We start from the raw sequence: 138,986 nt of genomic DNA on the forward strand, positions 1-138,986 counted from the left end.
TTAATACTTCTAATTAGTGGCATTTGTCATTTGCTAGTCTAGGACAGCAAATTTTGCCAAAAAGTGCTCCGGGACCAAGCTTTCTCTCTCTCTCTAGTGCTAACATAGCAAAACTTTAGGATGCATATAAACACTAACTCCATGCCAAATTTTTTACCACCAAAACTTTTGCCATTTGCCATTTGTCATTTCAAATGGATCTAAACAGGCCCTTAATTCACACATAGCTAATCTAAACACCATGGCTACCATGAGGAAGTACTCATTTGTACATCTTACTTTAGTTATAGGTGAAAACAGGCAAAGTGTATTCGATCTCAATCCAACGGCCTATACCAGTCAGCTAATATTCAAGAAAATCTCACAACCATGATGTATATCAAAACTGCAAAAAAGAAAAAAAAACTTAAAATTGTTGTATTATGCACCATAATATACTATGTATTATCTCCTCAAAAAATATGCTCTGTATTGGTCTGGACACAAGAGATAGCAAATCGATAAAATAAAATTATAATGTTATAAATAGAGTATTTGGTCCCCTTCGGAAGCTGACCTGTGTGACGCGCTCAATCAAAATTTTCCCATCTCATCCTTTAAAGTTTAGCCTATACTCGAAAAGGAGTCGAACAACAATGAGATCAATCTGCATTCAAATCTAAACCAATTAACATATCTCTAGATCTGTAGACTACGAGAAGAAGAAGAAAAACAACAAGTGACGTCTACACAAGGCAGAGTACATCCTATTGTGCAGTGGTGTTCCCACGTTCAATTACCTAGCTAGGGTCCTCAATCCTAAATAAAATACACCATTTTAATTAATATATGAACTAATAATTAGATAATTACTATGTATTGAACTTCCGGTAATTTTTGTTATAATTTTCTCACTGTTATTGGGCATATTTTTCCTCGTAGTAACATGCTTTAGACTTTAGCTCTGGGCAATGACGAGGGAACAGTGTCCAGCAACCTTCTTCTCCCGGTTATGTAGAGGAGTCAACAACTGGGATAGGTGCTTTCCACGGGCACGACTTGGGCCCATCCTGCCCTGGTCTGAGCCGCCGATTCAATGATCGACGGCCCAGCAAATCACTGGGCGCTCGTACCGCGTGCCTCATGGGGAGGCCCGGCTGCTCCGGGGAAAAAAGGAGTCAATTAAGCAGTGTGCCGTGCACGTACTGTTCCATATGTGCAGCCAAGCAGGTGATCGACCATAGGCACAAGGCACGTACAAACTGTGAAACTGAAGCGACGAATAATGATCAGCTTAATTATTTTAATTTTCTCGTTAACTAGTCAAACACTTTAAGGTAACCTACAATTTGCATGTCTCAGTTCAACGCACTGGTGGTGCACACAATCTGCCGATGCGATATGCACGCAGAGAGTTACGTATCTTCTGTATTTTTGGTTCCTCTTTAATTAAAGATCTTGTGTATTTTACGCGTTGGCGTGTGAACGAAAGGGGCAAATTGCGGCGCGGCGGGGGCATTGCATTGGTCGGTAGCTTTCCCGTTTTATTTCTCTCGATCTCGGCCGGCCGACCAAGATCATCAGCTTTGCGACCTCAGGACGGCTCAACCTCAACGTGCTGATGGAGATGGACCATTAACCAACTCTGAGAGAGATTAATTAGAGTAGTAGTAAGACGTTGTACTGATCGTACTCCAATTAATATATCGATTACGTAGTGTGCCCTGTGCAGAAGTCCTCCTGCGTACGTACGGGTGTGGGTCTGAATCTGGAGAGGATGGAAAAGACGAACAGTGGAACCGTCACACGTGCGGATGTCCAGGGACAGGCAACAGACATGAAGTCGTTAGCACGATCTTAGGTTAGATACCCTGGTCCCACCGCCACGAATAGTGTGGGCCCCGCTTTTTTGCCCAGCTCTTCCGCATTTCCACCGTGTTTAGATCACAATTTTTTCTTCAAACTTCTAACTTTTTTTCATTACATTAAACTTTCATACTCACATAAACTTTCAACTTTTCCATCATATCGTTACAATTTCAATCAAATTTTTAATTTTAGCGTGAACTAAACACATCGTGAGCTCACGACCTCACGTATGTAAATCGATCGGCCATTGGGGCATTATTTTGGGACTAGTTTAGAGTACGTACTAGTACCATACGTACTCCAATATGTCAGGTCGAAGTTGTTAGGGCCTGTTCACTTGATGTAATTTTTAAGGACATGTTTATGGGTCGGGCGCCCGATCGGTTTGGAGAAAAATCGGGCGCTAACATCAGCATGACGTCAGCGCCCGATTTACGTGTAAAACTACTTTAAACTAATTTTTCTCTTAAATTATTTATCCAAATCATGATTCGATTGCACCATTAATTCGTTGTAATTAAATCTTCAAAACAAGACCACACATGGATATATTCTGACGAAAAAAATTTTTAGCGTATTATTGAATTATTTTTAAATGTTGCACGATGTTTCACCGGGTATATTGGAATTGTTTCACTAAGTATATTGAAAATGTTTCACTTGTTTAAATCGGGTGTTGTTTCACCTTATATAAAACAATGTTTCAGCAAATAGCGAAAGAATGTTTTAGCTCACTGCAACATTTGATAAATATATATATTGAAAATGTTTCACTCGTTTAAATCGGGTGTTGTTTCACCTTATATAAAACAATGTTTCAGCAAATAGCGAAAGAATGTTTTAGCTCACTGCAACATTTGATCCATACATAGTGAAACATTATAAGTACACTAGGTGAAATATTTTTCGGTGGAACAAAAATAAAATGAATTCCCTTAATAGGGGGCTTCTAAAATATGTGGGTATTTTTGTTGCAATGGAATATTTGGATAAGTGGCAGGTGGGGACAGGGGACATGTGGTGGGGGCCCAGAGAGGCTGCTGGTGCGCATGTGATGGGGGGAGGGGGGAGCGACCAATTTTTCCCCCTCCCCCCCCCCCCCCCCCCCCGCCGTGACCGAGAAGGAGTATTATCGTATTTTTAACCATACCACTTTTTTTTGGTAAAGGTTCTAAAAAAATCTACGTTTAGTTTTTTACTAAATTTGGTCAATACATAAGAAATTCTGCTAAAATTTTGACAATATTGTTATCTTGCTAATATTTTTTATTGGCAAAACTTAATAAGGTTTATTTTAGTTACAATCTAAACAAGTCCTTAATATCTTTTTCTTCCTCTTGCTCTTGCGACTTGTGTAGTTGTGTCGTGTGAGATGAGATCTCTTGTTATCATGGTATCCTCACACAAAAGAGAAATCAAGTTACGAGTTACGACATGAGCGGAGCTGATTAATCAAACCATCAACTCGTTACAACTCGTGGTAAGCAGAAAATTAAAGGCGTCTAATGAGTACTGCAATGAGGTCCAGTCCAACGTACAACAGCTCGTCCCGTCGTCCGTTGTTACAGTATTATCTTTGTCCACTTTGCACGGTTTCTAAAGCTAAGGTTCAAGACCAACTTGCTCTGTTGCAGTACCACTCCATGTCTCCATCCGTACGTCTTGGACAATCTGAAGCTACGGTCCAAAATCAACTCCTTTTACTGTGTCCTCTCTAACCATTTTCCACAGTTTAATCTAGCATGCCACTCCTGTTGTAGTATTATTTCGAAATTTTTACACATGTTTCCCTTTTAAATACTAGGTACTCCTTATGAGAGAATCACGCTAGTATGAAAGTACAAATGAAACATTTTGGTTGCACTACCACATTTTTACAGTGACCTGTATGCAGTCAAATTAATTATTAGTTGAAAGTTAAGAGTGTATGAATCTAAAACACCAGGGTGTGAAAGGACATGTAGCCGGTTGTAGTGAGTATCTCAAAGTTCTAAGTTTAAATTTCTATTTAAGAAAATTTCAGATTAGGTTGCTTGATGAGTTGAATCCCAAATTTAAAAGATTCCATATATCCGGTTGGATGTAAAGACCGAGTAAAAAATACCTTCCAAAAAAATTCTAAAATACCAGGGTACTACCAGAGACAACCTTTTTGTTGTCAATTCCGGATGTCTAATTGAGTTGTAGTAACAAATCATTTCTTCCTATATAGTTGGTATCCACTCAAGTCATTAACTCTTATAAAGCAGCTCTCACGTTAAGCCACATCATCACAAATTCCTGAGCCGTTAGATTTGATCTCAATGTTCCAATCCAAACGTTTCGGCATGCACGCGTCAGAGAAACACATACTTGATCAGTACCTGACGGTTCCAATGCATATAGCCTGCTTAATCTTCCAATTGATTATGGAAAGAGGGGATTAATGCATCATGAACGATTCATTTACAAACCATCAAGGAGGCAAGAGGGGATTAATCATTTACTCTATACCATAAGTCCATAACTCCGTCTATACTATATGTATTGCCATCAGATGTTATATTGTCATTCATTTATAGCATGCATCTGTTATAAGTCCTCTACACAGATTGCTTATCCATCTAGGGGTACTCCATCCCTGAAGCTTCATCAAGAATATATTCAGCATCCATGTAGGCGATTAGCAATATCAATGATCGACGAAGCCGATTGGCAATATGTGAGCACCCGGTCTCTATCCCAACCTCATGATTCTTATTGATTGATGTTGTGCTTAACTGTTCATTTTCTTATCTCAGGTTAAATTCCACAGTGAAATTGCTAGGCAATACATGTTGTTAGTACATACTCCCTCCGTTTCACAATATAAGTCATTTTAGCATTTCCCACATTTATATTGATGTTAATGAATTCATTAACATCAATATAAATAATTTATTAACATCAATATGAATGTGGGAAATGCTAGAATGACTTACATTGTGAAACGGAGGAAGTTCTACTTTTTGCCTTTCAGGTCTCATATGATTTTCATGACTAATCATTAGCGTTCAAGGAACTTAATTAAAGTGGGTATATGCTCTCTATTTGCAGAAGTTTATATTTCCCCTATGTTAAACATTTATCCTTTCGGATAGTCATATTAGCTACTAATCTAAGTGTAATCTTGTTGTTAAAGTCCTTAATATTAAGAATTGTAATGTGTTTTGAAAATCCAAAGACAAAAAGAGTTACAGTGTTTCTTTATATATTCTTCTACGTTTTGTGCTGATAGGTATTTTTCAAATAAGTCCGCAGCAACGCGCGGGGTATCAACTAGTTAATCATACGAAGGCGGTCTGATGGGCACGCATGCTAACTTCGTATTGGTGAGATGAGATCTTTCAACGGAGTGATTATTGCAGGTTGTTGGCAATTGTCTGGAGAAGTCATAATAAAGCTGCATTTGGGCCTACTTCTCTAGTCTTATCCAACATGCAGGAAGATTGTAGAGGAAACTCTCTTTTGAAGGTCTCAAAGCCTTGCTTCTGGCTAATATGTCGGGCCCCTCCCGCACTCCCGCTTTGTCCTCGTGTACTCAATCTTCTTAATATATTGGTTTTATATTTTTCGTTTACGTTTATATTTATCAGTTAAATTTTAAATTTTCAATTTTAAATTTAAAACTGATTTTAAAGTTTTTTTATTAAAGTTTATTTTTCAGCATTTGCTTTTAGATCGCTAAAAACACGTATATAAAAGTTTTATTCATAATTACTTTTCGTTTACAAATATGTTATTTGTTTATTCAACGAATAAGCGAAACGATGGGACAAGTGCTAATTTCTCCTTTCTCTCATCCCCGCCCCGGCAGCATGCGTGCATTACGAACTTGTATTAAGGGTATAGAACTATACTTAGTACTCCACGTGCTTTGATTGGGCTGCTTAATTTGATTGCAAACCCAAAACACAAGTATTATCGTAGTTGGAAAAAAGAACAACTACTATCAATATCTGCTCCATGCGTCTAATTAAGCTGACAATTAGTACTACAAACCACTTAAGATTTCTGAAAGCTACGCCGTAACAACTATAGTAAGCAATAACAGCGTGCCATCCCCTGTGCCTGCAAAACTGACAAGAGGGGTGCTTTTCACAGAAGAGAGGTTTGGACCATGGAACCGCCTGGATTGCCTGAAGTATAGGAGTAAGGAGTAGCAGGCTGATCAGATGTCGAATCCTCCTGCTCAAGCCAAGACGGCTGGCGCACGAGCACGACGGCGCGCATACGCGGTACGGCGATCTGGTAATAGTCGGCGGCCGCGACGGCAAAACGAACGGCGCGCGCGGCGCAATGCCGTATACATGACGGAGAATCTGCGGACTAGTAGTAGCAGGCGCGCGTGCGTGGATCGACCACCCCACCCGCCACCCCCGCCTACGGCGTCGCGTTCGGCGTTTGTTTTATCGTGACGACATGTACCCTTCGTACGCGCGCGCAATCGACATGCGGCCGATCGAATCGGCCGAAAGGGTCATATACGCAGTGAGCCGCTCGCGCGCCGCCGCCATCGCCGAAGAAAAGAAAAGGATACGTAAAAGTGCCGCACGCCGGGAGAAGGGCACTGTTTCAATGTGCGCGATGGGACGTGTGAGCCTGTGTCTATGTGCACCAGCGCCCAACAGGGGAAAAGTAGCCTCCGTACGACCAAACGCAATGCCCAACTGCCCAACTGCTTAATTATCGCCTCTAGAATGGCTTCCTCAAGATGTCGAGAGACCGTCCCAAAACGAACCAAATCCTGAAATTTAAGGACCCATTTTAAGTCATATAATTGATAAAAAAAACCTTATAAGATTTAAATTTCTATATTTTTTTACATGTTCATTTGATTCATAGAAAAGAAAGGAAACTTTTCATAAGATTTTGTTCATATATTCTATACCAAGAGGTATGAGTGTATGACTTCTTTGCGAACTTTTCTCTTTTCTTTTTCTATCAAAGGACCCATATTATATTTTTTGTGTTTTTTATTTCAATAGGATTTGAGAAGCATATTATTTCAATTCTTGTATTTTTCTTATTTATTTAATTTTCCTATCCTGCAAATTAAAGGGACCCTAAATTTTGTTTCAAAATAAATTAATTTCTATATTTTGAATTTTAAAGTTGATTTTGAGATATTCTCAACGTGGTTTTTTTCAACATTATCTTTTAAGACGCTAAGAATATATGTATTTTATACAAATTATTTTTCAATCATTATACTAATAAGCCATTATAACTTATAATTAGTTTGTGGCAACCGATGACTCTTAACTATCTTAACTATTTTTGAGCGGTTCCATTTCTTTTACCTTGAAAATTAAGGTGCGCCGTGGACCGTGGTGTACTGCTGTGTAATGTATGTATGCAAATGCAACAAAACCTTTTTATACAACTCCAGTTTGAGTATAGTACTAACTGTGTCGGAAACTACGATCAAATTAATAATATGACAATGTGACAAGTTAGTTTCTGAGTTTAGAATGAGGCGTCCATTCGGGCGCGATCGGCAGTTGAACATTTGTTGTCCGGAAAGATAGAAAGGGATTTGTGATATGTGCGCGCTATTTTGTCGACTAATGGTCCACATGACACGATCAGCTGAACAAATGGGTGATCTTGGGGTTATATACACATTGCGGTCGCGATGCATGAACAGTACTGCTGCTTTGACCAATCATTGGAGAGACAGAAAACAGTGGAAAATTTTAGCAAGTGCGTGGGCTCCTTGTCGCAGATTACTCGGTTTATATTAGTTTGTGAAGGGAAAGAGCGACGAAATAGCACAAATGTTGGACGCTAGCAAATTCATACTCCATGCACACCATGTCAGAATGCCTGGCCCAATTCTTTTTCTTAGTTCTAAAATAAATCCTTTTCTCAAATCTAAACTTTAATTTCTTCGTTTTCCGTCAACACATTTTTTAAATTATTAAATAGTGTATTTTTACAAAAAGTTACTATGTAGAAGTTGTTTAAAAATTAAATAAATTTATTTTTAATTTTATAATAATAAATACTTAATTAATTTTGTGTTAATGAGTTTTCTCGTCTTGAGTACGCTGAAATTATCTCTCGTATCTCTCTCAAATGAGAGAGATATTTTTCTTCATCTTGCGTATGCTGAAATTCACTTTTCTTCATCAAGAAAGCTTTTTTTTTTCTAAAGAACAAACGGGGCCTTAGACGAGTAGCAAGTCCCTGGATTTAGTGATAGAATAATCATATGAGAGTCGTTGTTCACATAAGGATTCCAACCCTAACGAGCGAAGTCAATTTACTCATGACTAGGTCGCTGCCTTAAAAGTGTTTCTCAAACAATTCACTTTTCTTCATCAATAAAGCATTTTTTTTTGCTAGAAAGACAAATCTAGGATGATTTGAGTATATCTCTCTGGTTTTTAATGTTTGATGTTACTATTTTTTAAAACACGGTAGACGCCCACAATACGGACACACTCACCCATATTTAAGAAAATATGTAAATATGCAAAATATAAGTTATACTAAAGTATATTTACTGATAAAATAAATTATAACAAAATGAATGATAGTTATATATATATTTCAAAACAAGATTAATATTGATGAAACATATGAAAAAAAAAGTTAACGACGAATAACTTTAAAAATCGGAGAGAATGTTTGGACACAGCTCTCGTTTTTCTTTCACAGGTGGGACCCATTTTCGATTTTCCAGCACTGGCAAATTTTGCAAATTATTTTGTGTTATGCAAAGAACGCTGCTATTAGTCCGACTAACGCATTCGACTGGCGTATGACTCAACAGCGAATTACACGGCGTGAGGCAGCACTGACTTGGCCATATGGGTTACCGCTCTCACTGCCCCACACGTAATATAACCCACATCAAAGCCCATATATAATTTCAAGCCCAAACTTATAAGGACACACATGTCCTTTTAGCTGCACGGCGACATTTTATCTCATGTCTATGATTTTTCAGATGAAAACTTTTAGAGTTTTTCAACTACTGCAATGGCAACAATGGTAACAGTTAACGCGAGTCATGCACAGTTAGTCAACAAATGTAAATCCACCTGTACTTTCACAGCCAAAATTTGTTTGATCAGACATATCAAATAAAGCAAGGCACCACGATTTTATGTTCCATTTTCAGTGTCACAACTAGCTAGTTTCATTGAACAAAATAGAAAACCAAAACATAACACACTGGGCACAAATAAATTAGCAGCTTTCACACACCTTGTGTGATGTGATCAGTGAATACTATCGGCTAGATGAAACAACACGGACGTGCGGCCAAATTACATCTGATTGAACTCAAGCAATTGGTTAGAGATACAAGACAAAGGAATTAGAGGGTTTAGGATAGAAGGAGATGGAAGGTCCGGTTGTGGCAATATTATCGGCTGGACGTGACTACACAGCTAGTGGTAACTGGTTTGTCTAAATCAGCTACCACTCCATCTATGAGAGACACTATTCACCTATACTTAAAATACAATTTTCTCTTAAAACCACTCATCCGATCTACGATCCGATTACATCGTTGTGTTCATAACAATTAAATCTTTATAACAAGATCTCACATGATTATATTTTGATGAAAAATAATAAATTACTTTTATAATATATCTAAATTACTTTTAGATTTCACCAAATTACTTCTTAGACATATAAAAGTAAATTCAATAAAGCCTAAAACTAATTTACATACTCCCTCTGTCCCAAAATAAGTACAGTTTTAGCACTTTTCATGTCCAACGTTTGACCGTTCGTCTTATTTAAAAAAAGATTATGATTAGTATTTTTATTATTACTAGATGATAAAATATGAATAGTACTTTACGTGTGACTAATTTTTTAAATATTTTTCATAAATTTTTCAAATAAGACGGATGGTCGAAACGCTAAATACGGATATTTATGGCTGCACTTATTTTGGGACGGAGGTAGTATATTATAGAGGTAACTTATAAAAAAAGAAAGTAACTTTAATTAATGTCTTTTTTCATTGAACAAATTATCATATATATATATATAAAAGTTACTTTTAGATTTGATTAATATACTTCCTATATATTCATAATGCTCTGAGGTGATTACTTTTATTATTATTTTTATTTAATTTCATAATTTGTACTGATTAATTTAATTTCTAGATAGAGTCATGTTTTTATCTCTACAACGAATTTACTTCAAATAAAATGCCAAAGTTACCTTCGTTTTGTTATAAATTACTTCTATAATATATGTAAATTACTTTTAAACTTTACTGAATTTACTTTTATATTTAAGAAGTCACTTAGTGAAATCTAAAAGTAATTTAGACATATCATAAAAGTAATTTGTGATTTTTCATCAAAATATAATCATGTGAGATCTTGTTGTAAAGATTTAATTGTTACGAACACAACAGTATAATCAGATTGTAAATCAGATAAGTAATTTAAGAGAAAATTATGTTTGAAGCATAGATGATAGGAATATTTTCCCTACTTACTTAATGGATTAGTAATATAGTAAAATCTTCAAGTTAGCATAAATCTAGATAATGCTGATGACGTCACTCGTTATGACTAAATTGAGAGAGTACTCTCGATTTAGATTTTGCGTTGGACAGATGAAATGGCGCGCATGCTTTTGTAAGGCCCAACTGAATTAGCGATCGTGCGGAGATTCGGACGGCGGACGTCACGGTCGTACAAGAGTCGGAAATTGTGTGTATAGCATTTTCGTTATGCAAATACTAGGCGGTAAGTGAAAATGATGCTGCAGTTGTCGCTAGAAAGAAAACTACTGACTGTAACGTCCTCTCCATAATAAAAGTTGACTGCGACAGCGAAGTTTCGTTAGATTAATTACATAACCATACCAAGGAAATTCCGCGTACTTAGCTATCATAGCTGAGGGGCAACAATCAAAAGTTGGCTGTCCTTAGCTGTCCCCACTCTGTAAATCAAGCAATCTAATAAGTGGTACAGATCAAATCCCAGGTCGACAATAGATTTAAATTTTATAGGTTAAATTGTAATGGTTTAAAAATTTTAATTTTATTTAAAGTGAAAATAAAATAACTTATCCAAATATTATCAATATAATAATAAATTTGAATCATGGATTTGTGGAGGTGGGAGTGGGATTACACACCTGACCAGCTTAAAAAAATATTGTTGTGCGAAAGAGGACGAGGTTTTTCTTTTTCAACGTTTCAGGCCGTTTATGGGGTGCAATTCTGTGCGCTTATGCATAAGCCAGAGATTAAAGATGCATAATGCACGTATGGCATATTGCCGTATTCGGGCCTTTCTCTGGAGAAATAAGTTTAATTTAGGTCCCTCATGACATTGAGTTCGGACGATATCTTCCAATCATAATAACAAATATAATGAATCTCCTTCAATTTATAAAACCAGATTACCCGAGATCCTAAAGCAGTATTATGCCTAGTTTTAACTAACGTGGCAAGCTGAATTAGCATGGGACGACGAGGGTCTTACATGTCATCGGCCAATTCTTTCTTTCTCCTTTCTCCCCCTCTTTTCCTTATCTTCTTCAGGACACGGTTGAAGGGAGAAGGGTGGAACGCGAAGGGAGAGGAGCCACCCACAGCCGCGACGGCGAGGGAGCCTCGGGGGCACGGTACTCCGCCGAGCGCGCCGCAGCGGCCGCCGAGGATGAGCCCAGCCGTTCTAGGCCGCACTCTGCGAGCCACGCCACGCCAGCTTTGTTGAGCAGTATGTTCGTGATATTGATGTTGTCGTGCACTAGCCTCGGCGTCCCGCTTCCCTGGCGGCTCGTGTGGTGGATGTTATGTATGCATGCCAGCTAGGCCACGCACGGTGGCTGAGCTACCACCCAGTCCAGTCGCATGCTCCCGAGGCCACGGTTGCCTGTAACATGTGTGTGTTGCTGAACTATAGGTTGAGGCGATATAGCTCGTACAATTCCCCCATTGACGGTGGTACTGCGCCGTACATCGAGTTGTCAATGAGAAACAACAGCTTGAGGTTGGCGAGTGGCGAGAAGGTTGAGAATGGCGCTGGAGAGGACCTCCCCATTGAGACTAAGCACGCGGAGGCCATCAAGAACTCAAGCCTCGCGAGCGGCGAGAGGTCGAGAATGGCGCTGGAGAGGCCTTCCCCCTTGAGACTAACCACGCGGAGGCCATCAAGAACTCAAGCCTCGCGAGCACTGAGAGTGCAACATCACCGGATAGGCTGAAACCCTTGAGCACCAGCCGTGTTACCAACTATTCTTGCTAAGTTTATAGATTTGTTCATGAAGAGATTAATGCACGTATGGCATATTGCCGTATTCGGGCCTTTCTCTGGAGAAATAAGTTTAATTTAGATCCCTCTTGACATTGAGTTCGGACGATATCCTCCAATCACAATACCAAATATAATGCATCCCTCAATTTATCTTTACATCAAAGTTATAGCCGATAAATTATCTTTACATCGGACTTTTAGCCGATGTATGCTTTAACCATCAAGTCTACATTTAATATTACGTATCAATATCAAACAATGCCAATTTCAAGACTCTAAAGCTAATACTAGCTCTAAACCAATGACGACTTCAGATCTTACCAAATTTTAGCATTAACACCTGCCATCTTGTGCAGATGACCCGTCTCAGTTAGATAACGTGTAGTACCGGTCGGCGCCCAACCGCAAGTCTGACAACATCGCATTGTCGGTATAACATACAAAGCGTCATGACATCAGTGTCGACAAGAAGAGCAACAACAGAGTGGCGTCGCCACCGTCGTTATTGCGAGGTATATGCTCCGTAGTACTCTTTTTATTTTGTTCAAGCTTGACCTCACATTTGGCTTGTGTGCGCGCCAGTAGTGACAGCGACGTGACGAGGTTCTTGTCTGATGCTCCCCACCTCCCAACAACTTCCCTGGTTCGACGCCGCTACCCAACTCCTTCTTGCCAGCCACGCGCTGCCCTTTTCCCCATCGGTCGTCACTCTAAAGAAAATAGCAAATAGAGGTGGAGAGAGGAGGAAGAAATAATTGGTCGCTGACATGTGGGATCCACGTAGTCCCACGCTGATTCAGCTTGCCACGTCAACTAAAACCGGGCATAATACTATCTTGGATATAGGATATCTGGTTTTGTAAGTTAAGAGATTGTTATATATGACAAGAGACCTAACGCGGCCTTATTCCTTTCCTAGTATGTCCTTCTTAGCCTTCCGGCCCAGCAATAATTGCGCATGCAATGCACCACCACTTTTAGGCCTACAAGTTGTTCGTCATGGTCTCGCACTCTCTGATGTGGTGGCGGCAGAGATGGCAACGGGTGCGTACCCATCGGGTTCGCTTACCCCATACCCACACCCATGGAAATCAAATGTCCCCACTCCAATACCCACACCTGCTCACGGGTGAAAAATTCCCCCATACCCACACCCGCACGGGTGACGGGTACCCATTGGGTACCCATACTCATTGGAGATGATCAAATTATGCACAATTGCACACTAATCCATCCAATTAGACAACCCAACCAGACAGCAGTACAAATGTACAACACATCATAGCAGTGATTTTTACAAATTAGGATCAAAAGGTCAACAAATTAACAAATCAAATGGTAATTCATAAGTCTGATGCCAGACATGCAGTCCACTCCAACATACATCCAGCCATCCTACAATGCATCCAAAGACCATCGCCATGCTGCTGTGGAGTTGGGAAGAGGGAGGTGTCTGGAATTTTTGGGTATGAAAGCTGAAGAAGGCGAGATGGCGACGCGGCTGCAGCCTCAGTGGCTCTGCCACGAGCCCACCACAGAATCCCCAAGTCCTAACTCTAGCTAGCCACCTGCGCCCTGTGGTCCTGCCTCGGCGAGTCGGAGAGCGGCCCCTAGCCTCCTACTGCATGCGGCGGCATGGGTGACGTGCGGCGGCGCGACAGCGCAGGTGGAGTGCGCGCAGCGAGCACGGGGCTGGCGTGCGGCGGCGCAGGTGGCACGAGTGAGCTCGGTGGTGGCGCGTGGCGACGCTGGCGTAGATGGGAGTCGCGGGGGCGGCGGCTAGCCACCCAAACAGGGGAGAGAGAAGGAGCAAGGGAGAGGAAATATGTGAGATCCTTTTATACCTAGGGTTAGATACTTAGAGTTGTTCGTGGGGTTTCGGCTGCACACCTATTGTGGGCTGCGGCCTATGGGTATTTTTAACCCACGGGTTAAGTTCGGGTGAGTAGAGAACGTTTTAGGACCCGCCTCACCCGATGGGTGAGGTTTTTGCCCGATAAGAGACCCATGGGTTCAATATTTGAAACACATTTGACTCCTAATAGAGTAAAAACCCATCGGGTATCGGGTTATGGGGCCCCGTTGCCATCTCTAGGTGGCGCCTTTGCAGGCGGTATGTACTTCCTGGGACAAGAATATATCTTGCCAACCGCAAGCCTGAAGCCTCTCCTTAGCGATGGCAGTAATGCCCACGGAGTCGGGTATCCGCGGATACCCAACCCGATGGGCACGGGCGTGGGCACATTCTTTTGTCCGTGAGCACGCTCAACCTGTCATCCGCGAACTTAGTGGGCACAATCGGGCTTCATATTTCACCCGTGGGTAACCCATGCCCGGCCCGAAAACTTATAGCCCATGTATGTCCAATTATCCATTAAACCTTCAATAGTTTAATATCCATCCTCATTTATACAAGTGGTATATATATATTACCCTAACCATAATCTCTCCTCACTCCTCACTCCCTCCCGTCTCTCTCTCGGCGCAGTGCACGGTAGGAGGCTGCGCGTCGTCGACGCGGCTCACTGGAGGGGGCTGCGCATCGCCGGCGCGACAAATGGGAGGGAGCGCAGGCGGCGACGCACAAGCTGCGGCGCACAGGCGGCGGCGCGGCGGCGCACATGCGCACGGGAGGGAGCAAGCGGCAGTGCACGCAGGCAAGCCCGTCCACTCTGTGTCTCCGTCCTTGTAGCATGTTCATCTTATGCCAGATCTGAAATTGATGTTAGTATTTGTGTATGCATGTTTCTTATGCCAGATCCAGATCTGAAATTGATGTTTTTAGTATTTGTGTGTGCATGTTATTTATGCATTTATAGAAGTGTTGAACATAAATTATACTTTTGTTTTCAGATTATGTGGTATCTAGTGGATACCCATCGAGCATGCCCGTACCCATCGGGCATGGGGTTTTGCTCGAAAGACTTGGCGGCATGGGTCGGGCATGGGCGTGTGGGTCTCGGGTCGGGCGTGGAATCGCTCTACCCGTGCCCGACCCGACCCACTGCCATCCCTACCTCTCCTGTTTGGTGGTGATCGTGTGCGAATATGTACCAGTACTTCAGATAAAGAGACATTGAAAACCTTATTGCAAAAATACAAGATGCATTTACGGATCTACTCACTCTGTCCCAAATTTTAAGGCTTATAAATTTTTTACACGGTCTTCAATAATGTACTTTGAATATTATTTTATTTCTTTCTATGATCCCAACAAATATGAAAATAGCATCACATGAAAGTATTTTAAAATATGAATATAGTGATATAACATGCATAATACTATTTAGGCAGCGTTCGAGAGGGTGAGAGAGTGAGTTTGTTTGTTTCGTTTTCCGCGTGCATATTTTCCAAACTACTAAACGGTGCGTTTTTTGCAAAAATTTTCTATAGGAAAGTTGCTTTAAAAAATCATATTAATCCATTTTTGAAATTTAAAATAGTTAATACTCAATTAATCATGAGCTAATAGCTCACCTCGTTTTGAGTATCTTCCCAATCTTCTCAATCCCCTTCTCCTCAAACACACCCTTAGTATAGATATAGTTAGTATGATTATTAGTCAAAAGCTATCGAGTTTGACTTTCTTTACAAAGTGGGCGCCCTATAATTTGGGATAGAGGGAGTATTCACAAACTGAATCACGCTTTTCCTCTCTTTTCCAACTCATTTCCATCGTTTTCTACCCGCATGCTTTTCAAACTGTTTAACGGTGAATTTTTTATAAAAGTTTTTTATATAAAATGCTTTAAAAAATCATATTAATCCATTTTTCAAGTTTTTTAGGCTAATACTTAATTAATCTCACTATAATTGTGTGCTTTGTTTTCCGTGTCGGGAGGCAAGGTTAACACAGAAGTAATGTACTTGGTAATCTTTGACTCGCGTCTGGTATCACTACAGCGCCTAAGCCTAATGTATGGCCACACTTTCGAAGGCCTAGATCACCGTGGAAGAAATGAAGAATTCGGTGGGAGTATCTAAAGTTTAGAAGAAAGGAATAACACACCAGGAGTATATTTTTGGGCTCGGTCGATTTGTGACAAAGAAACTAGGCAAAAGGAACTCCTTTGAAAAGAAAGAGAAAAAAATTGTAATCCGGTGTTCTTTTGGGGAAGCTGAGAAAGTGTAGTATCGAAAGTCTAGAGCTCTAGACCTATCGAAAAAATAAGGAAAAAGTGCACCGGAGGTCCCTGAACTTGCCACCGAGATACGAAAACGTCCCCAAACCACAAAACCAGATATATGGGATCCCTTAACTATACAAAACCGGTCACCCGAGGTCCTTCGGTGGTTTTGAACCCAGTTTTGGTCTACATGACGGCTGAGTCAGCGTAGAACCCATCTGGCAGCATGCCACGTCATCACTCCCTCTCTCTCTCTCTCTTCCTCTCCCTTTCTCCACTCTCTCTCTCTCTTCACTTTTCTCCAGCGAGCGTGGGCGGCAGGGGCGGCCGCAGCGGCAGCGCTCTGAGAGGACCGGGGACGGTGGAAGGGGAGGAGGGGTTGACCCGGAGGTGCTGCGGTCGCTGCCGGTCATGGTGTATAGCCGCAACACAGTGGCGGCGGCTGCGAAGGAGGAGGAGGACGACGGCATCGAGTGCGCGGTGTGCCTCGCGGAGCTTGAGGAGGGTGACGAGGTCAGGTTCCTCTCCCGGTGCGGCCACGGTGCCGCCTCTTCTTCCTCCCGTCCCGCCGGCGCCGCCATGATGCACGAGGACGACGAGAGTCGAACACGAGCGCGCTCGTGGGCACCTGGGCCACGGGCCCACGTAGCGCGAGCACGACATAGTTGTAGTGCGCCGCGCACTCGAACCCGCGCTCGCCCTCCGCCGCGGCGAACTGCGTGTGCACCTCCAGCGGCATCCGCGCCACTTCCATCCACGCGCCACAGCTGCTTGCTCCACCTCCGTGGCCGCCGCCACCGCCGCGTAGTGTCCACAGGCGTCCACAGCGGAGATGTTCTTGATGGCGAAAGGGGACACGAGGTCATCCCCGGCCACGACAGCGATGATTGAGGTCGGGCCGGCGGTGAGGCTGACGGTGGTGGAGAGGCGCGGGGTCGGGGTGATGGGGAGTGCGGCGAGGAGGCGCGTGATTGGGTGTGCGAGCAGTAGCGTCTTGTGCCCCGACGCATCGGACAGGAACACGAGCAGGCCGGCGGACGCGGCCACGGGCAGGAGCGGGAGCAGGAGTGGGAAGCGGAACCAGCTAGAGGGTTGAACCTGGCTGGCGTCGGCTACCTCCACGGCCTGCTGCTGGGGCGGTCAGCGAGGTCGGCACGGAGCTCGCGGCAGGTCAGGAGGTGGCCGTGGAGGTTGCGGCAGGCGCTGCGGGTCGTCCCGGCGGCTAGCAAGGGAGGGAGAAGCGGAGCACACCGTCGATGTGGTGGGGAAGGAGGTGGAGGACGCTGGCCACCATGCCGCGGTAGGATCTGGCGGCGGAGGAGGAGCCGAGGAGGACGCCGATGACCACCATGGTGACGCTGACGACCATCGGGAGAAGCGAGGAAGGCCGACGCCGACGACCACCATGCTTGCCGCTAGGGGGCGCCACCTCCACCGCCTCTGCCTCCGTCACCGCCGCCTACTGGTTGCCGCTCCCCATCCGCCGGCCGTCGCTCGCTCGCCCGCCTGTCGCTACCGTCGCCCCGCGCCTCCGCTCCACGTAGACGGCGGCCGCACGCTCGCACGCTTTTCCGGCCGCCGCTCAGCCCCGCTCGCCGCCGCCCGTTCCTTCCCCGCGGCAAAGAGAAGTGAAAAAAAAAAGAAGAGCAAAAAGAATGGGAAAGAGAGAGTTGACGTGGCACGCTGACAGGTGGGGCCCACGTGGGTCCCACGCTGACTCAGCCGTCACGTAGACCAAAACCGGGGTCAAAACCACCGAAAGACCTCAGGTGACCGGTTTTGTATAGTTAAGGGACCCCATATATCTGGTTTTGCGGTTGAGGATGTTTTCGTATCTCGGTGACAAGTTCAGGGACCTCCGGTGCACTTTTTCCAAAGTATAAGATCGGACCCAAAAATCATGGCCCAATATCTTATGTAGTTGAGCTGGGCCTTGAGTTACCAGAGTAGGCTAAGGACCGACGCTTTTACAAAGCGTAGCCCAAGAAATACTCCTTCAGTCCAATAGTCCCTCACTCCATCGGCTCGGTTGTATAGTACTACCTACGTCCCATGATTTATGTAGCTTTAACTTTTTCTTTCAACGTTTAACTATTTATTTTATTTAAAAAATAGTGCAAATATAAAAAGGATAAGTCTTAAGAAAATCACAAATAAAATAAATAATAATTCCTAATTTTTTAAATAAGACGAATGATCAAACATTACAAACAACGACTCAAAGCAATAAGTAATAAGCAACTACTTATATCATATAGTTCTGCTCTGCACTCCATGATGGAATTATCACAATCATCACCCAATCAACCATACACGACAGGAGTACTCCCTCCGTCAAAAAAAAAAAGGCAACCTAGGTGATGATGATTTTACACCACCTAGGACAACGAATTTGTGTGAGGTCAAATCCCCACCTAGGTTGCCTTTTTATTTGGGACGGAGGGAGTACTCCATGTACTCCCTCCGTCCTAAAATAAGCGTAGCCACGAGTTTTCGCGTCCAACTTTAATCGTCATTCTTATTTAGTTTTTTTTGGAAAACTAGAAAAATACAAGTCACGCATAAAATCTACTCATGTTTTATATTTCATTAACAATAAAAATACTAATCATAAAAAAATCAAATAAGACGGATGATTAAAGTTGAACACGGAAACTCATGACTGCATTTATTTTAAGACGGAGGTAGTAATAAAGAGATATTGCGTACTTCCTCCATCACATAAAAAACTAACGTATTAGATGTGACGCATTCTAGTACTACTATGTTAAAAAAAAAAGAAAAGACAAACTCTAGTTATGTGTCCAGATTCATAGTTATGATTGGATATTTTTGGGTTGAAGGAGGTACAACGAATCCGTTAGATTAGTCTTTTGTGGAATTGAGAGTGTATTTTAAGCTGGGCTGCTCTAGAAACTTTCGTGCTCTGGGACCAAAAATACACATGTAGAGGTGTCTCCATCAAGATTAAAATAAAGAGCTCGAGTTTAGCTGTAGCAAATCCATAGTACCGTATAGTATCATTCAATACGCTGGCCACCTAACTGCCAAACCAACGGTCGCCATTTATCCAGTTGCAAAGAACCTAAAACCAGATCCAGCTCTGGAGAAGTGGAGCCAGACAGCAGAAAATATATATATGCAAGTCCCTGTCCATCACAATTGGCACCCCAAGACCAAGTCCAACATAACTGCCCTATAACCGTGGAGTGCGATCCTTTGTGGCAGCGCCTATTATGTTCATTGTTGCTACCCTACCAAGCCAAAAAGATCATGATATCCTAATTAGATCGGATGCCGATCCTATATAAGCATATTTTTAAAATTAAGGTGGATTTAAAATAATATGAATAAGTCTACTCAAATTTACAATATGTCAATTGAATTTGTTGAATCAATATTATAGGCTTAATTGTTTCTACAATTTATTACATGAAATAAAATTTCAAGAGTTGCTATGGCCTATATATAGGAAAATTATATGTTAATAAGTAAAAAGGAGATACAAAATAAATATGTATTTGCTTTGTAAACATTCTTCTTACATAGATCCTTCAATGATGCAAGATTTATTTAAGACGTGTAACTTTATAAGAGAAGGGAGATTTATTTAACGATGAAATATGAACGATTTGCACCATTGGTAGATAATACAAAGGCTAGACAAAATTAAGGTGATATAGCTTTGTGATAGGTTATCCCAAATATTGTACTTGTGTGATTTAGATGAATAAGAGCAACACCGGTTTCGACTAACAGGATGTAGGGCTATTACCTGTCAGATAAGAGGATAAGGGGTCCGAACCTGTATAAAAATCCATGCCTCCATCTCTTTTACCTCAATCTCACATATACCATGTTACCAATGATACCCATATCATCCAAATACCGTAGTCGCGATCTCAAACATCGATAGAATTGTCAAAGCACCATCCACATTTGTAAAAAAAAGGATATTGTGCTGTCTTGTGGTGGGTTTTTTTTATCTATGAATGCTAAGTATATAAGTAGTTAATGGGAAATAACTAAGATATCAATAATGGATGGGGTAAACAAGCATGGAAATAATCTAATATTTCCTTGTTTTAGAAGTGATATGGCTCAATGCATGTTGAGCTTTTGGTTTAAACTATATAGAAATATTAAGTGATGTTCAGCGCGTTGTTGCAAAATCTCCACTATTATAAAAATTGAAGATGTTTTTGTCGGTATTTTGGTACGTCATCCGTGTATGAGTCGGTTTTTAAGTTCGTTTGCTTTTGAAAATACATATCCGTATTTGAGTCGGTTTTCAAGATCGTTCACTTTTAATAATACATAACGAATCATATAAGAAATCTGTTTAAAAAAAACTTTCATGCTAACTTGAGACGATCGGACTCCTAACTGCAGCTCATGATTTTCTAATAATATATATATCCAAGCGAACTCCCAAAGTAAATTCCATCTTAACTAAACCATATAACAATAATAAGATTAAAATAGACTTCACCCGTTACAACGCACGGACATTTTTCTAGTACATAAATAAATAAATGTTAAATATTATAAAAATAAAGGTAGCTATATAAAAAAAATATTATGAAAATTGATATGTGGATGATGATTTGACGTGCTTGTATATTGAGTTTTAGAATGTAATAAAAAAATATAGATAATGTGATATGTTTGCATGGGTTTTAAGATATAACAATTTAGCGGGTATGGATGTGGCTTTCGTTCATGTTGAACTTTAGCATGTACTCATATATAGAAAGTATATATATGATTGCAGATTTTATATAAAACTATGCATTTTGTAAAATATGATAGGGTCCAATTCTATAATTTGATTCTACGGGTTGACACTGTTAAGAAAAACAATCATCAAGTATTCCCATCCTGTTAACATTGATCAAGTTTGAGTTGCAGATGGTAGGATTCAAAGATGGTACGCATTGCTCTGCCTTAAAAAAAAAGGAAAACAAATGGTATGGCTTATATATGGACGGGTCTTATTGATTGGCTTATGCTTATAAGTTAATATTTGAATTTTAAAGCTTAAATTTGATTGTTTTTTATCGCTGTTTATTTTACAACATTTACTTATATATTATATATATAAGTTTTACTCATAAATAATCTTTTATTTGCTAACAAGCTATTGGGACTGCGTTTCACAGACAATCCAACCCGTCTCGCAAGATGCAAGCCGGGCGAGTGCGCATCAAACTGCCCACTTGGAGAGATACTACGCGACATCGCCTTCTCCGGCCGTCACAGTCACACTCAACACAGACACATCCGAGTCCCCTTTTCAACATAGCGTCGCCGTCCCACGAGACAACGAGAGGAGCGCGAGATGGGAGCCCCACCGGCCACAAGAGAGGAGATGAGAGAGCCCAGAGCGGCCCACTTCCGTCCCATGCCTGCGCGTCCCGCGGGTCCCTATCGCCACCCCGCGAGCTCCAGCTGGTTCCGACCCAATTAACGTAGCGCCCGCCGGCCCCGTCTCGAGCCCAGGCCAGAGGCTCCCGACCCGGCAGGTCGCGCGCGCTGCTGCTACCTGGCTGGCGCCTCTCGTGCCACACCGCGTAGATACAGTTAACGCGGCCCACGTCCCTCTCCACGCGCTAAACTATATAGCCCCCGCCCGCCACCACCTTTCCCTCCAGAATTCAAACCGGATCAACCTCGCTCGCTTACTCGTGTTTAGGCATGGACGTTTCTACTGCGCTCAGCAGCGACTACTCGTCGGGGACGCCGTCGCCGGTGGCGGCCGACGCCGACGACGGCTCCTCCGCCTACATGACGGTGTCGTCGGCGCCGCCCAAGCGGCGAGCGGGGCGGACCAAGTTCAAGGAGACGCGGCACCCCGTGTTCAAGGGCGTGCGCCGGAGGAACCCCGGGAGGTGGGTGTGCGAGGTGCGCGAGCCGCTCGGCAAGCAGCGGATATGGCTCGGGACGTTCGAGACAGCAGAGATGGCGGCGCGCGCGCACGACGTCGCCGCGCTCGCGCTCCGCGGCCGCGCCGCCTGCCTCAACTTCGCCGACTCGCCGAGGCGCCTCCGCGTCCCGCCCATCGGCGCAAGCCACGACGACATACGGAGGGCGGCGGCTGAGGCGGCCGAGGCATTCCGGCCGCCACCAGATGAGAGCAATGCGGCCACCGAGGTGGCAGCCGCCGCATCGGGCGCCACTAATTCGAACGCCGAACAGTTCGCCTCCCACCCGTACTACGAGGTCATGGACGATGGGCTGGACTTGGGGATGCAGGGCTACCTCGACATGGCGCAAGGGATGCTCATTGACCCGCCTCCAATGGCCGGTGATCCTGCCGTAGGTGGCGGCGAAGACGACAACGATGGCGAGGTCCAGCTATGGAGCTACTGATCCTGCGCGTTTGAACTCAACTTGGTTTGGCGCGAAGAGATCGCATGTACAGCTTAAGGGAGTCGAGTACAAGTACCTCAGGTGTACTCCACTCGTTGCCCCTTTCCCTTCCCTTTCGTTTTTCTTGAGCTTATCTGCAGGGTAATGTTATGTATCGCTGCTCTTCTGATGAAATGTGATCGGAAGAAGCGGAAGGCCAGATCGAGCTTATGGGTTCTGAAGACGGTGCAGGCTTGTCGAGTGTTGTGAGCATATATTCAGAAAGTCGGGCACTGTGAAAGTATGAATCAGATCAGCCTTGTTACGAATGAGAGTGATCGACCTTGTTCAGTGTTTATAATTGAACCACTTGTGTGTAATAAGCAGCAAAGCCATGTTGCTTGCTTGATCTGACTCTTGGGAATGGTATATTTCTCAAAGAATGCAGGATTGACTACTCAGAATTTGACATTTTGCAGTGAAATGATAGGATTGTTAAATTAACATTGGAGGAGAGGAATGTGTATATATGTTAAGAAACATTAGTAATGATGAGCCTATGATACTTCGATCTGTAGTGGTTTATGACGAATTGGAATTCTACTCGGTTCACAAATTCGTGAGATCTTGCTCAAATTTTGAGCATCTCAAGCCGGTTCAAAATGAGATCCGGAGGTGCATTCTGAATAGTGTTCTCAAATTTTATTCGAACTTAGTGAAAAAAAAAACGTCTTACTGTGGCTCAAATTTCACCCGTCAATAGAGATTTGTTATAAACCCTGTCAATATTGAGGTGATACTTAACCCAAAAAACAAAAAATAATTATTATCAACTCATAATTTGGATTACCCAAATAAATATAATGCATGCACCCAATAAAATAAAAATCTTATGGAGGAAGGATTTAAATAATAGGAGCTGTTCAGATTGATGCCATTTTTAACCATACCATTGTTTTTTTTGCAAAGTTGTCAAAAAAATGTCCACATTTAGTTTATTGATATTATCAAAATTTTGACAAGTTTTCGTATGTATTTATCAAAGTTAGGCATAAAACTAAATGTATGCATATTTTTAGTAATTTCATAAAAAAAGAGTATGATTTGAAATAGCATTAATCTGAACAACCCTTTACAACCGGAGTGCACATTCTATCAGTGACAATGAATGCCTCAATGTTTTTTTTTCTTTTCTTTTTTTGCCAAACTGGTCACTTCTCTAAAAAAATGGACTTCTGAAATTTCTACATCACAAAACAGTTTTGCAATCCATGCCTAGGCATATAATACGACCCATAGTCTTTGTCTATCATTAAAGGCAATCTTATTTATACAGTACGAAGTACCTTCGAGCTAAAGCTGGCTTAAGAAAGTCCTATGGAACATTCTTTTGACAGCGTCAATGAAGCTCTTTGTAAATTTTAGGCCTCAAGCTGGCAAGCCGCGGGAAAAGGCGGTCCCAGAGTGAGGTCTCAGGTCAGGTCACCTCGCGCGCGTTGCGTTGCTGGACAAGGCCACAACCCACAAGGCCACAAGCCACACAACTCTCACCAGACACCAGTCGCCACTCGCTACCAACGGCTTTCGCGGTTTTGCCAGCTCGCGCACTGGCTCTCTCGCGCGCCAGCATGCGCCTTTCCGCCTTTTTACCGGGTCCGTACTCCGTCGCCGTCGGCTGCCAAAGAATCAGAAGCATCCAGTCCTGTCGTCGTCAGCTCATCACGAGAGGATCTAGCTAGCTAGCAAGACTCGGTCCACGGGGAGGAGAAACATGATGCGTCGATGGTTCCAGCCGCCACGGAATTTAGTAGTAGTACTAGTAGGATTTGGTATGACAGTAATATATGGCAACATGTCATCGTGTTATAGCAGTGGTAATACTGTTAGTACGTGGCTTTACCTGATAGTAACGCGTATGTGTCCGTTACACTTTGTTGGCGTTTGATTCTCTTAAAGACGGAGATAAACATTAAGTATTTCATGTAAAACGAGGTGATAATAATGTGTGATTAATTAAGTTTTTATTCTTATAAATTTAAAAATAGATTAATCTGATATTTTAGAGTAACTTTTATAAAGAATGTTTTCGCACAAAACACACTATTTAACAGTTTGAAAAGCGTGCCACGAGTATCCAAAATTGTATCCTCTGTTTGTAGAAGAAACGAATAGGGCCTTTGACAGCGGTATGATCTAATGATCCCTCTGCTTTGCTAGCTCAGAGTCAGACAGCCCCATAACCAAAACAATTTTTTCCCCACAAAACTGTTTATATAATTTCAGTATTTCCAGAAAATAGTTTAAAGGCTTTGGATGATAGGGACGAGGGCGTTCTCTGTTGTCATGTGCATGTATAGGTCTATTTTGAGTCCGGGCAAACTTCAACATAACTATGATACAAAATTTTCATCAGTAATTTACTCATTAATATTAAATTTTAATGGAGACTAGCAAAAGTGCCCGTGCGTTGCAATGGGAAGCGTATAGATAAAAAAATATGCAATTAATTAAAATACAAATTTGCTGAAATATTTGGTATTTTTAAGTAAGTATGTGTATAATTAAATAAATTTACAAGTAAAGCAAGTGTGAAAAATAAAATATCATGGTTAAATTTAATTTTTTAAAATTCTCCATGATTAGTTACGCTCTTTGGAATTTTATTGGAATTTTCAGAGCTTAATTGCTTATTTTAATAATACAAAAATCATTTAATAATTATTTAATTGGAAAAAGAAAGAAAATCCTTCCTTTTAACCAAAAAGTTTGGTTAGAAATAAACACATTCAATCACTATAATTATAAATGCTTCTGAAAAAATGAAGTACTAACAATGAACTTCTTTTCTTTTTCTTCGGCCCGAGGGACCAAAAATAGACTTATTTCCAGCCCTTGTCGGTCGGCCCACGGCCTTTTGGGTCGCGCGGGAGCACTTCCCCTCCCCAGGCTGCAACCTAGGCTTGGGCCTGAAAAGTGGCCTCGCTCTCGATCCCTCTTGGGCCGATTTCGGCCCGGACGACGCCCGCCATCTGATCTCTAGGGTTTTGATCGGACGGCCGAGCGTCGAGATCGGGGAAACAAAACCCCATCTCTTTCCTCTGCCGCCGAAACCCTAGCCCATTTCCTTCCCTCCCTTCTCTCTCTTCGCCGCCCTCCCCTCCACGCCCCCGATGCTCTCTCCCTCTCTCGACCTTACCCGAGCGGCGGTGGCGGCGCCCTTCCCCCCGAACTGCGGCCTTCCTCCCGCGAGCGACGCCCTTCCCCCCGAGCGGCGGCCTTCCTCCCCCGACCGGCGGCGGCGGCACCCTCCCCGACCACCGGCGGTGGATCTAGTGGGAGGGGAGGCGGCGGTGGCGCTCTCTCCCACCACCGACGGTGGATCTAGAAGGAGGGGAGCCGCCGGCGGCCAACCGTCCCTGCGGCGGCGACGGCGGGGTGCGGCGGAGACGGCGGACAACGGCATCGGCGGCGTTCGCGCTCCCTCGGCGACGGCCGTCCCTACGGCAGCGTCGACTGCGACGACGGCATGTGCAGCGTACGCGGGTAGATCCGTCAGCGGTGGCGGCGACCGCGGGCGGATCCGGCGGCGGTGGTGGCCTCTTCTCCCTCCGGCGCAGTGGTCGCGGGTGGATCTGACGGTGGTGGTGTCTACTGAGGTGGATCCGGCAACGGCGGCTTCCTTCGTCGTCTGTCTTCTCCGTCTGGCGCGGTTGTGGCGGCCGAGGGCGGATCCAGCAGCATGGGAGTGAACTTCTGTTATGTATGTTGTGATTGTTGTTGTTCTTGGATGATTTCGTTATTGTTGTTGTTCTTGGATGTGGTGTATGTTGTTGTTGTTCTTCTTGGATGATTGTGGTTGATTTTGGAGGCAAATAGTGATTGATTTTTTTGGGGGCGACGGACGAAATTGGACTGAAAAAGGCAGGGTGGTTGATTTTTTTTTGGGGGGCGATGGACGAAATCGGACCGAAAAAAATCACACGGATGGACCAATCGGACTGTGACGACCGGAAAAATACCAATATTTATATTAGTTATAGATAGATATAGATTTCTCCAACGAGCCCGAGCACTAGCCGGACAGTGGATCCGCTATTGGGTCTACTATCCAATTGCTCACCATAGTTGATATTTTATAACTCGAGGGCACTCACACTAATATGTCCTTAAATATTAAGCAGATAATTATTAAAAAAAACCAAAATCAATGAATCTGATATAATAGGCATATATCATCTTGCAAAATTTCAATTCCAAAGTCGATTAAAAAATAAGAAGAAAAAAAATTAAATTCAGTTATGAATGACAATACAAAACTATTTGTAGCCAAATTCGCGCCGCGGGGGTGGGGGGGGGGGGGAGGGGGGCAAGATGTGTACATTTAATTAAATTTGTTGTTGTATATTTATGGTGAGACATACAAGACATAACATTTTAATCAATGAACCCCCTTCGACTTTTCATTCTGAAATTATTTGTCCAATGAGAATAAGCTCCTTTTTTTTTAACTTTTTTAGACCATCTTTTAACGTGTTCGACTATCTCACTATGTCTTACCAGATATTGCACTTGCACATGATGCACACTGCCTTATCATAGGCATGCGTCGGGTCCTCCAACATTTCAAAGGTGCTCAACAATAATTTTTCTCAATATATGTTGCAATTTTTGTTTCTTCGATGTTCTACATATTGGTTGTTGGTGGCGCAATCAATTTTGTTGAATGTTGCATCTTTTTAAACATTTTTCTCCAAGTTATGAAACATTATTTTTCAAGCAACAAAACATTGCCCTATTTTTTTTCTTCAAATCGGATGGATGCCTAATTTATTATTTCGTCCTAGATTAGGTGGCATACATTGAATTTTCTACAATGGAGAAGACATTTTGGTTACTTGTTGACACTTGGGCTTGGGTTCGATAGTGAGTTGGAGTGGATTTTTTCATGGCACACAGAAACGAGATAAGTCATTAGAACATGATTAATTAAATGTTAATTATTACAAACTTAAAAAATGGTTTATTTGATTTTTAAATAAACTTTTATATAAAAAGTTTTTGAAAAAAATACACTATTTAGTAATTTAGAAAACGTGCTAACGGAAAACAATAGAGTTGTCACCCCTAAACTCACTGCCGAACAGGGCCTTAGCAGTTAGCACTATGGTGCATTCTATTAGGGTGAAAAATTGGATAAAAATTTGTCCAGCTGTAGATAATGAGAACTGCCTCAAAAGTGTAGCAGATTTAAAATCTACTAATGTCGGATGGCCCAACACCTACTCTGATTTTCAAGAAAAAAAATTAATCCTCTCTAGGATTTACCACTTTTATAATATCTGTATGAATGAGTCGTTCAAAAAAATAAAATCTGTATGAATAAGAGGCATTCCCTTGGCCAATACTACAATAGTACAGTCTGTTCTTTTCAGTGCAAGTTTCGTCCTGCAACATTCATGCGTTTCACCACGCATTAAGATCTATACAACCAACTGAAACAGGCAAGATCAGCTTGGTTCAGTGATGGAGATGGTGGCGTTCAAGTAAGCGATGCACTCGGTCGGCAGGCTGAGGAAGGTGTTCATGAAGACGTCATCAATGGGGTCGACGACGGCCACCCCTACCAGCTTGCATCTCCCTTCGCCGTCCATCCTTTCTCCAGTTCCTCGTCTTATGGCTCCACTGGACTCCTCGGAGGTCAGCGTTGTGTCGACGAACAGCGGCGGTGCTCGGTAGATGCTTCCAACCGAGAAGCAGAACCTCGACCTGAACTTCAGATCAACCTGAAACGAGCATGATCATTCATGATCGTGATTATTCTTACAGCAATGTCTCTGCTCTGTTTTTCTCCAGAGATTGTTCAGATGTTCTGCCTGACTGCTTGCCTGAAGAAATCTAGAGCACACATGCGCATAACTGTGACGAGACAACCACATGGATATTACCTGACCACTTGTTGGATCGATGTTTCCGCGGAGAGCCTCGGGCAAGATGTCGATCTTGAGGAACGGCGGCAGCGGCAGCCCGAGGAACTTGGTCGTCGCGCCGGACATCGCCGGGATGTACAGGCTTGACACGTCGAACTCGACCAGAACCATGCCACTATCCTCGCCGCTGCTGGCGACGACGCCGACGCCGCGGCCGCCCTGGGCGTTGTACGCGAAGTCCGGGTACCTGGAGATGCCCAGCCGGCACCCGTCCCGTGTCCGGAACTCGACGCTAAACGTGCCTGCCTGAGCCTCCTGCGGCGCCGCGATGGCAGGGCTGGATCGTTGTTCGCCTTGCCCGGTGCACGCCACCGAGACGGCAGCGTTCTTCTTGCACAGGCGATGCAGGTGTCTCGGTGGCGCTCCGAAAGCACACGGTTTCTTGGGAATTGAGGGTTTTTGCTGGGCCCGAAGGTTCGACGAGGTGGTGCTGATACTGCCGGGCGGAGTCATTTGGAGGCACGCCGGCAGCACGGCCACGGCGGCGATGGAGAGGATCAGCAGCCGGCGCCGGCTGCCGGTTTGAAGGAGGCTGTGATTTGTGTGGCTGTGCCGGTGTGCGATGGGCCACGACCCACGATAGACTTATCCATTTCATTTTTTGGTTTCCATTTTTTTTCTCTTTTTCTGGATATGCCCTGAATTCATCATTTGGTTGATGAAATTTTTTCATGAATCGGAGTGTCAGAAGCTTGAGTGTTAGATCTGTCTTTGCTGCATGCTCAAACATTTTGTGCCGACTAAGAGCCGGGGAATAACAAAATTAAGTTGACCTATAACACGTATTTCTTTTTGTTTGATGCGAAACCCGTATGGTCAAAGTAGAGAAGTATATCTATTGACTCGAACTGGAGTACACTCGTCATGCTTAGCACAGAGCTGAAATTCCAAGACTTGGTTTGTTTTGGATTTGGCTAAGGTCAAACATGAGCGATTCAACAGTCCAAGCCAATGTTGCTTAGCTGGTCTTTTCGGCCGTCCAACGCTGCAAGTCTTCAAAGCCATACACACTTGCATACACAAGTTGAAGACTTGGAACTCTTGAATTGGCTGCTCTATACTACTGGGCGAAATTAGCTGGGCCGGTTTTGAGCATCCCACATAGTTTAGGCCTGGTTTTATGCTTGGGACTATTTAAGGTGGAAATGCAGCTGGTAGAAATGCAGTTTGTGTGAGTTTGAAGAAGCTAGAAAAACCAGTGACTGGCTTCTAATCTATTTTCTACTATTCTATAGTTATTACAAGTTTCTCATAATCTGGATGGGACACTCTTTTTTTTTTTTTTTTGAGAATTGGACGGGACACTCTTCCAAACATACCCTTAAGGTTGTTGCTGCCTGCTGACGTGAACCGAACAAGGTAAGTTTTTTCTTGAGGCCCATCAAGTGAAATGTCTCCTTCTCAAATAGACCATACTGAAAGTTCAGCCCAAAGGACTGCAATACGCTGTGAATAAGTTCATTTTGGTCCCTTAACTTGATAGCAAGTTCGATTTTCATCCCTGAACCGCAGTACCAGATACATTGGGTCCCTCAATGTCAAAACCAGTGCAAATAAAATCCCAAGATGGTTTGGATGACGGTCTCGGTCGACGTGGCACCTAGGTGGCTAGTTTGACTTAGTCCTTGTCTTACATGATGGTAATGTGACACTGGAAAAAAAATATAAAAATTTAAAATCAAAACAAAATGTGGGGCCCACATGTCAATCAGACAAAAGATAAAAACTAGTGGGACCTTGTCAATGGGTCCCACCCTCTCTATCTCCGCGGACAATGGCGCATCGGCGCCTCCTTCTCCTTCTTCCCTCCTCTCTTCTCGAGCTCTCTTGTCGGCTAGCTACTACCGTCAACAACCATAGCAATGAGAGACATCATTGTCGGCATCCCAACGACGAGATCCATTTGAGGTAGTGCTCCCGAGGGCCAGCCACCGCTCCAACCGCCACCGCCACTGCCACCGCTACCAATGCATGAGGGAGAGAGGAAGATGGCTGCGACGACAAGGAGGAAGGCTGCGACGACGAGGGATTCGTGCTCCGAGGCCCAGCTGTGGCGGATCCGCTCTCCTTACCATCACTGTCACCTTCCCTAGACACAACCGCCATAGTTGAGCCGCCGCCACCGTCACCTTCCCGAGCTGCACCCGCCGTCGCTAAAGATGGATTTGTAGTGGGAGAAGGCGGGGAGGGGGGGGAGAGAAGGGCGGCGGGGCACGGTTGTGGATGGATGGATTTGTGCTGATAGGAGGTGGAGATGTGGGCGGTGGAGGCGGCTTTCGGATGGTCAGGGTCGTGGAGGGTGGAGGATGACGAGCAGGAGGGATGTGTGAAGAGGGGCTTCTTGGCCGACTCCGGCGATTTCTTCCGCTGCATCAACGCCCGTTTCGCTGGCACTGCATCCACTGCACTTCACACCTTCTCCTCCGATATCTCTTCTCCATCCCACCGGTGTTGACTCTTGCGGCTGACATGCGAGGCTCACATGGGTCCCCCCTGTCTCAGCCGGTTGACACGTGGGTCCCACATGGACCCCATCTTTTTTAAAATTATTTTTTTATGTAATTGATATGTGGGCCCCACAGGTTTTACTTTTTCCTGGATCAAAGTGCGACGATAGCGCCACGTCAATCCCACATAAGACGAAGACCTAGTAAAAAAGGCCACGTAGGCACCACGTCAGCTAAAGCCTAGGGATAATACTTCTGAGGGACCTCATTTACACTGGTTTGTAAGTTAGGGACCTGTTGTATCTGATTTTTTGGTTGAAGGACGAAATTCGGATTCGTTGTCAAGTTAAGGGGCCTCAAATGAACTTATTCCAGTCAGATGCCACATATATAGGCCGCGTCCTCACGCGGTACGGGCCATGTAGAACCCATCTCAGCTCACCCGCAGTCCCGCGACCCTGGGAAAAAAGGGCCACCCATCAGTGCCTTCTCCTCTCCTCTCTCTTCTCTTCTCTCTCTCCGATCCGGATCTCCCTACCCACTCCGGCGAGCCCTCGCCGCGTCGCCTCCACGCGACTCGCTCCCGTATATCGGCGCTTCCCTTAGCCGCTGCCGCCGCCCGCCTATACCACCAGCTATATCCGATTGCCTCCTCCCCCTTTCGCGCCTCTGTCCCGCGCCCCACCAAACCCTAGGCGCGCCGCCCATGGACATAGAGACCGACGGTCGCTTCGGCAACAAGCGCGTGCACCACCGCCTCGGCCCGGCCAACGGCGCCGCCTCCTCGTCCACCTCCGGGAAGGTCTGCATCCACTGGCGCGCCGGCCGATGCAATCGCTTCCCCTGCCCTTACCTCCACAGCGAGCTCCCCGAGGCGACAGCCAAGCGCCCGAGCCAAAGCGGCGGCGGCGGGAACGTCTGGAGGAATCCCCACTCAGGAGGTGGAGGGGGCCGCGGCGCCGGCGGCGCCGGGGGCCCGAACAAATGGGGGAGGGGCCCCGGAGGTGCGGATGGTGGCCCGAGGCACAAGGTGCCCGATCGGCCCTGCAGGTACTTCCTCGCCGGCGACTGCAGCTACGGGGAGAAGTGCCGATACCCTCACTCCTACTCCATGAGCGATAGCATCACGATGCTTACTCCGCTCCAGGGCCACGAGAAGGTGCTCGCTTCCCAGATCAATGCGCTCGTCTGGTAAAAAAAGAAAAAAAACCTAGCATTCTAACTCCAATTGTTGTGTATTCCATCAGGTTGTGACAGGGATTGCACTGCCGGCTGGGTCAGACAAGCTGTATTCTGGGAGTAAGGACGGAACTGTGCGCATGTGGGATTGCCAAACTGGGCAGGTAGCTGAGGCATCATTGAAATGTACCCTTCAGAGGCTCTTCTGTTCTGTGTGACATTACTTTATACTATCTGCTATATGGTCCTGTGTTAGTGTGCTGGTGTCATCAATATGGGACGTGAGATCGGGTGCATGATCAGTGAGGGGCCATGGTTATTTGTTGGGATTCCAGATGCTGTGAAGGTAGGGCGATTAGACCTGAGATTTGTGACTTTGCTTCAGCACTATTGGTGTAATGGTGTTCATGTGTGTGTCTATCTGCCTGATCTATTGGTACTTGGTATAGGTTTGGAATATGCAAACACAAGCGGAAATGAACCTTACTGGGCCAACGGGGCAAGTCTATGCACTCGCTGTTGGAAATGAGCTACTCTTTGCCGCAACACAAGTAAACTTCACATTCATTTTGCTTACGTTTGGTCCTAACATTTTTATTGTCGAATCATTCACTCGTGATGCCCTTGGTGCAGGATGGACGGATTTTGGCCTGGAGATTCAGCGCTGCAACAAATGGTTTTGAACCAGCTGCCTCTCTTGTTGGGCACCAGCTTGCTGTCGTTTCATTAGTAGTAGGAGCCATGAGGCTTTACTCTGGTTCAATGGACAAAACAATTAGAGTAAGGAGAACTTTTGACTCTTGGTTCACACCTATTCATGTTTACTCTTAGACAGATACACTTGCTGTTGGAAGCTCTGTTGCATATATAAACTTCCCCACTTAATTGCATCCATCTGTTATGTTTCCAATTGTTGAAGTTCAGAGTGTATAATTTTGCATTATCAATAGATCTTTTATACTGTGCATATACACTTCTAGCTTTCTCTAATAAATTTAAATAGTACATATTGCTAATTGATTTATCTTCGGGCAACAAGCATACATAAGTAAGTTGTTTCTTATATATTTTCTCAGAATAAATGCAATCAAAGCTGAGGTACAAATCTGCACCTGGTTTAGGCTACTACAGGCGCTGCAAGCTTGCATCATAATTTACTTAGGACATGCACTTGCATTATTCTACTGTTGGTTGACGTGCACATTTTGTTGTGATATGTCAACTGGCACGAAGAACATTTGCAACTAGTATTTTGGAAATTACTCATCAGCAGCACTATAAATCACCAGTACCAAGAATTGCTCCTGTTATAAACTTATAATACATACAAATGGTCCCTCGTGGCATGGTCCCAATATTATTGAAAATCTCTATGTTATATTTGAATACTGGAATGTTATTTTCATGGTGCGATGATTGTAAGTTTTCCTAGTAATTTTGGTCCCTTCAATCTTAACATAGCTTGAGTTACCTATTCTGTTTTGATGTACATATATTGTCGTATGGATTCATTTTTAAGGGATATTATCTACTTATTTCCACTTTCCGGGAGGTATTTTTGAGGTATAGGTTTTCTTAGTGTTAATCATGGGGTATATACTCAATCCTGGTTACAAGTATGGTAAAAATACTCGTTTTGTTTATCATCATATATTTTTCTGCATATATGTTTTCTTTCCATTCGATTGCACATACGTCGTTCCATAAGATGAGAATGATGTTCTATTCACTTTACAAATAGTAATGACAGAAGGCATAATATTTCAGGTGTGGGATTTGGCAACACTGCAGTGCATACAGACTCTTTCTGATCATACAGGTGTTGTTATGTCTGTATTGTGTTGGGATCAATTCCTATTATCATGTTCCTTGGATCAAACAATAAAAGTTAGTCTCTGTCCTTGACTTTATGTTGTTTAATAATTTTGCAGATATGTCTTCACATTCCATATCTTACCCTTTTCATTGCATTTCACACTCGTTCATTTTGTTCCTGTTCTTCTAACATCATATCTGTAATCACGTTTTATCCTTTCAGTGCATTCATACTTCTACGCTGTGTTTCTCTTCAGGTTTGGGCAGCTACAGAAAGTGGAAGCTTGGAAGTAACATATACACACAAAGAGGAGCATGTATGTGACTCGATACTCAATACTCTTAATAAGCGATTGCACAGGGGTTATGTTCTGTTACACCCTGATGTACTAAATCCTTATTATATTTAATTTGTTCATTTTCACAAAAACATGTTACCCTTTCTGGCGAACTTCTAGACAGTACCATTTTATGGTTTTATGTAATGGGTGTCATCTCCCGCCCTGTTTATTATGGAATATAAATAATACTGATCAGTGATCCTGTTTATACTCCTTTGAACTTACCGTTAGGATTTCCTTTACACTTCCCCATGCTAAATGTTTTACATACAGATTAGCAATTTGTCTACTATTAAGACAGCTATTACTCCCTCCATCTCAAAATATAACTATTAGAGCTGGACCATTGAGCGAATTGGATCAGTTCACTGGTTTTGCCAGCACTTCAACAACAATTAAACTGGCAATTTAATCATTTCAACATTTAGATGTTTATTTGCATGCTTTATCTAGCTTCTATACAAGTTAGTGTCCTTATTACACAAGAGCCGCAAGCTACCAAAGTTAATGAAGGCACTAGGCACTAGTTGGGCCACTGAGGTGCAATGAGCACCTAGCCTGCATGTCATGGTATGACTGGTGGCAGAGCCAGAAGCGTAAAAAAATATTTATTGGAGGGGGCTGATAATACTAGTTATGATATTTCGTAAAAGCAAAAATAATTAGTGTGAATTATTAGAAATTGAGGGAGGCCGAATCCCTGCTTGCCCTTTCCTGTCTCTGCCCCCTGCGTATGACATCAGAACTTGATTTGTGAGTTTTCTAATGGCTTTGCCTGCCACCCTTTCCTGCTACAGAGCCAATATTTCTGTAGTGATTCACATAGCCAATATTCATGTAGTGATTTGCAGGATACTTCATGTAACTGCCTAAAATATAAATGTGTTTACAAGCATCATCTATTAGTAAAAATACATGTTCCTTATTATTTGTAACACAAGTCTGGCGATGTATGCTAGATTGAATGCTTTAAATGGAAGTTAATAAATCCAATGAAATCTGTACACAGGTAAAATGACATGTTATACGAGTCATGTACTATAACTACACTAATACCACATTGGTGTGCTGGCATTTTGAATTTTGAATAATCACTTCTGTTCCGTCAGTACTAGTTCCATAAGAGAGTGTCCTTTCATGGTCACACACTTTTGCCTTTGAGAAACCAATCCTTTCCATTATTAATATAGTATGGCATCTGCCTTGCACAAAATTTGGAAACACGCATGCCCTTTACTTCTGTCAAATTTCTTCATTTCAATTTCCAATGCTCTGATGGCTTTGTTTTATCTGTAGGGAGCACTTGCCCTAAGTGGCATGCCTGATGCACAATCAAAACCTGTGCTACTATGTTCACTAAATGACAACACTGTCCGACTATATGACCTGCCATCGTAAGAAAGTTGTCTTGCTAAGATTATTTTGTTTTACTTCTGATGTTTATCTGAAGTGGCTCCTTTTGGGTTTGTAGGTTCAGTGATAGGGGCAGGATATTCTCAAAACAGGAAATAAGGGCAATACAAGTTGGTCCTAGTGGTTTATTTTTTACTGGGGATGGAACTGGTGAGCTGAAGGTGTGGCAATGGGTTATTGATGGATCCCAGACCAAATGAATATAGTGTACTCTAGATTAGTTTCCCCCCTTTATTTGGTGAGGGATAAAGAACACATGCATAATGATTTGAGATGTGGTTGGCGGCCAGTTCTGTCCTTGCATGTCCTAAATTTATTCTCCGAGGGTATGAGATTAAATTGGATCGCCTTGCAGTTAGATTACAAGCTAAGTCTCACCATGGACGAGAGTTTCTTCTGTCCTGGAATGAGTTTCACGTGAGGGCAATAATTTCTTGTAATATGTAAAGCACTGGAAGTCTGGAACCAACAAGTACATCTGATCACTGTTACGATGTGCTGGTAGTTCAGAGGATGTATCAATATAAAGGTTTTGCTCGGCTGCATTTGTATTAAGGAACTCAAATTTTCACAGCAATACAATTGTTGTTCTCTCGAAGGAGCACGGCATTGTTTTCCTCCAGGGCTTTTGGGGAACATATAGAATTTTTCACTATGTGGTATTTTGATGACTAGGATGTACCTGATCTATAGTTCTTTTGAAGGAATTTAGCACGGCAGATGGCAGCAAGAATAGCAACAGAGTTTTGGATGATGGACAGTTTTCACAGCAAGAATACAAATTTTGAACTAAATTGTATGCCTTTTGAAAGCAATCTGCTCAGGCTTTAACTGTAAGGTCCATAGTTGAGCTTCATCTTCCTGATAGGCGAACACTGTTTGTTGAGCCATTGAGATTTACTAGATGAATATGCGCGGCTTGCCGCGCCCGTCAATGTGTACATAGTATTAATTAAAAGTAACTTAATGAGATACAGTAGCATAAAATCAAGTACGTGACACGGTTAGTATCACAAATAGGGGGAGTATACATTTTTTTAAAACGATAGTAAGAATAATTGGTTGTTTGTTACAAAGACAACAGTTAGTCAAATTCGTGAATGATAATGCATTCAGTACTGCGATGAGTGAAATAAAGTAGATTCATGTGATAAAAGTAAAAAAAAAAAAAAACTATCTACAATAACCTTCCCAATGTACATACTTTACATATTAGATTGCAAGGCATATTACAAAAAGTGCTTACAGAAAGGGGAAGAATGCCCACTTCAATCTGCTTACAGAAAGGGGAAGGATGCACACTCCAATCTGTTTCAACAAACTAATGGTACAACAATATGGCGAGTAGCTGATTCTCTGGAAAAAAACTGCCATAGCCTCCAAGATGTTGCTCTAAGGGGAAAATCCCCAAAAAATGCTATTTACATTGTATTCCTGCGCCTCTCCATCTGCTATGTGTTAAATTAACACAGGTTAAACTGTTGTCCGTCCAATTGATCTCCCAGTGCCATCAGCACACATGACACTGGTCTATTTTGCATGTGTGCAGCAAGGATGAGTACGCTTCTTACAAAACATTAAACGATCAATACATGGTAAAAATCCAAAAAACAAAATAAGAAAAAAAACTGCATTGTCAGATGCAGAAGCCTGCCACAAGTTAGTCAAAAGAACAGTATTACTGAAATTGTGTGCACAGTTGTTGAACATGTGAAAGATAGGCAGTACCTCAGCGCGTCTCAATAAAGTTGCTAGCACAACAATCCATTCCTTAAATTTGACAGAACACATGTGAGCAACAAGGAACTCAACATCAAGCCGACTTCGAAGAGTATCCATTTGAAGCTGTCATCAGAATATCAATTATAAATGAGAACAGAGATCCAAGGCAGATAATAATATCAGTGAGATTGTGCTAGTATATTGATTGATCAGGTATTGAGTGATTTACTCAAGTAAGCACCATTCTATTTGTTAAACAAACATCCATAATTACTAAGCTTGCCCAGATTCGTAATCTTATATTATGAGCAGTCAATTCAGAACATTATCAAGCTTTGTAAAAGTACAAACTGCAGGAGAAAACTGTAGAAAACTCGAGAAAAATAATCCAAGACCGCAAAGTAGGTGGGAGCTTCTTTGTGCGCTTGTAGTAGCGGACGAGGCGGTGGATCCTGCTCTCAACAAGAATAAGCCTGAAACTTCGAGTCCTTGTCCTTCCTGTTCCTCTCCAAATGCTTCCTAATAGCAACAGCCTTCTTGATCAGGAAGTACAGGTCTTCCAGGATCTTCGGTGCAAGACCTACCCATCAATCAAACAACATAAACCAGCACACGAACGCATGAAGCAATCAATAGAAGTGGGAGTGTCACAGGGTGGGGAGATCTCACCGTGGGCCTTGAGGATGTGAAGAATCTTGCTACTGGTGATGCTCTTGACGAGGGGGATTCCGTGCTGGTGACGGAGCACAACGCCAATCTGCGACGACATCTGACCCATCTTCGCGGCCTTCATGATCATCTCCTCCACCTACAATACGAACCAACCCAACGGTGTCAGAATCCGAAAATCCCCCAAATCGAATCGGAAGCGAGAGAGAGGGAGGAGAAGGCACCCACATCGGAGGCGGCGTTCTTGAGCAAGCTCGGGGGAATCCTCTTGCACAGCAGCGCCGACGACGAGATACCCTTCCTGCACACCACACCACAGCGCAGCCGCCGCCATTAGACCAGAGAGGAGAAACCAGCAATACGTTAGATTTTTTGTAGCAAATCATTTAATACAATAAAGCTAATGTTTAGGACAGGGCATCAAAATAAAATTATAACACATAGTTATCAGTTTATCAGTAGTTAAACTCAGTCATTTATCAAAATTGTAATAAAGTATTTCATAAGTTAACCTATTGTTCAGTAAATCATATAGGGTAATAATGAGGACATAAAGACAGTAGAAATAAATCACTGAAGGAAATCGATCAGTCACTATCTATTTGTATTCAAGATTATATTTCAAGGGTTACAATTCCATTATCAATGGCGCAGGTTTTTGCCATGATTATCAAAGTATAAAACCATATAATTGTTGTATTATTCAATAAATCTTATTTTTAAATCCGATTTTATTACTGTGTCACTAATTTCAGAAATTAGATAATATCAACATTCAAACATATATATATGGTTCTGATCATTCTAGTGTGCTACTGATTCCAGTATTTCAGTTACTTTTATATGCTAGCATATACAAGGACTTAATCATGTTAGTGCAACTTTTTTTATTATCCTTTCTAATTTCAGTACTGCACTTGCATCAGAATTATGAGCATTCATTTATCCATTCATAGCATATAGGCATCAACTAAATAAAATCACTACAACCAACAGAGACCATGAGCACAGCACATCACCAAGTTGAGTATTAGCGCTAGTCCATAATTACCCCCAATGCATCACAGTTCACAGCACAACATCATACAAGAGAGAACACCACACAACATCATCATAAGAATGATATAGGGAAGGAAGAGTTTACTCATCAATGGGGATAGGATGTAGCCGCAGGAGTTCTGTGGTGGTTGGCACCAGTCATCTCCACGGGCAGCAGCGGCAATTGGAGAGGCGGGGCAACGGCTAGGATGAGAGAGAGGGAGGATCAGGGGAAGAGAGAAAGGAAGAGAAGAAGAGAGGGAGAAGCAGGGGAATAGAGGAAGGAAGGGGAGAGGAGGAAGCGGAACCAGGGACAGGCAGCACCGGCCATCTCGGCTGCGGCTGCGGCGGCATGGCAGGGAGTCGAGCATCCAGGAACAATTGGCCAAGGGAATCAGAGAGTAGGAAGTAGAAGAGAAGATTAGGGGCCGCACCCGTAGTGGAGGCCTGGAAACCTTCCTAGAGACCATACCTCGCCGTAGTTTGGCCGGCGGCGGCACCTCGTGTTGAGGAAATCGTGCGTTACCACGGGCTCTTGGCAGTAGCGGCTGCCGGAGGGCGACCGGAGTTGGAATCCAGTAGCCGGCGTGAGGAAGCGCGGTGGCGTTGGCGCCACACCGGCCACGATGCCGCCGGAGAAGGAGGCGGCGTTGACGCGGCCGCCATGCCGTGCTCCATGCCGGGGAGGCGACGGTGACATCACCACCACTGCACCCACTCCTTGCCTTCCCTCGCCATCCTTCCTTCGCGTGGCCGGCGTCTCCCCGCTAGCTCTGACGGGCGGCGGTGGCGCGGAGCCCGTGTGCGGCCGGATGCGCAGCCGCCACAAGCCCCATTGCCGGCGGGTGGGGTGGGGGGAGAACAAGTGGGGAGGGAGGTGTTGCGGGGAAGGCGGATGATGGTGCCGCACCCGTCGGCCTCCGCCGCTTCGTCGTCCGAAGCTATCGCGGCCATCCTACTCCGTCGTGCCGTCTCCTCCGGCCGCCAGATCCGGCGGCAGCGGAGCTGGATCCAGCCGCGGGAGGGCCGGATCTGACTACGGCGGCACCGGAGACGAGGCCACGAGCCGCGCCGTCGCACGGCCTGCAAGGAGAGGCAACGGATAGCGAGGGGAAGACGGACGACGTCGGCGGCGGCGGGTGGAGGGCGGACGACGACGGAGGTGACTGGGGGAGGGCGGATGGAGGCGGGGGGAGTCCCGCGCCGGCGCCGGCGCCGAGCACGGGGCGCGGGGCGTGGGTGGGGCGGCGGCCGCGCGGTGGGGGAGTGGGGAACAGCCCGTGGTTAGGGTTTGGGGTATATGTGGTCGTTTTTCGTATAAACCCCTTCGTTTTTTATGTTTACAGCGCTACCCCTAAAACGGAATTTTCTCTTCTTCACATTGTATATTTGTGAAACACGAGGGTTTTTTCGCAACAAACACAACGGGGTGTGACCACTCCAAGGATGTATACGATATTTCGTGGAAATACAAGGACTTTTTTGCAAAATATCCTTTTAATCAAACCGGCTCCAACCCGCCGTAGAGACCGGCGCGGGCGCACGTCCCCACAGCGCCCAAAAAAAAACTTTGGACTGGAGCGGTCACGAAGGCGCGCGCGAGGAGCCGGGATGAGGAGGAGCGACGTGTAAATCATCCGGATAGCCAAAAAAATTTCAAAAATCGGAGAAAAATAGTACGGTTAGAGGAGTTATTGATCGATGATTCCAGTGATACACCTATCCACAGGAAAATATAGGGAAGGAAGATGACAATAAGAAGGAATGATAGAGGAAAGGGGAAAGGATTCTGATCAGAATCACTTTTAGAACCCACTAATATGGTTTTGTACCTATCCACAGGGATGGCAATAAGAAGGATCAGAATCACTTAAGAGTCCACCAATAAATCCAAAATTTCAAACCCTAATTACAAAATAACAATAAACTGAACTCACAGCAGTTGCTGGGCGTGGGCTGTTGTAGGCATCTGTTAGACTGTTACTACAAAGGATGCGATATTAAATTTAAGTATTCTATATAAGTTACATCCACTAAACAACTAGTAAATCACAGCATGTAAATATAGTGATTATTAGAGCAGGTATAATAGCAGACTACTCCACTAGCCAGCTACAAATATATCTATCTATCTATCTATTATCTATCTATTATATTATTAAAACAGCTTTGAAAGGAGGCACCACGTTCGCTGTGGGGGCTGAAAATTCCCATATTAATTAGAGAAAAAGAGAAAAATCTACACCATTGAATTATGATAGATCAATAATTTAACCATTGAGATTGATCGGACAGATATAAGAGTCCGGGTCCGATTCAGACTCAAGTCCCAACCGGACAAGGCTGACAACTAACACGATTTCAGTTTTTTATCAGAGAAGCCCGGTAAACAAAAAATCAATCCTCTTGATTGGCAATCTTCCTGCTACATACAGCAATGGCACATATAATTAATAATACATCCAAATATTATATAAGGAGATCTAGAAATTACCAAATTAAATAAGTAGTAAAAAGAAAAAGAAAAAATCTGCACCAATTTGTTTTGAACGAACAATCTGCACCAATTCATGGTGGACATATGTTGTAACGGTTGACAATAATTGCCCAGAAATAAGTACCGGGCAAATCCTACTCACAAGCTGTAAAAATACTAGAAAAATTATAAAAGTACCCGAGAACAAAAACAAGAATCTATCTATGTGACGCTCTTTTTTTAAATAGTATTTGGTCATTTTTAAAAAAATCCACATTAATTGTATTAAGTATGAATACAATTTATAAATAACTGAAATTTAAGATAAAAAATAAAATAAATACGAAATTATAAAAAGAAAAATAAAATTTCAAATATGAATAAATTTATAATAGCTGAAATCTGAAATAAAAATTATCACATTAATTGGAGGAAAAAATAGAGTTAAAAGTAGGAATACAATTTTTTAAAATAACTAAAATTCAAAATAAAAATAAGCAAATATTTAACTAACAGTCTATCTAGGGCATAACATGAGATTAATTAAATTAGAAATGAAAAATAAAATAAAATTCAAATTAGAAAAACAATAAAAATTCAAGTATCTAAAGAAAGCCCATGTTCCCTCAATGAAGTTCAATTGCTTTGACGAGTGAGTCTGATATAAAGAATTGACAAGCGGATTATACGTATGTAAACAGCCTTCCCGCCTGGCTTGAATGAGGAGTGGAAGGACCCGACCTCTAGCACTTTACTTTAACTGCCTGTGCGGCTAAGGAAAGACAACTACACTTCCAAGTCCTAAGAGAATACTAGTATACGATCTGTTATATAAATAGGTAAATGTTCCTTTCCATTATGAATCGCGATTGTATGGCCAACCAAATACCATTAAAAATAACTAGAATTAGAAAGAAAACTACCATATAGAATAAAAGAAAAAAATGAATTCTATCGTATTACTATTAAGCAGGGTTTTAAATCTCCCGCTATAGCTATTTGAGATGGGTTCTAGCTATTTGCTCTTATGTACAATTTAGCCACTATAGCTCCATTTAGCCCGCTATAGCTGTCGCTATAGTTATTTGAGAAGCTAATCGCTAAATGTCTTAGCCTGCTATTTAAAACATTGCTATTAAGAGGACAAGACGAGGGTGGCAAAGGAACTAGGCAATGACGGCTAGCGAGACTTCTACAAACTATAAAAAGAAAACCAAAGAATGATTAGGTTATATTTTTAAAATCCAAATAATCAAGAGTTCTAATAGGAATAGAATTTATAAATAATTAAAATTCGAAATAGAAAATAAAGCATATTGAAAGAATAGTCCAGATAGGGTAGAACACAAGATTAATTAAATAAATCTAATGATAATCACGTTTGATTTTAAATCTCAATGACACTAAATAGGGGGGGGGGCAGCGAGCGAGCCGTAGAATACAGTGCCAAAGTCGATGATTGTTTGGCGGGACTTCTGGAAAGAAAAAAAAATAAACCCAAACGATGATTATTGATTTTTAAAAACAAATAAGTATAAATAGAGGAGACATTGGACAGGCTACAGAGGAGTATAATGGAAGCGTTTGACTGGACTTCTGAAAATTATAAAAATGAAACTCATTGAGACAACAAACTATAAAAACTACGATGTCCAATTTTTAAAGGTTCGAAACTTCTAAAAAGTAAGGAAAATAATGATAATCATGTTTGATTTTATACCTCAATAACAATAAAGAGGGGAGGCAGCAGGTGAGCCGTATGGGACTTCTGAAAAATAAAAAAAATGAACCCAAACGATGATTATATTCGATTTATAAAATCCCAATGACAATAAAGAGAGGAGGCAGCGAACGAACCGTAGACGAGTATAGTGGCAGCGTTTGACGAGACTTCCAAAAATTATAAAAGCAAAACCCAACGAGACAATAAACTCAAAAAACTATAAGGCCCAATTTTAAAGGTTCCAAGGAGAATGAATAAAAACAGTGGTAAATTAAGCAAGCAAATAAAAAAGGGGTAACATCAGTAAGGAGTAGCAACTGGTGTGACTTTTATAATCTATAAAAGTAGAAACAATGTGATGATAAGGTTTGACCTTTTAAAGTCTTAAGACAACTAGATAGTTATTTAATAAATATAAAGTAAAATCATATTAAAAAAATAAATATTTTGTATGGGTGCTAGCCGCGCAATTGCGCGGGCCACCCTGCTAGTTTTAATGAGATAAAAGATGAGAGAGAAGAGTAGCGGACTACAGATCTGTAGCTAGCTGCAGCACGGACTTCAAGACGCAATGTGTGTATGATAAGTTGGACCATATACTAATAGTATAGTAAGCAATTATTGTATAAATTGGCTATTAGATTGGTTATAGATGTATTGAAGCTAGCAGTGTGCTATACTATTAAACTTGCTCTTAAAGCCGTCCGCTGCACAACCAGCGCGGCACCGATTTTTTTAAATCTGAGCAAAACAAAAAATATATTTTTTATGTAAACACTGAGGTATTGGATTTTTATTCGTAAGCTGGACAACGTAATTCCGCAGCGTCCCATTAAAACAATCGGACGCCACCGATCTAGAGCGTCCGGCCTTCTCACAGACGCGATATTCTCATTGCGTCCATAGCCCACGGGCCAAAGGGCTCTGAAAACAGTATCCCTGTTCTTCTGCATCCTATCACCGTAAAATCCCTAATCTGAAAACCCACGAGTAAACCAGCGGCCACAAACCTTAGCGGCGTGGCGGCGGCGGCGGCGGCAGCGGTACCCATCCCGTTATTTCTCTTGATCGAGCCTTAAGGTATCGAGCTTGCCGTCGTCGTCAGTTCTAAGTACGCACCCACGCGACTGGCTCTCAGCCATCAGGTTAGTTGTCTTACACGGCCATGTATTAGTTAATTGCATGATGAGCTCTTTTGGTTTTTTCGTTGGAGACTAAATCGTTGTGCGACATTCTCTTTCTTTAGTGATACATTGTAGTGCTGCTGCATTAAGCATTAGTTGTTAATTTTTGTGCTTATCTTTATAAGACAATGACAGATTAGTTATTAGCAAATAGCAACAGGCATCCTAGCTTCCTAACAAGCTTTGTAAGCTAGTTTATCTGCTTATCCCAGTTCCGTCAACATAACAATGCGACTATAAGGAAACAAAAGGGTGCAAATAATCTAGAAATTAGTTTTACTTTTGATCAATCATCTTACGATGCTTGTTTATAAGTTCCTGAAAAAGAAATCAGTTGTACGTTGTTTGACATGCTTCCTTAATTTTTTGTATGCTACAAACTAGTAAGATGAGGACTAATCAAGATGGGTTAGGTCGGTCAGTTACAATAAGTCATGAGGAGATAGGCTTACTGGATGGAGATCAAACTTTAGTTCAGCAAACTGAACTAAATGTTTCAGAACGTTTCAGTGCCTTACTATGGATGCCTCATTGCCAGCACAAAATCTCAAAAGTTTGGGAAAATGTAAGCTATTGCTAGCTTCTTTCATATACCTTTCCAAAAAAAATGATTGGACTAATTTGTATCCTACGTATGCAGGCTAATGATGGTGTTAGTGTCAGGTATCACCACGTGGGCATTCCATACCATTATTTATGTGAACCACTACTGAAGAGACTTGGATTCTATCAAGTTTCCCAGATGGTTGGGATGAGTGTTGATAGATTTCTAATTGGAGCATTAGTAGAGAGATGGCAGCCTGAGACTAACACATTTCACTTACCAGTTGGAGAGATGACAGTTAGCCTACAAGATGTGAGTTGTCTATGGGGCTTACCAATTCAAGGTGAGCCTATTATAGGCAAGGTAGAGGGGCCATGGGTTGATGAAATTGAGACATTACTAGGAGTTACTCCAGGAAAACAAGTGATGAAGCAAAAAAAAGCGAAAGGCGGACGGTGACTTGGAAAGCGGGGGAAAGATGACATCTTCTAACTACTCCATCAGCTTAAAGAAATTACGAGATCAGTTCAAGGAGATGCCAGAAAATGCAACAAAAGAACAAATTGAACATTACACCAGGGCATTCATTTTGGATATACTTGGGTCAATGATTTTCCCGGATACATCAGGAGATGGAGTGCCTGCAATGTACCTGCAATTCCTTCAGGATCTTGATAAACCAAAGGAGTACAACTGGGGGGCAGCAACTCTTGTCGTGCTATATAGACAATTAAGCTTCGGTGCAGAACGAGAGAGATTGGAGATGGCTAGTCCATTAGTGCTTCTGCAGCATTGGTGTTGGTCGCGGTTGAGACCAGGACGACCAGTGGATCAAGATAGGAACCCTATTAGTTGGGGAGAGCCAGACCCTGAGAGTTGTCCTACATTTGGAGCAAAATGGTGTGGCCAGGAACTTTATCCTCTGCCACATAACTCGGGTGTTGCGTTTTATCGGAACTTGCTAGATCAAGTTCAAGACAATGAGGTCTCTTGGGAACCATATAATGGACTATTGATGTCCATGCCAAGAAGAGTTAGAGCTGAACGTGCTTTCTGGTATAGTCGAGTACCTCTCATCCATTTTTGGATCATTGAATTTCATTATCCAGATAGAGTGATGAGACAACTAGGGAGAAAGCAAACCATTCCACCTCCTCCCCCACATGATGAGAGCAAGCTTCGTCAACTCCATAAAATAAATCATACAGGGAAACCATGTGATTGGAGGAAGCTCCACGCAGTATATGTTAACCAATACAATAGAATTTGGCAAAGCATGGTTGATGAGGAGCAACATTTTGACCAGGCAAGTTTGCCACAATATCGTCATTGGTTTCAACAGTATGGGATGTACACTGTTTTTTGGATGCTCGTTCCGCTCAAGGTTTGCGGGATCCCATCCCTTATCCACTGGATAACTTCGATTGGACCGGTTACATGCCCAGTGGTCCATCTCTCTCCCGATTGGTATACTAACATTTCTTTACTTGTTCTTTCTTACTTGCAATAATTCACTTAATAACACTTCTTTTTTCTTAAAATGCTAATTTAGGCTCTACGTTCTATCAAACAAGTTGCGTGGGGAATTAAATGTGCTATGAGCAGAGGATGGAGAAAGATGGGCAAGATTCTTATCTGTACATGTTACAATAACGTCCAGGATATCAATATGGAGGCTAAGTTAAGCAGCATGCTAAGCGAGTCAGGTCTACCTTTATGTGTAGATGACATTCGATCTGATGATAGTGCATCACCATTTTCTACCCCTAAACCAATTAAACCTGAGGAGATAAACATGGATGTGATGGATGACTGGTTGTACTCAAACAGGGGATTTACAAGATACCTTAGTTTAGGTACATATTCTGATGTGCTGGAATCTCAGGATAAACATTGAGCATAGATCAGGGCAAAGAGCTTTTTGTTACTCCTGCTGTTAGACAATGTTATTATTTGGTTGATCAAAGCTTGTGATTTTCTTTGTTTATCTGTAAGTTCTATAAATTAGAATCTATTTTTTTACATACATATGGTTTAACTTGTATCTTGTATTTCCTGTTCAACGTATCAAAAAAAAAAATCTCCTGCCATTTCCATTCAAATCACATTGAGCGAAATAAGACAAGCAGTGTTGTCCTTGTCAAGATACAAAAATAACAAGTAATTGTCAATAGGGAACTTTAAAAATATCATGCTTGTTACATGAGAATGAAGTCCTTACTCACAGAAAACTAAATCCAAATTTTATAATATAAGCTAGAAGTAGATTTGCTAGATAAATTTCTAGGGCGATGCAGCGGAGTCCATCCTATGGATTGTATCACCCTTGATGTTGGTGAGATGGCACACCTGCAGTGTTAATTCTATATTAGTAGGAAGCATAGATATATCATACAATAATTAAATTATGACAGACCGGCTTGATTTTTATCTTGGGTTGAACGACGTGCTTGATGTCCTAAGCGTCGACCTTGCATTTCATCCATATACATTGGAATTCGATTATATCTTCGTCGACCCAACTGTATCAACCTAGCATCAGGCTCAATAATTGGACCATTATAAGTTGGCCACTCCGATTGATTTCCATATGGGTGAAACTGACCAGCCCAAGTGTTTGCGAGTGTTGTAGAAGAGTAGTAAGGATGGATAAACTGATTCTCATTAAGGTTTCTATCTTTGCAAACAGCAAGCACATGAGCACAAGGAATACTAGTAAGGTTGGGCTTTTGGCACTCACATGTCAGAATAGCATTGTTGCGCATAACTAGCTTATACTTGAAATCCCCTCGAACATACACAACACGATCTCCTTGATGCAATGCAACTCGTTCACAGTCAACCTTCACCTCATATTCTCCTCTTTCATCACCATATGATATAACATGCATGGATCCGGCCTTGGCCCCTCGTTTCACTAATAACTTCTCAACCCATCGAGACCACATTTTCCCTGAGTTTGCAAGATCAAGAGAAGATCTTCTTCTATCAACAAACCATTCTAAGCACTTGTTAAATGTTTCCTCCACTATTGCCATGACTGGTAATCTCCTTGAGTACTTGAACACATTATTTAGAGACTCGGAGCCATTACTTGTTATTATCCCCCATCGATGTCCACCATCCATGCACTGGAAAACCTTTTCAGATTTTTCCGGCTCATTCTTATCTTCTTGCCGATATTTTCCCACCTTACCAAGATAAGCAATTGCATCTGGACAAGTTTTTGAAATAGCTTCCATACCTTCATTGAATCTACGTGGTTTCTTCTTCTTGACAACCCACTTAAAAGTTTTTACCACATCATCATCTTTACATTGCTTGTAAAGATTCTCAGCAATATGTTGTGAACAAAATCGATGCACACACTCACCATCACTTTCATTCCATCCAATATGTGGCTGCTTGAACACCCATTTGATAGCTTTGTGGCGATCAGAAATAACACACACAAATTTACCAAAACCAATAACCTCTTTCCGCAACCATCTCATGAACCATTCCCAATTATCACTGTCTTCCTTCTCCACTATTGCAAATGCAAGAGGTAATAATTTGTTTTCAGCATCATATCCACATGCTATCAACAACCTACCTCGGTACCTTCCATACAAAAAGGAAGCATCTATACTAATGACAGGTCGAAGATAAGGTACTGCTTCAATACAAGGTCCAAAAGCCCAAGTCACGCACTTGAATGCTCGATGCCCTTCACGAGTCATCGGTTGTGACAAAATTTGATATCTTGTTCCAGGATTAGTTGCTTTAATAGCCTCCAATAATGGAGTAAGCAGTGCATATGATCCTTCCCAACTTCCGAAAAGTTGAGCAATTGCTAACTTCCGGCCACGCCATAACTTGTTGTAGTGTGGCTTTACATTTTTATACCGTTGCCGAACTAATTGCTGTATGTTCATTATGCTCAACTCCAAGTTCTCTTTCAAGTCATCACGTATAACATCTGCAATAAATGCAGATGTCAATTGTGCATGATCAAGTCGATCAGCGGGAGCTCGACATGTGTGAGGATAGGGGCAAGTCTGTATCTTCCAACTTGAACCAATTTTTGTTGGTTTCCCATATAGCTTCCACAAGCAAGTATTGTCTATGCACTTCATACTTAGTCTTGACTTGTTACTTGTGGTAACCTTTACTTCTTGATTGGTACTAATGTGAAATTCATTAACAGCAAACTGCAAATGCTCCTTGGAATCAAAAGTTCGGCCTTTAGCTAATGGACTGTTAAAATGTTTCCTCGAACCAAAGAATCTCTAATCAGCCGTTGTATTCTGTAGCACAGATATATCATGGAAGGCACTTACAGGGTGCTTGTCAGACCTGCCCACGAGTGGCAACAATTTGATCAACTTGACCACAGGCTGACCATAGGTGTTATCATTCACATCCTCTTCGGCTTCGCCATCGCTCTCATCCTCCTCAATCATATCACCCTCACGTTCTGTCTCTTCGTCCACATAGCCATCATCTTGAGAATTTTCTTGCGCTTCATTTATGATATTATCAGAAGACAAGCCCACAATTGGTGCAGAATTACTCACATCATGAATTTTAGGAGATATACCATGCTTAGGCGACTGATGTGATGCTGACACAATATTCTCAGCAAGTGTAGCCGTAGTTGGTTCTAGGTTTTCTCTTGTTATTTCACTAACAATGTGGTTTTGGCTGAATCCACTATTTGTTGGAGTGAACTCAACTTATAATTCCACCATACGCCAACTGTTCCGTGCTGATGTCATGTCAAAAATCATTTGCCATGATCTAGTCTCTTATAATGGGATCAACTGGAAAAAATGTGGCCCTGGTGCTCCTACGTCATATCGGCCTTGTATAACAAGCGAATATTCAGTTTTAGAATATTTTAGCCCTCCATAAATCTCATTCTTTACATCTTCGAAAGTTGTAGCTTCGGAAGCAGGAAAAGTAATCTTGGGTGGAATGCTATACTCTGCACCAGTCGCTCCATATACAATTTCACCTCCAGTGTATACAAGAACAATTATCATGGTCTGATGACCTAATAGTAATAAAGAAAAGAAAAATATATATCAATTTCCATATTCGATTTATTCATGATCAGAATATTTAGTATATACATGGCACAAAGCACTACTAACGTGGAGCACATAGCTAATGATGATATAATCGTTTCATGCAGTAATTTACTCATACTTTCGATTAGCAGTGCCGCAACCTTTCCAGGATAGAAGAATAAAATGATACAACAGATCTGCTAGGTTTTTTACGGGGAAAAACTGATATATTACTCAGCTACAGCCTCATTCACAAAATGTGAGATGAGATTACAAGAACCATCTGGCCAGAACTCGGAGAGATATGCTACTTGACTAGTACTAATGTCTAATCAATTCCAAACAACGAAAAGTAAACATACCTTGCAAATAATCTTACGCGTGATCTCTGCTTAAACTCTGATCTCATCTGATATAAGACTAGGGCATGACTTCTGCAGTAAGGGAAGGTTAGGGATAGAAAGAAAGACACTTACCAATGCGTAGATCCGTATTTCTTTTCTACGTTGCGGGCGTGCAGTTGCTCGGCGGAGGCCGCTGTTAAGTTTTAGCGTCCAGGTTCTGTCCAGGGATGCAGTAAAAACCTTGCATCCAAATTAGTCGCTGCCAAATGATAGCGTCCCTATCAAATAGATGGACGCTATTTGACCAGAACATCCTGCTTATTAATAGAATTAGATGGCTGTGGTGCTTACATAAAAAAATATATTTCTTATTTTGCTCAGAATTAAAAAAATCGGAGCGCGGCAGCTCGGCAACACAAGCCCACCTCAGCTGTGCCACGCGCAGACATCTCGCCACACAGCAGCCAGAATCGCTGGCAGCCAACGATTCCCTCCACTGTGGTCTCCGTGCCATACTCGCGATTTGCAGGTGATGGCACACTATTATTAGCTTATGATTGGAGGATCATAGAGTGGCAGCAGCTGATTCTAGAGAGGGCCAGGATCTGCTTCAGCCCTGCTCGCAAATCTTGTGTGGGGTGTGGGGAAAAAGTTTGGAAAGGAACCGCACGACAACGGTAGGAGAAAAAGGCGGTCCGGCGATCATTGTATGTAATGACGATAAAATTGATGATGATGAATGCTCACTCCCTTCTAAATCAATGCAACTTTACATTTTGTCCTTACATCGTGTGTCTCACAAGCCACATCGGCTCCCAACTGGGAGAGATGTCGTGGCGAAAAATCAAGCGTGACTCGTGATAGGAATACTCCAGTTCTGAAAAAAAATCGTGATAGGAATCGCCACCAACGAGCAAGTTGACCACTTCCTAACTCTGTCTAGGCAGCTAGTGTTGCTAGAACAGTGATATCGACACAAGGCCAATCCTATCGGGCAGAGTGTGAGATGCTCGGGCTTTGATTATCCTAAGAGCAAGTTTAATAGTATAGCTAATTGTGAGTTTATAGTCAACTTAATAGCCAATTTATACAATAGCCACCTACAAACATATATACTACATTACTAATATCTAGTCCCACCTATCATACACACATGCATTTTGGAGTCCGTGTTGCAGCTAGCTACAAATCTGTAGTCCGTGTTCTTCTCTCTTATCTTTTATCTCCTTAAAATATATTTATAGCTGGCTTATAGTATGTTAATGTACCTGCTCTAATTACTGGAGTAGTGCTCCAATATTGCACGGGAGTATCTCACCCCAAGCACACACACGTAAAACTGTGACCGTGTCCGTGATACGGACCGTACTTCTGGGATTCCGGGCCTAGTGGAGGAAAGGAGTACTCCGTAGTATGGGCCCGTTTAGTCCAAAAATATCACATCGAATCTCCATATACATATATGGAGTATTAAATATAAATAAAAAGAAAAACTAATTGCACGGTTATTAGGGAAATAGCAAGACGAATCTTTTGAGCCTAATTAGCCCGTGATTAGCCATAAGTGCTACAGTAACCAACATATGTTAATGATGGCTTAATTAGGCTCAAAAGATTCGTCTCGCGGTTTCCCGGTGAGTTCTGAAATTAGTTTTTTCATTCGTGTCCGAAAACCCCTTTCAACACCCAGTCAAACGTCCGATGTGACACACAAATTTTTTTTTTCCCCAACTAAACACACCCAGGCGTGAGCTACGGCCGAATGCTCCTCGCGTTTTAACCTTTGCGATGATTCTTCCAGCACTTTCCAAATCCACGACGGCGATGTTCAGAAAGGCGAGAGAATATCCGTTGGTACATGCCGTATTGCACTGCATGGAGCAGCAGCAGCAGCCAGATTTTTGGAGTTTTTACTGTTGCGACCATGTGCACCGATACCACGAGAACACTTGTACGTGGCAATTCGCTCATGAGCTTGGGAGCGCTTCCCGTGAAAGGTAATACTGAGGGGCCAAATGTCTGAACTAGAAACTCACTATTACAGAAATATTTTTTTATGCGGCTAGAACATTTTTTTTTGGAGGTAGCGACCGTCTAGTGTTTGTAAAAGTAATAATTTGTTCGTAGGCAGACAGTATAACCACATGTAAAAGAAGAGATTTTTGCAAGCAGGCATGTTAGGCCGTCGGCCTGAAAAAATTAAAAAAAAAATCCAAAGCCGACCAGATACATGCCCGAGGGAGAGGAGTTGGCGAGATCTACACGGGAGGGGAGAGCGATCCGCCGCCACCGAACTCCCCACCACTAGATCCTCCGCCGCCGAGCTTCCCACCGTCGGATCCCCTAGTCACCGCCCGCTCCCGCTCGGCGTCGGAGGAAGTGGAGAAGAGGAGGTGGAGCGGAGAGGATGAGGAGAGGAGAGGTGGTGGAGGAGCAGAGAGGTGGAAAGGAGAGGAAGTGGAGGAGAGGAGATGAAGCGGAGAGGATGAGGATGATGAGAGAGAGGGAACTTAGATATTTTTCTGGATCAATATTAATTATTGAAGGTAAATGGCATTATGGTCTGCCTAGAAATGGGTGGGAGGCTCATCTATAAAAATCGATTATGTAGTAGTGGCTATGGTCAAGTATGGAAATGAACTCAAATTGGTTCGTCTTATGCACATATCGGCTAAATTACCGATATATACTCCTAAGTGATTAAGAAAAAAGTAACTAATATCCAAATTACAAATCATAGTACTGGATAGAGGACGGGGGGCGCCATGAATCCGTTTAGGCACAATGAAGCTTCGCCCCAGGTAACCTGTAACCCTTGGTCCGAAAACAACTTCTTTAACGTAAAGTCAGAGAGACGTGAGTCCCTAACCGGTGGACCCACACTTATAGGCTCACAAGTCAGCGACACACTTCCCTCTAACTTACGTTAAAGGAGCCTCGTCCCCCTTGCCTACTTCAATTGAGAGAACTAACTATTAACTTTTATTTTATTTATTTAAATGTAAAGTTAAATTAATCTGGGTGAACTATTATAGACCAAGGATTTAGGGGTTCAGCTACATATTTTTAGGAGGGTGTTTAGTAACTTGGCCTAGAATTTTTTTTTCTAGCTACATATCATTTATTTTTATCATATATGTATCTCCTTAGTCTAAACTCAAGCACTCGCATAGCCTAAACTCGATCCAATGCAAAGTAAAGCAAACCAGCAATACTTCATTCATTTCATTTTAGCTCTACCACTATAAAGATTATGGGATCGAACCACACCTATCTATATTTGTAGTAGCCTACACATATTCTCATCATACACCATATTTTATAATACTTTTTTCAAAAAGATAGTGGAAAATTTCATTTAACAATGAAAACATTCAACCTCTACATCAAGCTAAAAAACTAGATAACACGACCATATTATATTGCCTTGTGACAGGTTACACAACTACAACTATCTAGGAAGAATCTCAAAGTCTATGAAGCACTCCTCGTAACAACACTTCTAAGAAGAATTCGTCATTTGTCTACCGATATCATGTTGATCGATTTAAAGTCTGTGATAGATTTGCATTCAGAGTTAGCTATGAGATAAAACCTCATTTGAACTGGGGTGGGGAGAGGATTGTTATTATAGTCTTTTTTAGAAAAAATCTTATTTTTAAAAAGGCTCTATGAATGCTTATATTTGTGAACAGATGGAATAATTATGGTGAAAATATTTCAGATCACTCATATCTACCACAGTAGCCTTTATCTAAAAAATTATCTAGAGCGGTAGTGATGTTATTCACTTAACGTATGCAACACAAATGACAGTATATTGATCTGGACAATGGTAACGGATCTGCCATGGGAGCGGCAGGGGCTCGAGACCCCCACTGGTGGAGAAACCTTTTTACTCCCGATTGGTAACCCCCTTTAGTCCCGGATTTCCAACCAGAAGTAGGAATCTGGGACTAAAGATATCCATCTTTAATCCGGTTGAAATAACCGGGACTAAAGATCCATCTTTAGTCCCGGTTGATAACAACAACCGGGACTAAAGATCTAAATAGAGGGTAGCGGGCAGTCCAGATGGTCCTTTTTTTTTTCTCCTTAATCAAGTGGCATGCACATCCTGAAATCAAACCCCAAATCAAAGTAACATCACAAATCTTAAAGTTACTCATACACACAAATCAAATACATCACAAATCCTAAAAAAAATACAAAACAAATCTAATATATCACAGATTATACATTTCAGATCTATACAAATGTACAATGAATTATAAAATTATACATCTCAATGAATCACATATTATATATATAAAAAGAAAACAAAGCTGGCTGCCTCCGCTCGCCACGGCCGACGCCTACGGCCCCGTTGGCCGCCGGCCGCCTGCCCGCCGCCGCTGGGCGCGGCCCTGCCAGCCGCCGCCACGCGCGGCCACCTCGGCCCCAAGCCGCCTGCTCGGCGCTGCCCGGCACGGCCACCGCCTGCCTGCTCGCCGCCATCGGGCACGGCCCCCCCGGCCACAAGCCGCCTGCTCGGCGCCGCCTGGCACGACCGCCGCCCGCTTGCCCGCCGCCGCCGGGCGCGCCCCCCGGCCACAAGCCACCTGCTCGGCACTAGCCGTCTGCCGGCCGCCGGATGGGAGGGGAGGAGGGGGAGTAGAGGGGAGGAGGAGGCTTGGATCGGATCTGAGGGAGTTGGAGAGGGGCGATTGTTAACAGTAAAATTTGGTAATCGGCAAAGACGTCATCGGCTTAGAATCATTATCGGCTGCAGCATCTCGGAATCAGCCGATGGGAGTTATCAAGTCGCCAATAGTCGGGTTCCTACTATATTCGGTTAAGGAAATCAATCTACTAAAGGAAGCTTATCCCTAAGTGACCGAGTTTAAAGAGGATGCGGCATGGCAGTTTATCTATTAATTAGGAATAGTTTGTTAGTTTCCTTTTATCTTTAGGTTAGTTTCTTTCTTGTCCGACAAGGACTTGTATCAACCCATGGGTATAAATATGTACACCCCGGGTCTATGTAATCTATCTCCACGATCAATACAATTCGGCGCATCGCCACCTTTTACCTTTTCTACTTTATTTTACGTTCCGGCGGAACTTGGCACCCGACGCGGGGCTGTATCGTCTTCGATCTCCGGCGAAGGGATAAGTCTAATGTTCCGCCGGCCCAGGCAATTGTATCGTTTACGTCGGCGTCGTTCAAGGCTACATCAGTACATTCGACCTCTTGGATTGCTCTGGTTTGGATGATATACTTGCCTACCTATTTATCATATGTCTCTGTTAATCTAATCTTAGCATATCAATTTAGCTCTATCGGCTGCTTCTCGTTTTAGGGTTTCTGCCAGTATCGGTTAAATCGCGTTGCTAGATTAGATTAGCTTAGACATCTACCACCCTGAAAACTCAGTCAACGGCTTGATTGTCTAGATATTATATTTCTTTTCATACTTAGTGCTGCATCAGTTAAGTTTGATCTACTAAATCGTGCTTAGAACCATAATCTCTAGCCTGCTTCTTGATTGCCAATAAGGGTTTCATCGGGGTTTCAGCCGGTGAGTTATCTGGACGTTGCATCGGCTCATAAGGATTGCATATACATATAAGTTGGATTTAGCCGATGACAACAAAGGCTTCACTGTTTAATCTAATCTTGTGGATTTCATGACATCGGACCTCTAGCCGATGTGTGCTTTGACCTTCGGATCGATGCTTATTTATCATATCATTATTTGCTGATTGGTTTATACTGGAATATATTGTTATTTCATTACATGGTCATCAGCCGATTGCCTTTATATCATTATCTACATTGGACATATAGCCGATTGCTTAACCCTATCGCTATCGGCTGGTATTGGCATCGGCTATTATCGGCTATCGGCTGGAACTACACCATCGGCTTGTCAGCCGATTGGCTGTTTTGATCTACTATTTGCATATCTTGTCAGTTACAGGATTAAACTGATTGGCACGCCCGTATCTCATTAATCTTTGGACCTGCACAGGAGCTAAGCAGATCTCCCAGGTCGATGTGCTCGATTTTTTCATCAACAGCGATATCCGAGGGGAGTTGGAGAGGGACGATCTTATCTCTAAATATTTCGTCTGGGACTTAATCGATCAGAGATGGGAGAGAAATATTTACTCCCAGTTGGAGTTACCAACTAGGACTAAAGAAAACTTTTTAGTCCCGGTTTGTAGTACCAACCGGGACTAAAAACAATCTTTAGTCTTGGTTTTTATTAGAACTGGGACTATTGTGGAAATCAGCCGACCCAGCAAAGATCGTTTCTCCAGTAGTACCCAGTGCTGAGACTATGAGAGTTCCCATCAAGTCTCCAAAATTTTCTGCATATATTCATAAAAAGATGGGCGGCATTTTTGTGTAGTTTGTTCAACCACCCCTACTATTTCTAAATTTTCTACTATTTCTTTTTTATTCTTCCCCTGGGCAAGAACTTTTTTAGTTTAAAAATGATGCGTGAGCTCAATATATTTCTTCATAACCATATGTTGGAATACAACGTAGTACTACTTCATAGCAATTTGATAATCTTTAGTGATCTGGCACAGAATATGAGATTATTGCTGGCTGGATAACAAGGAACAAGGTCGATTCGCCACATTCAGAAAATATGAGAGGACAGCACAAAAAGTATTCTGTTCTTAAAGACAGAAGGTGCAGACAAGTAAGCGATGTCCACTTATATCATGCCTAGAATTTGATTGAACACACTATTTTAGTGGTAGTGGGTGAATTACTTTGTGGTCCCTGCCATCATCGTCTATATATCAATAACAGCCGAAGAAAAGTAGTGTGAAGCATTAGCCTTTTGGATTAAGGTGAGCATTCGTTTTGGATTATTATAGCCTTTTGCCTTAGTATTTGGGTACCAAGTTTTGTATAAAAAATGATAATTCTTGAGATTTTTTTACGGATGATAAAATTACCCTTTACTTAACCACTGATATTTTTCCATGGAGAAACAAACTACGAAAACAGAGTAAACGAATGAGAGTATCCCTTTAAATTTTAGAAATTTATTTTACTGTTAATTGTGGGTGTTTCATTGTTTTCTAATTCTCGGCAAGCCACCCTAGCTTTGAACCGCTAAAAGTAAAAGTATAAAAGTCTTATTTTAAAATTAAATTACTTTTAGTTGTTTTGTTTATTTTTCTTGGCTCGTAGCTAAGCCATAGCTTTATTGGATCACTGTCCACTATATTTATTCCATATCGAAAAACTATTTTAAAAGATTTTAGTAGTGGTGTCCGTTCTAATATTCTACCACTGCCAAACATGATTCGTTCGATCGTGTACTAACGTTGAGATGGAGACTTAGCACTGTCATGGTCGTGTCACCCAAATTTATATTGTTTAAGGGTTGGAGTGAGCCAATCTGCGAAGCTTCAAAGGATGAATGTGTACAATATAACTATTTTTTCGGCCATTGCAAAGCATAGGATTACTTATAGGTACTTTGCTAGCTATTGAAAAAAAGCTAAAGAAGAATTCCTATGTCCTTTGTTTAGTAAGGGAAAATTGGAACCAAGCCATTATAATTTTGTAAAATTTGAGATATTCCATCCTGATCAACATGTCATTGACTCATGTGGGTCCTACATGTCATTGAGATACCGATGGCATATTTCAAACTTTGCAAAATTATAATGGCATGGTTCCAAATCTTGTTTTTTTAGTCTGCCGTAACTTCTGTACCTAACACACTGTCTCCAGAGAATGGTGTTGATATTCACGTGGAGTTTTTGAGCCATCAACATGGCGCCTATCATTTGCAGAAGTCCTTGCCTCTTTCCAAAATAAAATGCATAAGTACTCCATAAACCAACCAGCGTGTGCGGACCATTTGTTCTTTGCTCTGAAGCTTTCTGTAAATCTGTAATATATTGGCAGCACAAAATGAAATAACGTGTTTATTTTGAACGCGAGACAATAAATTTACACTTGAGCCGCTGTCTCGCTGAGACCATGCACGATTATAACATGTTAGACTTAATATACTCCACTAATCAATCAACCAACAATGCACAAAGTGTTTCTGAGATATTTTAGAATGCTTGGTGGTATCAACCAATACCATATTGTAGCACGTTAACCACACCTTTGGAGATTCTTCAGACAAATATCATCTATTACACCTTTAGCTTCATGACCAGCAAGGCAGCAAGTGACCTCGATTAGAAATGGAAGAGGTCGCGGTCTCGATGTGATCGTTTGGATTCTCCATTACCGAAAGCCGACGAGACTTTTGAGTAGGTATCTTGAATATTCTCTGGTTTATTCCATAAGAACTGACCGAGTGACAGTGTGACACCTAAACTTTACTCCATTTGTCCCATAATATTTTAACCTAGGATCGGACAAAACATTTCATAGGACAAATTTGTCCAGATTTATTGTCCTATAAAATATCTCGTACGATCCTAAATTACTATATTATGGGACGAAAGGAGTATCTTGCATTTCTATCCGAAAGGTACATCACCTGTGAACTACTGTTTGAAGTTGTGGTGGAAACGAGCAAATGATGGAAATTTGAAGCAAGTTGGAACAGACGTCCTAACACAATTCGTGCATGAGAATACTCCCAAGCACTAAAAAGTTTGCAGCTTTGATCACAGGATTGACGGAGTTGATACTGCTGCAGAATTGACCAATTTATACTGAGAAATTCTATGTTTTACGTACTACTGACAAATATTTTGTTCTACAAAATGGCGTCAATGAAGACGAGTGCCATTGCCATCATTTTTAGTGCCCTTATGGCTCCTTTTATTTTCTTCGTTCTGTCAAAAAATATCGATTTGAATGTGATGCCCACAGGCAAATTTCGTCTAGTAATTTTACTGGAATGTGCTAATCTCGTGCATAGAATTTGGTTGTGATTAATCTTTCTTATATAAAAAAATATATACTCAATCAAAAAAATAAAAAAAGAACGCCATAAATCATCTTATAATTAGATTTCTGACTTTTAATTTAATTTGGATGTGGATGGTAATAACGCCAATTTAAAGTCATCAAACAAAAGCAACCTGATTATGATATGAGGCTGTATCTATTTATTTTCTTAAAAAACAACCTGGAGGGGTAGAGCATGAACATGAGTTTTTGGACTATTTGTTCATCAGTTGCCTAAAATTTTCTAATACATCAATCACTTTTTAAAGGCATATAGTACGCCAAGATATGTGCACACTATATAACAACTAACCATTTCCCCTTCTCCCTCCTCCTGATTCAGTCCATTACCTATAGCGCTTGAACTGATGGCGAGACAAGGGCCTCACCTTATTTCATATTGCGCTTGTTGCCTCTATCCTACTCATTGGCGACGAGGCAATGCCTACTCTGTGCCACTCCTCCCTCCCTCTCTTCCTCCTCATCATACTCTCTTGTCTTGCTACCATTACCTCTCTTTGTCAAGTCCAGTGGAATTCCCTGCTCCACCACTCCTCCCCTGTCTCTGATGGTTCGTGCCACCAATATCTATTACTGTTGCCACCGTCGCCTAACCTCATGACCTATTCTTTACCCCCATTGCCGTCATTCACTCATGCGACTTTGGTAGCACATCATTGCCTCGTTGTTTGCTCGTCTACGGTGCCCACCACCGGTCTTCTGGGTCTTCCCTCTAAACCCGCCCTCAGTGACCCCTACCCAGTTCATCTCACCACCACCCATTCCTCTCATCACTATTAGGCAGGTATTTCCTGTCATGGTTACGGATAAGACATACCTTCTATCCTACGACTTATGAAATATACGCATACGACATACCTTCGTATGTGTGATAGATTTCTGTATACGATAAGGAAATCAACAAGAGATTATGGAAATAATCCCCACAGGCAAGTACATAACAGAGTTCTACTCGGAGAAGGTTAGGATCATACTATATCGTGCAGGGTCCGAGGTATCCGAGTTCTACTTGGAGACTAAGGGGATTCACTGTATAAATACATACCCCCTGAGGAATCTAGGGTATCGAATCATAGCACCAGCCAATCCGCCACTACAAAAGCAATCCGAATTACTTGAAGCCTACTTGCCGGTAGATCTCGTCGAGACTCTCTCGACAAGGATCTCGCCGGTAACCTCGGAATCAGTTGTTCTCTATTGTATTATGTGGATTTCCATATCTCATATAAACTGGATTAGGGCTATTACCTTGTGAGGGGCCTGAACCAGTATAATTCTTGCCATATCTCATATAATCTGGATTAGGGTTATTACCTTGCAAGGGGCCTGAACTAGTATAATCCTTGCCTCTTTGTCTGCTTGATGTTGAATCATGTAGATCCTTGTACCAACGTACTCCAATACTCATACTATCCGGTAGCTATTACCTTGCGAGGGGCCTGAACCAGTATAATCCGTATAATCCTTGCCTCTTTGTATGCTTGATGTCGAATCATGTAGATCCTCGTACCAACGTACTTCAATACTCATACTATCCGGTAGCTATTAACCTATTAAGCTAGTACCTTGCGAGGGGCCTGAACCAGTATAATCATTACCTCTTTGTCTGCTTGATGTCGAATCATGTAGATCCTCGTACCAACGTACTTCAATACTGTACTTCAATACTCATACTATCCGGTATACGGGTATCCCCTGTCGATATTTCCCATCAAGGACTAGTCAATGAGGTCAATTAAATCGCCGCGTTGGTGGGGACCTGAGGAGATGGGGCGCAGGTGGGATAGAGAGAAGAAAATATATGATAAAAGGTTGTGTGGTGGGATTCGAATCCTCAACCTCCTCATTTCATACGAGCAACCCCATCACTGAGCTATGTTGGGTTGTGTGATAATAGTGCATATCTCAAACTATATGAACTGTGTTGAGCTGGCGGTTCAACCGGTTGAACCAATCAAACCATGAACTAAGGCTACGACCAGCTCAATGTTCGGTCCGGTCCTAATAACTATGTCAATGAGTCTGGGTTGCCATCTCTCCCCGACCATCATGCTTCCCGGTAGGTTGAAGACACTTTTTAACCTATTGAATCAAGGATTGAGCGGTTTTAATTACCCGACTCGAATTATCTGTATCAAAGTTAGTATTTTATCTCTCTCTCTCTCTCTCCGTGTGTTGGTTGGGTGAGAGGACAAAAGTTTTGCAACTTGAACAAATTTTAGTTGAATTTAAATATTTTTCATGTATTTGCACAATATATTTGGCCGTATCCTATATTCCTATTGGGATCCACCGATAGATCCAAAATCTCATAAATTTGGTTCCAAGATTGTGAACCCTGAGGCAGCCAAGTTGATCCAAGCCAAGCCAAGTCACACACCGCATGCGCGCGGTAGCAACGTGCGTAAGCAAGTACACACGACTACACAAGAGGCCAGCCAGCCAAGAACCAAAGGGGCCTAGGTGGTGGAGGGGGATGGCGAGGCGTTTTTGGCCACGCAAACGCCAAAACGGAACCGTCCCGGTCGAGATCCCCCCCTCCACGTCGGCCTCCGCGCGCGATACGACCGACGGCCAGGCCTCCACACACGCATACCTATGGCTGTCCCGGCCACAGCCCCGGCGAGGAGGCCCCCTCCTCCATGTCTTCTCTCTCCCGCAGTCGCCGCTATAAATATTGCCCCCCGGCCCTCTCCTCCTCATCTCCCCTGAGCGGAGCCCAACACACACACAGACAGTGTCGACATTAGCCGTTGCAGCACTCGGGCGCGTCCTCTGAATTGCGACGGGATCCCCTCGTAAGCGATCTCCGCACCCGCTGCATGCATGCAGGCGCGTGTGGTTCTCTCTTTCCGTTTGGGTTGTGTGTGGTTTTCTGATTCGATCGTGTTCTTGGGTGTGCATACAATGATTCGTTGGTGCCGCAGCTGGAACCGGAGGAGAGAAACGGATTCCCGCGATAATTCTGGCCTCAGCTCTTGGTACGATTCGGTGGATTTGTTGATGGTCATCTAACAGGCGGAGAGATCGTTTCGCCGGGAGGAGGACGAAATCAGGGAATCGCCGAAGAACGCGCGGTAAGATGAGAGATAACTAATATTTTCTAATTTCTGCTATGCCGAATTGCCAAAAATACGATTTGCATAAGGATTAGGGGCTCGTTTTTGCTTCAATTGCTTGTGATTGTGATAATCTATATGCCTTAGGCCCGAAGTTCAATCTTTGCTCTCTTCTTTCTTACCATTTTCTTGCTTTCTGATTGGCAATGCCAACCTAAGTTGCCTTTCTAGCCCTTTCCTGTCTCTCCATACTGGTGATGGTGAATTAACGGGAAGAAGTGACAAACATGAGTCACTTGCAATGCGCATCCCAATAATGGTGATATGCCATCGTCACTGACTTCAGGTGGTGCACCTAAAGGCTAACGCTAGCATGCAGTCGTGTTCTGTTTTTCTTGTCTTTCTTCTTGCGAGGACATGGGAGTCATGTCTTGAGTGGTTGATGAGTATACTTACATTGGGTATTTACAAAAGAAACACTCGCTCGTGATTTGATCAATAGACCTACTTCAGAATTTCAGCTGATGGTTCACTCTCCAAGCGTACTGGCTAGTTTACTACTTCATCCTTTTTATAATGTAAGTCTTTCTAGCATTACCCATATTTTTATATGTGTCTAGATTCGTTAACATCTATATAAATATGAGCAATAATAGAAAGTCTTACATTATGAAACGGAGGGAGTACTCCCTCCGTCCTATTTAAACGCAACCATAAGTTTTTATATCTAATTTTAATCATTCGTCTTATTTAATTTTTTTAGATTAGTACTTTTATTGTTATTAGATGATAAAATATGAATAATACTTTATGCGTGACTTATGTTTTTTATTTTTTTAAAAAAAAAATAAATAAGACGGACGATAAAAGTTGGATACGGAAACTCACAACTGCACTTAAAATAAAACGGAGGGAGTAGTATCTTCAGAGTCCAAAACAATAGGAGGAAAAGCATGCACCTTTAGTTTCCTAGTACTGTCGAGAAGGGCTAATTGGATTCGTGCCATTAAAATGGTTTCCTAGTACTGTCTTCTTTCAAAAAAAAGTTTCAAAGTACAGTGCTAGCTGCAGCCTGCAGCTGCACTTGAGTATTTCTTTGCTAGGGAAGCGTGGGAACAAGGGACGTAACAAACCATAGTGTCGAAAGATGCTTACTTGGCTCTTGGAACACCATTGAGCCATCTAATCTATGTTGTTCTGCATCCTGGAGTTGGGCATCGCTAAAAGGAGGCCAGAGATTTATCTGAAAGTGTGACTAGATGATTCTGTGTCACCTTGCTACGTGTCCTGTCGTTCTGGATCTGTCGCGAATATTTTAAGCTTTTGCAGACATGTTAACATTATCTTTGTGGTTCTTGTGTTAAAGTTCTGTCCTTTTCCATGTACTCTCTGTCACTGACATGTTGGACCATGAGATTTTATGCCTTTATTCATGTTGAGGCTTGATCTGTACTTTGGTACTAACCATATGTATAGTACATTAAGCTTCTAGGTTATTTGCTGAAAGATTTAGATCATCACTATGTCGCTTTCTTCATGTTTTGCTTCAACAGAAAAGTTGTATTTCCTGAACTCTGAACAAACAGTACTGGTTGTCGTTCTGAATTGAACTGTAAATGCTATACCACTAGACTTGATCGATTCGTTTCTAGCGGCATGCTAATTGTTCCATTGCAGTTTCAGGTTCCCTCAGTAAAACGCCAAGATGGTTAATTTCGGGAAGAGACTGATGGCGGACCAATTGGAGGAGTGGAAAGAGTATGTTGATTTTGAACTCTGAAAGTTCCTTAACATTTTGCCATGTGGATGCACTGATCTGAATAGGGTATAAGTGGGTCGACCCGCGAACCCACTTATTTGGCCTATAAGTGGGCTTGCGGGTTGGCCCACTTACACCGATTGATATGCATAAATTAGATGTATATGTCTTTTTGAAAGAAAAAAAAGAGCATAATGTGGATGTTGCTTGATTGCCCACCATTTCCTTTTCCTTGAAGTTATGAGTGAAATTTGTGAATTGTAATATACGGAAACAGGTAGTGAAAGGAAACTGAATCCTGTACAGAAGCCATACTTCTGATCTTCTAAATATTGTTACTAATTATTTATTTTTGCTATTGTAGGTACTACATCAATTACAAAATGATGAAGAAAAAGGTAAAACAGTATGTTCAGCAGACGCAGAATGGTGGAAGAAATCGTGAACAGGTTCTTAAAGAGTTCTCAAGGATGCTTGATGATCAGGTAAAACAGACTGAATTTCCTTCAAAATGAAAGAAAGAAAAGACCTGAGTTGTTGATAAAAAATGTCGTTCTTGTTTTACCACTTAACATCAAGTTTCTTTTGTGTAGATTGAGAAGATTGTGCTCTTTCTTCTGCAACAACAAGGTCATCTTGCTAGCAGAATCGAGAAATTGGGAGAAGAGCGTGCATTGCTCATGGAACAAGCAGATGCATCCCAAATTTCTGAGCTACGAGAGGCATATAGGGAGGTTGGAATTGATCTTATGAAGCTCCTTAGATTTGTTGATATGAATGCTACCGGCATCCGAAAAATACTCAAGAAATTCGATAAGCGTTTTGGCTACAAATTCACGGACTATTACGTCTCCACTCGTGCAAACCATCCCTGTTCCCAGCTTCAGCAGATCTTCAAGCAAGTGGTAAATTCTCTTTCTTGCATCTTCGAAAACATAATTTGCGCTGTGAGGTTATATTGTTCCTTATAACTTTGCACTTGACACCTCATGTACTTACGATGCAGTTTATGGGTGCAGGGTATTGTGGCTGTAGTTGGTGCTTTGTCGCGCAACCTTGCATTTCTCCAAGATCATCAAGGAAACTTTCCATCCATCTATGATCATCCATCAATTACCTTAAAGGTACTCCATTTCTTGTTAAATGTTCACATGACAAGATCAGACATTTATGCTGTAAAATGGAGTGAACTAACTTTCCTTCTGATGCCTCAGGACCCTATCATAGAACAAATAAATCATTCGGTGCAGAAACTCACACACGCAACAAACTTACTGCAATTCATAGGGCAACATGCACTTATCATTCCAGAAGATATGCATAGTGGCTCAGAAGATCTTGTCGATGACCAGAGCTACCATTTCATGTCGCTGCTTCTGAACCTAGCAAACACATTTCTTTACATGGTGAACACATACATCATCGTGCCGACTGCAGATGACTACTCAGTCAGCCTCGGAGCAGCAGCTACCGTTTGCGGCGTGATCATCGGATCGATGGCTGTTGCTCAAGTGTTCTCTTCAGTTTACTTCAGTGCCTGGTCAAATAAGTCATATTTCAGGCCCCTCGTGTTCAGCAGCATTATGCTGTTTTTGGGTAACCTGCTGTATGCTTTGGCATATGATGTGAATTCCTTAACTGTTCTTATAGTTGGCCGGCTGCTCTGCGGGTATGGAATGTCTTGTTCTTTTTGATCTAGTACTTATGCTTTTTTTTTGTTAGCTTCCTGAAACTTTGTAATGTTTGTTGTGCTCGTTTAATCATTGCAATATAAAGCTGTTCTAGTGATCACACTGATATATGTTGTGTAGGTTGGGTTCTGCCAGAGCAGTGAACCGCAGGTACATCAGCGACTGTGTGCCTCTCAAAACCAGGCTGCAGGCATCTGCAGGATTTGTTAGTGCTAGTGCTCTTGGAATGGCCTGTGGTCCTGCTCTTGCCGGTTTGCTGCAGACAAATTTTAAGATCTACGGTTTTACATTTGATCAGAACACGTTGCCCGGGTGGATCATGTGCTTGGCTTGGATTACGTACTTATTTTGGTTGTGGATTTCATTTAAAGAGCCAGACCACATTGTTAGAGAGAATTCAGTCAACACACCGTCATCTGATTCAGGTAAAATTTCTCCGTTGCATAGTTTAAAACATAGTTTGAGAAGTTATGCCAAGGACATGATGGTAAATGCTCTGAAAATAGTAATTAAGTAACTTGCTTTGCATAGCAGGCCATCGAAGAAATAGTAATTTGGAAGATGGTCTAGCACAGCCTTTTCTCATAGATGCAAAGGAGAGTCTGGATGAAAATGGAGAGGATAATGACGAAAATGAAGAAGACCCTGAAGACTCACATAAACCAGCAACATCACTTGCTGCAGCATACAGATTGCTGACACCATCTGTGAAAGTTCAGCTATTGATCTACTTTATGCTCAAGTTTGCAATGGAAATTCTACTGTCCGAGTCGAGCGTGGTCACTACGTTCTACTTCAACTGGTCTACAAGCACCGTGGCCATGTTTCTAGCAGTTCTTGGGTTGACAGTTCTTCCTGTAAATGTCATCGTTGGGAGCTATGTCACCAACTTGTTCCAAGACAGGTAAGCATACATACTAGCACTAGCACATTAAGTTTTGTTTCCTTTTCCACTATAATCCTCAGTGTTTAATTTCCACTCGTTTCTCTTTTGTTTTCTTTAGGCAAATTTTAGTGGCATCGGAAATCATGGTCCTGATCGGCATAGCCATGAGCTTCCGTTTCACCTCTCACTACTCCGTCCCGCAATACGTCTCCTCGGCTCTCATCACGTTCGTCTTCGCTGAGGTGCTCGAAGGTAAGTGACAGTAAACAAGAGACTGAAACAGAAGTGAGGCGTGTCTGAATTTTCTGAAACCTCCATTTCACTTCTGACCCTGTGAACAAAACGATGCAGGAGTGAACCTGTCCCTCCTTTCCCGGGTGATGTCGTCGAGGCTCTCGCGCGGAACCTACAACGGCGGGCTCCTCTCGACGGAAGCCGGCACTTTGGCTCGCGTCGCGGCGGACATGACGATCACGGCGGCGGGTTACCTTGGCCAGAACAGCCTCCTGAATGTAACCCTGCTTCCGTCCTTCGTGATCTGCGTAGCTTCCATCGTCGCGACATTTTGCACCTATAACTCCCTGTACTGAGAATCTGTTCTCTCCGTCTGTATGTACAAGAAGCAGTTGACACAGTTCCTGGCCACTTGGGTGGCCTGTAAAATGTTAGGCCGATGCAGCTAATGCTGGTCTCTAATTGTCATCTGTGGAAGATTAGGTTATGTTTGTAGTAGCAGTTACTAAGTTAACAGATGATGTAAGAGCATGTTCAATAAACTCTACTGATCAAATGCTCCAAAAGCCTCTTGGACAATCCTGCTTGCACCGGACCAGCGAGTTCCAGGGCAACGGCAAGAGCATAAAAAAAATGTAGGCTCAGCGGCCAAGCAAAGGTTGTTGGAATTAATGAATGGGCCTTAGCCCACTCGAAGATTAATTCTTTGGAAAATCACAAAAGCCCACCTCATGGGATGGCATGCATGTGGAGTTTAGTACCACCTTGCTTATTCTAGAAGAGGGGGACCTCCTTAAAAGGGAGGATGCCCTCCTAGCCATTTGAAGCATGTGTGGTGGAGAGAAGAGGGGAAACACGCGCGCGCGCTCACTCGCCTCGCCGGGCAGGCGGCGCGCGTGCACGACGTACGCGTCGAATGGTCCGAAAAATTGGCTCCTCACCCTTGCGCAGATGCAGCCTCCTTTTGCAGTTTTATTTTGCTGCAAATTCGGATTCGTTTTTGTTTTGGAAACGTTCCGAAAAATCCGGTGCATGCAAACGGCATGGAGTCCGGATAAGTTACGCGCGACTTATCCGGTTCGGTTACGCGCAGTAGAGATCGTGCGGGCGCCCTGATCAAGCGACACTTCTCTATATAAATCGACCCGCCGTCTTCACGCCACACACGCGAAATCAATCTAGGGTTTGCCTCCTACTCTGTACTGCGCCGTTGCTCGTAGACTACTCCATCTCGCTCGCCGGCGTGTACTGGCGATCGGGAGAGCAGGTCTCCGGAACCTCTGCCTTCGACGTCCTGCACCGGGAGAAGGCGGCAATAAGGTTTTTGGGAAGCGCTTCGCGCGACTGCTCCCTGTTCGTTCGCGACGGCTCGCCTTCCTCTTCGCTCGCGTGTTTCGTGTCTTCGTAGACGCCTGCGAAAAGTTTCGACCAAGCAGCCGGTCTTTCCGTCATCTCGGTACGTGTTCAATATGTTGCGCATATTTGATCTGTTCATGTTATACTGTGTAGTTTACATGTGTAGATCTAATGATGCGTTCATGCTAGTTTTCATCTGTGATGTCATGATTTATTTATGGAATAGATTAAATCATTATATGCCTATAATCTCAACAAAGGTTAATTGGTGCGGATCAGAGTGAAGTGAGGTGATCACCGGTGGTTTTTGCCGTTTTGGTTTCTTAATTCTGAGTCCTTTCTTTCGTCACACTCATGGCATGCTCAACATAGGACGACTCAGTCAAGTGTGCATAGACTATAGTAGAGAAATACTTCTGCGGAGCGAATTATTAGAGCATGCATCTGGTGCTGAAAATTGTCTACATGGTCGCCAGTGATCAGAATTCAGACATTATACTGTTCTATGATAATACTCCAACAAACACCTGTGTTCATATATATCTGACTAAAACGGTATATGTTGCACGTAGTGTGCGCTTGTGGTTTGTGGTGTATGTGTGTGTAATCGAGAAAGAACAGTTTTTAATCTGACATGTGCCTGTAGTTTGTTGTTTTATGATGCTACGACATATCATCTTCAGAAATGCATTCTGACAACAGATACGCTCTGGATAATTACGCCATAAACCGAGGATGGCGTATTTCAATCTTACGTTTCCCACATCTCCTCTCATTCGCCTACAAAATAAGCAGACAAGCACGGAGCAGAGGTGATTAACATATCCGAATCTGTCGAACACTTGAGCTGACACAAAGGCTGCGGAGCATGAAGGCCGGAGGCCGGTTCCACTTGCACCAAACCGTACCAAACCAGACTAACGGCCCATGCAACAACGGTTTCTTTAGCAAACCATTCATCTCTCGCCAGTATATAAGCACACCTGATCCTGTACGCCAAACACATCAAACACGACGCACATTCCTGATCTCGTCAGCACAGACGCAGACGATGGCATTCCTCGTTGCCACGACCCTGTTTCTGTTTGGGCAGCTACTGCTGTGCTTCTCTCAACAAGGTGATCAGTCTTGTTTTTTGATTTCTTGGTCCGTCTGAGTTTTACTGATTCTTGTAACCATGGTGTGTGTGTGTGTGTGTGACAGTGCGAGGTGTGAACTACACGTTCATGAGGGAGGCGGTGGAGGCGCCGGTGATGGCGTACTACGACTACATCATCATAGGCGGGGGCACGGCGGGGTGCCCGCTGGCGGCGACGCTGTCGGAGCGGTACCGCGTGCTCCTGCTCGAGCGCGGGGGCTCGCCGTACGACGACGCGCGCGTCCTCAACATGGCGCACTTCGCGGACGTGCTCGCGGACACGTCCGGGGCGTCCCCGTCGCAGCGGTTCGTGTCGGAGGACGGCGTGATCAACGCGCGGCCGCGGGTGCTGGGCGGCGGCAGCTGCATCAACGCCGGCTTCTTCACGCGCGCGGGGCCCGGCTACGTGAGGGCCCTCGGATGGGACCCCAAGGAGGTGGTGAGCGCGTACCAGTGGGTGGAGGACGTGGTGGCGTTCCAGCCGGAGCTGGGACCGTGGCAGGCGGCGCTGCGGAGGGGGTTGCTCGAGATCGGCGTCGTGCCGGACAATGGCTTCACGTTCGACCACATCCTCGGTACCAAGGTCGGTGGCTCCATCTTTGACGCGCAGGGACGGCGGCACACGGCGGCGGACTTGCTGCGTTACTCGCGCCCCGACGGCATCGACGTGTTTCTCCGTGCTAGAGTGGCCAGGATCGTGTTCTCTCGCAAAGGTGAGGCCATGTCACGCATAATTTAGCAAAACCACATTTTTCTTGTTCAAAAGCTCGTGTTACCAACATACCGGTAAGTTTGTTAATTATCGACGGCAAGTTAATTGTTGTGGCACTGGCACGCACTTGGTGCCGCTGCGCTGTACTGCTATAGTAGTTCGCGCGCACTGAAAACGCGCGAGATTTGCAGGGACCAAGCCCGTGGCGCGTGGCGTGCTGTACCACGACGCGCGGGGTGGATCGCACATGGCGTACCTCAACCATGGCGCTAGAAACGAGATCATCCTGTCAGCGGGGGCGCTGGGCAGCCCGCAGCTGCTGATGCTCAGCGGCGTCGGCCCCGCCGACCACCTCGAGGAGTTTGGCATCAGCCTCGTCCTCGACCACCCAGGCGTCGGGCAGGGCATGTCCGACAACCCCATGAACGCCATCTACGTGCCGTCGCCGTCGCCGGTGGAGCTGTCGCTCATCCAGGTGGTCGGCATCACCAGGTTCGGCAGCTACATCGAGGGCGCAAGCGGGTCCGACTGGAACAGCCGCACCTCGGGCGCCGCCGCCGCCGCCGCCGCGCAGGTGCGGAGCTTCGGCATGTTCTCGCCGCAGACGGGCCAGCTCGCGACGGTGCCACCGAAGCAGCGCACGCCCGAGGCCATCGCGCGCGCCGTGGAGGCCATGAGCCAGGTCCCCGACGCGGCGCTCCGCGGCGGCTTCATCCTGGAGAAGGTGCTCGGCCCGCAGTCCACCGGCCGCCTCGCGCTCCGCAACCTGGACCCCGACGACAACCCCACCGTCAGCTTCAACTACTTCAGCCACCCCGACGACCTCCGCCGCTGCGCCGCGGGCATCGCGACCATCGAGCGGGTCATCCGGTCCAGGGCCTTCTCGCGGTTCGCGTACCCGAACTTCGCCTTCCCGGCGACGATCAACGTCACGGCCGAGTTCCCGGCGAACCTGATGCGCATGCGCGGCGGCAGCGACCCCAGGGCGCTGGAGCAGTTCTGCCGGGACACAGTCATGACCATCTGGCACTACCACGGCGGCTGCCAGGTCGGCAGGGTCGTCGACCGCGACTACCGTGTGCTCGGCATCGAGGCGCTGCGCGTCATCGATGGTTCCACGTTCAACGCCTCGCCGGGGACTAACCCGCAGGCCACCGTCATGATGCTTGGCAGGTATACTCCTATCTCTCTGTGTTCAACTGTTCATTGGTTGATTTCGTGCCAGGAATGTTCTTTGCATAGTTCAGTGGTCAACCTGATGTATCCTTCGTGTCTGCAAAAATCTGACAGGTACATGGGAGTCAAGATCCAAAAGGAGAGGATGATAGCTGAAGGATCAGGAATAGAACCATAGTCAGCTTCTCTGCATGATACACGAGCGCGCTGCATTTGCTAATTTCTCTCTGGATTATCTTTAGTGATCATCCTATAGATCGGAAATGCTAATTGTAATCGTTGAAATTACATTATTAACTAATTTGCACGATTGTGAATGCTATGCTACCTATAAAGAATGATGTGGTGTTTGTCACTAAATTTACTGACGCCAGAAACTTTTTTGTTCTAGAATTATGATATGCCGTGATACTTTCATGGTTCCATGTCCTGGAGTAACGAGTGCATTCCAAACCTTAATTATAACCTAGTTTGCCATTATGCATAAACTGAGTGCTTGATATGCCACACTAAGCGAGTACTTATCTGCAAAATTAACGGTCACTGGACACTGGCGATCAGGGTGATAGGGGTCGATCTTAAACGGTCAAACAACGAACCGTCAGTTTGTACTGACGTGTGAGAACCTTGATTTGAACTGACAATTTCACTCAAACTATTTGATACTTCCCTTCTTTTTTTTTTTTATTGTAACGGGTTCAATCAAGCCAACGCCGATGTACTGTACAAGCAAGTATTCTGTATTCATGTACTGTACTCGTTACGTATTTTGTGTGGTAATGGTAGCGTCATAATGTCTGAACATGCTCTACATATTGTCAGATTGAAGCCTCCAATCACTCTGAAATCAGTTACTCTTTGCATGTAAGGTTTGTTTTTAAGCCTTTATAAGATGTGTAGGTAGTCTGTCATCTTTGTACACGGTTTCGCTGTCTTTATTAATGCCGGTGCAGGTACCGTGTTGCTTTTCTTTCTTTTTGGTTTTAATTTTGAGTTGATCTTCAGGGACCTTCAGGGTTCTCTTTCCAGCAGAGCTCTGGCTGAATACCTTTCTCTTTGGGATGAACTTCAATCGGTGGCTGTCCAGGAGGGTGTGAGAGATTCGGTGGTTTGGAGGTTTGCTACTAATGGAGTTTTCTCTGTGTCCTCAGCCTATGGTCTCTTCTTTCTTACCTCAACTAAGTGCCCTTTTGAGGAAGCAATTTGGAAGACCAAAGCGCCGGCGAGAGTCAGATTTTTTTCTTTGGTTGGCAGCAAAGGGCAGATGTCTGACTGCGGATAATTTGAGCAAAAGGGGGTGGCCGCATAATCCTGACTGTCTTCTTTGCTTGTCGGCACCTGAAGATTGCAAACACCTTTTCACCAGCTGCGCCTACACCAACAGGGTTTGGTCACTTTTGAGAACTTGGCTGGGTATTGGCTTCGATCTGCCTGGCCGAAGTGGAGAAGAACTGGCGGTTTGGTGGCAGCGTGCGCGCAGTTGTTGTCGGCCCAGCTACAGAGATGCTTTTGACTCATTCTTCATGTTGGTTTGCTGGCGGATTTGGAAAGAACGGAATGCTCGAGCCTTCGATCAAAAGGAGAAAACTGTGGAGTCGCTCGTTGCAGACATTAAAGAAGATGTGATGGTCTGGAGAGCTACCGGTATTTTTCAGTTTAGTGAGGAGTAGACCTTTGAGTTGCTGCTTCTGTAAATAGTTCTCCCCTTTTCTTTTTCTCACTTTGTTTCAAGGCTTTTGCCTTGACTCGACAGTTTAATGTCGGGATACATGTATTTTACTCCCAATCTTAATGAAATTTGGTCGGCATTCTTTCGCCGACCCGGCAAAAATTTTGAGTTGATCCTTTTATCTGCTTGCTTCCTATTATCATCGGATCCCCGAAGTGCAACTTCCAGTACTTCAAACAGACGGACAGAGCATTGGATTGGCTGGGAAAAGTTAACGAGTCCTAAGTTATTCGGAGGACTGGGTTTTCGAGATATTAGATGTTTTAATCAAGCCCTACTTACTCAGCAGACATGGAGATTGATCGATACTCCAGAAAACTTGTGTGCTCGGGTACTGAAGGAGAAATATTATCCAAATGGATCATTAACTGATACAACTTACGGTACTTACTCTTCTGATGCATCGCCAACCTGAAAAGGTATTGAATATGGGCTAGAATTGCTGAAGAAGGGTTTGATATGGAGAGTAGGAGATGGGCGCCAAACCAAAATCTGGAGGAGCCAATGGATTGCACATGGGGAAAAGCCAAAGATCTTGCAGAAGAAGACCTGGAATCGTCTTATATATGTACACAAGCTCATGAATCCTGATGCCAAAACATGGAATGAACCTTGAATTAGACATGTAGTCAAGGAAAATGATGCATCTGAAATCCTAAAAGATCAAAATACCCGAAAGGGAGATGCCTGATTTCCCAGCATGGCACCTTGAGAAGATAGGAATATTCACTGTCAGGAGTGCTTACAAGTTAGCGTAGAATCTAGCCGGAAAGATATGCGTTGAATATTCGTCTAGCTCGGCAATAGATGGAGAGACGAAGATCTAGAAGAATATATGACAAACAAATGTCCAACGAAAAGTGTGAATTTTCGCCTGGAAGCTAGCCCAAGACAGACTGCTCACTTGGGGAAACAGGAGAAAACAAAAGATAGAATAGAGTGGCATTTGCCCGATCTGTGGTCTGACAGAAGCGAATGATTTCCATGCTACGGTGGAGTGTACTGTGGCTAGAGGTTTACAGGAGACAATGAGAGCACACTAGGTATTGCTAGAAGAAAGGAGTTTTAAATGGACAGGGCCTGATTGGTTGCTAGTGATGCTGGATAGTTTGAACAGTTTGGTGAAGGCACATGTTCTGTATTTACTTTGGAGAGCCTAGCACCTGCGAAATGTTGTGATCCATGGTAAAGGAAATGCATCAATAGTTGACTCGGTTAGCTTCCTAGTAAGCTATGAAGCCAACTATTGCCAATCCGATAAAGGGAAGATGACCACAAAGGGAAGGGCCCTTTGTGTATAGAACCAAACCAGAAATTCTCTCTACAAGTATTGATGGACAGGTAGAGAAATGGTGTGCTCCACCAAAATGAAAACTGAATGTTGATGCTGTCTATAGGGAAAGAAATTGGGGATGCAAGTGTCGGGTTTATCTTCAAGGACTGGAGGGGCTTGGTGCTACTTGCCGACCACAAAACCTTGCATCACTATGGCTCTGCTGCCCAGGCTGAAGTGTTAGCATGTCCTGAATAACTTCGAGCGACGGTTGAACTGATCCACATTCCAATTGTGATGGAGACGGATAATGTAGAAATAGCCAAAGACTTAAAACAGCAGGGTTCCTTGAAATCGGCTTGGTGATGACGATTGAAGAGATTAAAGGAATAATGCAGTGTTTTCAACAAGTGCAAGTACATAAGATAAAGAGAGAAGCAAATAGTGTAGCACATGTTTTAGCCCAAATGGTAATGATTTTGTGCATGCGGAGTAAAGGCTGTGTACTCCCACAAGAATCCTAGACTTAATGAACCAAGAATGTAATCCCTTATTCACACATTAATAAAGTTCTCTCTTTACCTTAAAAAGAAAAGACGAACAGAGCATCGGTTATTCAGCTTCGTTTTTTGGTTGTGTACATTGTGTAGAGATCGGATTCTTAATCCATTATTAAAAAAGAAATCACCTCCATTAGCAAAAGCCTAAAGCTAATACCAGCAAGTTGCTGAGAAAGATAGCAGTAGCGAGTGACCGTGATATTCAAAGAACAATGAAGTGGCCACGAAATTACACAAGGTGGTCATTATCTAAAAAAAGAATTACACAAGGTGGTCGTTATCTAAAAAAAAAATTACACAAGGTGGTACGGAAAGTAAGAATTTACAAGGGGTCGTTTTCCTTGAGAACCAAAGGGAAGAGATCGGATAGATCAGGAGACCGCGATGCAACTTATTACTTGTCGCGGACTCGCGGTATGTGTGGTGGGATCGGTGGATCTACCGCGCCCGGTTGTCGCTAGCGCGCTAGCAGCAGCGCGTGCGCGTCGCCAGAGGCGTGGAGGCCTCGTCTCAACGCTCCTCCCCAAGCACCAAATCACATGGCCCCTGCTGCATGCTCGCTTCCCCCGATCATCCCGCCGGCTACCACCCCTCGCGTATTCCGCCCTCTAAAATAAAAACGCACCGTTCACGACTCCACGCTGTGGGAGCCAGACTTTTCTATACTGGTACAGACGTGCAGTCTAGTAGCTCGCGCGCACAGTATGTCAGTACGTAGTGGTATGTCTTGCGCTTGCGCCTGTCGGTGGATGGCATTTCTCTCGCAAAATCGCGACGCGGATGCACAGACGAATCGGCGATGGATCATGGTGGATCACGCCAGGTGCTGCAGGGCCGCACCACACCGCTGCAGCGTCACCGTCGGTGCAGCACACGCCGCCCCGCCACCCGCGCGCACATCGGTGACAGCATCAGCTCACCTCGGTAGCTATTAAAATCCATCCCCCTTCTCCACCTCACCTCTCCTCCCTCCCAGACAGGCTCCATTTTCCACTCTCCCCTCCCGGCCTCCCACCTCCCATCCGGATCTCGCCGCGCCACCCTTTTCCGCGCCGCGTCGTCGGGCATGGGCGTCGCCACCAACGGCTCCTCCTCCACCTCGGAGTCGGCGGAGACCACGCAGCCGCAGGCGTACAAGTTCCTCATCTACGGCCGGACCGGGTGGATCGGGGGCCTGCTCGGCCAGCTCTGCGCCGCGCGGGGCATCCCCTTCGCCTACGGCGCCGGGCGCCTCGAGAACCGCGCCCAGCTCGAGGCCGACATCGACGAGGTCGCGCCCACCCACGTGTTCAATGCCGCGGGGGTCACCGGCCGCCCCAACGTCGACTGGTGCGAGACCCACCGCACCGAGACCATCCGCTCCAACGTCTGCGGCACGCTTACGCTCGCCGACGTCTGCCGCGCCCGCGGCCTCGTGCTCATCAACTACGCCACGGGCTGCATCTTCGAGTACGACGCCGGCCACCAGCTCGGCACAGGGATCGGGTTCAAGGAGGAGGACACGCCCAACTTCGTCGGATCATTCTACTCCAAAACCAAGGCCATGGTATGACACCTATCTTTTCTTTCTTTTTTTTAAGAGAAGGGTTTCTTTTACCTGGCATCCAACCGGATATATACGGCCATATATTTTCTTATCCACAATGAATGTACTATGTGCACATCTGAGCAAGCTAACCGGCCGGCTCCATTTTGCTTAGTTTACGATGACGATGTGTAATTGCACGTTGGAAAGTTGGAACTATGGTTTTGTGTGATCATGGAGTGAAAGGTGACACTTTGGTTGAGGCCTTGAGGGACGTATGATTAGTTAGTTTCATGCCAGTACTAGTATTGATTAGTTCTCGTTTGATTAGATCTGGCGTGGTCTGTACAGGAAGCGGATCCCCTGACTGTGATTAGCAGTGTCACAGGCGTGCAGTTCTGCTCAATCCACCATCCATTCTCATCCGACGGTGCACACCACTTGTTTTCTCAATTCCTTTCTTCTGCTCAATCCACCATCCATTCTCACCCCTTCAGAGTCTGCACCTTCAAGGCCGGTCGCCATGACCGTCACTCCTAACCAGATCGCAATTTCAGCTGCTGGAAAGCTGTAGGCTATTTTAGTCAGATTGTCGTTGTAACAATTAAAATGGTGATAGGTGGTTGCTAGATCCGGTAAAAGCTTCTCCCTTTGCATGACCTCTACCCAAAGCACTGAATGTGAACATCACCTTCTGCAATACGAGCATTTTCTTCCAACTAATGGACTCTCACTGGTACTCAACCATAATCAAATGTTCCGGCCATCTCTTCGTCGAGATGAATCATCTCTGTGCACACGGCTGCACCTCTGGATTCGGATGCCAAGAAGGTAGATACCGGGATGAGGTGCGAGGCCGAAAGATTTGCCAACGGTTAGTCCATTTCTGTGTTTTGTATCGCCGATTACAAGATGGAAGGAGTTTTTGAGCCGATGATGGCAGCCGCGGCGGGCCAAGAAACTACCGAGTGAAGCGAGCAAGGAGAAGAAAGGAATTGGGGCAACGAGTGTGCACCGTCAGATGAGAACGGATAGTGGATAGGATGGAACTGCATGCCCATGACTTTGCATGGCGGTCTGTACAATATCCCCAATATCTTGGTCAGCGTGCTGATGCAGATCCTTATGGTTGACAATGTTGACAGCTTGGGTTGACTTACTCCTAGTTGTAATGATGGCAGACTATTGAGTAAAGCTTGCAGGAACATGTCTCCTTCTGCCTTCTGGAATCAAAACACAGTATTCATTTTGGTCTGTCGAGCATTCTGATCTGTTATTGGTCCATGCACATTTGCACACTAGTTCTAAGTTTTAAACTTTTCATAGTATCATGCTTTGATTTTGTGTAACATTCTCCATGATCTTGGCCAATTTTAATAAATAAAGGGTAGCAAGTTTCCTTGAATCAAATAGCTAAGATTGACACTAGAAATCCTGTCAACATCTTGAAGTTCTGGGAGTGTTAACTTTATGCTAGCTATAGGCTTAGCCTTTACTTTGACAGAAAGTTGTGCTATTTGAATCTGGAGTTTCTATAGGTTTAGCTAATTAACGACTTAAAATGTGCTACCATATACTTTACTAGAATTGTATATGTTTTACCCTTCATGTATGTGATTGCTGCCAAGGTTACAGAGGCATTTCATCTTGTTTTAGGATTGTTTCCTTGCTGGCATTATCAGATCATTGTTTCTTGGAGTGCATGCATTAGTTTTAAAGAAATAAACTCCTGACGTGCATTGTAAGTATAGTGTGACCAAAACTATTGTGTTCTGACACTTGGTAGGTTTTCTGCTGGATGTTCTGGGTAGAAAAAAAATAAATCATTAACTTCTGTAGGTTGAAAACATACCGATATGAAATGAATATGCTGAATATGTAGCGCAATTGGATGAAATTTTGTAATACTAGAGAAAAGAATACTTTGCGAGTTCCAATTAAGTGTCAAGTTTATTGTTCATAGCCACATTATTTGTTTTCCACAATTTGTTTCGAAGTTTCAACCTATAGGTGGTTGAGTTAGATGAGAAGCACCAAATATGCGTTTACTTTCACAAGTATGTTTTTTGAGTTATTTTGAATCCCCTATATGCCATGATCTTGAATCTTTGCAAACAGTTGTTTATTTATCGAACAAAATGGTGTCTAGTCTCACAGAGAGAGATCCTCTCACTAGCAGAATCACTTGTCTGAATTTGGTTAGAGTAGTTTGTTGTGTTACCATGCTATCTTGTGGTCCTGTATGTTCATGATAGTTTCTATTTTTAAATCAGATTATTTTTCCTGACTTGTATTTCACAGTTAATCTTAGCATTGTTTTTAACAGGTTGAGGAACTGCTAAAAAACTACGAGAATGTATGTACACTTCGTGTAAGGATGCCTATTTCATCCGATCTGTCCAATCCTCGCAACTTCATCACTAAAATCGCCCGGTATGATAAAGTGGTTGATATACCAAATTCAATGACAATATTGGATGAGCTTCTTCCTATCTCAATCGAAATGGCAAAGAGAAACCTCACTGGGATCTGGAATTTCACTAATCCTGGCGTGGTGAGCCACAATGAAATATTGGAAATGTATAGGGATTACATTGATCCGAATTTTTCTTGGAAGAACTTTACCCTGGAGGAGCAAGCCAAGGTCATAGTTGCACCGAGAAGCAATAATGAGCTTGATTGTACCAAGCTGAAGGCGGAATTTCCAGAACTTTTGTCAATCAAGGATTCTCTGGTAAGGTATGTTTTCAAGCCAAATCAGAAGACGTCCAAGGCTTGACAAATGGAACGGTCTGCACACAATGTTGTTGTTATTTATTCCATATAAATTGACATTTCTCTCCCTGGTGACAATCAATAAGCATGCATGATGACTCTTTCCCTGTGTGTGCATTGTTATTGAAGCAGATAGGTTTCTCATAGGAAGTCATACCCCGTCCCGTCATATTGATTACATAGAACAAGGCAAGGTGCCATATAGTTCAACTTTTGTATGTCTTCTGGATCGTATGAATACCGTGGGAAATGGGTAAGGGTGGAGATTCCTCTGTTTGTATCTTACAATTGGAATACAGTCAGTTGCACTGCGTGTTGTTCAATAGGAAATGGCTTTGGACTTTCCTTCATGTAACATGTAATGTAATACATTGAATTCTCAGCTAATATATTGATATTTGATGGTATCGACTAAGGTGATGTTATTTTCTCGAAGATGAAGATTAAGTTTTTTTACGCAAAACGAGTTGGTATTAACATATGATTGATTGAGTTTTAATTACTATAAACTTGAAAATTAAATTAATATGATATCTTAGAGCAACTTTCATATAGAAAGTTTTTGTATGAAACGCACCGTTTAGAAGTTTGAAAAGCGTGCCAAAAAATCTTAATTTTCGTCCAACTCTTGTTGAAGAAAAGAACGGGACTAAGACATCTGAATTTCAAATTTTGTTTTTGAAGGAGGGTGAATCGTCACAAGGTATAGCATATTAGCTTTGATTTCTTAATTTCTTTCCATTGTTAGATTTTGTGCCGGGGACCGGGAGAGGGAAAACCATCATGAATAGCATAAATCAAGCCAATAATTCATCAGAGAAGAAAATGTATACCTCATCAACTACTCCGTGGAAATACATACTCCATCTATTTCTAAATATTTGACGCAGTTGACTTTTTAAAATATATTTAACCGTTTATCTTATTCAAAAAAATTTAAGTAATTATTAATTATTTTCCTATCATTTGATTCATCGTTAAATATACTTCTATATATACATACAGTTTTACATATTTCATAAAAAAATTTGAATAAGACGAACGGTTAAATATATGCTAAAAAATCAACGGTGTCAAATATTTAGAAACGGAGGGAGTATTTGTTTAGAGGAATCAAAATGATTTTGTAGATCATACCAGCTCAATGTCGGCAACTCGGTTGCTGTTGCTCGCTCCTGGCGGAAGCATTCAATACGGATGAGCCCAGAACGCCTAGCGCACCACGGCCCAAATAAACCCTAGCAACACTTCTCTGTTTTATGCGGCCATCTAATTAGCCCTATTTTACACTTACGTCCCTGTTTCAGACCGCTGCCATCGCGAGAATCCTTACGATCAGTTGAATTGAAACATTCTTTTGCAACAAATCACTCACATATTTTAGAAACCCTCTAATAAGGGAATTCCTTTTATTTTTTGTTCCACTAAAAATGTTTTACCTAGTGTACTCATAATGTTTCACTATGTATGGATTTAATGTTACAGTGAACTGAAACATTCTTTTTTCTTTTGCAACAAATCACCCACATATTTTGGAAACCATCTATTAAGGGAATTAGTTTCATTTTTTTCCACCAAAAGTGTTTCACCTAGTGTACTCATAATGTTCCATTATGTATGGATCAAATGTTGCAGTGAACTGAAACATTCTTTCACTATTTGCTGAAACATTGTTTTTATATAAGGTGAAACAACGTCTGATTTAAACAACTGAAACATTTTCGATCTACTTAGTGAAACAATTCCGATATACTTGATGGAACATTATGCAACATTTAAAAATAATTCAATAATAAGCTAAAAAAATTTCATTGGAATATATCCATGTGTGGTCTTGTTTTAAAGATTTAATTGCAACGAATGTAATGGTGCAATCAGATCATGATTTGGATAAATAATTTAAGAGAAAAATAATTTACAGTGGTTTTGCACGCATGCGTCAGTGTCCGATTTTTCCACTCCTCCTTCGGGCGCCCGATGCCTACGCTATCCTACCATTGGAGCGATCCTATTTTCTACAACCAGACCCTTTATTTCAAACTGTTATCAATGCCCGATCCTATTTTCTGCAACCAGACCCTTTATTTTGAACTGTTATCAATGCATTTACATCCCTAACTATCCTATCAATTTTCTGTTAAGTCCTTGTTTTGGATCGTAAACATTTGTAATGATCCAGTGTTTTCAACAAAGTCCATGTATTTTGTCAGTCTTTAGTTTTTTAAACTCTATATTTTGTGATTTTGTCAGTCAAATTAGACCGCTGTAGATCAGTAGATGGGCGGGTTGTTGCCTTGTTGGCCTTCTACGCCTTTGGCTGCCGGCTGCCTCTCCGCGCCGCGGATGGGCACTGTGGTGCATGGCCACGCATCTTCCAACTGCTCCTGTGCAGAAGAAGCTCGTGGAACGACGGTTCTCGGCTTCTCGCTCTCTACTCCTCCCTCTACCACCGCCTACCGGCGGCCAACAGAGCAAAGCGCGGCAAACGACAATTCGGGCGGACTGACATCTTGACTGATTGAGCCGCCGGGCTGTAAATTGTTAATGTACTGGTCTATGTGGCTGTATGAACGGTTCGCATGCTGCAAAGCTATCGAGATAGGGTATCTGCTTCCCGGTCCTCTGAGTAGACGCTGTTGGAGTAGATTGAGAGGCTGCCAGGCGCCAGCACCAAGCATTCGCCATGGACAGATTATCAGACTCCGATGATCATAGCTATCCCCGGCCGGAGATAGGATACCTTCCGACGCCACGTTCTCGGTGACTCGGTCCCCGTCCTTCCCGAACAGCACGCGACGACGTCGACGCCTAGCGGCATGCAGGCCAGCTCTGGCAGGTAGCGACACGAGTTGGACAGCTGGGCCGTGGGGTAACCCCTGCAGCAACGCAACTCCAAAGACGGCGCCCCCCACCGCGATCAGCCTCGCTGTCCGTGACACCATGATCGCGAGCACGGAGAATACGTACGCGTAGCAGCACAATCACGCCCTGACGTGCGTAGACGCGGACAGAAACGGTGGACGCGGCCGCGGTCGGCGGGAGCAACGGCACGCCATGCCCTCGCTCCAGTATCCGTAGCACGCGCCGATCCACGGGCCCCGCCCCGCTCTGGATCGGAGATCAGCGCGCGGCGAGCCCAGCCCAACCCTGCTGCTGCAAGCTGCATGCGCAACCGCCAGTAGGGGGGACCTAGTAGAAAAAGGAAGGAAGCGAAGCAGATCGCCTCCGCTTTTCCGTCGCTCGCTAGCTATCCCCACCGCGAAATCCGCCGTGGCCAAAAACGTTCACGCAATCACGCAAGGCCTTGCGCTGGGAAAAAAATTTGGTGGAGACCGGATGTAACCAGCCTCCTTTGCAGCCCCTCTCTGGGTTTCACCGTACGTCCTCCCCGGCTCGCCGCACGCGCAGGTTGCCACTTGCCTGTGGCGGTAGTTTCTCATTCTTCTTCGTTCTCTCTGTTCTGTTAACGATCGGTGTTTACAAATGAGTCCGTATTTGTAATGCGGGTTAGCGTCAGTGTGCGTTTCTTCTGTTCTCTCTCGAAGTTCATCACGGTATGGCGGAGGCAATAGAAAACGCGGAACGAAACAAAAGGCTGACATGTTGTCAGAAGTCAGAGGAGGAGTCCAATGTTCACGTGACAGGCGAGTAGATCCAAGCGGGCTTAACTCAGGGCTGGTCCAGTTCCAAACTTTTTCTTTAAACTTTTAACTTTTCCATCACATCAAAACTTTCCTACACATATAAACTTCTAATTTTTCTGTCACATCATTCCAATTTTAATCAAACTTTCAATTTTGACGTGAACTAAACAAAGCAACGAGGTAAGTCATTAGCGCATGATTAATTAAGTATTAACTATTTTAACTTGCAAAAATGGATTAATATAATTTTTTAAAGCAATTTTCCTATAGAAAATTATTGTAAAAAATCACACAATTTAGTAGTTTAGGAAGCGTACGCGCGGAAAACGAGGAGCTTTCTCACTCAATGTCCATGGAACGTTCTCACTCCATCCGACATCCATCCAAAGAAATGCTAGTACTACGGGTGTGTTTAGTTCACGCAAAAATTAGAAATTTTGTTGAAATTGGAACAATGTGATGAAAAAGTTGGAAGTTTATGTGTGTAGGAAAGTTTTGATGTGATGGAAAAGTTGGAAGTTTGAAGAAAAAGTTTGGAACTAAACAAAGCCTACGTACTAGTTTCACTAACGGAATGAAAAAAACATAGAAATAGAAAAACAAAGGCTTCTGACAGGAATGAAAGTGCAAAACAAAAGATTGCAAACACATGGGATTTGACCGTTTGATTGTATCACAGGAAAAACACAGGAATCGGATAAGAGAGATAGATTCACAGAAAATTTTTCAAGAGGTTGAAGCTCTTGCTAAATTTCCTCCAAAATCTCTATAGGATTGTCCATTCCATAGGATTTTCACATGATAAGATAGGATTCAATTCTTTGTTTCAAAGGCATTCAATGGATTTTTTTCCTATACGATTGAAATCATCCAAAATTCCTATGTTTTTCCTCCAAATCAAATGGGCCCTAAAATTTCTTTGAAACATAGGATTGACAAAATGGAATATAAAATACATTACTCCATTCGTTCCAGAATATAAACATTTTTATAGTTGGACACGATTATTAAGAAAGTTGGTAGAATTAAATGAGGAGTTGTTGTGATTGGAGGAGAAGTGGAGGTAGGTGGGAAAATTGAATGGTGAAGGGGTTGTGATTGGTCAAGAAGAGAATTTTGGGGGCGAAGTTGTTATATTTTGGGGTGGAGGGAGTAGACTTTTTTTTTACAACAACATAAATATAAAGTAGAGAATTGTAAAACACGTAAAAATACAAAAAATACCATTTGATAAAAAAAAAGAAGAATTTTAGGAAAGGTAGATACTCAAAGAAACTCTCCGTGAGATTCGATCACATGTTAAATTTTTCTAAAACTTGTATGGATTAAGGTATTTGATAGGAATTTTATAGAATTCAGTGGTGTCCAAAACTTTATTTCAAATGATAATATAGGATTATGATCCTACAAGGAGTTTTCCAAAACACCCTTCATCACTATAACACAAACCTGATGCCGACAAAGCTTTGTGTTGCTTGGGAGCCTTCGAGCCTTTTTTGGACAATCCTACTTGCAAGAAGCTATGGTCACCGGGAACCCTAATTGCTCGCTTGGACGAGATCGCTACTACAAATCTTTAGTCATGTGAGCAAGTCGAGGAAAGAAAACTATTCAATATCTAAAAACAAATGCATCAAGCAAAACGAGGCAAGCTCGTGAAAGCTGTGGAAATAGCACCTATTTCTAACTTGGGAAAAATATTGAAGATGGGTTGCTATATTCATTTAAGGGTACATTTCAGGGGACACGCGCGTATCCAAACTCCAAACATACTAGGAAAAGCTAAACTAGAAAGAGATCGGAAGTCTAGCCTTTAGTGCACGAGGAACGTACGGTCCCACCAAACACATACATGTATTAACATGTGCATATTTTGACATGAGTCTAGACAAATTGTAGATCAACTAGCCTGGTAGGCCTAGAAATCACGAGTTCTTTTTCCTTGCATACTTGCATACGCATATACATTAAGGGTGGCCAAATCCCATTGGGGTATGTCTCTGCCCCTATGAGGCTTGGGACGGAGTAGATTTTGCCCCATGGGTTCCACATGCGCGAGGAGGGGGGATGTTCCATTGTGCATAACCAAGGCCAGGGATCCATTCCTACCATGAGGCCTCGAAAACGATAAGGCCAATAGAAACAACTCATAATTCTTAAGAAAACCCATTTAGTAGGCTCGAATACAAACCGGGGTTGTCTAGTGTCATATGAACGTCTTGTGGAAAGAATCACTCAAATTCCAATGGCTGAGATCTCACCAAGATTCATGTACCAAAACCTTATCCCCTCTATCCGTTCTAATTCCTCTAGCTCTCACTAGACATCTAGATGCGCCCGTCATCGCCACCATAGCCTTGACGACACCACGGTTGGCCACCTCCTCTTTACTATCTAGATGGACTGTATGGTTGAGTAGATATCTTCTTCTATAACTCCGGTGTCAAGCTTCCTCCACGCCACCAAGCGTACACCATCTTTGGCAACCTACGTTGCCAGATCCACCAAACCCCCCCCCCCCCCCCCCCCCCCAATTCCTCTTTTAACCACTCGATTTGTGTCACCCCGCTACCTACACCAACCTACCATTGACTTCTTGCTTGTGACTCCAATGGCATCAACGTCGCCTACGGTACAAGTCATGAGTCGCGATCATGTCTTGCGTGAGGTTCGTGCTCCACCTTCCACCGCTTGCTGCTCATAAACGAGTTCACGTCTTTGCCATCGTGTCTCGCATGCATTGGCTTCTATGCGCCCACATCCACCTCTACTAGCGTGGCACCTCACCAGCTCTCACCCTGCTATCTCCATCTCCTCCACCGTTGCATCTTACCATTTGGTGTGTCTCAGTTGCACACCAACGACCGTGCAATGGCCCGATCAGGTATTTGGGCCCCGTCAAGTTTCTGCCTAAAGAAGCTAGCACGGTTGGTTGTGGAAGATGGAATCAAGGGTTAGGGCCTTAGGGCCAAGGCCATTCTTGTCCAACCCACTCTCGTCATATCCCGTTGCCAACCTAGCACAAAACGACATTCTATATACCCTGTTTTTCTTTTCGTAAGATGGGAATATTGCAGAATTAGAATCAATGGAGGTCGGCCTACCAAAACTTATATAGGTAAATGCATGGTGCACTTTTTCCCGGTATAGAATTGGCGATGAGAGAGCGACAATAGTAGTAATAACACGTTGGTTTATCAACCATAGTAACACGTGATCCGAGCATCCGTTTTTCACAAAAACACGTTGCTGCGTCCATCCAACGCGAAAAGTAGTAAACGAGCAGAAGCGATAAAAAGGCTGTCAAGCCCGTCCGTCCAACGCCCAGAAAATGTCGAAAGTATTTTCATTCGTGTCATCTCCCGGCGCCAGGGGCCGACGCCGCGACACCTCCGCGCGCGCCCACCGCAAGCAATTGTACAGCCCACACATCCCCTCAGCTTCCGTTATTACCTCTGCGCACAAGTTACCGGGCGACCAGACGACGGGGAGCCGTCGCACGCATAAATATATGCCCACTCCTTCACCCTTCCTCTGACAACTCACTGCCCCCCATCTTCTTTCTTCATTCCTCTTCCCACCAAGAACCCCAAACCTTACCTCCATTGAGTTCGAAACCGAGGAGCGAGGAGTTACAAGCCGAGTTGTCAGAATGGGTGAGGAGAAGGAAGCCGACTCGCCGCAGCCACCGTCCAAGCTGCCTCGCCTCTCCGGCGCTGACCCGAATGCTGGTATGTGTTTGTGTAAGCGTGTTCTTTTTTTTTTTTTTGAGCGAACATGTAATCGTGTTTGTGTGCAAGTCGTGTTGATAAGTCTGGCGTGTGTGTTTTCGTAGGAGTGGTGACCATGGCAGCACCCCCGCCGCCGGTGGGTCTTGGGCTGGGGCTTGGACTCGGCGGCAACAGCCGCGGCGAGCGTGACGTGGAAGCGTCGGCGGCGGCGGCGGACAAGGCGACGGCGCTGACGTTCATGCAGCAGCAGGAGCTGGAGCACCAGGTGCTCATCTACCGCTACTTCGCCGCGGGCGCGCCCGTGCCGGTGCACCTCGTGCTCCCCATCTGGAAGAGCGTCGCGTCCTCCTCCTTCGGCCCGCACCGCTTCCCTTCCCGTACGTGCCAACAAGATATTTTTCTTTTTCTTCTCATTGCGTTTGGCCTGATTGGTGTCGAGCTTTCCGATCATTCGATAATGTGGACGCCGTTTTTGACATTTGAGTGGCAGTGATGGGGTTGGGGAACCTGTGCTTCGACTACCGGAGCAGCATGGAGCCGGACCCAGGGCGGTGCAGGCGCACGGACGGCAAGAAGTGGCGGTGCTCGCGCGACGTGGTGCCGGGGCACAAGTACTGCGAGCGGCACGTCCACCGCGGACGCGGCCGTTCAAGAAAGCCTGTGGAAGCCTCCGCGGCCGCCACCCCGGCGAACAACGGCGGCGGCGGTGGCATCGTCTTCTCCCCCACCAGCGTCCTCCTCGCCCACGGCGCCGCGCGCGCCACCTGACCAGTGACCAGACCGGCGCCCGTTTGTTTGTTTGTCTCGGCGCATGGGAAAACCCAAATCCGCAGGGATTATGTCATGTCCTGTAACTCTTTTTTTTTTCCTCGCAACTTTTGAAGCCAAAACAATTCTCACCGTGTTCGATGGCACGCGATGCTTGTAGTTGGAGTAGAGGTAGAGTACTTGTTGAGTTTGAGCGGTTGTCGCCTGTAGACGTGCGTGCGTGCGTCGCGTGATGGCCGGCGACACACGAAGCAGGCGGCAGGTGCGGCGATAATTTTCTTTTGTTGGGTTGTGGGGAGCGCGCCTGCCTCGGTGGCGGTGGCCGCGGTGGTGGTGGCATGGGCGACGGGGGGCCCCGGCGAGGGGCGTGTCGTGGGGCCGCGCGGGGGGAGAGAGAAAGAGAGCGCTCTGCAGCTGCTGCAGCCTGCATGCACTGACCTTGTCAGTCAGTGGCTCGGGCAGAGTGAGGCATTGGATGCTGCTCTCTGTCTGGGCGTGGTGCAGTGGCCCAGCGACAAGTCCCGACTCGCACTGCATGACTCGCTGGGTCGCAGGCAACGCTGCTGCTGCTGCTGTGCTGCTCACTTGACGCATGGAAACGGTGATCGGGTGCATCGTTGTACTCCACTTCGCTGAACATGACGCCTATCGCGACAATGCCGGCTTTGATTTGCAAACTGCAATGCAACGCTGATTGATCAGGCGTTTTCTCTACATTTTTTTTCACCTTCCAAATCATGTGAACATTCTACTCCAGAGAACGGTTGGCAGGCAGATCATAGGGATATCGTGCAGTTGTTTTACCCCGAACTCATCGACCCCTCCTCGACCTCTCTGCCGCCCGAGCATACCGCCGGAGTTCCGCGTGGGTGCAAGGACGGTGGCGTGGCGGGTCCCTTTCTCATCCATCCAAGGCTTAACACGGTGATGACGGAGCTCCTGTGGATCTGATGCTCTTTTCTTCGGAAGTCGCCTGGATCTAGCATGTCGATAGGAGCTCGCCGGATAGGAGCATGGTGGTGTGGCATTGTGGGAATCGACGTCTAGAAGCATAGTCGTGTGGCATATCGTTTGGGGGTATTGTTCGCTCGCTCAATGGCACGGCAGTCCGGTTAGGGCGACTGGCACGACACCCCCCCCCCCCCCCCCCCCCCCCCACACCCATCGCACCGGATTTGGTGAAGGCGATGGAGAAGGCACCCCGCGGTGGCGTGCGTGCGGTTTCTCTAATGCAGAAGAGTTGGCTAATGCCGGCAAATAGACACATGAAGAGGCCACTAATGAGGTTGCGAGAAAGGGTGCTTAGATAGGTGGCAGTGATGCCTCGCGGAGAAGTATGGAGGGGCAGTTGGAGGGGAGGCACATATTCGATAGGCCATGCACAACCTGAACATGCTAAGGACATCACGACGAACATCTTGGCAGTGGCGACAGATGGGGCGTGAATGGAGATAGCGGGAATTAGAGGTGACAGCGGTACCCGAGTGGCCAACTATGGCTCGATGGCAGTAACCTAAGACGATGGCGGTGCCAGTGGCATCCAAGGTATATGAATCTGGCCTGATGGCTAGATCTAAAGCTCTCCAATTGATAAAAGGTGGCTACGCTAAGAAGGGAAGATAGTGGTTCCTTAGAGCAAGGCTAATAATACAGCCGACCTGCTGGCTATAAGGTTCTTTATAGCTTTCTCTCAGCCTACTCATATAATAGTTAGCTCTTCATAATTAATACAAGGCCCACTTGTCTCTCTCACAGAGTTTCTTGGTTCTTATGTCCAAGCCGGCTGTTAGTTTACAGCCCGCTTCTCCTCTCTCCTCTCCTCTTTCCTCCAACTCAGCATTTAGCCGGCTTATAGCCTACTATTATACTTGCTCTTAGCAATGTCGATGATAACAAGGATGGCTAGATCAGGTCTAATGGACGGATTCAGTATACTTTTAGAATACAAGGCGGCTACAAGGAGAGAAGGCATCGACAAGATACCGACGAGCTAATTGGAAATTCTGGTGACCGAGAGGGTGCGATGCTGAATCTTGGGTCTAAAGAGCAGGTACAATAGCAGACTATTAGCCAGCTATAAACATAATTTAATGAGATAAAAGATGAGAGAGAAGAGTAGCAGACTATAGATCTGTAGCCAGCTGCAGCACGGACTCCAAGACGTAATGTGTGTATGACAGGTGGGACCATATATTAATACTCCCTCCGTCCCAAAATATAACAACTTTTAGCACTTAGGATTTGTCCCAAAATATAACAACCTCTCCACCAACATTCATTTCACAACCAATCACAACCCTCTACCATTCACTTTTCTTACCTACCTCCACTTCTCAACCAATCACAACCCCTTTCTATTTAATTACAGGAAAAAAGTACGAATTACCCCCTCGAACTAACGCAGTCGTCCGAATTACCCCCTGAACCACAAAACCGGACATTCTTCACCCCCAACTATGTAAATCGGACGAATTACCCCCCTCGACCCAATCCGTGGTGGTTTTGGTCTACGTAGCGTACGCGTGGCAGTCCAGTCAGCAACTTATTTATTAAAAAATAGGTGGGCCCCACCTACAGTTTTTCTCTCTCTCTCTCTTCTCTCTCTTCTATCCCTCACTCTCTTTCTCTCTTCTCCTTCAGTGTTCAAACGGCGACGGCGGAGGCAGCGGCGAGGTGAGGCGAGGCGGCAGCCGCCGGGAGGCTGCGCGCCGCGGCCACGTCGACCTCGGGGGCCACCCGGTGGATGGCGGCGGCGCGAGACGAGGGAGCGGCGGATGGGCGGACGGCGGCGCGCGGGGCCGGGCGGTAGGCAGGCGGCGGCGCGAGACGAGTGGACGGGCGCTGGACGGCGAACGGCTGCATGCAGCGGCGGAGGCGTCGGTGGATGGCGGCGGCACGAGACGAGGGAGCGGCGGACGGGCGGACGGCGGCGTGCGGGGCAAGGCAGTGGGCAGCGGCGAGAGACGAGGCGGCGGCGCGAGACGAGGGGGCGGGCGCTGGACGGCAGACGGCTGCATGCGGCGACGGCGAGTACAACCACCGCCGCCTCGTCCACTCCCGCGGCGCCGCCGCCGCCGCGGTGGCCGGAATCTCGGGGTTCCTCTTCGCCACCATCCCGGACGGCCTACCGGAGTCCGACGCCGACGCCACCATGACTACCTGCCTCCCCCACTTCAGGAAGCTGCTTGCCGACCTCAACAACCGTGCCGCCGGCGATAACGACGACGACGTCGTGCCGCCAGTCACCTGTGTCGTGGCCGACCACCTCTTGGGCTTCAGCCTCGACGCCACCGCTGCCGTGCTCGCCTCGCGCTGCCGCCCACCGCCCACCCCTGCATGCCGCCTTCCACCGCCCCGCCCCCGCCTCGCCTCACGCCTCCGCCCACCGCCCGCCCGCCGCCGCCGCTCGCGCTACCGCCCATGCGCGCCGCGTGAGAGAGAGAGAGAGAGAGGAATAGGACGACCCGAGGCCCGCCACCCCGGTCCTCGCCTCGCCATTGGACCTCAGCGAGCTTGTCCCGGAGAAAGCCTACCTCGCCTCGTCCCTTCTCCGCCGCCTCGCCTCCTCCGCCGCCACCTCGCCTCGCCGCCGCCACCACCTCGCCTCGCCGTCGCCGCCGCCGCCTCGCCTCGCCTCGTCACTGCCCGCGCTCGTTGCCTCCATCATCGCCCCTCTGCCGCCACCACCGCTGGACCTGGAGGAAGAAGGGGAAACGAAGGGGAGGAGCGGCTGCGGCGAGGGGGGAGCAAACCGCGAGCCACGGGCCGCCGCCTCCGGCGACGCCGCGCTCGCCTCGCGCTGCCGCCCACCCCCGCTTCGCAGCGCGCCGCCCACCACCGCTCGCGCTGCCACTCATGCGCACCCCGAGAGAGAGAGAATGAGTGAAGAGAGAGAGAGGAAGAGGGGAAGGGTATGTATGACATATGGGTCCCACAATTTTTTTTAAAAAGAATGCTGACTGGATTGCCACGCGTACGCCATATAGGACAAAACCGCTCTGGATTGGGTCGAGGGGGGTAATTCGTCCGATATTAAAAGTTCAGGGTGAGCAATGTCCGGTGTTTGGGTTCAGGGGGGTAATTCAGACGACCGCGATAGTTCAGGGGGGTAATTCGTACTTTTTCCTTAATTATATCTACCTTTTTAATAGCCGTGTCCAACTCGAAAACTCTCTATATTCTGAGACAGAGGGAGTAGTATAGTAAGTAACTATTGTATGAATTGGCTATTAAAACGACTATAGATGAATTGAAGCTAGTAATGGGCTATACTATTAAACTTGCTCTAAGGGTCTCTGGATCTCAGTTGGATCGTGTCCGAATATACTTGTACCACTACTAGTAGTAGCTGTTAAGTGTTAGGGCAACCACAATGTATGAAAAAAGTGATCTTAAGGCAATGATTACACTTGTAAAGTGAGCCATATACATTGTGTAAAGTAGCATTAGCTTAGAGTACACCTTATATTTAAGGTCTACCACAAGCAAAAAGAAAATATTTTCTCTCTCATTCACTTCATGATCAAGAGATGAAACAATTATTTTTCCATTCTATGTGGGTCCATCTTGTGGCTAAATTCTAACCATAGCATTGTGGGTATGGCTTTAAGGGCATCCACAATGTGGTGCAAAAGTAGTCCATAAGCAATAGAATATTCCATTCAGCCACCTATTACCATTGTACAACTAGTCCATATAGAAAAAATAACAAAAGGTATCCATATGCATATGGACTACTCATATAGAATAAATTATATTATCTATCTCTACTCCTCTCTCTTCTCCTAATGATACTTTGTATACATATACATTGTGGAGATTGTTATAGGTAAAAGCTATTTACGTGGGTCACATCTATATGGATCACTTTGCCATATATATTGGTGATGCCCTAACAATGATTCACTATTCATAGGGCCCACCTTAATATTACACTACATATGGCGGTTGCTGTTGCTTGCCCCTACCAGATACCTAGTCCTAGCATGCAGATCTTGTTATCGCACAGTCGCATAGTATTGACCGCTGCAGGCTACGCGTCAAAACTCCTTTGACCTGCCAATCGCCGGGGCCGCTGATGGTCGGATTATGCGGCACGTTCATGTCAGGGCAAACTGCTGACTCGGTATGTTCATGTTACGGTGGACAATCATCAGGTAACCTAACTGATGTCCAGTATGCCTCATAGCCTTCACTGTTGCCACATTGGAGATTTTGGAGCATTGGCGAAAAGGCAAGTGGACTAAACTGTGGGCCATTTTCTTCATCATCTTTGTTTTGGGGCATAATGGTGTATAACGCCGTCGAAGTATAATGACAGGGCTGAATGTGTTCTTATGCACGATATGTTCCTTCTGTTAAATACTTCCCATTTTATATTATAAGACTTTCTAGCATTACCCATATTCATATATATGTTAATAAATCTACACACATATATATATGCCTGGATTCATTAACATCTATATGAATGTAGGCAATGCTAAAAAGTCTTGTAACCTGAAACGGATGTAGTAACATGTAGGAGTATTTTACTACTTCTTTGTTTTCACCAAAACTCCAAAACGTACCAAAAAAATATCTTCCAATGTGAAGGCAAAACATACCCTGTTGTCTGTTGACGATGAGAACGGTTTGTCCACCTTTACACTGTTGAACGGTGAGCAATAACACCAACAGGAAGTTGATTTTAGTTCCCGTGTCAATGAATGCAATGATGCATCCACGACCCATGCATCTTGCTTGGTTGTACAGAACTCCGCTCTGCAACATGTAAAGTTCAACCTGCAGACCAACCATGTTGTTCAACAGTAGCCCTGTACAAGCAGTCAACCACAGGTAGCACGTTATGTTCAGGCCTTCAGGCCAATTCTGCGTGGGAAAAAAAAGAAGCAAAATTAAAAATATAAGGGCCACCACGCATGACGCATGAATGCCATATTATCATATTATGATGCTGAAACTCTCATGCTTGAAGGGAAATTGCTGATTGATAAGTACATTCTAAGACTGCCCCCAATATTTCTTAAGTCAGAAATCAAAGAGAAGCGTGGTTTTCGTAAACTACAGAATATGAGCTATCTCGCAAACTCCAGAAAGAAACTACCAAGCAGAACAACTGGAGCACACAATTATATTATACTCCCTCCGTTTCAGATTGTAAGACTTTTTAGCATTGCTCATATTAATTTAGAAGTTAATGAATCTAGACACATATATATGTCTAGATTAATTAACATCTATATGAATATGGATAATGCTAGAAAGTCTTACATTGTGAAACGGAGGAATTATAAGCCTAACTTTGACACCAAAATCTATGAACGAAAAATTAACAGCAGGTGCACTCCTTATTTCCTTAATATTGGCAGCACAATGCTTCGTGCCAGCAGTGACCAGTTACCCATTTGCTACCCAGCAACCAAATAACCTGCAAAACATAAGAATGAACATGCAGATGTCCATGGCAGCATTTGTGTTCCCATCGGCCGTTTGCAACCAATCACATGTTTCTTTTAATCAAAACCAATGATATGCTTAACAAAAACCAACACTAAGCTCCTTATACAAAGAAAACCATACCAAGAAAAGAGACGACTTCAGTACACCACAAAATCACAGGAAAAAGCAGTTATTGATCACCCCCCCCCCCCCCCAACACACACACACCAAAAAAAAAACTCAGTCATTAAAACCAACAGTCTCTACTAGCAAAAAGCAAGATACATATGCCAATATGCAACCTCCATAATATAAATGATGGACATCTTTTCTTTTTCTTTTTGCTTTGTTTGAGGAATTGGGTTTGCCATCTATACCCTATTATTGGAAACTAACAATTCACTAGCACATGATTTTTTTAATTATTTTTTAGACTTTTATTTTCAAATTTTATAAATAGACCATTCCAAAAAGTATTTCCAAATCTGAACCTTTTGGCTACGCCACCATGGTTGGCGTGGCTAAACAACGCAATATTTTTGGATTGGTCTATTAATAAAATTAAAAAATAAAAAAAATCCCACCACATTAGGCTAAGATCAGCATACCTAGCCAGTTTGATCATTTGCAGTTGCAAACTTTGCAGATTGTTGGATTTCTTTTATCGTCCCTCTACCTGTGCAGATGTAGAGATGCTCAGATGCCCTATCTGTCTTCTTTAGCAGCGCATCAACATGATCGGCTCCTGGGAATATCAATATTGACTTGGCCAAATCAATGACTACTGGAGCTCTGTGGCCTTGCAATACTCGCACTCCAAATACACCGACCTTCAGGCTAATGGCCAGGCATGGTGCAGTGGCGGTAGATTGAGATTTTCTTGACACTGTGGCCAGTACTTTCCTGATTTAGCATACTTGAGGTTTCAAGCATTGAACCTTTTCTCATCCGCAGGACATCAATGCTTCTAATGTTCAGGCATTGGTGCATAAGAGGGCATGGCTTCCAAGCATTCTCATGTGAAATTATGCAGTAATGTTTTAAAAAAAAGTATGTTTTATGTTTTCTCCTGCAGGGTGAAAACACATCTTGCAATTGTTTGCTAATCTATTGATCTCTTCTATCTGAATTCCAGCAGATGCTGCAAGAATACCATCAAAGAAAGTTGACAACAAATGATCAGAACCTGACAGTGGCGGTTCTTTTTAGATAACAAGTTTGCATCTCAAAAACATGCTTGAAGGTCCTTACCAGTCACCATAAATCATTTGGTACACAGCTTTGGAACCTATCATTCCAAACTGCAATTGCACTAGTAGAGATAAAGAAAAAATCTCTGTAGGAGCCCGCTCAAAGACTGAAACAAAAGATAAAACCAAGAACACTAACTGTTATACTCAAACAATTGAGTGAATTTCATGTTCAGACTCAGAATACATACCAATAATCAAGTGATATTTGCAGTTGGACTCATCATAGGACCACCTATGAGTACTTTAAAAACTGATATGGTGCTCTGAAGGCAAGAATTCACTTCTGTAACTAAGCCTCAGGATGAACATAATCTCAAATGTTTCGAGAACATCAAATGTCAATTACAGTCTTATTTCTCGTTGCAAACGTCTATATTTCTCTTGCATTCTCAAGAGCTTCCGTGAAAGCTCCTGATTCCCTGTCAGCATCAACCCGTTCAACACACGGTTGAACATGAACCTTCTAGGCAGATAACCTCTATCCACCATTTCTTCCACCATCCTTGCAGCCAGTACCATGTCCTCAGCCCTCTTGCGCATAAACATAGCACTTATTATGATGTTGTATGTGTCTTGGTTGGGCAGGCACTCCTCTCCTTTACTCATCTTCTCAAACAAATCCAAACCCTTTTCCATCTCCCCTTCCTCAAATAAATACCTTATAAGAACATTGTATGTCTGAACGATGGGTTCGCAGCCTCCATTCTTCATCCTTTCCAACAGCTTCAAACCTCGGTCAATCTTCCCAGCATGGCAGAGGCCTCGGATCAACACAGTGTATGTAACCACGTTAGGGACATAGCCCTTAACAAGCATACCATCAAACACCGTTACTGCATCCTCCACATTACCCTTCTTGCAGATCACCTGAATAAGCGCATTGTAGGTAGCAACCGATGGAGCACACCCTTCTTTAGCCATTTCATCAAACACCTTGCGAGCTTTCTCCAGCTGCCCGGCAACACCCAGCCCATGAACCATGGTAGTGTACGAGACGACGTCGGGCTTACAGCTCTCGTCTTTACTCCCCCTCTTCTTCATCTGGAGGAAGAAGTCCCATGCGTGCCGTAGCTGTCCAGCACGGAAGAAGCCTTTAAGGATGATGTTATAGGTGGTCTTCGTGGGGGCAATGCCGGACTCGACCATCAGCCGCAGCACGTCGAGCGCGCGGGAGGTGTCCTTGACGCGGCACCATCCGTCGGCGAGCGTGTTGTACGTCACCACGTCGGGGGTGAAGCGCTGCTCAAGAGCGCGGACGAGGGAGGCGGCCTTGCCGGCGTGGCGCGACTTGGACAGAGCGTCGAGGAGGGAGTTGAACAGGGGGAGGTCCTGCGCGACGCGGTGGGAGCGGTGGAGCGAGAGGAAGAGGCGGACGGCGAGGTCGGGCCGGCGCTGCGACACGGCGAGGCGCTCGAAGAGGATGGGGAAGGTGCGCGGGGTGAAGGCGAGGCGGTGGCGCGGGAAGAGGCCGAGGATGGAGTTGGTGAGCTGGCGCGGGCGGCGGAGGCGCGCGGAGAGGTCGAGCGCGAGGTCGAGCGTGGAGGGGCCCACGGCGTGCGCGCGCGGCGGGAGGTGGAGGAGCGAGTGGAAGAAGAGGAGCGCGCGCGGCGCGTGGTGCCAGAGGAGCTTGAGGACGGAGTCGGCCACGGGGGTCGGGAGCGACGGCGCGACGGCGAGGAGGGACGCCGAGAGGGAGCGCGTCGAGGCCGGCGTGAGGGCGGACGAAGGGTGGTTCAGCACGACGGCGGCGATCTGGCGAGGGCACGGAGCTGGTGCGGCCGAGGTCGGTGTCGGCGGTGGGCGGGGCAGCGGCGGCATTGGAGAGCTTCGTGCCGTTCGGCGGCGTTGCGACTTGCCAGGAAGAGGGGATCGGTTCGTGGAAGGAACAAACGTGCAGTGTGCATTGCCGCATCGCATGGTATGGACCGAATAATTCACAGCCCGGAGATGCTACGGCCTATCGGGTATCGGCCTATGAGGCCCAGAGGCCCATCTCCAAACGAGATGAACCCGCCACGGCAAAACGTGGCCTTCTTGTCATATGGATCCTTGCGAGCTGTCAAGTGAACTGCGAAAAAGTACACCCAAGGTCCCTCAACTTGTCATCGAGATACAAAATCGTCCCCCAATCGCAAAACCAGATACCGGCATCCCTCAACTAACAAAACCGTCCCTTGGTGGTTTTGACCCCGGTTTTGTCCGATGTGGTGGCTGAGTCAGCGTGGGAACCACGTGGGCCCCACATGTCAGACAATCCACATCAGCCTCTCTCTTTCCCTATTCTCTCCCTTCCTCCTCTCTCTCTCACTCTTCTCTTCTCTTCTGGGGCGGCGGCTGGGGCGACGAGGCGGCAAGGCGGCCGGCGGCTGAGGCAGACGACGCCGGGGAGAGGCGAGAGAGTAGGCGGCGGGCGACAAGGCGGCGGCGGCGGCTGCGACGCGGGAGAAAGCGAGGGCGGCGGCCGGTCGCGAATGGCGTCAATGAAGCTGCGTCGCCGCCGGCGGCAAAGCGGCCCCGCGCGGGCGGGCGCCGCGGCGTTGGGCGCCGCCGCGGCGCGGGCGCGGAGGCGACTCGTTGTCCACCTCCCACTTAGGGAGATCCAGGCGAGGCTCCTGGCGAAGGAGGCGGCGGTGCGCCCGATCCGCGCCCCGCGGGACGCGCTCGATGACGTCGGGGAGTACGTCGACCGTGCCGTGAGGCCGGCCGCCGCCGTGCACAGCCTCGAGCCGCCGCTCCTCGCAGCCTCCGCCGTCGCCGACGACCTCCCCGGATACCTCGCCGTGATGTCCCGCTTCAAGGAGGCGCTCCACTTCCTCTCCGACAACTGCGGCATCGCCTCCCAGTGGCTCGCTGACATCGTCAAGTACCTCGAGGACCGTAGCCTCGCCGCCGCCCTCGCCTTCTCCTGCCTCGCAGCCGCCGCCGCCGCCTCGTCGCCTGCCGCCTCGCCCCGGCAGCCTCGTGGAAGGAGCAGCCATCGGCGCGGGGCCAGTCGGCGTCCTCGGCGAGGTGGCGCCGCAGCTCCTCCTTCCTCTCCCGACGCTTTTCCCCGGCGGCAGCAACCGGAGAGTAGGTCCCAGCGGTGGTGGTGGCGGCGGCGAGCGCGGCCGCGTCAGCCTTCCTTCGCGGAGCCACTTTCAGTGGAGCGATTTGGGGAAGGGTTGGAGACATGAGTGGCTAGGAGTAGCCGGCAAGCACCACCACTCCGTGCCGGCCCTACTCCCCCATCGGCATCGCCGTGATGCTCAGCAGCGGCGTCGCCCTCGATGCGGCCGTCACCTGCCACGAAAAGTACGGGCACGTCTGGGAGGTGAGCGCGGCCATGGCGGGCGGGCCCGTACGTCGTCGTCGCGCATCACGGCGGCGTCGGCGGGACGGGAGAAAGAAGAGGCGGCGACGACACGATGACGGTGAGGCGGCAGCGCGGGCAGGTGGAGTGGGAACCGAGCCACATGTCGACGCACTTGGCGTGGAAGCCGTGGCCGCACTGGGGGAGGAACCTGGCCTCGTCGCCCTCCTCGAGCTCCGCGGGGCACACCGCGCACTCGATGCTGTCGTCCTCCTCCTTCACCGCCGCCGCCGCCGCCGCCGCCATGCTGTGGCTGTACACCGTGACCGGCAGCGACCGCAGCACCTCCGGGTCGACCCCTCCTCCCCTTCCACCTTCCCCGCTGCTCCCAGAGCGTCGCCGCTGCGGCCGCCCCTGCCGCCCATGCCCGCTGGAGAAAAGTGAAGAGAGAGAAAGAGGAGAAAGGGAGAGGAAGGGAAAGAGAGAGAGAGAGGGAGTGATGACGTGGCATGCTAACAGGTGGGTCCCACGGTGACTCAGCTGCCACATAGCCTAAAACCAGAGTCGAAACCACCGAAGGACCTCGGGTGACCGGTTTTCTATAGTTGAGGGACCCCATGTATCTGGTTTTGCGGTTTGAGGATGTTTTCGTATCTCGGTGACAAGGTCAGGGACCTCCGGTGCACTTTTTCCAGTGAACTGCGAATCTGTGATGACTGCCGAGCGATGCTGGATGATTACGGTCCATTGCATCCATGCTCCAAAATCTATTTTTGAAGCAAGCATACCAAAATTCGATAATGACCTTTGCATGCACTAACGAACCAAGTTTAGATATATACTAGTACTCATCATGTCTACAGGTTTCAGAATAAAGTCTTTTGACTAAAGCAATGTGTCCGTTATCCAATCAAGAGGACCTCAGGCCACAAGACATGAAAAAGAACATCAAGTGTGTCCCACGGAAAGGACAGAAAAATGTCTGGATCTTATATGTACTCCGTAGATTCTAGTAGTAGTGTGCTTTAAGAGCAAGGTCAATAGTATAGCATGCTGCTGGCTCCATTATCTCCATGTTATTTTATAGATAATATTATAGTCAACTAATACAATAGACTAGCTATTGTGCTTACTACATCTCATGAAAGAAATATTTAATTATACATGCACATACTTTATGAGTACTTACAGTGTACGATCAAAAGTGAACTTCATGTTTGTGGCCATTGTTCTGAAACATGAGTTCTTATGTCTACATGAATAGAATTGAATGGAAGCTATCGAAAATCAGATGGAGCGAGGTAAAAAAGAATGCACTCAGCGGCGAAAAAATACACGGAAACAAAATCCGCTTTTTGTAAACAAGATACGCATACATCTGAGATCAGGCAAAATAGAGAAAAAACCAAGAAAAAAAAAACCAAATCCACTGGTACGGAGTACATCAGAACTACTGAACCACTCCCTAGCCGATTGTTTGTTTTAATCAACGAAATCACCCGCGAGACAGCAAGATTTAGGCTCTGTTTCTTTCAGCTTAGGATTATTATAATCTAGATTATTGAGTCAAATTACTATAAACTAGATTGTTATAATCTGTAGTAAAATAAGCGGTTAGTTGTTTCTTTCCTAGATTATTGGGTTTGCAAGTCTAAAGAGGAAGTGGGGTGGCATGATGGGTAATTTTTTACCCAATAATCTGGAAAAAGCTCACCTAAATGAGCTTATCAGATTATAATAAGCTGGGCTCCAGATTATAATAAGCTACTTCGATAAGTTGTCTGTTTCTTTTAGTTTACTCCCATAATCTGGATTATAATAATCTTAAGCTGAAAGAAACAGGGCCTTAGCATGGAGACAACGCCAGCTTCATGCGGTGGGCGTCGATCAAGCGACTGGCGCAGATCTAGCACACAGCGGTGTCGCCCGGAGGTTGGAAACTGGGATCAGTCTTTTAATGAACAGAAGAGAGTGCCGACACTTTCAGATGGCCTTCATCTGCACGCCGCGGCGAACGGTGGCACCGACGGCGATGCTAGGAAGAAGCGTCGCTGCATCGGAGAAGATATGGAGGAGGAAGAGGAGAGCGATTCCGCGTGCATGGGATCGGATGGGGTGGTGTGGGGCCAAAAAATGTATTTTTAATCGCTAGTACTAGTTGCATGCGTATATGGAGCCGTGCTATCGTCGGCGCTAGATTAGTAGCCCGTTCCCTTCCTTTTTCTGATTTCTCTTTCCTTCACGTAGGAATACGATGATATATAACTTTTTGGAGCCTGCTGAGTTATTTTATTGTCCCTGCTCTAAGCGCAAGGATCTCGTCCTCGCGGGTGGTCACATCCTCACGGTCACGGACACCAATTGACACCCAATAATTCCATGGCAAAGTGCTAAAGTAGAAACATGAGCGAGTACAAGCATGTGGGTGATGAGAGGTACATCTGATGTAAAGATTAGACGAATGAAAAACCGAGAGCAGGTTTGTTCCGGGGAAACCAGCTACTGGTGTGAATGCCCGTACCTGAATGCTAGTAATAACTAGGAATAAACAGACAGAATTTGGTTTCTTTCTTTAGATAAAGAAATTGCTTGCTTGATCAAGAGAACAGACCAGGGATTGGAAGCTCGCTGCACGGGTCCAACAGCAAATCAGTATCCATGCTTATCAGGTTCGGAAATTTGTCTGGAGCTCATTCCTGACGATCTTTGAAGTAGTATTAGTACTAGTTTCAGACTCTCAGGAAACATTTGTCAAGTAAAGGAAGATTTGCTACATCAAATTTGATGGTTTGAGTATGAGCTCAAGGCAGCTTCACGCGCGAGTGTACGCCTGTACGTACATGTACAATGGCTAATGCACACACTCAAGTCAAAAGTTTAAGGTGCTGTCCGTTTGGCGTCTACGGACCAACGGATTTAAAAAGCTGGTTAACCAATACACTTTTAACCGGTAGTTCATCACGGCACCAAGAATCAACGTGTATTATTGACTTGCAAGAACAGAAAAATATCGACATGTACTAATCTGCAAGTCCGACCTTCCAGGACGATGTGCAGTGTTCCTCACGAAAATTCGACGAGCACCATCATCCGATTGATTGAAAAACTGGTTTGCATCTAATCATAAGCCGTGCAATTATTGTCACCCCGATGGTACGAGCATTACGGAATGTATTCACACCTGCCATTGGCTGTAACAACTGCACCATTTCATGAAAAAAAGAGTTCATTTTCTTCTCCATCTTACTACAGTGGCTTCTGTTGTTTATTCCATTACTCTGTTTTTTTTTTCAAATGTATCTTCGATTGGTCACCTAAGGCAGACGAGAGGGCCCAAAAATGATCGATCGCATGATTAGGACGCCGGCAGATGGGGATTAAACGGTGGGCTTGTTTTTTTAGAGCCGAAGACAGCGAAGTTTAAAGAGGCAGTCAAGCAAACCAGCGAGGCAGCAAAGCGGGCTTAAGCTTAAGCCACCTCTCGTCACGCCTCCAAACCCACTTCTCTCCCACCACCGAGACCGCCGCCTATTCTTTCCTTCCTCCCTCTCTCCGGTCTTTGCTTCTCGCGAGGAAGTTGGCATCCTAGATACATACTCCTTCCATGGCGCCGTCCCAGATCCGCTTCGGCCACCAGATCCCCTTCTCCCGCCCCGACTCCGACGAGGAGGAAGAGGAGGACGACGAGGACGAGGAGGTGGAGGAGGAGGAGGAGGAGGAGGAGGAGGAAGAGGAGTACGAAGGGGAGGAGGAGGAGATGGAGGGCGAGGTGCCGGTGTCATCGCCGCTGATGCTGCCGGCGGCGAGGGGAGGAGGAGGAGGAGGGGTGTCCGTCGTGGAGACGGTGGCGGCGGCGCTGCGGAGGTCGCTGCTGCTGTGCAGCAGCGTGCGCGCCGCGGAGGACGAAGGGGCCGCGGCGGCGGCGGCGGCTGCTGCGGGGATGCAGATTGGCCGGCCCACCGACGTGCGGCACGTCTCGCACGTCACCTTCGACCGCTTCGTGGGGTTCCTCGGCCTCCCCGCCGACCTCGAGCCCGACGTGCCCCGCCCCGCGCCTAGCGCCAGGTCAGTGCCGCGCCATTGCCTTGCTTCGCCTTCTCCATGCTCCGTGGATTTGAGGCGGGGGCTCTGGAATTGGGGTTCCGCTCCGGAGATCAGCATCTGCGGTGCTACTACCTGTGTGGATTAAGCCCATTTTCACCCTGCACTGCTGTTCGTTTCCGAATTAAGTTCATGGCATGATGCTAAATATAGTGCCACATTGCCGCGTAACTAAGCAAAAGTGCACACAGAATAGTTGCCTCGCCGAGCCCTTATTACCGATTCGGAATTGGTTACCCACGAGCGACGAGCCAATAGGACTGTTACGTTTGCAAACTCTTACAGGAAGCCAGAACTGTTGCCATTTCCAAGGATGGCACTGCCAAGTTCGACTACTGGGGAATCTTCTAAAGCACATTCCTTTTGTGGAGATGACTCTCTTTGTCCTTGTCAGGCATTGGGATGTTGTGATATATTCCTCAGTCCCAAAATATAAGCACTTTTAGCATTTGAAATTTATGCCAAAATATAATTAATTTTAGCACTATTTAGAATACTGCTTGTCCCATCTATCACTGTTTTAATTTTACTATCTTACCCTCAACCATCCGTTGGGGCACCAAAGTCTTTTTTCCGAACAGGCAAGGGCGCTTCATATGTTTCATCTTTTGTAGTTAGTTGTTACCCCTTACTGATTCCTATCCTGGTATTGTTGTATGTATGATACATAACCTTTCAGTTGTAGAGGGGAACTAAGGATCATTTCTGTTTCTTAAGTTCAATTGTTATAAGTTCTTTTCCTTAAAAGAACTTTGCAGCCTACCTTTATTAGTGAATTTCTAGCAAAGCTATCAGACCCTAACTTAGTTTATGTTTAATCTATTTCCTTACACAGTGTGAGTGTATTTGGAGTTTCACCAACGTCCATGCAATGCTCATACGATAACAGAGGAAACAGTGTGCCAACAATACTATTGACCATGCAAAGGAAGTTATATCAACTTGGGGGGCTTCAGGTAAGGCCAAATGGCCAACAAATTTTGGAACCTTAATAATACTAGCATTTACACTACTCAGCAAAAAATGGAAAAAAGTTCTGAAATTCTGCTTCTTGTTTTCCCAGGCTGAAGGAATCTTCAGAATAAATGCAGACAATAGTCAGGAACTATATGTCAGGGAGCAACTAAACATGGGTGTTGTTCCGGATGGTGTTGACATGCACTGTCTGACGGGCCTCATAAAGGTGTGGTGATAATTATTTCTTGTGCTTTTAATTAACCTTTGATTTATTTACCATATGTTTTAAATGCATAAAACCCAACCTTATGGAAATTGAACATGTACAAAGCCTTCAAATATGATAATGCAGACATTGTTTATGCAGTACAGAGGTTTAGATATAAGATTTCAGACAGTAATCAATAGATAGACTAGACTCTAGAGTATCTAGCGCATACATAGACTAAATTATATTTTGAAGAAGTCTACAGATAAATGAGTTTTTGTATTGTTACTTTTTATCTGTTTGTTCTCTTCTACACCATTCCATGACCGGTGTGATGCTGATTGTAGGCATGGTTTCGTGAACTTCCAAGTGGAGTATTGGACTCATTGACTCCAGAACAAGTGATGCACTGCAACACTGAAGAAGAATGCGCTCTCCTTGCGAGTACTCTACCTCCAGTGGAAGCAGCACTACTTGATTGGGCCATCAATCTGATGGCAGATGTTGTGGAACATGAAAACTACAATAAGATGAACGCTCGCAACATTGCTATGGTTTTTGCACCAAACATGACTCAGGTTATTCTCAAAATCTATTTGGCTTTATTTATTTTTTCTTGCTATCTACAGAATTTGCTATTTCACAGATTAATCATGTAACATACCATCTCTTTTATAGATGGCCGATCCCTTGACTGCTTTGATACATGCAGTTCAAGTGATGAATTTTCTCAAGACACTTATCTTGAAGACTGTGAAGGGACGGGAAGAAACAGCTACGCCATCAAGTGCATTCCCATCAAGCTCTGGTTCCCCAAGTGACAAAGATGAACCTCAGGCATTAGAGCATTTGGACAAGCCCACCATTTGTTCAACTCAGCAAAATAATGATTTTCCAATGATTAGTGGGGCTACTCTTGATCACTTCCTCTTTAGAGCAGAACCATTGCGTCATAATGACGCACAAGGTAGTGCTGGACGACCCAAGAAACGCGACAATAAGGACCATGACAACAGCAGCAGGGAATTTTCTCCCATAGATAGTGATTCAAGTAGCCAAGCCAGCAATTCTGCAAGCAAATTCAGTAATGACAATGTGGAAGGTTTATTTGACAGATTTAAATTTCGGAAAGGAGTAGGGAGGCTGTGCAGACACCCTGTTTTTCAGTTGAGTAGGTCCATGAAAAAATCAGGTGAAGCGGGACAAGCCTGTGTATGAAGTAATGACACGATAGGGTGTAGTTGATAGTTTCCATTATTTTTAGAGGCATGTTTACTTAACATTTCATCAACCATTGTCCTAGATTTCGTGAGTAGAACTGTATAAGGTATTAGCCAATTTGGTGGTAGTAGTACTGAACTACTGATGTCGAGTTCCTGCCTGTATATTTCAACTATTCATTTCTGACCAATCAACTTGTACGATGCCATCATTACTTTCGGTTGTTAGTTATACTTGTTACTAACAGAAATCAAGAGTAGCCTTAGCCCCTTTCCAATCAATTGCTGTGCAAGTGATTTGAATGGGACAAGGTACAAAACGCCATCATCTTCAGTACTCCAGTTTTGTGGTGCTGGTAAGCGCTATCATCTTGGTTTGAAGCTAGTATCATTTTGATTTGAGCCCCTACCAAAATATTTAGCACTATCAAAAATGGTCTGGTCTGAAACCAAAATGTGCCCACAAGACAAATGCCAAGCAATAACAAAATTTTGGTAGGGTAACATTTCATTGGGTTTTAGTACGGGCAGAATTTGGTAGACTTCAATTCAATACGGCCCGAAGATAGCAGGGCAGATGTCTAATCAAACGTTGCTCAGTTTTTCAGGGCATGTTTGGTTCGTGCCAAACCTTGGACAAGCTTTGGCTTTTTTGGGTAGGGAAGAGTAATATCAAGTTATCAACTCTATTGATCTTGGCAAAAATTGGTATCAATCCAAATGACTTTTATATACACTATTAAAGTTGCCAAAATAATTTTCAGAGCAACCCATTGGTTTCGGTTTTGGGCACAACTACAAATGTGTGAAGATAATGAAGAGTTTCTGAAAGTTGCATGTCGGAAGTTGGAGACTATGGTTATACAACTTTTTGCCAATTATGGTTGGAGATTTACAAATAGACTTCAATAATTGTAATCTCCTTATGTTAGGCTGAATTCTTTATTGTTCCTTGCGGTGTGTTCTATTCAATTAGATTTACACTATGTTCGTCAAATGCTTCTATGTAATAATTGGTTGTAGCTCTTTTGAGTAAAGGCCGGGATGTTATATTCTATTATCTAAAAAAAATTAAAGTTGCTAAATAATTGTTGGGGCAAAATTTGGAACCAAACCAAACAAAACAGGCCTTCAGTCTTTCACCCGTTGGACTGCCGCATTGAGGAGGCGTTTTGCGGGCCGTCGGGCCGAGAGAGAGAAAGACATACAACTCCAAACTTCACGGGCCCTTATGGATCTTGTAAACTTTGCCTCGAAATGAATTCTTGTGTTTAGACTGGTATGTCGTAGTGAATGGTTTACTTCAAGTATGAAAAAAATTGAAAATTAAAGGAAAAAGTACGAATTCCCCCCCCCCCCCCCCGAACTATCGCGGTCGTCCGAATTACCCCTGAACCACAAAACCGGACATTCTTCACCCCCAACTATGTAAACCGGATGCATTACCTCCCTCAATCCAATCCACGGTGGTTTTTGTCTACGTGGCGTACACGTAGCAGTCCAGTCAGCATTCTAATTATAAAAAAAAAAGTAGGACCCACCTGTCATAATCTCTTTCACTGTTCCTCTCTCTCTCACTCTTCCTCTCCTCTCTCTCTCTCTTCTCTGTCTCACTCTTCCCCTCTCTCTCACACGCACGGCGGCAGGCGGGGACACGAAGGGGCGGCGGCGAGGACGGCGACGTGGCCGAGACGCGCACGGCGGCGAGGACGGCAGCACGCACGGCGCAGCGGCGCGCACGCATGCAGACAGGGGCGGCGGCAGCGAGGATGGCGGCATGGACGGCGCTGCAGCGCGCACGGCGGCGCGCGCGCGGCAATCAAACAATGAAGAGTTCACGCCGACGACAAAACAAAGCAATCAAACTGCAGGTCTGCAGGACATTGACAAATCACAAAAATCTTTCTATTCTAGCGGCTAAAAGAATTGCTACTTTGTCGGGGATTTTGTACCAAGGGGGAAATCAAGAAGCGGCGGTGGTGTGATCGAATCGATCCTCAAAGGAAGGTGGTTCCGGCGAAGCCGCGGTGGAGGAGGTTGTGGGCGATGTTGTCCCTGTTGCGCTTGGCGGCCTCGGAGCGGACGGGGGTCTCCGGCAAGGTCTCGTCGTTGACGAGCTCGTACCGGAGCTACGGCTCGAGCTCCTCGCCGCGCGTCTCGCAGATGTTGTGGAGGACGCAGCAGGTGCCGAGCACGACGGGGAGGTCCTGGAGCTTCACCTCCGTGCGCTTCTGGAGGCACGCCCACCGCGCCTTGAGCGCGCGAACGCGTCGACGGCGACGCGCCGGAGGTCGCCCACCCTCTCGTTGAAGGCGTAGATGGGGCGGCGCGTCGAGGAGGACAAGAGCGCTCGGGGCAGAGGGAGGTCGAGGCCTCGAGCCTGCGGCCGCGTGCGTGCCGCCGTCCTCGCCGCCGCCGCCCCTGTCCGCATGCGTGCGCGCCGCTGCGCCGTGCGTGCTGCCGTCCTCGCCGCCGCCTCCGGCCCCGTCCGGGTGCGTGCGCGCCGCCGCTGCCCCTTCGTGTCCCCCGCCTGCCGCCGTGCGTGTGAGAGAGAGAGGGGAAGAGTGAGACAGAGAAGAGAGAGAGGAGAGGAAGAGTGAGAGAGAGGAACAGTGGAAGAGAATATGATAGGTGGGTCCTACTTTTTTTTATAATTAGAATGCTGACTGGACTACACGTGTATGCCACGTAGACCAAAACCACCGTGGATTGGATCGAGGGGGTAATTCATCCGGTTTGCATAGTTGGGAGTAATTCGAACGACCACGATAGTTCAGGGGTAATTCGTACTCAAAATTAAATGCAGTTTGAGATGTGATACTCATACAAACCAGCGTTCCTTCAGTCTAGGAGATGATGGGCATGATTAGCTTGAAACAGATTGCACTAGCGAAATTCTTTTCTTTCCCTTCCAATTCTAGTTTAGACTTCTAACGATGAACGTTTCAATCAACCAACAGCCAAGTGGACCCTCAAGAATACTGCACCTGAATCAGATCCGCAATCTTGGTACGATCTAGCTGATATGCCTTGGAAGCTTCCTGCTACGTAAATGTACAACATGGGTGCGTATCTTCAATCCACCAAAACAATAATAGTACGTGTGACGATCTTTTTGTCCCAAACACTCAAACAGCCCATGTTGAAGCTGTTGGCTCTGGTCCTTTTCTGTTTTGGATTGAATCAACTACCTTTTTTTCTCTACCAAAAAACTGAATCGTGTGTGCCCGTGGGGTGTGGAGTTAGGCTCTCACGATCAATACCGTCATTCAGAGCAGAGCCCAGCTGTCTCGGGCTCTCGGCCCCGTACAATTATCCACACGCGCCCGCCATCGACCTCACCATGCGATCCTTAACTTTGTCATTTTCGGGAACGCATTATGCATGTACTTGGAACACTACTGTACTAGTTTCTCACATTTTGTTGCCTAACTTAAGAAGCTCCTCCATTTACACTACACATGCCCGTGTTCATTCATGCAAACAGAAACGACCGCAGCGAAGGAAACTCCCGCGCAGATCAGGCTCCGCCACTGTAACTTTCACTAAGAATTACCATTGATGTTCGAAAAATAGTTGATAATCAAAGAAACGTTATTAGCCGTTCGACTCAACCATGTTATTGGCTCTGCTGCTGCACAACAGAACAGAGCATTTACCAAGTCAAATCATGGCCAGTCGTGGACTTGAAAGTACGCCACATTTTCGCGCTGCCCTTAACTTATCAAATCTCAGAGACTACCTACAAACTTCCGAAAACGACGGCAGAATTCCAGCAGAATGCATGCACAGCAATTAACAGCCTAACAGAAGACGCGCGTCCGGAAATCACCCTGCCGTGCACGGCAAACACCAAACGGAAATGCATCAGCGATGGCCCGAGCTGACCAGCTACACCAAACGCCAAAACGGTATACCCCGAAATTGCAGTTGCAAGGAGCCAGGGACCAATGGACCATCAGCCCATCGCGAGAAGTTAATGGTGCTACTGTACTATCCAACACGTAGTTAATTGTAACCACTGTACTAAGCAGTACACATTTTGCAGACAGGACAATACATTATACAACCATACAGTCATACAGATACAGATCAGTTGCTTTGCAACAAGAGAAAATCTTGTGCATGCGACAGCCTGTTTTGACTGCCTTTTGTTTTATATTGGGTGAGGAATCATTTGACGGCCCGGGTTGTGTTCTGTGCAACGAGACAATCCCGGCATTGATCCCTTTTTTCCCCTGGATTTTAACCGTGTGCAATTTGGGAGGACCACGCACTTGCGGTGCACGCTGCCATCTCCGTTGCTTTATAAGCTTGCAGCGCGCGAGCCAACGAGAGAAACCGGAAGTCTCTTTTGAGCTTGCAACGCACGCACAGTTTGCATCCGCAGCTTAGCTAGCGAGTGACGAGATCACAGGGCATGATGAGTCCTGGCGTTTCGGCCAAGAAGCGCCACGCCAGCGCGGGGTTCACGCTCCGCTGCGGCTGCAAGGACGCGAAGAGCGTGTCCGTCTCGGCATCGGCGGCGGGGACGCCGTCCACAACGGCGACGCGGCGCAGGAGCGCCGGGACGAACCCGTCGGGGTCGACGACGACGGACACTCTTACCATGACGTCCGCATCGTCGTCCTTCCTCTGGGAGCACTCCGTGGTGGAGTTCGACCACGACGGCGGCGGCGGCTGCGGGCCGGAGAGCTTCTCCGGCCTTCTGCGCGAGCTCAGCGAGCTGGAGCAGAGCGTCGCGTCGTGGGGCCGGAAGAGCCACCACCAGCACCACGACAAGAAACACTCGCCGGCGCCGTCGTCGCCGCTGCCGCCACAGGAGGACAGGAAGGAGAAGAACGGCGGCAACGGCGATGCCACGGACAAACCAGGAGACTGCCGCGACGATGGCGGCGGCGACGGCGTCGGTGTGGCGCTCGACGGCAGCGTGGCGGTGGTGAAGCAGTCCGACGACCCGCTGGGCGACTTCCGGCAGTCGATGCTGCAGATGATCGTGGAGAACGGGATCGTCGCCGGCGAGGACCTCCGCGAGATGCTCCGCCGCTTCCTCACCCTCAACGCGCCGCACCACCACGACGTCATCCTCCGCGCCTTCGCCGAGATCTGGGACGGCGTGTTCGCGGCTACTGCCTCCCTCGTCCACCACCACCACCCGCCCCCCTCCTCACGCCGCGAGCCGGTGGCTCCGGCGGCAAGGCCGCCCGCGCCGAGGACGCCTCCGCGCCACCGCCACCCTTCACCACGGGCATGGCGCGTGTAATCGTAACGCGTACGTGCAACGCTCGCACGCGCGCTGTGTAATCACCCGCGATGTGGGTTACTCCGGGGCAATACACAAGTACTGCTACTCGATATCAAATTGGAGATTAGTCCGGTGACACCGTGCGTGCGTCTCTGTGCTTTCGCGCGTCCTCGCATTTTGTCTCGTGTCATTTATCTTGCGGTGTGTATGGTACACTGGTTACTGGTACAAATCATGAAGCCGAAAAGAGAAGGACGGGGGCAAAGCGGCAACGGCGTACGAAGGTTAGGACCGGCCGGTTCGGGGGCCGGAGTCACGGACGATACGGGCGCGCGAGTTGGAGGGGCCCCGACGCGCGGGTTTGCACGTACGCATGCGGGTGGATCGGCGGTGGGTGGTTGGCGCGCGCAGGCGGCAACGACGCGAGCGAGGGCCGAGGGAGTGGGACTGTGGGAGTGGGAAGGCAAGGCATCCACCTCGTCCTCGATGTCATGCGTGCTTGTCATTCCGCGTCCATCAGCAGCAGCCCATCACGGGCACTGAATTCTGATGTCCCTTTCAGGTAACATGTACGGGTTCCCGATTCGCCGTCCTCCGACCCCGGGCGGTGGTTGCTTGTCAGCCTCCTACACTGCAACAAAATTAACCGCAAGCTGTAGACGAATGGCTATCTTGGAACAATGGAACTGGCTGTGTGGTAAAGTGTGGCGAAACAATCATCACGAACTGACGGGAGAATGGATCCAGGGGAAATATTTTTTATTTTAGTTCTTTTTTAAAAGGGGCTGCTATATAACGGAATCCCGTTTTCGAACGGGATGATCCCGAGTAGATATCAGGTGTGATACCTATCAGGTATCAGACGATTCTACACACGTTTCAGGTGATACTTGCAAAGTATCATGTGATACTTATCATGAATCATGCGATTTCTACCACGTATCGTGTGATACTCGCGAGGTTTCATGTGATACCTGTCAGGTATCAAACGATTTCTATCACGTATCGCGTGATACTCGCGAGGTATCATGTCAGGTATCAGACGATTTCTGCTATGTATCGCGCGATACTTATGAGATATCGGATGATACTTACCAGGTATCAGGTGATCCCTAGTAGATATAACTGTACATCCCGTTGGGGAGAGCATCCCGACGCGGCCGGCCACCTACAGCCGTCCCCTGTAGACGAGGACGGCGACGGCGGCAGCGGCGGTGGGTGCGGGCGCGGCGGGGACGACGGGGACAGGCGCGGCAGCGGTGGGGGACGGGGATGGCGGCGGCGGGGGACGGGCGCCGCGGCGGCGGCGGTGGGTGCGGGCGCGGCGGCGACGGGCGTGGCAGCGGCGGGGGACGGGGACGGCGGCGGTGGTAGAGGACAGGGACGACGGCGGTGGGGGACAGGCGTGCGCTAATGGCTTCGGCCGCGTCGCATGGGTGAGAATCACGTTTGTGGGGGAGAAGCATCCCGTTGGGAAACGGTATCCCATCCCCTAGCATTCCTGTTTTTAAAACCTTATTTTATAAATAGATCCTTAGGAAAACCTTATTCTAGAATTGAATCCTTATGGTGATGTTAGCATCCCTCTTGTTCCCAAGAAAACTAAGTCATTGATGTAAAATGATCGACGCAAATGACACTAACGTCAAGGGGATGGTATCATCATATTGTCCATCATGTTAAACCACGGCGTTAATGACGTTGGTGCCGCGAAAGGCATATATTTCTGTAAATAAGAAGTTGAGTAAAGTCCATCATCGGTCCCTAAACTTGTACCGCTGTATTATCCCGGTCCCTAAACTCGCAAATCGACCGTTCGGATTCTCAAACTTGTTCGACTGTGTCATCCTGGTCCTTAAACTTGCAGATCACTCGTTTAGGACCTTCAACTTGTTCAGTTGTGTCACCCTGGTCCCTAAACAGGACGGTCTAAAAACTTTATATCAAAAAATAATTCATAACTTTTTCATGTGAACTCTAATGAAGACAAACTTTATATCAAAATTGTAGCCCACAACGCGACCTACAACTTTGTAGTTGAAAAGTTTTTGAATTAAAACTGTTTAGGGTCCCAAAATATTGTTGCATGTTTATAGATTTTGAAATTTTAATTTTAAAATAACATTTTGGGACAAAAAATGACTTAAAATAAAAAAAAAATTCAACTACAAAGTTGTAGATCGCGTCGAGGGATACAAGTTTAATATAAAGTTTGTCTTCATTAGAGTTCACATGAAAAGATTATGAATTATTTTTAAATATAAAGTCTTTTAGACCGTCCTATTTGGCCCAGATGATATTCAAATCCAAGTTTAGAGACTGGTGTGACACAACTGAATCAAAAAAAAAACTGAATAAGTTGGGGGACCTAAATGAGTGATCTGCAAGTTTAGGGATCAGGATGACACAGTCGAACAAGTTTGAGAATCTGAACGGTTGATTTGCGAGTTTAGGGACTGGGATGACACAACGGTAAAAGTTTAGGGACCGGTGATAGACTTTACTCTAAGAAGTTTTTCTAGAGGTTTATTAGTAAAATATTTTTCTAAAAAAAATAAAAATCCTGATGGATCGATCTCTCACCTGACGATCAACCACACGCATCATATCCCCGCCGATTCAGGAACTGACATGAGAACTTGGGCGTCCATGACCATGATGCATGTAATGATGTAGTACATGCGACATTGGGGAATAACAAAACTACAAAAGGGATAACAAGATATCTCAAAACAAAGGGAAGAACAAAATCCTGACACCGGAAACTCAACGCCCAGCAAGGAATCCGGGAATGATATCAGGGCATCAGGCAGGCAGGCATCCCGTCCCGCGCATCCCATGCCGGGCGGTGCACCTAATCTCTTCCCGAGACAAAGGCCACGGGCTCGACCAGGGCCGATCCCTTTGTTTGTTGCTTCGTATGGAGGCCATCGGCACGGGCGCGAAGGGAACAAATTAGTCCAAGCTGGCCTCCTGCTTACGGCCGGGGCCATCGGAAGAGACAGCTAGCGCGCGCGCGATGCAGGTCGCCTCCTCCGCAGCCTGCTTGGCTCGCAAGCGCTTGTCTCCACTCCCGTCTCCGGCATCCTCCCTTGCGTCATCACGGTCGCCGCTGACCGATGTGCTAGTAGTAGTATATACACTCATTTCTGATCTCCAAGAAATGCTTCTTCATCAGAGCAAGCAGGAGGCAATAGCTTGGGAATCCGATTCGTTCTCGCAGACCATTATAAGCAGGCGACGACGGTGAGTTTCAGAGCTCAGACTTTCAGTCTCCCCCTAGCTAAGATAGTCCGAGTCAAGTTAAGCTGAGGCAGTAGTATCAGAGAATATCTCCGGGTGAGATCGATAGGGTATGGCATGGATCGAGTACGCTATGGACCATATCTGTTCTTGGCCTGTGCACCCTGGCTCCAGCAGTGTTCCGAATTAATACAAGTTGAACTGGCAACTTGGACACTGGCGAGTGGGCGCGAGATTCAGATGCAGCAAGGGTGGGTCGGTCGATCATCATCATCAACGTGCAGTCTGCTGTTTCTTCTGTCGTCACAGTTTAGCAACTGTATTTCAATATACCTGGCAATACTCCTAGCCTTCGACAAAGGGCACAGCTCGTCAGGATTAACAGCGGTGACGTCAACTGTACGCTACAGTGTCAGTTGATGAGTATAGCTAGCTTTTGTCACGACTCGCTGATAAATTAACCCGGCCGGCAGCATCCTGATCGATGTTAGTGGATCTGCAAATCTATTTCGTCCGTAGTACTTGATCGGGACTGTAGAAAAGACGACCAGGGGCATCACTGTGTCAATAGATATCGACAGCAGCAAAGACCAAAGAGGGCATGCAAGGAGGCATGAGTTAGGTTAAGCGGTTGTCTCCTTGAACCAGTTGGTACTCGTCGGTAGTTGGTGCTCCAACTTTGATCAGTATCAGCAAATTCAGCATCCTCTGAACTCCGAAGAACAGCCGGTGGCTGAACCTACGAGCCCAAATATGACTGTGACAAAAGGTACTCCCTCCATCTCAAAATAAGTGTAGTTTTACACTATTCACATTCAATGTTTGACCATTCGTCTTATTTGAATTTTTTTTATGATTAATATTTTTATTGCTATTAGATGATAAAACATGAATAGTGCTTTATGTATGACTAAATTTTTTAAATTTTTTCATAAATTTTTCAAATAAGACGGACAGTCAAACGTTAGACACGGATATCTACGGTTGCATTTATTATGAGACGGAGGTAGTAGGATGAATCCGACAGATCCGGTAAAGAATAATGCTTGCACAGAAATCCTAGAAGTAGAGTTGCAGGATCCAATTCTGCTGCATTGCGTTGTTTTCAGTATGCAGTCGTTACAGGCGTACAGCAGTCGGCCAACCAGCCCACTCTAGTGCTGGTTGCTCGCTTGGGTCTCCATCTGGTGCCCACTTCTTATTATAAGCCATAACAGTATATTAGCAATTAAAAAATGATATGTTCTTAGTGGTTGAAAAGCCAAAGTTAAAAAAGAACTATGTTGAAAAAACATTAAAATCAAATTCAAAAACAAGTTTTAAAATTCAAATTTTGGCTTTGGCTTATAAGCTATAGGGCAACTAATGAGGCCCTTGCTCTTGCACGGCACGCACAAGTATCAGTATATATAGTATTAGTATTAGAGCAAGTACAATAATGAGGTAATAGCCTGCTTACATAAGATTTTAACATACGTGGCAGAGAGAGAAAGAGCGGAGAGATAAAAGCGAACGACTATATTATCACCGGCTTAGGCGCGAGTGCCTAGAAACTTTCTTTGACGCAGCCCTGTGCAAGGGAAGAGATAGCTGCGAACAGCCAATAGAAAGATAGAACCTTACGTTGGGTAAAGCAACGTTATAGCCGATTACTGTATTTAGCGTGGTTTAATTAGCTGTTAGATGACGCGGTAAATTTTTAGCGCTTACAGGTGACTGTACTATTTAACTTGCTCTTAGTTCGAGTGTCCGTTCCATATCACTGCATTTGCAGTGGCTGGGGTTTCCCAGAAGGAATAAGTTCACTTTAGGTCCCTCTATTTGTCAGTCAGTCCGATTTTCGTCCCTTGACAACAAAACCGGGTACGACCCGTCCCCCAACTTACGAAACCGGGCAAACAAAGTCCCTCGGCAGTATGGAGGGCGGTTTTGGCCGATGTGGCGTCTATGTGGCGCCTACGTGGCTCCTTTGACTAGGTCTTCGTCCCACTTGGCATTGACGTGATGATTACGAGGCAATTTTATCTCGAAAAAATAATAAAAATAGTGGGACCCATATGTCAGCTACACAAAAAATAATTAAAAAAAGGTGGGGCCATGTGGTCCCACATGTCAGCCTCCTTATCTCTATCCCCCCCTCTCTCCCCCCTACACTGCCAGGAGAGAAGGGCGAGCGACGGCGCTGAGGGGGCGACGGGCGGAGCGGTGACGGAGCGGAGTGGCGACGGAGCGAAGCGGCGCGGCGGCCAGCGATGAATGAAGTGACGGCGGGCGGTGGGCGACGGGAGGAAGCGGAGCGGCAGCGGGGCGAAATGGAGCGGCGGCGGGCGGTGGGTGGAGCGACGCTGATGACGCCGCTCCCGCCGCCCCCCAAGCTGAGCTCGCCGGCTCCCCTCACCTCTCCTTCTCCACTCTTGGCTCTTCCTCTTCTTCCTCTCGGCTCTCCCTCGTCCTTGCGGCGGAGCGGCGGCGGCGGCAGGCCACGGGGCGGGCAGAGCGGCGACGGACAGCGCATGGCCGGCGGCAGGCGACGGCGCGCGCGCCGGCGCGCGAGGCGCGTGGGGTCGATGGCGACGTCGGGCCGTGCGAGGAGGCGGCGGAGCAAGTGGAGCTTCTCGTCCTCACCACCACCACCACCACCAGAAACAGCAGAGCTGCCATGGCGCTTGCGGAGCTCCGACAAGGGGAGGGTGTCGGCGCGGCCGTCCCGGCCGTGGTGGCGAGGAAGTAGAGTCGGCGGCACGGGGGAGCGGGAGCGAGAGGGCGCGGCGGAGGGGGAGGACGACGGGAGGAGGGCCGCGGCGACCGAGGGACGGGGAGAGGCGCGCGGCTTCGATCCCTCTTCTCCCGCCGGTGGCCATCGAGGAGAAGGGTGGCGGACGGCTCGGCGAGCGTGCGCAAGAGAGATATGGCTGCCGCCACCCCAGGTGCCTCGCGTGCCGTCGCCCGCCGCCGGCCATGCGCTGTCCGTCGCCGCGAGGGAGGAGGCGAGCTCGTCGGGGCGGCCGGTGGGAGATGAGGCAGCGCACGCCGGCTGATGGGAGGGAGGGAGAGGAGCGGTGGTGCGCGAGCGTCGGCGGCCGGTGGAAGGGCGGGAGAGGAGCAGCGGCGCACGGGGACCAGCGGGAGGGAGTGGCGTGCGGCGACCCGCAGGTGGGAGGGAGAGGAGCGGCCGACGTCGCCTGGAGAGAGAGGAGAGGAGAGAGAGATGAAGAGAGAGGAGATGGGGAGAGAGGAGGAAGAAGAGGAGGGATGAGTTGGACTGATATGTGGGGCCCACGGGTTTTATTATTTTTCTGGATCGGATTGCCACGTAAGCGCCACGTTTGTGCCACATCAGATGAAGACCGAGTCAAAATGGCCACGTAGGCGCCACGTCAGCCAAAACCATCCTCAAAACCGCTAAGGGACCTCGTTTGTCCGTTTTCGTAAGTTGGGGGACGGGTCATACCCGGTTTTGCGGTTCAGGGACGAAAATCAGACTGGGCGACAAATAGAGGGACCTAAAGTGAACTTATTCCTTCCCAGAATTACGGGTAGTTGAGCATAGCCACGGGGAAAAGGATTGGAGATGTCTGGCAGACTGGCACTCTGGCGCACATTTGTCATTCGTAGATTGGCCGTGGGTTGAAACGATCAGATCTGGGCCTCTGGCCCAAATACCCGAACTTGTTGGAATAAGTTCACTTTGGGTCCCTTCTATTTCTAGTCCAGTCCGATTTTCGTCCCTTGACCGCAAAACCGGGTACGACCCGTCCCCCAATTTACGAAAACCGGGCAAACGAGGTCCCTTGGCGGTTTTGAAGGCGGTTTTGGCTGATGTGGCGCCTACGTGCCTTGTTTGACTAGGTCTCTGTCCGACGTGGCATTGACGTGGCGCTTACGTGGCAATTCAACTCGAAAAATAAATAAATCTCGTGGGACCCACATGTCAGTTTCACATAGAAATTATAAAAAAGGTAGGGCCCACGTGGGCCCCACATGTCATTCTATCCCCTTTTCTTCCACCACCCTTCGCCGCCCGTGCCCGCCGACGGTTACCGACGATGTGACTCCATCCGCCGCCACAGCCCAGCGACCGGCGGCGTCGCCTGCCTCCCTGACCCGCCATGGCCACGAGTTAGTGCAAGCGCACCCGCCGTCCCGCCGCTCCCGCCGATAAGGAGGTTCCCCTGTTGCCATGCTGTATCGAAGAGAACCAGCAATGCTTCCTCCCTGCTCCCCGTGCCGGCCATGGCAACGGTCTCCTCTTCTTCCCTCTCGCTGCCTCCTCTCTCCTGGTCCTTATTCTTCACGATCTCCATGTCCTTCATGGCATTCGTGATCTCTGCAGCTGGCGTCTCCACCCGCTGTACATCCTCCACGCGGACCACGCCGTATTCTTGGCCACCTGATACGTCGGCGCGTTTCGCCAGAGTCGCTGCCTCTCCTTTGCCGTCAATGGGAGCCTTGTCGCCATGCACGTTGTTGCCACCGCCACCGCTACCGCCGCCGTCGTCCGCCGTGACGACCTCCAAGTTCTCGAGTTCCTTCCGAGCCCATAGGAGTAGCTCATACGCATATACGCCGGGTACAGACGGCCGCATGCATATGCGTCTTCGTACGAGCATATATATGCATGCATGGAGATGACCAGCTATAGCCTCTAGCTAGCTTCTTGTTGGTTTGCCGCCAACAACATGCAGACGTGTATATTAGCCAAGCATGTGTATATGGCTGAGCACACTCACATGTGTATATATATATATATATATATGCCATTACGTGCATGACTCATGCATGAGTCATATTTAATTCATTAGCTTGCTTAGCACATTAGCGTTGTTAGCTAGCTAATTTACCTGCTTCCTGCAACCAGCCACTAACACACAATATGCGAGCGTGGCAGAGGAGCGGCGGCGGGCAAGCGCAATAGTGGGCAAAGCAGCGGAGGGCGAGCGTGGCGGCGGAGGGGCGGCGGGCGAGCGCGGCCGCGGGCAGAGCAGCGGAGGGCGAGTTAGGCGAAGCGGAAGATAGTGGATGGGATGGGGAGCTCCCCCGTGCTCGGCCGCCACCACCGCCGTGCCCCGTGCCCCAGCAGGTGCCCTACGGCGCCGGCGACGAAGGCCTCGAGGCCGTCGATCGCGCCGTGAGCTTGGCAGGTAGGGACTCGACGAGGAGGACGAGGTCGTCGGCCCTGCCGAGGACGCGCTCGGTGGCCGGGAAGAGCACCGCGGCGATGTCCTGGACGACGAGGAGGTGCCTGTCCATGAAGGCCAGCGTAGGGCCCACCAGATGTGCCCTAAAGACTGTGTGAAACTGACATGTGGGGCCCACGTGGGCCCCACCTTTTTTATAATTCCTGCGTGAAACTGACATGTGGGTCTCACAAGTTTTATTTATTTTTCGGGTTGAATTGCCACGTAAGCACCACGTCAATGCCACGTGGGACAGAGACCTAGTCAAACAAGCCATGTAGGCGCCACGTCAGCTAAAACTGTCGAGGGACCTCGTTTGTCCGGTTTTCGTAAGTTGGGGGACGGGTCGTAGCTGGTTTTGTGGTCAAGGGACGAAATCAGACTGGGCGACGAATAGAGGGACCCAAAGTGAACTTATTCCAAACTTGTTCGACGTATAGGCCTATTAGTGCCGAACTTGTTCGACGTGGGCTAGATGAACTCGCAGCCCATTGAGCCCTTGCCCATTGAACTCCAGGTGCGGTCCAATAGCCCACGTTTTTGTTTTTGAGAATGGCAGGTAATTCTCATTGCCTGGAATTTTGGAGAAAGCCAACTAGAAGATAACAAGGTCTTAAACAAAAGAAAAGGAATAGCCCATGTTTCAACCTACAAATATCTACAAGAAGTTTGTTTGGTCTTTTTTAGATAATAAATATGTATTTGGATTTTTAAGCCCCACGTTAAATCCGTCTTTCTTGGACTTATCAATTGACTTATAACTTAGTCTAAGTCCAAACAAATATTCTCTTTGTATTTAAACATGACACTGTTAGACTTTATTCATTCAAAATTTTTAAACTTTAACCATCAATAGCTCCTTTTAAGGCATAAGAATTATATGAGTGTTTTTTTCATTATAATTATTTTAACGATATAATAATTTTGTTAGATAGTACTCCATCCGTTTCACAATCTAAGTCATTTTAGCATTTCCCACATTCGTATTAATGTTAATGAATCTAGACATATATATCTAACTAGATTCATTAACATCAATATGAATGTAGGAAATGCTAGAATGACTTACATTGTGAAACGGAGAAAGTACCATTTGGATCTAATAGAAAGCTGATAGTCAAAATTTTGAAAAAAAAAGTTAAGAGCATTCTTAATTTGTATAAGATTAACACGCTCTTAAGCTAGGATCCACTTGCTTGAAAAAATGGTCTAGAACATTTCACAATGTTTATAGCTGGTGCAACGTAAAAAAATAATTTGTATCAAGCACTGACTGCTTCTCTCCTCTTGTTTGGTTCTATTTTTCAGTGTGTGTATACTGTATTATTTTATTGCTTGTGTTTGGGCCATAAGCTTCTGTTTACTTTTTATATTTATTATTTATGGTCTATTGCCATAATATATATATAGCCAACCAAAGAAATCTTTTCAGCCTTATAATCCTTTTTATTGGCTTATTGTGGCTGCCCTAATGTCACATAGACAGTTTTTACGAGGTGTTTTTAAAACCTATAGCTCCTATCGCATTAATAAGCATTAATACACTATAAATTAGGGGTTTTGTTTTTGCATTTTGGGATTGGTGTGAGGTTAGGAGATTTGTCCTTAATATAGTTTTGTATGTGCAGAGAAGACAGGTGGGGCGAAGTTGGGTGGCCGCGAGCGGAGCAGGCAGGAGGAGTGGGACGATGACACGCGAAGCCAGCGGGGCGGCGGCGGACAAAGTAGGCAGGCGAAGTGGGGCGATGGTGGCGGAGCGACAACACGCGAAGCCAGCGGCGCGGAGCGGGGTGATGGCAGATGAGGATGGCGATAGCGACAAGTTCGAGGAGGAGGAGTGGGACGATGACGCGCAAAGCCAGCGGGCCGGCGCCAGGCAGAGCAGGCAGGCAAAGTGGGGCGACTGTGGGCGGAGCAGCAATGTGCGAAGTCGGCGGCGCGGAACGGGGTGATGGCGGACGACGATGACGATGGTGATAGGTTCTAGGAGGAGGAGGAGGAGGACGCGTACCACTTCTTCCTCTTCCTCGTCTCCTCCATCTTCGCGCCGCCGTCCCTCACCACATTCGCTGTCGCCGTCCTCCGCACCCTGTCTCCGCTGTTGTAGGATCGAGATGTCGACTAGAGGGGGGGTGAATAGGCGATTTAAAACTAAATAACACCTAATCAAATCTAACCTAAGTTGCTAGGCTTGGTGAGGGTGAACTCTAACTAAGCAACAAAGTTATGTTTTGCAAACCTAGGGTGATAGTGGCTCAAAAATATCTCTAGGAAAGTAAATCACGCTCCTATGTCGATGTTTTGCAATCCTAGGGTGATATGATCTCAAGTGTGTCTCTAGAAATGTAAATTGCACAAATGTAAATGCGACAATCAAATGAGACAATGAGACAAGAGATTTTTCACCGAGGTTCGGAAACTCGCCGGTTTCCTACTCCCCGTTGAGGCGAGCCCAACTCCACCGCTCAACCACGAAGCCACCGCACGCCCCCTTCGTCAAGGGGTGGGCAAGGCGGGAGCCGGCCCACGGAGAGGACTACCCAAGCCTCGATCACTCGGGGTAGTTCTTCCTTCACTCCGAAGGTGGTGAACTCCAAACCACTCACAAACCGGCGCCGGGCCTCCTCCACAATCTTCTCGGAGAGGTCACCGGGCAACTCCTCCACAAGCCGTCTAGGAGGCGGCAACCTCCAAGAGTAACAAGCAATGACCCGGTGTGGAGATGATCAAGTGCCACACTAGCTCTACAATGGAAGCAAATGCACTTGACTCTTGGCTAAACAACCCTCTAACACACTAGATGGATGAACACAAAGCTTAAGTGAGTGTGAGAGAGGTGCAAGGAGTGTATGCAATTGAATTGGGTGCCAAGAGAGCCCCCTTGCTGCTGGTGGGGTGCAAGGAGTATTTATACTCCCACCCACCAAAACTAGCCGTTGGGGGCGAAATCCCCCAACTCTGTGCTCTGCCGGTCTGACCGGAGGTATGCGGCCGGTCAGACCGTGCTACTCTGCAACGGCTAGAAAACTAGCCGTTGTAGCCCTGTCAGAGGGCCCCATCGGCCTGGTCGGTCAGATGGACATGGGGTGGCCGGTCAGACCGGCCTCGGCTCGGTCAGACCGCCATCGGCTCGGTCTGACCGACTACGGCTCCATCGGCTCTATATCGGCCATCCCGAGCATCATCATCTCGGCCTCCAGGAGGCCGGTCTGACCGGGAAAGTGCCGCCGGTCAGACCGCCACTATGTAGCCGGTCTGACCGGCCAGGGCACGCCGGTCAGACCGCCACTATGTGGCCGGTCTGACCGCCCCTGGTCAGGCCGAACCCAGTGAATTTGTGTAATGAAAAAGAGAGCACAAATAAAAATGCAATGACCTAATGTGGCAATTAAAATCATCTCTTTGCTAGGTCATTACCCCTCTTAATAGTACGGCGAAACTAAAATTAAACTAGCAAATTTGATCGCCCTACACCTCGATCAATTCTAAATTAAAGCGCTAGTTTTACCGTCTTCTTTCCCTTTGCTTTGCGCCGTCAATTTTAATCGATCGATAATCATCCATGCGCGCATATGACGTGGACCTAACTTAAAACGTATAGCTCAAAGACAACGGTTAGTCCACAATTAGTGCTTGTCATTAATTACCAAAATTAACACCGGGGGCCTAGATGCTTCAGCTGTCCTCTGCACCGTCCTCCAACCTCGACGGCTTCCTTGCATAGGCGGCGGCTCGCCACGCTATCCCCTCGCCATGGGCGGAGGAAGTGGGACCCACCACCCGCACCCAGCTGCTCCCTCGTCGCTCCTCCCCCACCGCCCGCGTGCAGCTCCTTCCGCGACGGCGGCCCGCGCATAGCTCCTCCCCCGTTGTCTGTGCCCGCCACCGGCGACCAGCTGCTCCCCTCGGCTGCCGCCCGTACATAGTTGCTCCCCCACCGCCTCCCGTGGAGAGGAGAGGAGAGGAGAGGAGAGAGGAAGAGATGTGGAGAGGGGAGGGGAATAAGAGGCTGACGTGTGGGCCCACGTGGATCGCATGCTGAGTCAGCTGTCACGTCGGATAAAACTAGAGTTTACACTGGTTTTGTAAGTTGGGAAATGCGTTATATCTGGTTTCGTGGTTTAATGACGATTTTATAACTCAATGACAAGTTAAGAGATCTTCGGCGTACTTTTTTCCTATACCTTCCTCCCCAGCTCCGGCTCTCCGAGGTCCGAGCAACGGAATCGAGCAAAGTATCCCCCACTCCCGACCCTTTCCGCATCATCACGCTCACGCAGCCCCTCTGTTATTCCCTCCCTCCCCCTCTTCTGGTCCTTCTGTCCCCGGCCCGGCCCGTGCCTCCCCCATTCCTCCTCTCCCCCGTCTCCCGCCGCCTAGCGATTCCCGGAGCGCCTCCTCCGCCACCCATCCTGCTCCAATGGCGCTTCCTTACCTGGAGGCCGTGCTGTGTAAGATTTCCTCGCCTCCCCCATCTCTCGTTTGGTGCGGTGGTACGCTCGCCTTGATCGCTGATCTGTGTGGGGATGGCGTCGGGTTTCGGTTGGAACGGGGGATCCGTGCGTAAACCCTAGGGTTTTTGGGTGGGCGCTTGGGTTTTTAATCTCCGGCTCGATTTGCTCGTGCTGTGGTGGCGATTGGGCGTGGCGGCTTGGTGGTAGCGGGTAGGGTGGATTAATCTAAGTTGAGTCGAGGGAGCTTAATGCGATTGGCGATGGCGTTGGCGCTGGGGGAGAAGGGCCTTGGCGCTGATGCAATGAAGTTGCTGAATGTCGGTATCGATGCCATGTTTTATGTTGTTCGTGATTAGCTGTTCCTAGTATACTGGTTTGCTTTTGTGTTGATGATTTGCTGAGTGCCCATCATTCAATGATGTGATTATAGGAACCGGTGAAGTGAAAATGTATGGCACAGACGCTTTTGTTCTTAATAAATACAGTGAAGACCGTCTGTGATTGAGTGTAGTTAGAGTGGAGATGTGCGATAGAGCTGCGAAGTCATCTTGGCTTAATTGATCATGAGGGTTGAATTTCTGTATTTTTGTTGTGTTGCAACACTCTCTATCATGCAGTAGGATGCAATATTTGTAGAGTTTGTGGTGATTTATGAGTTTAAGATGGCAATATCTATTCTGAAAAGAAGTTACTTGTAATAGGATCTGTGACTTGCATATGTTAGCTAAGACTCATGCCTCTCGAGTGAAGTCAGGTCATGGTATATATTTACATTCAACACTGGATATTGTATATGATGAAATAATTTTTTAAAAATTTGTATTCGTTTTGCAGGCTTTATGATTCTCATGTACATATTTGAGACATATCTTGACATCCGTCAGCATAGAGCCCTTAAGTTGCCAACACTGCCAAAACCCCTGGTAGGAGTAATTAGTGGTGAAAAGTTTGAGCGCTCCAGAGCTTATAGCCTTGATAAAAGGTATGTGTAATACTGCTCTCACCTTTTGCAACCTTACATTATTCATTTTACTGCAATCGTTCTAAAGTAATTCAGACTGCCAATTTTTTGGATTTTGTGTGTTGACATTTATGCTCATGTTACAGCAAATTCCATTTTATCCATGAAGCTGTAACTATATTAATGGATACCACAATTCTGTACTATAGAGTTCTTCCCTGGGTTTGGAAGGTAAAACAAAATCAATCAGCTTGCCTCTGTAAACTCTTTATGCAAGTATTTTGTTGTGATTAGCCTTCTTTTGTAGAAATCTGGAGAGCTAGCAACCAATGCTGGCCTAAATGCTGAAAATGAGATACTACACACTCTTGCATTCTTAGCAGGTGTCATGATTTGGTCACAGGTATAGAATAATTACTTGCACCTGCCAAGCATCTTATATGTTTATTGCACATATATTTTTACCTTCATTGCATTCAAAATTAAATTAGCTTCCAGTTGTCTTCCAGCACATTGAGTTAGGTATAAACTGAAGCCTTAGCTTTCCATGATTGACAATCGCTAGCTTTAGTCTAACACAAATGGTGGTTGCTGGATTGTCTATGTCGTTAGTTACTGCATCAAAAGTTATTATTAGTCAGGACTGAAGCGCATAGCATAGTGACACCTATGAAACTATTGACATGCATTTCCCTATTCTGCTTTTGGCCCTGACAGACATGAACAGCCACTCTAGTTCTTCTCTGACTGGACCATTTTTCAACTTGAAAAATAGTGGCAAAAGTTGCCTGTATTTTCTTAAATTTGCATGTATCAAGATCAGGATATTTGAGATAAGAGTCTTATCTCAAATATAGCGCTTCGCGACCGCTATAACAGCCCGCTATTGACTTTGTTGGACCATTATAACGCTTAAATGTTGTTCTTCATTTATGGATTGTAGAACTTTACATTGTTTATCTTATTTATCTTATATATCTATATGTTATTTCATACTTTTTATGTTATGAAATATAGGAGTAATTAAAAATGTATGAATTTGATGTTAATATTGATATATTTATGGTTATTTTCTTATATTTGCTATTGGAACTTAGCGTCCGCAATAGCGCCCGCTATCCGCAATCCGCTACACAGACACTAATCCGCTAACAACCCGCTATACACTATTTATTACCTTGGATAAGAGTAATCATCCTTTTGCCCTTTTCTGTTGAGTACATCCAGTGACTTTTACATGTTAATCTACACCTATGTTCATAGTTGCATACTGATATTGATTGTTTAGGTCTACATCTACTAGAACTTTGGCATAGTGTTCTCTTATGGTGAATCAACTTCTTTTGCAAGCCATCAGCTAAAACATGCCAACTCCACTATTTGATGTGAAACACTGATACATACTTCATGCAATGCAGATCACAGACTTACCATTCTCTCTTTATTCAACATTTGTTATTGAAGCTAAACATGGTTTTAACAAGGTATGTTTGTGTTCTCAATTTTAGCACCTCAGTTATTATATGTTTTAACATTTGAATGGTGTTCACCTGCAAGATTAGTGAAGTACAAAAGTATCTTGGCTTATGAATTTGCTATGTTCTAATCCCCAACATATTTATTCTGAACCTCTAGCTTTGGACTTTTTTCAGCAAACTATTTGGCTCTTCATTAGGGACATGATCAAAGGGATTTTGCTATCCATCTTACTTGGACCTCCTATTGTGGCTGCTATTATCATCATAGTACAGGTATCTCCTTTCTACCACACACTTCTTCATTGTTGGCTAGTATCTGGAGAACAGGCTTACCTGTTTTTTGCGGGATCTGGGCCCGAATACCACAAACTCGTAGAAGTGTGTGAACTGATTAGTTTATTTCTCTGTGCTTCAGAATGGAGGGCCCTACCTGGCAATATATCTATGGGGTTTTATGTTTGCATTATCTCTTGTGATGATGACAATATACCCCATCGTGATAGCACCTCTGTTCAACAAATTCACTCCGGTTAGTATCTTTTTCTGTTGTAGAGCATACCTAGTATGCTGTAATTAGTTCACTTGTCTGTTTTTTGTGTGAGAAAGGTACATGCATCCATTGTGCATCTTCTAATTCGTGTCCCATGTTATTGAACTACGTTGACCTATTAATAAGCCATACGGATGGCAAAAGCTCTTTTGAGGTATAACTAGATATGGTTGCACATATTTTAACAGCTTCCAGAAGGAGTACTCAGAGAGAAAATAGAGAAATTAGCAGCTTCACTCAGTTTTCCATTGAAAAAGCTTTTCGTGGTGGATGGGTCTACCAGATCAAGCCACAGTAATGTATGTTGATTACTCTACCTTCAGGGTTGTGGTTCATTGATAACTGATAGTTTGTAATTTTCTGTGTGCTTTGAACTGACAATTTTCTTTCAGGCTTACATGTATGGGTTTTTCAAGAACAAGCGCATTGTTCTCTATGACACATTGATTCAGCAGGTTATATGCTAAGTTGTTTAGTTTCATTATAATTTTGAATTACATGCATGAAACTCACCTGGATCCTTTTGTCGGTTTCAGTGTAGTAGTGAGGATGAAATAGTTTCTGTTATTGCACATGAACTTGGGCACTGGAAACTCAACCACACTGTGTATTCCTTTGTAGCTGTCCAGGTATTCTCTTTGATGCCATGATAAACTTTGCATAACAATTGTTCATCTATTTTGTTGATCTAGTATTTGTGTACTTCTGGGATAAAAAATGTGTATGTAATCCGAAATGTCCCGTTGGTTCTCCTAAAAGGACGTGCAGCATTTTTGCGCCCCTCCCCCCAACTTTATCATTGTATCATGTAATGCATGAATGAGAACTATTGTTTTGGTTACAGATAAGAAAAGTGCATAAATGCAAGCATTTGATCACTAGGACAGGGTAGCTAATTTCAATATTGTTTCTGGTAAAGAATTTACTATTAAGAAAAGTGACTTCCCTGTTTGTTCAAAGTAAATACTGCATGACCATAGCATGAAAATCCTGACTGGTGCTTAACTGGTCACTCTGCTGGTACTTGGTTTTACTGGTCTACCCGGTCCAATTGGTGAATTGTCAAAAATATTATATTCAAACGTATTTTAAGTCTGATCCCACAACTAATACACTTTTTTTCAAATATGCATAATATCGCCAAAGAATAATATTTAGCTCAATCCATTTGGCTAGAAGCCCAACATACTTGTGAGATGGGACCCAAGTTTGGTTTGACTCAAAAAACTATTTCCCCTATTTTTACCATAACTTTCATTTTTTCTGACCGAACCAAACTAGGATCTGGTCCTGGGTTTTTCCAGTTGGACCCGCCTGGCCCCTTTTTTTGTACTGTGTTTGACATGCCTGCTTCTATGATGGATATGATGTGTGATGACTGATGAGTGGCTACTAGGTTATGCTAAGCATGCCATTTCCTTAGATGGATGACTATTTAACAAAACAAACCTTGGCATAAGGTTAGCAGAAAAAGTTACTATTCAATATCCAGAGCAAATAAACAGTGTTTAGCATGTAAGTAGGATTAATGGTTCTTTCTCGAAATTGAATCTGTGATACAGTCCCTTTGCATCTGTTGCTGGAGAGTACTGCTGCTTTTTAGTACAAAGAAGGAAAAAAAACAGATAAATCTTCTTTTGTGTGTTGAGAGTTTTTTCACTTCGTCTCCTTTTTATGCAGCTCCTTATGTTCCTACAATTTGGAGGATATACGCTAGTAAGGAACTCCAAAGACCTTTTTGAAAGTTTTGGTTTCGAGGATCAGCCTGTAATAATTGGGCTGATCATATTTCAGGTATGTTTACTCATATTTGTGAAGAATATTTTCTTCCTTAGATATACAAAGTCTTTCCCTAGCACAACTACCTGCTTGTACTGTGAAAATAGTACTACAGGTATTGTAATTTTTCATTTAAGTTTGCAGTGGCTTGCATTTTTTGGTGGATTTCTAGTATTGCTCTATTACAAGTTACAACTTGATTGACATGTCCGTTGCTTGATTGTAGCACACTATAATACCTGTCCAGCACCTTCTGAGTTTTTGTCTGAACCTTGTCAGTCGGGCATTTGAATTTCAGGTTCATTTTTCTATTTCCCTTCAAAGTTTCTGCTACTGCTGCTTTATAACTTTCAGTTGCACTTACCTTGATATAATTTCTAGGCTGATGCTTTTGCCAAGAACCTTGGGTATGCTCCTCAGCTCCGTGCAGCCCTTGTTAAACTACAGGTAACCATCGAAAGATCCTTTTGATTTATTCTCACTCTAATTGCTAGACACCTGAACCGCAAGGTCTGTCTGATTCTTGTTCTGTTACCCAAAGTACTTTCACGCTCATTATTCACTTGAACTGAACATCCGCATTAGCGTTCTCTTATCGTACTGTCGGTTCTCGTTGTTCGTATTGCCCTTGGTCACCTGCACAAACTGCTTGCAAATTTGCATAGCCTAATTTGGAATTTGCTTTCAAATTTCAGGAAGAGAACTTATCTGCAATGAACACAGATCCGTGGTATTCAGCCTACCACTACTCCCATCCACCCCTTGTTGAAAGGCTCTCTGCTCTTGAAGACGCAGACAGCAAAAAGGAAAACTAACGGAAAGTTGATCCACCTGAAACACCGAAGTCTTTACTCTTCCATGGGTTACCTTACGGTGTCATGGAATCGTTTCAATGTTCGGGATGTTAATGGAATGTGTGAGTACATGAGAAGTACTGTAAGCGTTCAAACATTTATCATACAGGGGAACGTTGGCAACTATGTAGCTCTCGATTAAGATAGTTTGCCTTCCATTAATTGGCTTACAGATATTGACATATACTCCCTCCATTTCACAATGTAAGTCATTCTAGCATTTTCCATATTCATATTGATGTATTAATATGAATGTGGGAAATGCTAGAATGACTTACATTGTAAAACGGATAAAGTACATGTCAGTGTATTCTCCTACTACTTTCAACAAGAAATAGAAGTGAATCAGCTATTGAAATGTTCAGATGCACACGCAGCACGGAGTCCCACAGATGCACTGATGTATCTTGTACACGGTACACCCAAAGTTGCATTTCTTTGCTTTCTCCGTAGCCGGTGCACGTAGGTACGTATGCAAAGAAATTAGCAAGGTATAGAACGGTTCAACTTCTAATCCATTTGCTGGGCCGCTCTCGCTCTCAGTCTCCAAGCTCCGATGCTCTCCCTCTCCACTCCTTCGTCGCCTCCGCCTCCTCTTCCTCCTCGCCGCGCCACCACCGCTCCCACCCCCGTCAGCCTCCTCCGCGGGGCAGCTGACCGGCGGGATGCGCCGCTCACCTCCGCGCTCCACGCTGCCCTCCTCAAGTCCGGCGCGCTCGACCGTACCCAGCCTCTCACCGCGTCGAACTCTCTCCTGCACGCCTACCTCCAATGCGGCCTCCTCTCCGACGCGCTCCGCCTGCTCGACGAAATGCCCCGCCGCGACGCCGCCACCTGCGCCTCCCTCGTCTCCGCTCTCTGCCGCCTCGGCGCGCCCCTGGACGCCATCCGCGCCTACATGGACATGCTGACCCAGGATGCCGACGACGAGGACGGTGGCCTCCGCCCCAACGAGTTCACGGCGGCCGCTCTCCTTCAGGCTTGTGGGCTAGCCAAGGTCGCGAGGCTAGGGAGGATGGTGCATGGCCACCTCGTGACAAGTGGGTTTTGCTGTGACCCGTTTGTTGTTGGCTCGTTGGTCAATACGTACGCCAAGGTTGGGGATGTGGTGAGCGCAGAAAAGCTGCTTCTTGGAATGGATTCCAGGGATGTGGTTTCTTGGACTGCCCAGCTTTCAGGGTGCGTGCTTAATGGGATGCTAGCAGAAGCTCTCAAAGTGTTCGTCATGATGCTGGAGGATAACGTCCTTCCCAACAACGTTACAATGTTGAGTGTTATTCAGGCGTGCTCTTTGATGGGAGAGTCAGGATTGTTCAGTTCATTGCATGCGCTTGTTGTTCGCTTGGGGCTCGAGAATGATGTTTCAGTGGTGAATTCTCTCATCATAATGTATGCTAAGAATGGATTTGTTGAGGTGGCCACAGGTCTTTTTGAGGATTTGTACCTGAGGAGAGGAGATGTATGCCCTAATTCTGATGTTCTTTCTGCGCTTCTTTTTGGCTGCACTGTTTCAGGATCCTTGAAGTATGGAAAGGGAATCCATGCGCACTTGATTAAAATGAATGATTTGCCAAGCATTAGCATCGAAAACTCCCTGATGGGCATGTATGCTAGATTTGAGCAAGTTGATGCAGCATATGTGGTGTTCAAAGGTATGCAAATTAAGGATATTGTTTCGTGGAACACCATGATCTCATGCCTGGCAAAGAGTGATCATGTGGATGAAGCCTTGGAGCTTTTTAGTATTCTTCATGGTGGTGATGGACTTGTGCCTGACTTTGTCACTGTCTTGAGCGTAGTGCAGGCATGTTCTAATGCTGGATTACTGCAGCAAGGGCAGATGCTCCATGGATACATTATAAAGTCTGGATCTTTGTATGATGTCTCAATCTGCAATGCCCTGATAAGTATGTATGCTAAGTTGGGAAGAATTGATTTCTCTGAGCAGATATTTGAGCAGATGGATATTAAGGACATTGTTTCGTGGAACTCAATGATCAATGCTTATGGTATTCATGGAGATGGGCTATCATCTCTAAGGATTTTTAATGAGCTGCAGGATGATGGAACATGTTCACCCAATGCTATCACATTTGTGAGTGTGATATCGGCTTGCAGTCATTCTGGTTTGGTTTCAGAAGGCTACAGATGCTTTCAAAGCATGAAAAACGACTACAGAATTGAGCCTAGCATGGATCATTATGCTTCTGTAGTTGATCTACTTGGAAGATCTGGGAGGTTTGCTGAGGCAGAACAATTTATCAGAAACATGCCTGTTCATCCCAATTCATCCATTTGGGGACCTCTTCTGGCTGCTTGCTCTCTTTACGGGAACATTGATCTTGCAGAAAAAGCTGCTATAGAATTGTCAATCTTGGAACCGGAGAGTGACATATGGAGAGTCTCCTTGTCAAATGTCTATGCCGTTGTTGGGAGATGGAAGGACTCTGCAAAGATTAGGACTGAAATGAAGAGAGTTGGCTTGAAAAAGGAAGCGGGGTGGAGTTTTGTAGATGTAGGAGGGGTCGAAGGTTTTAAGTTTGTGGCAGCAGATACAAGGCACGGCGACTCTGAGCAAATATATGCAGTATTGCGCAGTATGAACAAACACATGGCAGATGTAGCTGGTGATGTACATCAATCGAGTCTAGTGAGTGTAATTAGTTGATGTCTCAATATACTCATATACACTGATTCTCTCTTTTAATTTAGTAATTTACTAATGTGTGAAAGTACTAACTTAAAGTGACATGCGATATATCGATTTGGGCATACAAACAGTATAAATTGAAAGCAAAATGGCATCTGAGGTGAGGACGCTGCTTTGTTGTACTATTTTGCTCTTCCTGTTAAAACTTTGTTTGTGTGTGTTCTTGGTATAATTATTTGCATTTTGGTTTCAGTTTCGGACCTGTGCTGTAATCTGGGATGTAAAAAACTTCTACTATGTTTAACAGTAACTTTTATTTCTTCTGATGAATGATGATCCCGTATGCCACCAGAATTGTTGCTGAAAATCTTGCTGCCATAAAATTCTAATGTTCATTGTGAAACAGTCAAGACACAATCTGGATACATAAAATTTTACATTGCACTCGGTTTTATTGTTTTTGCCCTAAAATTTCAGTGATAAACCACTTACATAAGGACAATTTGTTCACTATGTTACAATTCAATTCCTGTAATATGTAGTACACTTCCATTTTCCTATTTCCGCATCAGAAGAACTACAGTGTGAGCAGCTATGCTCCTGTTTTCACCAAGACTGTCGACTTGCTCGTGCGTCTTGGCCTTCAGATTGACGACGGATGGATCCGCCCCCAGCAAGTCACACAAGTTAGACCGTATTGTCTCCTTGAATGGGCTAATTTTGGGTTTCTGCAAGATCAATGTAGCGTCTAGGTTCCCCAGCTCATAGCCAGCTTCATGCATCAGTTTCACCTGAAATTGCACATTTGCACTATGATCAGAGACAGATGAAGCCACCTAAAGCTGCATCAACTAGCATATGTTTTGACTTTAATGATATAGCACCAAAGAGAAAGTGCACACGAAATATCAGGCCAGTTGGATAATACACTATACAATTGCCTGATGACTAAGACAGGACCAAATGCTGTTTAATGCAAAATCAAAGAGGAAATAAGCTAATTTCAGTTCTCAATGTTCCATGAGGTCATGTAGAGAAATGATCACATGTTGAGTTGAAATTCTAAAGCATGGGGATACTTTCCATCCAAAAGTCCAAGGGGAAACATGCAGTCAGCATTCCAAGCACATGATAAGCACCTTGCTCAAATTCTAAAACGTGGAATACCTTTTGCCCTGGTAGAGTACAAAAAGTCCCAAGACCTAATTTGAAAGTCAGACTCACGTGCACCTTATGCAATCAGGAGCTAACATAATCAAGACAGAAGCAGCCGCCGATGTTTATGGTGTTTCATTCTTTCAGATGCAACAAATAAAATGGTAAAAATGAACTGTCTGTCCTCCACCCACAACAACATTAAGGGGAAATTCTTCCTTTTCCGGGGAGGACTTGCGTTAGTTTTGACCAATGCAACACACCGCATTGCGAGAGTGCGAGTACAGACACTTTGGATGTTTGGAGTCTAGACTTCAAACTTGATTTCCTATCTCTAATTCAAGTAGGCAAACTAGTTAACTAGACATAAGAATTCAATAATATCTGAAACTGCAAATTTATTCAGCAAATTTGTTTAGGTGAAGCATTCCATGGACTCCTAAAAGTCTAAACAGTCCTAATAGCACACAAATAGTCTAACATGCTTGCAGAAACAAAATCGAATTGCCTTAAAACAATGAACTGAAAAGTGGTTCCAGAGCTCGAGAAACTCACAGCTTCCCTCATGAACACCGACGAATCGGCGCCCTTCCAACGGGGGTCGGAGTCCGGGAAGATCTGCCCGATGTCAGGCAGCCCGAGCGCGCCGAGAATCGCGTCCACCACGCAGTGCAGCAGCACGTCCCCTGCGCGCACAAAGAAAGGCCAGCGACGGAACGAGTCAAGGAGCGGAAGCGGAAGCACATAGAGAAGAGAACCAAGCAGCAACAATAGCCACCACCACCACCACCACCGCGCCCGTACCGTCGGAGTGGGCGTCGCAGCCGCGGTCGTGGGGGATGTCGATGCCCCCGATGATGAGGGGGAGGCCCGGCTCGAGGCGGTGGAGGTCGAAGCCGTGGCCGACGCGGAACGGGAGTGCCGGCGGCTTCGGCGCCGCGGCGACCGCGGGCTGGTGCTCGGCCTGGACCGCGGCCGCGGCCAACGTCGACGGCCGCCGGAGGCGCAGGGACGGCCGGGCAGGGGAAGCCGAGGGTGTGGACCGGGCGCGGGCTGTCGGCGCAGTGGCGACGGGGGAGGCGAGGAAGAGTGAGGAGGCGGTGGCCATGGCGTCGTCGCGAGGCGAGATAGCGCGCAGCGACCGAGCAAGCTTGGCTGTTTTGTTTGGGGGCTTTTTCGGCTGTGGAATGCTAAGAAAACCTGCGGTTTTTTTGTGTGCGCCGGAAGCCCCGAAGTATTTGCGGCAAGGCGAAGGCGAGACGAGCATCTGGCACCGGAGATGCGATGTGGGCGGGGACACTCTTATATACTCCCTCCGTTTTTTTTCTTACTAATATATACCCCTCCGTTTCACAATGTAAGTTATTCTAACATTTCTCATATTCATATTGATGACAAGATTCATTAACATCAATATAAATGTGTGAAATGCTAGAATGACTTACATTGTGAAACGGAGGAAGTAACTACCATTCATTTTATTTAATTTTTTTTTACAAAATTTATAAATATAAATAATACTTAAAGTCCCTTTAGTAACAAATAAATAATATTTACTTAAATTTTTTAATAAGACGAATGATTAAAAAGTTAATGATATTATATATTGAAAAGGTGAATGTAGTACTTATTTTACAATTTAATACTTTTCTTTTGACTTATCAGCAACAGCTAAAATTTAATTATATAGTTGATGTGAGGGTTTTTTAAAGCAGTTTTTTCCGTCTTGAATTTAAATTCACAAATAATACATATATAAAAGTTTTACTATTTTTGTTGCTTTATTTTTTCTTTTACAAGTCGTAGCTCAACCGATGAAAAAGCAATCGGTGCACCATTATCATAGGCGTGCTTACTAAGCGATTTTTGTTTTTAAAAAAACTTTATTCATCAGCATTTCCTGAAATACTCCACACTTTTTACTTTACGGCCTCAAATAATTATCATAAACTTACTTAAAGCACACCCTTGTAGTCCAAGATTAGTAACCCTACTCCCCGAAAAAAAAAAGAGAGAGTCAACAGCGTGGGATGAACAAACTCATCGATTTTTATGAATATAGGCAAACGGCCAAACGCATTACTAGACTAACTAGATTAGTTGCCAAACAAGGTTAAATAACTAATTCCCTTAACCCAAACAAAATGTAGCATTCACATTGGGGTAGTCTAGCATGATCAAATATTCAAATCCCGGTAGGTATCCGGAGGCTTTCACTCCTTACCGACTGCAGTTATGCAAAAACTGAAATGATATACATAGACAATAGTACACTTGGCCTTTTTCATCATAGAGAACTTACATGGCAAGTGCACAACTCACTTTTGCATCCAGAACTTCCAAGGATCATACATGATACATGGTGCATAACACATGATTTACATAGTGCTAAGCCGCTTTACAGCACTATAATCAGCTCAGCTGAAACCTCTTCACACATATCTCATCAGATGGACTGATGGAGCATTCTGTTTCTGGCTATGCCATGGGTCACTTGGGGCAGTAGTGCCTTCTCTGCCAGATGACAGAAACGAGAATGCCATCACCAGCTGAACTCAATGGAGGAAAAAGGGAGCAACCAGCAATCCAGCATCACTCAAAATTTCCTTTCCATTTCCCATTACTAAGAACAGCCTTTTAACTAGAGAAAGATTTGCGCGCCAAGGCGACCGAGGTATTGGGTGAGGAAAACTACACGCTTCAGGGCTAACATATATACACAATTAGGCTATTATACCGCTATAGACAGATCTCACCTGTGCAAGCCTACTGTACACGGTTGCACCCTTACACATTCTGCAGTTGAAGGCTTGAAGCTTAGCTAGAGATACAATGTTGCGAAGTGCCTTCCTAGTGCTTCACCAAGCTCCGAATGACTGACGAGCTGAAATTATCGGTGGAGAGACTTCTCAGCACCTTTTAGCCAGTTTGGCCAGGGAAGAGACCTCACACTTTCTCAGCACTATTCGCCCTTAATCCTGTATTTGTTGCATGATCCTCATTTCTCTGTGAATTATAGACATAAAACCAAAACAAAAGGATGCAGGCCTTACATGAATGGAGCACTTAATGGTCTATCAGCTAGAACTGAGCTTCTGGTGCTTCCTAGCTCAAGCCCATCAGACGGGGTACTGTATGAAGATAGCAACTTCCTCTATAATAAATTTCATAGGACACAGGTTAGTTCCTTTTTTCAGAAGAACAGACATATGCTCTAATTGGGTAATGGAAGCATACTGAATGCCATAATTGTGTAGCCTTGTAAATGACATCCTATTTCAAATTGCTATGATGCACAGCATGTCCAACATACTAAAGAAAGCTATTTTCTTCAGTGGTGAGTAACTCTTTTGAAAAGAAAATTCAATATGGTATCAACCTTTTATTATTATTATTATTATTTTGGATGCCCTCATGCTTCATAATGTTATGGCTTATATACATCATCTCAATTGTGTGTTACAAGAGAAGGGCTAGAACTTAAGACCTGCTGTACTGGAGAAAATTTGATATTGGTACATACCAAAAATTTCTGATAGTTTCAAAAGTTTGCTAAAATATGGTGACATTGCACACATTTTCTGATAGCTGCCCATACATTCCAGCCATTCTGCACAGACAGTACCAGAAACCATGGCAAATGGGCAACCCTGCTAGAAGCACAGAATGTGAACACAGACACCTAAGTCCAATAAGGCATGAACTTGCTTCTAAAATCATGTTTAGTTTATCCATATGAAAGAAATAAATTATGATATTGATAAAATGAAGGTGTTAAAAATCAGAAACGAATACTCATCATACATGCATTTATGGGATTTTCAGAACTAGTTACCTCCAAACCACAGTAAACAATAACTGTTAGCGTACTACAGCACATGCACAATGTGGTGCTAACATTACCTTTCATATGTTTCAAGAAGTCAACAAAATATCACAGAGAAAAAGGCAAGTATGGAAAATGCAGCAGACAGAAAATGCTTGAATTCTGTTGCATGGAACATTTTCTGTAAAACAAACAGCAGTGAACCATACACAAGCATGATCCAAATTCTAAAGGCATTTTTCTTTCTTTTGAAGGAAGTAATGGCAGTACACAGCCAAACTGAATTCTAGAGGCATGCTGGAGAGCTGCGTACCTGATCTTCAAAATCAGGACTAGTCAAATTGATGGAGAGATTTCTCATTAACAACAATGCCTAAAGGGGAGAAAAATGGACACACGTCAGTTGAAATGTCGACTTCGAAAATTGCATGCTAAGGAAATTATGAATTAAATATGCCTTTTGTTGGTTTCAACAAAGATAACAAAACAATCCAAAATGCTGACTAAAAGCATACATATTGCTTGAGTGAAGTACCACAAAGAACATTCTTTATGCTTATGTTTCAGTTGTCTTGACTTGTCACGTACAATTATACTTTAACTGAGCAGAACAAAGCTTATCCATGATTCACATACCGTCTCAACATCAATTGGATTCATCTCCTTTAGTTTCTGTAAATGGCCACTTGTGCTTGGATCGAAAACGCTGCCCAAGAAGCTGTATACTTGTGCAAAATCTGGCATAACTACATTAAAAGATTAAAAGTTAACAATGCCAGTCTGAAATTTTGAATCATGTAAATAAAGCATTGGTTGAAGACAGAAACCTCAATATTGTTACTGATCAAATCTATGAAAAAAAAAATATCTGTAAGGTGCCAGGACCTGGGAATGGACTGTGCTGTCGTGTAACACTACTTTTCAGTTCTAAAACACCTCAAGCAGAATCAGTAATTTGTTGGTGGTAATTGTTATTCTAAACAAGTAACCAAGTGTTATAAAGATTGAAACAAAACAAGTGCACAGAGAGGAAGATCAAAACAGAAGCCACAGAAACAATAAAAATGGGCAATATGACTCAAACTGCAGAAAGATAACTATATAAAGAAAAATCTTAAGAGGTACTAACGGCGGAGTGACGGAACTTGATTTATCTGATCATTAGTTTCACCAGGTTGCCATGCCCTCGCAGGGCCTTCAGTACTGCTAGAGCAAAAATTGTTGGGGGCCATTGCTCCAGCACCTAAATCTTCTGAGTGAAAGAAGATAAGGATTAAATCTTCTGAGTGAAAGAAGATAAGGATTAACTGATGGATATTGCATTTGAATTTTTATAAGGAAGAGGTACCACGGACAACAAACCTTTCACCATGGATGAGGCTACAATTGGTGGGATAGAATTGTGTGTCCATGACGAAACAGTGGCATTCATGCCTGAGTTCCTAAGCATGGAAGATGAATCTGCCTTTATGGTATATCCTGGCTCTGCAAGATGAGAATATATATTGAAGTAAATGTTTTGTGCAGAGGGGGGTACTGTTAGTATCAAAGATATATGTGTTGGGTGCGTGCTGAACTTATGAGCATATGAGGATCTACCATTTTTGGAGGCCTTTTGAGGGTATGGATGAGCAGCTTTACGCTTTGGTCGTGGAGGTGGGACATGCTCACTTGTTCCATTCTTTTGAACCTTCAAAAAATACTTCTGTGCATGGCTCCTAATCTGCAAAATCAAGTTGAGATGGTAAACAAAAATTATTTCACTGGAGAGTTGATCGTGTGCAATGTCTGCAAATATTTTATTGTGAGAAGTGGAGAAAAGGGGTTTGAACCCATGGACACAAGCACCAACGCACTGTGTATTACACCACAAAAAAAGGCATTGTGTATTAGTTGTTTATTATAGGTCAACATATATGACATATATCAACAAATCAGGGATTCAGTTCTGCTAGGCTTGTGACGAAATTTGATGCCACAATTCCCTTTATTCATTTGCCAGAGGATATCCCCCTTTCCATTTATAATTTGCCCACCTGAATAACAGTCTTCGATCCAACAAAAGCTTCTATCTTTTTCCAATCACGATCAAAGCTGAAAAGAAGCAAGGTATTACACATGAATATCAGATGTAAAAGGACAGTCCTACAATTGAATATCAAACCTTTTGTACAGATACTTGAATTCAACAGCAACAAATGCAGTGTTTTTGGTGCGCCAAAACACATTATTGGCAATCATATGCAAATAGGGGGACCAATACGTTGGAAGCATTTCATAGTAATTATGATTACTAAAATGTCCAATAATTCAGGTGTGCTCAACCAGGTCAAAGAAATATCAAGTATTATAGCACCAAAAGTCCAAAACTACGAAGCAGAGAACTGCAGGATACTGCTGTACTAATTTGTGAGTTGTGAATTTGTGACTTTTGGCTAATTACGAGAGCAAATGCTTTGAGGCCTTAAAAATATCCAGTGGGGGTGCTATACCCGGACAAATGGCATCACTAGATGAACACAAAGCCCCTCAGTTTGTAAATTTGTGCTATTATTTCAATTCATATAATCTGCAAATTTTAGTCAAAAAAAAAAATCTGCAAATTGGATCCTTAGATTTCCTCTTTGCCCAAAGGTTGTACCAGTA

General features: G+C 45.2%; 15 protein-coding genes and 1 pseudogene across 25 annotated transcripts in view; 10 read left to right on the plus strand and 6 right to left on the minus strand.

The window, feature by feature from the left end:
• The first annotated feature begins 21,911 nt into the window (after positions 1 to 21,911).
• LOC127763553 (dehydration-responsive element-binding protein 1G) lies at positions 21,912 to 23,219 on the plus strand. The gene has a single exon (XM_052288291.1). It carries the CDS (start codon positions 21,941 to 21,943, stop codon positions 22,613 to 22,615), a length of 675 nt encoding a protein of 224 aa, XP_052144251.1. The 5' UTR covers positions 21,912 to 21,940; the 3' UTR covers positions 22,616 to 23,219.
• A 4,663-nt stretch (positions 23,220 to 27,882) lies between these two features.
• Positions 27,883 to 29,195, minus strand: LOC127763643 (uncharacterized). The gene is made up of 2 exons (XM_052288407.1): positions 28,540 to 29,195; positions 27,883 to 28,377 (listed from the first exon to the last, which is right to left on the minus strand). Exons 1-2 carry the CDS (start codon positions 29,032 to 29,034, stop codon positions 28,102 to 28,104), a joined length of 771 nt encoding a protein of 256 aa, XP_052144367.1. The 5' UTR covers positions 29,035 to 29,195; the 3' UTR covers positions 27,883 to 28,101.
• Positions 29,196 to 31,465: 2,270 nt separating this feature from the next.
• Positions 31,466 to 36,398, plus strand: LOC127761623 (zinc finger CCCH domain-containing protein 17). Its single transcript, XM_052285941.1, has 9 exons — positions 31,466 to 32,187; positions 32,276 to 32,371; positions 32,464 to 32,553; positions 32,657 to 32,758; positions 32,841 to 32,987; positions 33,975 to 34,094; positions 34,280 to 34,339; positions 35,660 to 35,757; positions 35,835 to 36,398. The coding sequence occupies exons 1-9, from the start codon at positions 31,735 to 31,737 to the stop codon at positions 35,974 to 35,976; spliced, it is 1,308 nt and encodes a 435-aa protein (XP_052141901.1). The 5' UTR covers positions 31,466 to 31,734; the 3' UTR covers positions 35,977 to 36,398.
• Positions 36,399 to 36,964: 566 nt separating this feature from the next.
• Positions 36,965 to 40,450, minus strand: LOC127761624 (uncharacterized; annotated as a pseudogene).
• A 21,689-nt stretch (positions 40,451 to 62,139) lies between these two features.
• On the plus strand, positions 62,140 to 67,778 carry LOC127761103 (SPX domain-containing membrane protein OsI_08463). Of its 5 annotated transcripts, none has more exons than XM_052285327.1 (12): positions 62,140 to 62,281; positions 62,411 to 62,560; positions 63,056 to 63,120; positions 64,220 to 64,300; positions 64,666 to 64,786; positions 64,895 to 65,206; positions 65,321 to 65,425; positions 65,516 to 65,970; positions 66,113 to 66,417; positions 66,524 to 66,896; positions 66,997 to 67,130; positions 67,230 to 67,778. In XM_052285327.1, the coding sequence occupies exons 4-12, from the start codon at positions 64,248 to 64,250 to the stop codon at positions 67,466 to 67,468; spliced, it is 2,097 nt and encodes a 698-aa protein (XP_052141287.1). In that variant the 5' UTR covers positions 62,140 to 62,281; positions 62,411 to 62,560; positions 63,056 to 63,120; positions 64,220 to 64,247; the 3' UTR covers positions 67,469 to 67,778. The 5 variants fall into 5 exon arrangements, with proteins under 5 accessions (XP_052141287.1, XP_052141288.1, XP_052141286.1 ...); XM_052285328.1 differs by having other exon boundaries at positions 64,226 to 64,300; XM_052285326.1 differs by lacking the exon at positions 63,056 to 63,120 and having other exon boundaries at positions 64,226 to 64,300.
• Positions 67,779 to 69,489: 1,711 nt separating this feature from the next.
• LOC127763219 (protein HOTHEAD-like) lies at positions 69,490 to 71,848 on the plus strand. Its single transcript, XM_052287859.1, has 4 exons — positions 69,490 to 69,586; positions 69,672 to 70,319; positions 70,510 to 71,491; positions 71,609 to 71,848. The coding sequence occupies exons 1-4, from the start codon at positions 69,520 to 69,522 to the stop codon at positions 71,670 to 71,672; spliced, it is 1,761 nt and encodes a 586-aa protein (XP_052143819.1). The 5' UTR covers positions 69,490 to 69,519; the 3' UTR covers positions 71,673 to 71,848.
• Positions 71,849 to 75,817: 3,969 nt separating this feature from the next.
• Positions 75,818 to 79,764, plus strand: LOC127763220 (bifunctional dTDP-4-dehydrorhamnose 3,5-epimerase/dTDP-4-dehydrorhamnose reductase). Its single transcript, XM_052287860.1, has 2 exons — positions 75,818 to 76,602; positions 78,908 to 79,764. The coding sequence occupies exons 1-2, from the start codon at positions 76,123 to 76,125 to the stop codon at positions 79,358 to 79,360; spliced, it is 933 nt and encodes a 310-aa protein (XP_052143820.1). The 5' UTR covers positions 75,818 to 76,122; the 3' UTR covers positions 79,361 to 79,764.
• Positions 79,765 to 86,394: 6,630 nt separating this feature from the next.
• Positions 86,395 to 88,569, plus strand: LOC127761880 (growth-regulating factor 10). 2 transcript variants are annotated; one of them, XM_052286215.1, is made up of 3 exons: positions 86,395 to 86,731; positions 86,836 to 87,108; positions 87,216 to 88,569. In XM_052286215.1, exons 1-3 carry the CDS (start codon positions 86,653 to 86,655, stop codon positions 87,497 to 87,499), a joined length of 636 nt encoding a protein of 211 aa, XP_052142175.1. In that variant the 5' UTR covers positions 86,395 to 86,652; the 3' UTR covers positions 87,500 to 88,569. The 2 variants fall into 2 exon arrangements, with proteins under 2 accessions (XP_052142175.1, XP_052142176.1); XM_052286216.1 differs by having other exon boundaries at positions 86,408 to 86,731; positions 87,222 to 88,565.
• Positions 88,570 to 92,045: 3,476 nt separating this feature from the next.
• LOC127762241 (pentatricopeptide repeat-containing protein At1g74900, mitochondrial) lies at positions 92,046 to 97,499 on the minus strand. Of its 3 annotated transcripts, XM_052286676.1 has the most exons (5): positions 95,382 to 97,499; positions 95,192 to 95,297; positions 94,549 to 95,081; positions 93,106 to 93,315; positions 92,046 to 92,998 (listed from the first exon to the last, which is right to left on the minus strand). In XM_052286676.1, the coding sequence occupies exon 1, from the start codon at positions 97,108 to 97,110 to the stop codon at positions 95,536 to 95,538; it is 1,575 nt and encodes a 524-aa protein (XP_052142636.1). In that variant the 5' UTR covers positions 97,111 to 97,499; the 3' UTR covers positions 92,046 to 92,998; positions 93,106 to 93,315; positions 94,549 to 95,081; positions 95,192 to 95,297; positions 95,382 to 95,535. The 3 variants fall into 3 exon arrangements, with proteins under 3 accessions (XP_052142636.1, XP_052142634.1, XP_052142635.1); XM_052286674.1 differs by having other exon boundaries at positions 92,046 to 93,315; XM_052286675.1 differs by having other exon boundaries at positions 92,046 to 93,370.
• Positions 97,500 to 98,548: 1,049 nt separating this feature from the next.
• LOC127762243 (E3 ubiquitin-protein ligase EL5-like) lies at positions 98,549 to 99,110 on the minus strand. Its single transcript, XM_052286679.1, has one exon. The coding sequence runs from the start codon at positions 99,029 to 99,031 to the stop codon at positions 98,549 to 98,551; it is 483 nt and encodes a 160-aa protein (XP_052142639.1). The 5' UTR covers positions 99,032 to 99,110.
• A 2,817-nt stretch (positions 99,111 to 101,927) lies between these two features.
• LOC127762242 (rho GTPase-activating protein 5-like) lies at positions 101,928 to 105,148 on the plus strand. Its single transcript, XM_052286678.1, has 5 exons — positions 101,928 to 102,547; positions 103,419 to 103,539; positions 103,647 to 103,766; positions 104,096 to 104,326; positions 104,427 to 105,148. The coding sequence occupies exons 1-5, from the start codon at positions 102,087 to 102,089 to the stop codon at positions 104,964 to 104,966; spliced, it is 1,473 nt and encodes a 490-aa protein (XP_052142638.1). The 5' UTR covers positions 101,928 to 102,086; the 3' UTR covers positions 104,967 to 105,148.
• A 3,875-nt stretch (positions 105,149 to 109,023) lies between these two features.
• Positions 109,024 to 110,938, plus strand: LOC127763706 (transcription repressor OFP8-like). Its single transcript, XM_052288488.1, has one exon. The coding sequence runs from the start codon at positions 109,389 to 109,391 to the stop codon at positions 110,229 to 110,231; it is 843 nt and encodes a 280-aa protein (XP_052144448.1). The 5' UTR covers positions 109,024 to 109,388; the 3' UTR covers positions 110,232 to 110,938.
• Positions 110,939 to 122,834: 11,896 nt separating this feature from the next.
• LOC127762441 (CAAX prenyl protease 1 homolog) lies at positions 122,835 to 128,867 on the plus strand. Its single transcript, XM_052286953.1, has 14 exons — positions 122,835 to 123,084; positions 123,922 to 124,069; positions 124,195 to 124,279; positions 124,356 to 124,451; positions 125,467 to 125,532; positions 125,701 to 125,799; positions 125,942 to 126,055; positions 126,265 to 126,375; positions 126,469 to 126,531; positions 126,613 to 126,705; positions 127,757 to 127,870; positions 128,082 to 128,153; positions 128,237 to 128,302; positions 128,551 to 128,867. Exons 1-14 carry the CDS (start codon positions 123,054 to 123,056, stop codon positions 128,668 to 128,670), a joined length of 1,278 nt encoding a protein of 425 aa, XP_052142913.1. The 5' UTR covers positions 122,835 to 123,053; the 3' UTR covers positions 128,671 to 128,867.
• Positions 128,868 to 129,520: 653 nt separating this feature from the next.
• Positions 129,521 to 131,072, plus strand: LOC127762630 (putative pentatricopeptide repeat-containing protein At1g69350, mitochondrial). Its single transcript, XM_052287108.1, has 2 exons — positions 129,521 to 130,804; positions 130,923 to 131,072. The coding sequence occupies exons 1-2, from the start codon at positions 129,521 to 129,523 to the stop codon at positions 131,070 to 131,072; spliced, it is 1,434 nt and encodes a 477-aa protein (XP_052143068.1).
• Positions 131,073 to 131,778: 706 nt separating this feature from the next.
• On the minus strand, positions 131,779 to 133,781 carry LOC127762442 (2-C-methyl-D-erythritol 2,4-cyclodiphosphate synthase, chloroplastic). The gene is made up of 3 exons (XM_052286954.1): positions 133,319 to 133,781; positions 133,070 to 133,200; positions 131,779 to 132,150 (listed from the first exon to the last, which is right to left on the minus strand). Exons 1-3 carry the CDS (start codon positions 133,779 to 133,781, stop codon positions 131,917 to 131,919), a joined length of 828 nt encoding a protein of 275 aa, XP_052142914.1. The 3' UTR covers positions 131,779 to 131,916.
• A 999-nt stretch (positions 133,782 to 134,780) lies between these two features.
• The window catches only part of LOC127764188 (protein REVEILLE 6-like), a 5,048-nt gene continuing 842 nt past the window's right edge, over positions 134,781 to 138,986 (minus strand). Inside the window, exons 2-10 of one of the 4 annotated variants that reach the window (XM_052289027.1) lie at positions 138,377 to 138,434; positions 137,940 to 138,063; positions 137,703 to 137,825; positions 137,470 to 137,589; positions 136,977 to 137,086; positions 136,654 to 136,713; positions 136,038 to 136,164; positions 135,568 to 135,668; positions 134,781 to 135,492 (exon numbers count right to left, since the gene is read on the minus strand). In XM_052289027.1, coding sequence (XP_052144987.1) covers positions 135,634 to 135,668; positions 136,038 to 136,164; positions 136,654 to 136,713; positions 136,977 to 137,086; positions 137,470 to 137,589; positions 137,703 to 137,825; positions 137,940 to 138,063; positions 138,377 to 138,434 — 757 coding nt within the window. In that variant the 3' untranslated portion in view covers positions 134,781 to 135,492; positions 135,568 to 135,633. Of the gene's footprint in view, positions 135,493 to 135,567; positions 135,669 to 136,037; positions 136,165 to 136,653; positions 136,714 to 136,976; positions 137,087 to 137,469; positions 137,593 to 137,702; positions 137,826 to 137,939; positions 138,064 to 138,376; positions 138,435 to 138,986 lie in introns of all 4 variants that reach the window. The other 3 variants (XM_052289026.1, XM_052289029.1, XM_052289028.1) reach the window with 3 other exon arrangements.

Source organism: Oryza glaberrima, chromosome 2 (assembly GCF_000147395.1).
Source record: "Oryza glaberrima chromosome 2, OglaRS2, whole genome shotgun sequence".
NCBI classification, from domain to species: Eukaryota; Viridiplantae; Streptophyta; class Magnoliopsida; order Poales; family Poaceae; genus Oryza; species Oryza glaberrima.

Excerpts from the sequence above, each read along its gene's own strand:
- LOC127763553 (XM_052288291.1), top strand. The coding sequence starts at position 21,941 with ATGGACGTTTCTACTGCGCTCAGCAGCGACTACTCGTCGGGGACGCCG.
- LOC127763643 (XM_052288407.1), bottom strand. The coding sequence starts at position 29,034 with ATGACTCCGCCCGGCAGTATCAGCACCACCTCGTCGAACCTTCGGGCC. Across the intron at positions 28,378-28,539 it reads TCGATCCAACAAGTGGTCAG|GTTGATCTGAAGTTCAGGTC; the intron begins GTAATATCCATG and ends TGCTCGTTTCAG.
- LOC127761623 (XM_052285941.1), top strand. The coding sequence starts at position 31,735 with ATGGACATAGAGACCGACGGTCGCTTCGGCAACAAGCGCGTGCACCAC. Across the intron at positions 32,554-32,656 it reads GGATTCCAGATGCTGTGAAG|GTTTGGAATATGCAAACACA; the intron begins GTAGGGCGATTA and ends TACTTGGTATAG. Across the intron at positions 34,095-34,279 it reads CCTTGGATCAAACAATAAAA|GTTTGGGCAGCTACAGAAAG; the intron begins GTTAGTCTCTGT and ends GTTTCTCTTCAG.
- LOC127761103 (XM_052285327.1), top strand. The coding sequence starts at position 64,248 with ATGGTTAATTTCGGGAAGAGACTGATGGCGGACCAATTGGAGGAGTGG. Across the intron at positions 65,971-66,112 it reads GTTGGCCGGCTGCTCTGCGG|GTTGGGTTCTGCCAGAGCAG; the intron begins GTATGGAATGTC and ends TATGTTGTGTAG. Across the intron at positions 67,131-67,229 it reads CTTCGCTGAGGTGCTCGAAG|GAGTGAACCTGTCCCTCCTT; the intron begins GTAAGTGACAGT and ends AAAACGATGCAG.
- LOC127763219 (XM_052287859.1), top strand. The coding sequence starts at position 69,520 with ATGGCATTCCTCGTTGCCACGACCCTGTTTCTGTTTGGGCAGCTACTG. Across the intron at positions 70,320-70,509 it reads GATCGTGTTCTCTCGCAAAG|GGACCAAGCCCGTGGCGCGT; the intron begins GTGAGGCCATGT and ends CGAGATTTGCAG. Across the intron at positions 71,492-71,608 it reads ACCGTCATGATGCTTGGCAG|GTACATGGGAGTCAAGATCC; the intron begins GTATACTCCTAT and ends AAAATCTGACAG.
- LOC127763220 (XM_052287860.1), top strand. The coding sequence starts at position 76,123 with ATGGGCGTCGCCACCAACGGCTCCTCCTCCACCTCGGAGTCGGCGGAG. Across the intron at positions 76,603-78,907 it reads ACTCCAAAACCAAGGCCATG|GTTGAGGAACTGCTAAAAAA; the intron begins GTATGACACCTA and ends TGTTTTTAACAG.
- LOC127761880 (XM_052286215.1), top strand. The coding sequence starts at position 86,653 with ATGGGTGAGGAGAAGGAAGCCGACTCGCCGCAGCCACCGTCCAAGCTG. Across the intron at positions 86,732-86,835 it reads CGGCGCTGACCCGAATGCTG|GAGTGGTGACCATGGCAGCA; the intron begins GTATGTGTTTGT and ends GTGTTTTCGTAG. Across the intron at positions 87,109-87,215 it reads CCCGCACCGCTTCCCTTCCC|TGGCAGTGATGGGGTTGGGG; the intron begins GTACGTGCCAAC and ends TTGACATTTGAG.
- LOC127762241 (XM_052286676.1), bottom strand. The coding sequence starts at position 97,110 with ATGCGATGCGGCAATGCACACTGCACGTTTGTTCCTTCCACGAACCGA.
- LOC127762243 (XM_052286679.1), bottom strand. The coding sequence starts at position 99,031 with ATGTGGCAGCTGAGTCACCGTGGGACCCACCTGTTAGCATGCCACGTC.
- LOC127762242 (XM_052286678.1), top strand. The coding sequence starts at position 102,087 with ATGGCGCCGTCCCAGATCCGCTTCGGCCACCAGATCCCCTTCTCCCGC. Across the intron at positions 102,548-103,418 it reads CGCCCCGCGCCTAGCGCCAG|TGTGAGTGTATTTGGAGTTT; the intron begins GTCAGTGCCGCG and ends TTCCTTACACAG. Across the intron at positions 103,767-104,095 it reads GTCTGACGGGCCTCATAAAG|GCATGGTTTCGTGAACTTCC; the intron begins GTGTGGTGATAA and ends TGCTGATTGTAG.
- LOC127763706 (XM_052288488.1), top strand. The coding sequence starts at position 109,389 with ATGATGAGTCCTGGCGTTTCGGCCAAGAAGCGCCACGCCAGCGCGGGG.
- LOC127762441 (XM_052286953.1), top strand. The coding sequence starts at position 123,054 with ATGGCGCTTCCTTACCTGGAGGCCGTGCTGT. Across the intron at positions 126,706-127,756 it reads ATTCCTTTGTAGCTGTCCAG|CTCCTTATGTTCCTACAATT; the intron begins GTATTCTCTTTG and ends CTTTTTATGCAG. Across the intron at positions 128,154-128,236 it reads GTCGGGCATTTGAATTTCAG|GCTGATGCTTTTGCCAAGAA; the intron begins GTTCATTTTTCT and ends TATAATTTCTAG.
- LOC127762630 (XM_052287108.1), top strand. The coding sequence starts at position 129,521 with ATGCCCCGCCGCGACGCCGCCACCTGCGCCTCCCTCGTCTCCGCTCTC. Across the intron at positions 130,805-130,922 it reads CACCCAATGCTATCACATTT|TTGATCTACTTGGAAGATCT; the intron begins GTGAGTGTGATA and ends ATGCTTCTGTAG.
- LOC127762442 (XM_052286954.1), bottom strand. The coding sequence starts at position 133,781 with ATGCTCGTCTCGCCTTCGCCTTGCCGCAAATACTTCGGGGCTTCCGGC. Across the intron at positions 133,201-133,318 it reads CTGCGACGCCCACTCCGACG|GGGACGTGCTGCTGCACTGC; the intron begins GTACGGGCGCGG and ends TTGTGCGCGCAG. Across the intron at positions 132,151-133,069 it reads CGGTGTTCATGAGGGAAGCT|GTGAAACTGATGCATGAAGC; the intron begins GTGAGTTTCTCG and ends GTGCAATTTCAG.